Source organism: Gossypium arboreum, chromosome 11 (assembly GCF_025698485.1).
Source record: "Gossypium arboreum isolate Shixiya-1 chromosome 11, ASM2569848v2, whole genome shotgun sequence".
NCBI lineage: Eukaryota > Viridiplantae > Streptophyta > Magnoliopsida > Malvales > Malvaceae > Gossypium > Gossypium arboreum.
Window position 1 is genome coordinate 16,192,190 of NC_069080.1, and position 130,962 is coordinate 16,323,151.

The window sequence follows — 130,962 nt, forward strand, 5'->3', positions numbered from 1 at the left end:
ACTTTTAAAATCAAGGTCGAAAAGGCATCCAATTAATGAGATAAGCAGCAACCAAAATCACATCCGCCCCAATAAAGCTTTGGAAGGTTCATAGTGAACATAAGTGATCTAGCAACCTCCAAAAGATGCCAATTTATCCTTTTTGCAATACTATTCTAAGCACTTATACTTTGGAAAACTGGTTTGATGTAAAATCTCATATGATTCTAAATAATCATTAAAGTTATACTCGATTCTATTATTAGTTTGCAAAATCTTAACCTTAGCATCAAACTGAGTAGTAATCAATTTATTAAAAGAACGAAAACACGAGAAAACATCACTTTTGTATTTAATAAAAATGCCCATGTCATCCGAGTGTAGCAGTCAATAAATGTACCAAACCAACAATTATCAGATAAAAAAGTAAGGTGAGTAGGGCCCCAAGCATCCGAATGAATAATCTCAAAAGGAACAGTACTTCTATTATTACGTAAAAGATAATTGTTTCTTGTATACTTAACAAACTCACAAGAATTACAAACTAAAAAGTCTAACTGAGTTCTTGAAAACAAAGTAGGAAACATCTTGGTAAGAACAATAAATGATGGATGTCCTAACCGTCTATGCCACTAAATTATCTCCTGGTTGGCATCTTTATTGTCTCCAAATAAGGTTTGAAACATACTGGGTGATTGATATAGAAGGTATAAGCCATCACAAAATCTACCACTGCCAATTGTCTTCCCCGTCTGAAGGTCCCAAAAGACACAGTGATTAGGAAAGAATTCAAGTTTACAATTTAAGGCTTTAGTGACAGTACTAACAGATAAGAGGTTAATCGGGAATTTAAGAACATAGAGGATAGAGGATAAAGTGAGATTGAGAGTACAAACAACAGAACCTATTCTAGAAACGGAGGTAAGAGAGCCATTGGCTATTCACACACTATTTTTATGGATAAGTAGAATAGTTAAATAAGCTTTTATTTAACCCTGTCATATGTCTATTTGTATCAGAATCAATAATCCAAGATTCAGAAATAGATGAAGAATTTAAAACAGTACTTGATTTTGCATGATTAGACTTGCCAATCGAGGTAGAGTCTAATTGATACAAGAGGCATCGAAGATGTTGAATCTCGTTCAAGGTAAAACTCTCAACGGAAGTGGATTTGTCTTCTATTATCACAAAGTCTAACAAATGTGCCTAATGCCGAGAATTACCCCCTCGTTTTCCACCACGACCTCGAGTGGGGTTACCATGCAACTTCCAGCATGAATCTTTAGTGTGCCGAGGCTTGCCACAGTAGTGACACGACAAGTGATCATTATTAGACTTAGCACCCGATGGACTATCCTAATTAGCAATGAGACCACCTTTCTCAAGAGTTGGATTATAGAGCATAACAACATGACGACTCTCCTACTGTTGTACATAGGAGTATGCCTCATGAAAAGAACGGAATGAATTTTTTCTAAGAACTTGAACCCAAATCTGATCATATTCAGTATTCAACCCATCTAAGAAATAAAAAAACATGTTTCTTTTCCACTATCTTCTAAAATTTTTTGCGTTATTGGTACAAGACACCAAAAAATCTTGATAATAATCAAGTTCCTACCACAACCTACTCAATGCAGTAAAATATTGAGAAATCATTAGCTCTCCCTGTTTTATCTCAAATCTAAAAAATTTACACATCATTCCCAACACGAGAGTAGATGAGAGCAACAACATTCCAAATTTCTTCTGCAGTATCAAGCAGCAACTAAGTTTTGGAAATATTGGGTTGCGTAGAATTGATACGCCATGCCATATCAAGAGAGTTCGTTGAATCCCATTGACTAAATGTTGAATTAGTGAGTTTAGATTTTGACATTATACCGATAATGTATCCCTGCAAGCCATGAGCCTTGATAAACAATAAGCAAGACCTTGACCAAGCAAGGTAATTATGTCCATCAAGCTTCATAGGACTAATTTACAACGAAGAATTATTGGTTGGAATCATAAGCTTATTGTCCTTAGACATAAGGCTTGAAAAACAATTAATACACTAAAAATTTTGCTTGAAAAATTAGGAGTAAAAACACCCAAAAGAACACAAAAGAGATAAAATAAATAAATAAATAAAAACTTAGCCAAAAAACACCACCACTTAGAGGAGAATGACTGGAAGGGAGCAGAGAGCATAGCGACAATGTAACAGTCTAGTTTAGACCCTAGTCGAAATAGTGATTTTGGGAACACAAATCCATGTCAGAAAAATATTTTAATATTATTTTCTATGCTTATTATATGTGAATTAGTATGTCTGAAAATTTCGTACAAAAATTTGATTGTTTGTGTGCTCAATTTGTTAAAAATAACTTAATCGCGTAAAATGTAAAAGATGTGTTCTAATTGTTAAAGTATCAAATTGCCATGTTTTTATATATGTGGAGTCCTTATGATGCAATTATACCATGTTTTAAATGAATGGACATATTTGGATATGTGATAGTGGATTTTAAATGAATTTAGCAAGGCTAAATGAGTAATTTGTGTAATAAAGATTAATTAAATAAAAAAATCAAAAATTCATTCATTTTTCACATTGCTTTGCCGAAAATCAAAAGAAAAAGGAAGAACAAGAGCTTTGGGGTTCAGCTATTGATTTTGGTGATTAAGGTATGTGTTTTTGATCTATTTTTGATAATTGTTACGTCTTTGTGATCGTTGCTTTGTGTTTACTAAGCCTATGTCTCAATTTCTATTTTTGTGGATGATTTTGAGTTGAGCTTTTGATGAAATTATGAGTTTTGAGATGTTAATTGTTGGAAAATAAAAGATATATATTGGGTTTATATATTTTGTCTTTGAATTTTTGATGAATTTGAGTAAAATGGGCTAAATTGTGAAATTTATAAATTTAAGGACTAAGATTTGAAATAAATGAAATGTGTGGACTTGTATGAGTACTATGAGAATTCATCTAAGCACGTGTAAAAGAAATTATGTGTATTTTGTAATTTTGTGAAATAGGGACTAAATTGTTAAAATATGAAAATGTGAGGGTTAATTTGTAAAATACCCTAAATATGTGTTTGTGGGTTGGTTTGAATGAATGTGAAAGTGAAAAAGTTAAATTTGAATTGATATAGATCAAGAACTAAAGAAAATGAAATTAAATCGGGGAAAGTCGAAAGTCGCCGAGTAGTCGATTCCATCTATACAAATCCGTACGAGGTAAGTCGATATACAAATAAATATGTTTGAATTGATTTATTCATGTATATATGTCATTGTATTGTGATGAATGATAACATGAGAGCTGAATATGATATATCCGAGAAAGTTCCGACAAAGTTCTGACATCAGAAAAGCCCCGTAAGAACCTTAGGAATAGTTAAGATACATATGTCATGACATAGGATCCGATATATGTTATCATGTAAGACCACGTCTGGGACATTGGCATTGTACGAGTTTTCCGAGTTATCCGCGTATCCTTATGATTCCGAACGGTTCAACGGGCATTCCGAGAAACGAATGAATATATGAGATGTATATCTGATTCAAGTACGTTTGAAATGTTTAATATGTTTGAGAACAAAGGTAAGTATGTGTACAAGTTATGATATGCGATATAAGTATGAGAAAGTAAGTTATTTGTGCAAGTGAATGGAGTATATGAGAAATGTACATGAATTATGTGGATTGTGATAGTATTTAACTATGGAGTATATGTATTTTGATGATGTTTTTATGCGTTAAATGATAAGTTTATTTGTATATGGCTTACTAAGCTTTTGAAAGCTTACTTTATATGTGTTTGCATTGTTTTATAGATATCGTAGCTACCGGGAGCTCGGGGATCATCGAGGATCAACACCACACTATTGAACTATAATTTGGTGCCTTTTGAAAGTGTATATATTAAAGCATGGCATGTATAGGCTAGAAGTACTTTGAGGTATGTTTTGTAATGTGTATATCATGCTAAGAGATATGGCTAGATTATGTTTGATCTTATGTTTGATTTTGGTATATGATATGTGATGTGCTTATGGATGACCAAATGAAATAGTCAATTTTGATAAGTTTTGATATATGTTAATTTGAGAAAATGGTAAGTTTGGTTATGAGATTGTATGATGTAAATTTGAAGTATTGAAACATATGATTTGGTATGATTTGGTTGATGAATTGAGAATGAAATTTGTTGATAATGTATTGGAATAAATGGTGTATGTTTTGATTGTGAAATGGTTGGAATTTGATGTACAATTTGTGCCTATTTGATGATTTTAGGAGGACCCAAAATGGGTGGCAAGTTGGCCTTGTAAATGGCCTATTTTTGCCTACACGGGCAAGGACACGGGCGTGTTCGTGTTGCTCGAGGGCCATTTCAAAATAAGCCTGGGCAGACCACACTGTCGTACACACGAGCGTGTGCTAGGCCGTGTGGCCAAGTCAGTTTTGACCTCGGGCTAGACACACAGGAGTGTGACTGGCCGTGTGATCTAAGTCAGTAGCCTCCCTATTTTCACACGGCCTGGCACACGAGCGTGTCATGTGGCCGTATGGACAAGTAGGTATGTATGCCCTATTTTGACACGACCTAGACACACGAGCGTGTCTAAAGCCGTGTGAGGCACACTGCCTGTTCACAAGGGCATGTGACCTATAAAACTTTGAAAAATTGTTTAAGTTTCGAAAATTTTTGTATGAGCTCGGTTTAGTCCCAACCCTTTTCTAATGCATGTTTAACGTCTCGATGACCCTATAAGGGACTCTATAATGATGTTTGATTATGTTTGTGGATGATGTTATTAAATTGTTTGTAAATTATTTTCGATTGTCCGGTAACGCCTTTAACCTTAGTCCGGAAACGGATACGGGTTAGGGGTGTTACAGACAGCGTCGAAAAAAACTCGGCGACAATAGGTGAAGTCTACGCACGGCACATGAAACGAAGCTGCAAAATCTTGCGACGGCGCGTGAGGCCTACGCGCGGGTCTTCTGGTCATCAGAGTTTGGGGTTTCATCGGCAAGTGGATTCCGACTCCAATGGTAGAGGCTGTGAGAGAAAAAAATAAGGTTAGGGTAGAAAGTACCAATTTTGTGTTTCTAAGGGTTTTGGAACAAATTTTAAAATTAGAAAAAAAAATCTCAAAAATCGAATAAAAAAACTGATACCATGATAAAATTAGAGATAAATACTCTAATGTATTGAGGAAAAACTCTGAAAAGTATATATTTCTTAGAAATATGTACAACTATATATACATGAAGCATTGAATCAATTGAGAAAAGAAAATCTCTAATTAATTTCTCTAAAAATTTGTTGTAATATCTAAAAATATGTTGTTCAATGCTATCAAATAATAAAAATTCTCAACCATGTTGATGAGATTTTTCTTTCTAAAATAGAGCTTGGGTTTGGCTTGATTGGACCTATCAAAGTAATTGATTTTACTAATTAAATTTTTTAAAAAGATTAATTTAATTTAATTATTTAAATCAAATTAGAAAAACTCTTAACTCAATGAGACAATCAGAGTAGAGGTGGACTTGAAATGATAATATACTTTTATTTATGTGCAATTTCTCCTAACCATCGATACTCCGGACCCTGATTTGCAAAGTTACAATTCCATTCCATATAGCGGGTTAATTACAAATGAAAATATTAATAATTTTAATTTAAGCGATACTAATTTAATAAAACCAGTAATAAAGAAACTACAATAAGATACAAGTATTTTTTATAAAAATTTACAAGTAGAATAAATTATGTCAAAAATGTAAAATAAATTTTTTAAGTGTGTTTTTATATTTTTATATAACATTAATAATAAAAAAGAGATTTGAATTTAACAAACTGCAATTTTAAATTTCTAACTTTATCATTTAACAAAAATTTAGTTTGGTTTTATTTAATTTTTAAATAATTTAATTTTATATATTTTAATAATTTTGTATATAATATGATTAGCTAAATTGATGTTACTAATGAGATATTGAGGATGTGTTTGACAAACTGGAAAAATTAATTGTTGAAATTTTTAATGCTAAATTTTATAAGTCATGTATTTATATTAGAAAATTGTTTGGTAAATTAGTAAATATAAATACTGAATATGATTATTTTGTTTAGATAAAATAAATATTGATTTTTAAAAGATTATTTAATTTTTAATTTTAATCTTATTAATATAATATTTATATTATTTTAAATAGTTTTAGATAAATGATAAATATAGTAATTTAAATATCTCTTTAGAAAAGGATAACTTATTTGAAATTCTTAATAAGATAAAATCAACTTAATGTTTTATAAGCTAACCTACGTATTTGTCTTATTTAACATTTTCTATTAAAATTTTATATTTATTAAAAATAAGGAAAAAATTATAGAGTCTATAAAAACAACATAAAATATAATATCAGAGTTTAAACATTTTTCTTAAATTATAAAAAATAAAACTCTAATAATAATATAATTAATACAATTCATATTTAAGTCATACCAAAAATAATCACTCTACCATTAAACCAGCGCACTATTCATCAAAGTTTAATCTTTAACTATGAGGGGATGATAAAAAGTGTGGATCACTGTAACAAGGAGGGTTAATTATTTTAATTTAAAAAATAAATATTTAATATTTTCTATCACTTCCCTCCCATTGGGCCTTGACGACTGGAGGACTGACGCCCCACCTAAACCCCTTATAAAAAAAGTTAAAAAGGCCTTTAGGCGCCACGTGTCTTCGAAATCTCTTCCCTCTAAAACCTCCCTTCAACCCTAGAACTTCCTCAATTCCTTTGCCTTTGCCTTTGCCTTTGCCGCCGCTAACTCCGCCACCATGTACCGCCATCTCACTTCCCTCGCCTCCAAAGCCAGGTAACCACCACTCTCTCTATCTCTTTTTTCCTATATTAATCATTTCTGTTGTGTTCTTCTGAATACTTACTACTTCTGCTCCTTTTTGACCTCTAGGTTGGCTAAGAACAGAATCCAATTGGTAAGATTATATAGTTCTCACTCTGAATTCTTTTTTCGATTTACCGTGTTCTTTTATTGTGTTATATGGATTTTTCTTTTTCTTTTTTTTTTTTTTTGTAACAGAATGGTACTAGATTGAGTTGGAGTAGAAACTATGCGGCTAAAGACATCAAATTTGGTGTAGAAGCGCGAGCATTGATGCTTAGCGGCGTTCAAGAGCTAGCCGATGCTGTTAAAGTCACCATGGGTCCAAAAGTCTGTTCTTTCTGTTCTTTTCAAATCGATGTCTTTTTTTTTTTTTTTGTTTATTGGGATTTACAGTTCAAGTTTCATGACATTGGTTTTACTGATTGTCCTTAATTCGCCCCTTTTAATGGGCTACAGATTATTAGGCTATCTTCATTACTTCCTGTTGTGATTGGTTGATGCAAAAAGTTATCGAGTTTCCTTCCAGACATGGCCTGCGCCCTGGTGCTAGGCGGTAATTAACTAATGCTTGTTGCTTTCTTTGATTGACTTTTGCACAGGGGCGTAATGTTGTTTTGGAACAAAGTTTCGGGGCTCCTAAGGTGACAAAAGATGGTGTTACTGTAGCCAAGAGCATTGAATTTAAAGACAGAGTGAAAAACATTGGTGCTTCCCTTGTAAAGCAGGTTGCCAATGCCACCAATGACGTTGCTGGGGATGGTAAGGGTTCATTTGTTAAACTATCCTACTAATTTAAAAAATCATGTTTGTTCATTTGGATGTTTTTCTTTTCCAAATGGAATGGATGGAAACCTCAGAAAAGAAATCACTTGTACTGAAGTTACAAAGGCTATGAATTTGAATAGAATAAAGTGTCCTGGCCCTATTTCATCCAACCTTACTTTGTGGAAAAAGGTTATTTAGTTATTGTTATATGGCACCATAGATGATGTTGGAAATATGGGAGGATCTGAGTGTGCATAAGCATAATGGTAATGGAATCAAAATGGGAGTTCTTACTGATGTGCCGCTTTTCTTGGTTACAGGCACCACTTGTGCGACAGTCCTTACCCGCGCAATATTTGTTGAAGGATGTAAATCAGTGGCGGCTGGAATGAATGCCATGGACCTCAGACGAGGAATCACAATGGCAGTTGATGCAGTTGTGACCAACTTGAAGAGTAGAGCGCGGATGATCAGCACGTCCGAGGAAATTGCACAGGTTTGCTTCAGTGAATATAGCATTTGTTCCTAGAATGGTTGGCTGGACCTTATTACAGCACTGGCCGCTGAGCTTATCAGGTGTTCTGTTTTCAGTATTAATTACATCATTGTTTCCTCTGAAGGTTGGAACAATATCTGCGAATGGAGAAAGGGAGATTGGCGAGCTCATTGCCAAGGCCATGGAGAAAGTTGGCAAAGAAGGTGTTATTACCATTGCTGTAAGTTATTATTGGATTTTTCAGTTTATCCCATTTATGCTACTTGAAATCTTCTAAATCCCCTCGAATCTTCTTGCTTATCTATTTCCTTCACCAGTTGAGTCATGTTCTTTATTTGCAGCGAATTTTCTGTCTGATTGAATTGCATATTTGGATTTATGAATTTTATTTCTCCCTTTTTTCTTTTTTTCAGGATGGGAAAACCTTGTACAATGAATTAGAGGTTGTTGAGGGAATGAAGCTTGATAGAGGCTACATATCCCCTTACTTTATCACCAACCAGAAGAACCAGAAATGCGTAAGTGTTTTTTGGCAAAATATTTGGTGGTTACTAGCATTATATTGCATAGGTTTAATGGGACTTCCTTTCCCTTTTGCCATATAAACATCACAATCTGGTGACCTGACAATTGGTCTTATTTTATCAGGAATTGGAGAACCCACTTATTTTGATCCATGAGAAAAAGATCTCTAACTTGCCTGCTTTGGTGAAATTTTTGGAATTGTCTTTGACGGTTGGTAGTTCTATCTGAGGAAAAAATTGCTAATTTGTATCATTTTATCACCTTCTTAGATCAATAAATTGTGTTTTCCAGAAGCAAAGGCCTTTACTAATTGTTGCTGAAGATCTTGAAAGTGAAGCTCTTGCAACTCTCATTCTGAACAAGCTTCGTGCTGGAATCAAGGTTTTTTTTTTTTTTATTACTTTTCCAGGGAAACTGTGTCTATTATAGATCCTCTTGCTTGGGTTCTTTCTTTGCTGACTGTGCTTGGTATTTAAGGTGTGTGCCATTAAGGCCCCAGGTTTTGGGGAAAATAGGAAAGCTGGCTTGCAGGACCTTGCTGCTCTTACTGGGGGCCAGGTAGGTTCTCTTTCTCTCAACTTTAGATTTTACATTATAATAGAATCCCAACCATCCTATCCCTTACACATGATTTCTTCATAGGTAATAACTGAAGAACTTGGTCTTGACATTGAGAAAGTTGGAGCAGAAGTGCTTGGCTCTTGCAAAAAGGTTCGTTAATCAATAATATCTGCCTTGGTAGTATAGAGATATGATTTCATGCTGCAGAAGTAAAGAGAATCTGCCTTCTTGCTTTCAGCATCTCTCTCTCTCTATTTTTTTTTTTTTGGGGGTGTCTGGTTGTGGGTTTAGCAATTTAGCTGATTTCTTTGGGCTGCAGGTTACAGTATCAAAGGATGACACAATTATCCTTGATGGCGCTGGAGACAAGGCTAGCATTGAAGAAAGATGCGATCAAGTTGGTTACCATTTCCACATCTTTTTGACAGCTATCAGGTTTGTTTGTATAAGTATTATTCGATTAATGGCTTATAATAATTGCTGCAGATAAGATCAGCAATTGGATCAAGCACTTCTGATTACGATAAGGACAAATTACAAGAGAGGCTTGCAAAGCTCTCTGGCGGCGTTGCAGTTTTGAAGGTTAGTTACCGTAGCGAGATAATTTGTCAAATTTTATTTGAATGTGCCAAATGCAAATGTTCCATGTGAATACCCCAAAACAATTTGATTGTTTCTCCTCGAACTGTTCTTTTCAAAATGATGCACTGATGGAAGTTTGTTTTGTAGATTGGAGGAGCAAGTGAAACAGAAGTTAGTGAAAAGAAGGATAGAGTTACCGATGCCCTAAATGCCACGAAAGCTGCTGTGGAGGAAGGAATTGTTCCTGGTAAGCTTTCAAATTGCCATTGCAATGGTTGATTTTGTTGGATTGATGTTGTCATGTGTTATATCAATAATTGCCTGTGCACAGGTGGTGGTGCTGCACTTCTTTATGCCTCTAAGGAACTTGAAAACCTGGAGACTGCAAACTTTGATCAGAAGATCGGTGTTCAGATCATCCAAAATGCTCTTAAGGTTCCAACTCATTGTTTTTCTGTTTATTTAATTTTCTTTTCAGTTGGGGTAGCAATTTGATTGAAAACACATTTATCCCTTTAGTTTGAAAAATACCCTCTTATCTCCTTGAGATTTGGTTAAAAAACACATTTTAACCCCTAAGATAAAATAATTCTAAATGAAAAAGATAAATGCATTTTTGTTTTTCATTCATTCTTCCATTAAGCATATTTTAAACTATACTTAATTGCCATTTTTTTAAAAAGGTTTTGTGATAAAGATAGCTATTACTATGAAAAAGGAAAAAGAAAGAAAGCAGAGGTATTTTTAATATTTAAAGTAAAATTTGAACAAAAATTAGTTAGATTAGTGGAATTAGTTAATTTTTCAAGACAGAGACTGCGAATGTAGTTGAAGACAAGTGGCCTAGTGTATGTAATGGTTGAGAGATGTGAGTTTACAATTTGTATAATCATTTCTTTTTCTATTTCAACACAGATGCCTGTACATGCAATTGCATCTAATGCTGGAGTTGAGGGTGCAGTGGTTGTTGGAAAGCTACTGGAGCAGGACAATCCCGACCTCGGTTATGATGCTGCTAAGGGTCTGTTTGTTTCTATTCACTTTCTACCAACAACATATTGTTAAATAAAATATACATATTTTCTGGTTTCAAAAGATTGGTTCTTGTGAGTTGAAACACAGAGGATCAATTTTTTACCCTTTTGTGCATTTGCATTTATATCAGGTGAGTATGTAGATATGGTTAAAGCTGGAATTATCGATCCTTTGAAAGTCATAAGAACAGCCTTGGTAGATGCTGCAAGGTGATTTTATTTCATGCAACTTTTATTTTGAGTTTCCCTTACATATATATATTTAGAGCTCTTGCGCACGTTGGTGATATTAATCTTACTTGTGGAATGGCAGTGTGAGTTCATTGATGACTACAACTGAAGCCATTGTTACTGAACTTCCAAAGGATGACAAGGAAGGGGCAGCCACCGCAGGCGGCATGGGTGGTCTAGATTACTAAGGGCTTTCACAGGGTACCTCCATTGCTGCTCTGTTAAGACACAATTTTTATATGATGAAACCTTGTAAACATGAGATGAGAACAAGAGAATATTTTACTTTAGGTCCCAGACTGGGCAAGGGGATGGCCCCTTTTTTTTTTTTTTTTTTTAATTTGATACATGGAATGGCTTTTATTCATTGAGTAAAATCCATATAATAATTTTGAATCCGTCTTTATTCCCCCAATTAGGTTAATATAATATTCTTTTGGAAGTATCACTTATGCTCCTAATGTTAATAGATAATGGAGTGCTATCACTGTAAGAAGCGAAACTCTTGACTCGAGAGGGTTCAAATCTCTACATTCCTCAACTTTAAAATAAATTTTTTATTTTTATTTCGACTTATGAATTTAGTTTTCAATACATTCATAGTTTATTCCCTTTTTAAGTGATGGTAATTTTATTACATCATTATTTCTCTAATTTTTTCCACTATTTCATATAATACTCAAAATATGTGATAATTAAAACTCCATGAAAAACTATAAAATGCAAGAAAATTTTATTAATTTATTTTCATGGTGATAACATGAGACCCAAAAGAAACATAAGATTATTTCCTTTTATATATATATATATATTCACTTATGCTGGTATAAAATTAGAATCGTTTTATTTGATATGTATATAAACTTTTAAACTGATCTAATATATCTATCATATTAATTTAAAGTATTGTATATATTAATATTTATTAAATAATTAATTTAACGTAGGAAAATATATAAACTACTCTGCTATTCTCCCATATATATTTAATGCAACAATCTTTAATGTTGATGCATTGTATTTGTACATACACATTTGTGACTGATAGCTCTGGGGCATTCAATAATGAATTCACACTATTCACTGACTTTAGAGACACTTCTTTGCTTTTAATTTGGTTAAAGTATTTTTGGAAGTTTTGTATTATTGGAATTTTATTAAATTAGTCAAATGAATGAATTTAATTATTATATTATTTTAAAAAAATAATTAAATAAGTCCAAATTCTAGTAGAGTTAATATTTATTGTATAAAAATGTTTTGAAAATTATTGTTTTTAATTGTATTTTAATTCCAAACAAAAATTTTATTTACAAAATTAAAATACTTTAAATATATTAAATTTATTAAATAATAAATGTCATTTTCTTTATACCGTCAATGTTAAGTTTATTTCAATTTGACTTTATTTTATTCTTTTTAATAGTATAATAATTAAATTAATTTATTTAATAATAAATAGACTAATTTAATACAATCCCTATAATACAAAAACTTCCCAATTACATTCACCCTTTTAATATCCAACATTGTTCTTCAATCATGCAATTCTTACAAATCTTAGATGTGACTTTATTCATAGATCACTAAGTTTCTTTTGATACTTCTGAATGAGAAAGCAAATTGGTAAATATCTAAATCTAGTTATTTTACTATGCAAAAATATTGAATTTATTTCTTATTTTATTATTTGTACAAATTACGTTTATATTTTTTCTTTTAAAATTGAATAATTGGATCAAATTACATCGATTGGTGGGTGAAAAAATAAGTAATATATATTTTAAATAAAATACACGTTTTAAATGGTAAATTTATTAAAAGAGTTTAATATTTGTTTAAAAAATAAAGGGTAAATCTCAAATTTATACATGAACTTTGGTTTAATGTGCAATTGTATAAATGAACTTTAATTTGGTGCAATTATACACGTGAAGCCCTAATTGTAGTTTAAATGTATGCTTGAAACTTTAAGTTTGATTTAATCATACACATTTAAAGAAATAAATACATCAACTTATTTTTATATTGGATAAATATAATTGTTTATGTATGCAATATATAAACATAAAATGATGTTATATCAATAATTAATAATTGTGTTAGTAATTTACAAAATTGGACCAAATCAAAATTTCATGTATAAAATTGCACAAAATCAAAGTTCATATATAAAATTACACATTAAACCATAGTTCATGTATAATTTTGAGATTTACCCCAAAAATAAATGACGACTTTGCAATAGAGTCAATTATTTAAAAATTAAAATGTTGTTTGATAAATTAAAAATTAAATATTAACTTTTTAGTAATGAAATATTGAATTTAAATTAGAAACTTTTTGGTATATTAATAAAAGTTAAGTACTCAATGCAATTATGCTTTAAATAAAATTAATTCTTTTTTTAAATTATTTATTAAATTTAATCTTATTAATATAATGTTTTGTTTTATTATAATAATTTAGATATATCATTTTTTCAAAACAATTCATTCCAAATATAATTTTTAAATAAAATTAATTTAATATTTTCAACATTAAATGATAACCTCATTATCTTATTCAACATTTTTTATAAATATCTCGGAAATTTATAGAATTACCGTCGTTTAGTTTTTAAATTGCCTCTCTAACCATCTTTTGTGTTAACTGAAAAAATATCAAACATATTTAAAAATTAAATGTTTAATATTTCATTTTATTAAAAATGAAATTTTTAATGATTTATTAAATATATTTGAGAATTCCAAAGTCAAAAATACTTTTATAATACAATTTACTTTTTTTTAATTTCGATTTATAATATATTTTATTAATTTCTCAAGAAATGCAAAATTGAGAGACATTTTATTATATTGTAAATTAGTAGCATAGAAAATATCGTTCCTCATCGTTAATGTGCTTGCTTCTTGTAAATATAATTTATTAAGAGAATCAATGACTGCATCTTCGAGGCATTTGTTAATAGTAGTACATATGAGAATTCTTAATTGGCGGATTGTAAATAGTCCTAGGACTATGGAACAAAAGATTATCTTAGACATCTATATTGAAGTATTGATAGTGATTCTCAAATATGTATGTATACTTAAAATTTTTGGCCGAGTTAAATTACAAGTCAATTAAATAAAATATAGTCGGTAATGACTAAAAACTCATTCTTTTTACAAATAAATATTGTTTATAGTTTTATATTAAATCTATAAAAATCAATTTAAATTGTTGATTGAGTTTTAACTCAATTGGCATGGGCATTGTTATTAATGTAGGAGGTCATGGGTTCAAATATCTTTGAATCGCATTATTCTCTTATTTATATATTGGAGAGGGTTATATATAATTTTAAACATTATGTCAAAACCTATAATATCAATTTAAACCTAAAAAGATACCTCACATGGTTGGATTTGAACTTTGAACATTATAATATAAAATATTTCAATTTTACCCTTTTTCCTAAAATATTATTATAATATTTATACATTTTTTTATTTACATTACAAAGATTAGAGTATTAGTCTAGAATATGAGATTAGGTTAATTGATCCACAATTAGTATGAATAAGTTAAATTATTATCATTTTATAAATTAAAAAAAAGTTAATTGAGCCTATTGGATAGATGTATTCGAGAAATTTATTGATTTTGAAAACCTTAATTATGAGTTGGTTATTATTTAGTTAAATATAATATAAGAGTGGAGAATCGAGATACCATGAGTAATTCTGTTTCATTCCCTTTTGCAATAGCTGTTTGGTAGGAAATTGGTTTAGCACCTCTCAATGGTTCGGTTAAGGAGTTCGCTGCTCGCATGTTGGTTGAGCAGCAAGATGAAAAGAGTAGGCGTGTTCAGGGGCATTTAGTTTAGTAGAAATGTGATCATTTGGAAACAAATTTTTGTGACAGTCGATTAGCTTGTGTATTATGTGGACGAATTTTTAGGATGTTGATTATATTGAAAATATACTATTGTAAAATAAAATCGTTAGTTTTGACAGGAATTAAATTAAGTGTAAATAAATAAAACAATCTCTATATCATGGGAGAACTATTGCCTTAAAAGTAAATCTGTTTTAATCGGTGTAACCGTATAGTGGACGTTACCTCTTAATGTTAACACAGTACTTCAATATTTGTACATACGAATAAAGAAGGTGGAACATAATTGGTATTATTCTTATCGAAAGGCAATCGAAACCAAAAAACAAAAGTAGTTGATTGGAAATTTAATCAGAAAATAAACTGGAAGAAGACCGGCAAAACCACACTAGATTCAATTCCCAAGAAAGATTAGAGGGGCTACAGACAGTCTCGCTTAAAAGCCAATCTACTAGATAAAATTTCTCTTATATAATTTCACAAAACATCAAAATTTATAAAACGAAAAGAAATTATTTTTCTCTTATTGTGTTCTGTGTAAAATGAGGAGAATGACTTATTTATACAATTTTCTAAAAGATAAAATAATAAATTAGTAGTGTCAATTTTAAAAATAATAAAAAAATTTCCTCAATCGAAAATATTCAGAAAATATTTTCTGCAATCTACAAATTAAAATATTCCGTAAATGTTGTTTTGTATTACCAACAGGTTGGGGGTGCATGGTTCATTCCTCTTAGTCAATTTTGTGTCCGGCGGTTGAGGGAGGCGACGTTTGTTGGAAAAAGTCGAATATTGGGCTGCTTAAATGTAATATTGACAGCATTTTTTTTGTCGAGAGTGGCCATATGGGATGCGCCGCTATTGTGCGCAACGAAATAGGTGGTTTTGTGAGATGTATTTCGGGTTTCATAACGATGATTGAAATTATAGCTGCGCGTGAGGCTTTTTTTTGACTTCGACCGTTACATTTGGATGACGTTGTTTTGAAAATTGTTAATCAAACATTGATGAATAGGATGCCTCATATTCAAGATTAATTCTTAAAAACTGTGTCTTTATTACCTCTTGCTTTCATTCTATCACTTTGCTGGATTTGTAAAGATACTAATAAAATTACACAGGCTTTAACAAAAACGACTAAATTACATCATCCTAAAAATTTTCAAAAGAAGAAGAGGAGCCGACCAAGTGGGACAGCACTTAATTAAAGGAGAAGGATAAGTGGGAGGCACTGCCCATTTGCAAATTGTCGGTTCACTGCCCGCCCCCACCCACGCTACGTGTTCACGCCTTGCAATGCATCCATTTTTCTTTCTCTTCTCTAATCTTTCGTTTAATGTCTAAATATAATTTCACCCATCAAATAATAGTTATACGATAAATATAATAATATGATATTGTTTTTCAATGGTTTTAAAATTTTTATTGAAATAATCACTTAATTGTGGTTAATAAACTTAATAATATTTATATCAATACTAAATTTTAATTAAATTAATGTTATGAGTTAATTTCTCAATCACTCAATTCAAAGAATTACTAAACCATAAAATTGTAAACATAAATAAGGTAGAATGTCGAAAGAACTTGCTATGTTTTAAAGTGACATTATTTGATGCAACTGTAAGACAATCAAAACAAACCCATTCCAAAGGTTGGGACCTTTCGGCCCAGTTGGCCAGCCGACTTGAATTCCAAAATAAATAAGCTTTAAATTTAATTATAGAAATATTTAGATAAAATTGTAATTCTAAAATAATTTATGATTATTTAAACAACAAAATATATTATTTGGGTAAAATAAAATATTTCAAATTTTTTTGCATCTTCATTTTAACTATTTAACTAATGAAATGCAATTTAATTTGTGGTTATCAAAAGGAAAATTAAAAAATAATGAAATATCGTTAATTTTAGTTCTATCTAACTATTCTGATTACATTTTTGAATAAAATAATTTAAACATCATAATTTGCATACTATATTAAAATTTAATAATTAAACTGTGAAATTTAATATATATTAAATTTTGAATATACTTATAATATAAATTTAATACAATAAGTTGAAGAGTCAATTATAAAAATAGTCACTTTTATTTGCTTCAAATTATATTTTAGTCATTTACGTTATCGTTTTATTACGAATTGGTCACTTTATTGTTACCTCCTTAACGACAGTTCGACGTGGTAGTCCCAATGAGTTTTAAATGTCAACTTGGATTTCCAATTATTGGGATGAAAATAAGTTTTTAATTAAATAAATTTACTTTGGACTGACATGTGTGACATCCAAATTGGCATTTAAACCCATTTAGTCTGTCACGTAGGACTGCCTTCAGAGAGGTAACAGAGTTTAATGGTAGAGTGACCACTTCATAACAAAGCAATAACCTAAGTGACTAAAATGTAACATTTCAAACATAAGTGAGTAATATGAGACAAACAAAAGTGACTATTTTTGTAGTTTACCCTAAGGTGAATGGGATAAATACTAAAACTATATATGAGCTATGGTTTAATGTGTAATTGTATACATGAAATTTTAGTTAACACAATTATTGATATAACATCATTTTATGTTTATATATTGCATACATAAATAATTATATTTATCCAATATAAAAATAAATTGATGTATTTTTCTTTAAATGTGTATGATTAAATTAAAATTAAAGTTTCAAGTATACATTGAACCACAATTAAAATTTTACGTGTATAATTGCATCAATTAAAATTCATATATACAATTACATATTAAATCAAGGGTCTATTTTGAAACTTTTATGACAAAAATAGTAGTTTATTAGCATGTGTGAAGTCAAAATTAAATTATATAATTTTATAAGAATTAAAATTTTTTATTATTTTAATAATTTATATTATTATAAATTTTAAACAATAAAATTATTTTTATTTTATATTTTTAAAAGTTTAAATATAATTTTATTATATATTAATTTAAAACTTTATAAATTTTAAAGAGTTAAATTTCTCATTTTAGTTAGCCGTTAAATGTCCATATCTGGGATTGAATTTATCAACCACCAAGCAAATCATCCTGACTTACAAAAATCAAAATCGATGAGAATAAATGAATATTAAGTCTTGCTAAAAAATGTCTTAATATTATAAATGTATTTAGTTCATTTTTAATAATATTGTTATATTATAATTGTTTAAATATGTATTTAATAGTCAAACTCTAAAAAATATATATCTTTAGGAGTTTGACCCCAAAATTAAGAATACAAAAGATGAGCCACGTTGGACGTATAATTATTACATTTGATATATTTTATTTATATATCACTAGTGTATGGATTAGCAAGTCAAACCATCACATCAACATCAATTTTGAGGTCTATAATATTGGTCAAACACGACTTTATAAAAATACGATCATTATTACACCTTATTCATATTTTTTAATTTATATATTATTTTGTATTTCAGTTTATTTTCGATATTTAATTTAATTTTGAGGTTTTTAAATTTGGTATCTAAATCTAATTAGAGTGTTTATTTTAGTATTTAAATTTTTATCTTTAATTAAATTTCTGAATTTGTCTTTCATACTCAATTTGATAATTAAATTTTTATATGTCGAATTAAGTAAGTATACTTTTTTACTAAAACATATGTTAATCATTTATTAGACCACGTGATGTCATTTAAATTGTATATCAAAAAATATTAAAATCAAACTTGAATATTAAATAATATATTAATTCTTTTTTATTACGTTATAAGCTTAACAATTAAGGGAGAGAATGTATGGTGATGACTCAAATCCTAAACTTTAAAGTGTTAACACAAAATTTTAACTACTTGTTGAAGTGCTTGGCACTTATTCAAAAATCATATTTAAGGCTCACGGGTCTTTAGAGTGCCTACAACAAATGTCAATTAAAAAATATGAAAAGGTTTTACATTAAATAAAGGATTAATATTTAATATATGATAAATTACAGTTTTATTTTATTATATTTAGTATATTATCGGTGGAACTTTTAAATCTCACAAGGGTCAAGTGTTGATAAATATTTTATAAAAATATAATAAAATATTAAAAATAAATATTTTTGATATTATGCACATTCGTTTTACGGTACATGTTCGGAGTTCTTGGCTGCTTCTCTAAACAATATTGTTTCTAAGGTTTAAATTTACATTCTCTTCTTGGGAGTAAAATATACTCCCATTGCACCCAAATTTAATTTTTTTTAAAAGGAGACATATAACAAAATTTTAAGGCTATTTTTTAAATAAAAATAGCACACTACTAATGTACCAAATACTAATCTATTTTACTATATTCCTATAAAATAATTATCAATCATTGACCCTGGGTTTAAAAACTGTATTAATAACATATAAAATATTATTCTTTAAGTAAAACACATTTTATTAATTTTGATTATCTATGCTGTCTTTATCATCAGTCATCACAAATGTATTATATTTTTGCATTTTTTTATTGACTAAAGTTCGCCATTATATTTAGATTAAAAGAATTGATCATAAATTTTAAATTATTGAAAAACTTGATTGGCATAAAAGGTAAACCATGCTGCAGGAAAGAGAAGGAGACCCTTAACTTGCCAACTATTTCAATCCTTATAAAACAATTATAAAAAATTAAGTATGATTAATTGTGAAATTATAGACAAATATTATTATAACTAGGGGTAGGGGTAATTATGGATAAATTGAGTGTAGTATGTAATATGTATTCAATTTTAAGGTCCCTGAGTAGGTAACATCAGACCACTTTTTTATAGAGTTACCATGAGTTTCTACGTATTCCAGTCCTATTATTTGGATTAAGAATTTTATTTATTTATTTAAAGATAACTTTAATCTCCGCTCCTAACTTACTCTCCATTAATGAATTTTAATTCTGGTAACTTGAAGGATTTTTAGAAAAATTTTAGTTTTTCCTTTTAGTTCCTTTTAAGAATTAATTTTATTTCTTGATTACTATTTTTTATTAATTGCTTCAGATGTATTTAATGGACACTCGATCCCAATCCCTTATTAATAAAAACTAAATTGATTATTTTCAAAAAATAAATGTAAGGTACTTGAGGTATTATGCACTACAAAATTGTTTTCTTTAAAATATATTTAAGAAAACATTTTCCTCTTTGAGAGGAATATAGCTTTAAATATGCGTATTACTTAATATTTTTTTCACAATTAAAAAAGAAAAAATTTGAGTATTAAACAGAAAACAATATATAATACTATTCTAAGTTTTATAAATAATTTTCAAAAATGTATAAGTACAAGTACAATAAAAATAATTTTTTAATTAATTAGAATCAAAATCAATTCAATAAAAGCACAACAAACTAAAAATTAAAATATATCTAATCAATTATAATTAGAATAAACTCAATACAAAAGCACAACGAATTAAAAGTCGTAATATATTTGGATAGGGTCACATATGGTGAGACAAAAATACAAAATAATTTGAAAAAATGTACATAACATTCACACATGATGATATTTAAATTTAGACTATCAAAATAACAAAATTTAAACTTGAAATATAACCGAAACAATTTAAAAAAAATTTACATATAATATTTACATACAATAAAATTTAAATTTTATTTAGAAAAATAGTAAAACTTTAAATTTATCAACACAATCAAGGCATTATTGGCACAATAATTTAATATTGATAAAATTACTATTATATATTTAAATAGTTTTAATCATACGTATTGTCGAAATGCAAAGAGGGAAGTGAGAGAACACTTTATCTTTTTATTTAAAAAAAAAAACCTACAGCCGACAGAAAAATCTTAGGAAAAACTAAAGAAGAAAAGTTATGTTTATTTTAACGCTGCTAAGAGAGATAGATATAAGACAGCAGCAGTAGGCGACACATGGATTCAGATTTTCAGTTCTGTTTTCCTTTTTGTGTCTAGTTTTTTCTTCACCATCAATTTCATTGCCAACAGCTAAAACATGTATAGCGCATACTTCAACCAAGATAACACTCCCTTTTTCCGTTTTTTCTTTTCAAAATAATTTCCAGAGAAACAATTCTTCGATTTTCTTAGCTTAATTAGTTCAATTAGGTGACCTTTTCCTTTTTTATTTTTAATTTTCCATATATATATATATATATATATATAGGATGAATCACTGCGTTCCAGATTTCGAAATGGAAGACGATTATGCAATCCTTTCACCTCCTAGTTTAACTCGAGTTGAAAAGCCTCCGCCCAGGTAATCTTCATTTTTTTTCCTCTGTTTTTTTCTTTTTAATCTCATGTACTATGAAAATTGTGAACTGATAAAATACAAAAACAGACCAGAGGATGAAATCATGGAGCTGTTGTGGCAAAACGGACAAGTTGTTATGCAGAGCCAAAATCAACGATCTATGAAGAAATTGCCGTCGTTCAAACTTCTCGACGCCGATCATTCGGCTCCCAGGGAGATCCGGTCATCATCACCATCTCACAAGCATCGTCGTCATCATCATCAAGAGCAACAGCAATTGGTTACCGATCATCTCTTCATGCAAGAAGATGAAATGGCTTCGTGGCTTCACTATCCTATCAGCGACACAAACTTCGACCACGATTTCTGCACTGATCTCCTCTATCCACCCTCCTCCTCCCCCACCGCTGCCGTCGCACCTTGCGTGAGCTCCACTGTGGCAACTTCCACTCCTCCTATACTTAAAAGAGTTTCTCAAGTTTCGGTTTCTGCTTCAGCTAACGAATCAGTTCCTAGGCCCCCGGTACCGCCGGCTAGGAGGAATGAGTTGGAGCCGGCAAGGATCCACAACTTCTCTCACTTCTCGAGGCATATAACGGCGAGGGCGGAGCAATCTGAACTCTCGAATTCGAAGAGTGTAATGGGGGAATCGACGGTCGTTGATTCGAGCAATACTCCGGCGGCAGCTCCTGAATTGAGAGCCGCTCAGGCTATGCCAAGCAACACTGAGGCGGCATCTGGCGGGAACAACAACAACAACAACAACAACAACAATGCCAACGCCAACATGAGCGCCGCCGGAGTACCCTATTTGCAATCAGCTGACGTCAGACTGGGTGCCAACAAAGGCAGTTTAGCCACGTGCGAGGTCACCGTGACATCATCACCTGGAGGCTCCAGTGCTAGCGCTGAACCTACGGCTCAAAAGGCGGCCTCGGCTGAAGACCGGAAGCGTAAAGGCAGAGAACTGGACGAAGCCGAATGTCACAGCGAGGTTAGTTTTATTGGAGTTTAAAAATGTAAAAAGTTATCTGTTGTCTCGGCTAACGTGCGCCGTGGGTAACGTCTTTTAACATGAGCACCCTTCTCCTTGTCACTACCGGCTCACTGCCACCACTGGACACTTGGTGCATTATTTGGGGACTGTAGAAACGCCACGTGTACGATATCATTGAAAGGTGGACATGACTTGGATGATTGGAGGAGGAAAGAGGTTTGCAGTATCAAGTGGAAGTGAAAAGATTTGGAATTTATTATATTTTTAGAGTGATGGAGGGAGCGTTACACTTACACTAACACCCAATGGTTGTTTGTCAGTGGGCTCTTGGATTTTCTTTTTCTTTTTGGGCATCCTTTTAAGATATCATTTAGTAAATTTTTTTAGAGTAAAAAAAAGTTTATAATTTTTTAATGTATTTAATTGGCTTAAAACTTCTTCTTCTTCTTTTTTTTTATTTTTTTATTAAGAGATTCTTTAGTCTAGTGTTTACGTTGCTTGGATGCATGGGAATTCTGAAAGAATATTCAGCCTTAACCTGGTTTTCATTAGTATAGATCACCCAAATGTTACTTATCTTTTTCTTTATATCAAAATTCAATTTTCTTTTTACTGATAGCTTTTATTAATGTTGCCAAAGAATGCTGAGTTTGAATCGGCTGACACGAAGAAACAAACGCGTGGATCCACATCTGCAAAAAGGTCTCGTGCTGCAGAGGTCCATAACCTCTCCGAGAGGGTCAGTATCTTATATATTGACATTAATTAGAGTAGTGTTATTGAATTTGTTCTTCTTCTTCTTCTGGTTAATTACATGGCGTTTACGTGCAGAGACGCAGGGATCGTATAAATGAAAAGATGAGGGCTTTGCAAGAACTTATACCTCGTTGCAACAAGGTTTGTTTGTCATTGACCATTTGTACATTTCTCTCTTTGCCAATATTGACATATTCCATATTTGTGAATCTCAGTCAGATAAAGCTTCAATGCTGGATGATGCAATTGATTACTTGAAATCACTTCAGATGCAAGTTCAGGTATGTATTATTTGGTTATGGTTAATGAAAGATGTGCCAAAAAGTTTTCTTCTTTCAACTCTATTTATAGGTGTAAAATGCCAACAATATTAACTTGTGTCTTTTCTTTTCAGTCGTGTGGGTCATCAATCATGACTTAATGCTACAACACTAAAAAGCCCTTGATCAACAATCAACACCAGAAAATTTTCTGGCATAATTGCATTAAGTGTCCTTTGATTCGTTAGCATGCTTAATAAATAACTCAAATGAGTTGTGAGAAAGAGACAAAAATGGCTGAAAACTAAATTGGACTAACATAAGCTTCAGGATTTATGGAATTCATTTTACCAAAAATCAATAATGTGCATAACAATCTTTCCGCAGATGATGTCTATGGGTTGTGGCATGGTCCCAATGTTTCCAGGTGTTCAGCAGTATATATCCCCAATGGGAATTGGGATGAGTATGGGCATGGATATGGGAATAATTAGGCCAATGATGTCATTTCCCAACGTTGTGGCTGGTTCAGCGTTACCAACATTGGCAGCTGCAGCTCATTTGGGTCCAAGGATTCCTATGCCAGCCTTTCATATGCCACCATCAATTCCAGCTCCTGACCCATCAAGATTCCAACCAAGCAATCAATCTGACCCCATCCCAAACCCGCTTTTCATGCAAAACCTAAACCAGGCCCAGCAGTATATTGGTCTTCACCAAACTATGCAAATACCCCATCCACAGGTAATGCATGCCATCTTGCCTCCAAATCAGGGCATTCATGTCTATTTCTAGGCTTGATTTGATTCACTCATGACAATATCTTAAAGAAAATTTTCTTCCTAAGATGTCTGATTCTGACAAAACACCACCTCAATCACATTGAGACATACTAATTACGAGTTTCACCTTTGACAGGGTCAAGCAATGGCCCAGCCAAGTAGCAGAAGGGGAGCTGAGAAAGTTGAGAATCACCCAACAGGTAGGTCCATTAGTTTCTAGTTCCATATCATCACAAGTTGTTGATATGCATATGCGAAATGATAAGACAGAGCACATGCCATACCCATTCAAATCATATCTATAAAACATAAAAAGCATTTGAATTGCAAATAAAAGATTGAAGTTGGTGTGAATTGTACAGGTTGAAAATTCTGCGTGGCTCACTCCAGAGTCCAGAAAGGATTCCTCTTTCTTTCTTAAAGTTTTGTAGTTTGTCTGAGATAAACTATTTTGGGTTTCAACTAGGCAATTCATTATTTCAACGCAGCTAACATGTAATTATTATGTTGCTATGGAAATAGTTCCCCCCTCAGTTTTCCCATATTCCTCTTTATAGTTTGTTTCCTATTTGTTGAGGTTTGGACATTTTTAAAAAGAAATTAAAATATGTTATAAGTACTTGTCCTCTTCGTCATTGTGTTTTTACTTTTTAAAATTTAAAGTATATGCATTAAATTCTAAATTTGTGAAGTGTATATAAAACTATGATATATTTTAACCTTAAAAAAATAAGAATAATAAAGTCATATTGTGGTTGGTGGGATGACTCTGATTTTGCTGACAACCCCACCCCTTCTCTCCCAAGTTGTTTCTGATTCAATTAAGAGATCTAAACCCAAGTTGCTTGGTTCAGGAAAATGTATTGTTGTATTAAGAAAAAAGTTGAAATTCTATAATTAGTCAGTGTACTGAATTTGCTAAATTATCAGTGCTTTTACTTTAAGTTTATAAAGTTAGTCTCTATGCTTCATGAGTTTGTAATTATTAGTCAATTTTAATTAAAAATATTTAATTTAATCAAAAAGTATTTTAAAGTTTTAATTTTTGAAAAAAAATTGTATAATTTTAATAGTTTTCAATTTATATAAATAATATTTTTCTAAAGTTATATAAAATAATGTATATATTTTTTAATTTTTAGTAATTTTATTTTTGTAATATCTGAGAAAATATAATTTCAGAAACAAATTCTGAATTCATTTAGAGTTTCTTTTTTAATTATATAAAAACGTATATAATTTCTTTGATGAATTCTTTATAAATTCAGATATGTATTTTTTAATATTAGATCTTTTTCTTATGATTTAGCATTAATACAGTGCTTTGATGTAGCGTTTGCTTTTATTTACCGTTTATTTCATGCTATCGCATTGGATTTGAAATTTATAAATTTGCTAAATCTAAACAAGTTGTGTAAATTATTAGGATTAATTATAGAATTTAACCGCACTGAATATGTGCCAAGTTTGAGCCTTTTGTTTCGGGTGTTATATAATGTCCAACTGTTATGGCTGCCCTGCCAGGGTTACTCATATTATTATTATTATTATTATAGATGGTATAACTATAAATTTCGAATGATTTCACTTCAAACGAGAGGGGCAGATAGTTTTTATTCAACAATTTTAGTAATTATTTTACTCACCCTGCTTACCATATTAAATTATCACAATTACTTTATTCACCCTACTCATCAGGTAAAATTATATATATATTGTCGAAAAGAGAACTATAATTTATTAAAACTTAACTACAAAGTCATTTGATACATAATACACCTCTGCTTATCAGCTAATGGTAAGAGTTAAACCAACTAGGGAGAAGGTTGCAAATACAAAGTAAATTTTAGAAATTTAAATTGCCCAAGAGAGAGGTAAACTGAGATTACTCTTTAATTGAGCTAATGCATCCGCACATTTATTCCCTTCTCAAAATACTCGCTTCTAAGTGTTAGTGGTCAAAGACTGAAGGAGCATCTTGAACTCATTAATCAAAGGTGACAAAAAACATATTAGAGTTTAATTCAAATTTTATAAAATGAATGTCAGTGGTAGTATCAAGTTCAATCTCAATGTTTTCGTTATTCTGACTAATTGCTAACTGTAGCCATCCCTTAGGGCCCACAATTCTGCTTCTACCCTAGTTGATATTGGGATATGTCAATAAGCTCCAATAATCCAATTCCCCTCATGGTCTCGAATTAGTGCTCCCGCCCTCTCTTTCCCAAGGTTACCTAAGGATGATTCATCTGTGTTGAGTTTGTACCAACCCCTTGGAAGTAGTTTCCACATCAGTAGAATGAAAGATGAAAGGGGACACTCTTCTAGCAAATGGGAAGATGGCCACAAATTTCCTTCTTGTTGAAAAGACTCTAGATACAAAACTCTCAAAGGGACGAGAATTCCCAAAAATACAGGCATTCCTAAACAACCAAATTTTTCATAGTGCAAATACAAATAAGGTATTTCAGAGTACCTTTAGTTTGTTTATTCAAGTTTTAGACAAAAGATTCGTAGAAATCCAATCTTCCCAACAGTGAGAGGCAGGAGGTATGAATTGAATACAGTTGTAGAGATTTTTCCATAGACCTTCTTTGATGGAGCATTCTCTAAAGAGATGACCGATGTCTTCTTGGGAGCTACAGCAAAGGGGGCAAAGTGCCTTTGCATTTAGATTCTTTGAGCAGAGAAAAGCCTTATGACCACTCTACAAGAAAATTTTTATTTTGGGGGGAATTCTAACTTTCCAGATAGATTTTCAGAGATTAGTTTCTTTTGAGGGCTACAGCGAAATTCCTGCTTGTAATGAGGGAATCTGCACTCGAAAGATTAAAGCAGCCATTACTCGAGGAACCCAACATAAAGTACCACTATCGTTAGAGGAATTAAGGACAGGCGTGCTTAAAAAAAACAAAAGGCTTCGAGAGTTCTTGAGGTAATTGGACCGAAATAATTGAGAGCCCTTACGCAACCCAACTATCACTAAGGTGGTGGAAGGTCCTAATACCTTCATCTTGTAGTAGAGGTCCCTATAAAATATCTCTAAAGGCATCTAATTTAAACTAGTTATCATGCCAGAAATTCAGTAAACGGTCATCCCTATCACCCCATCTAAAGACCAAATGCAAAGATATGACTTATGTTCCCAAGTGACTTCCAAGTCCTACATGTATTACGCAAAGATAGAAGGTGCCTACACGTATTTTGTTAAAAGAGTCTTTGCCCGAAGCGTATCCTTCTCTTTAATGAGTCGCCATCCCAATTTCACCAAGTGAGCTTGATTTTTAAATTTAGCTATTTGGAGGCCTTATCCTCCATGATCCTTCCATCATGCCACCGAATCTCAATTAACCAAATGTAATTTCTTTGTTCCCTGTCTTCCACTCTAGAGAAAATCTCGATTTAACGATCAAGTTGGTTAAGAACAAAAGTAGGCGAAACTGCATAAAATAATTTGGAATGATGGCGATCGTAGATTGGATAAATAGGTGTCTCTCCGCAGGGGAGAGGAGATTTGCTTTCCAAGCCTTTTAACTTAACTTTCTTGATAATGTAATAATAATCTCTACGAGTTACCCTTTCGACATGTAAAGGGAAACCCAAGTATTTCCCTAGATCATGTTAGAAACCCGACCCCTCATACTGGACAAACAATTAGGAGAGAAAACTATCCTGGATTTTTTGTTATGTATATGCATATTAAAACCCTAATTCCTTGTACACTGTTTCATGCCATCCATTTTTCTCAAACTAATATTCAAACATTTATTTGATTTCTGCTTTCCAACATAAATCCTTCTATTTTTGGTTGGGAATTTTGTCCCAAAGTTATCAATTTTTAAATATTCTTAAAGAATTATGTTGAAAAGACAAATATTAAAAATAACTAACAAAAATCGAATTAATACAAAAATAGACAAAGATGGATATATCCAACATCTACGGAGATAACAATAATTTTCAAAATTACACATCTATAATAGAGTGAGGCATATGTTGAAACAGAACATCCCGATAGCGAAGTGACGATAGATTTGAAAACATCCATCCACAGCAGGAGAAGATACCAATGGAAAAATGACCATTGAACTATCTTTGGATTTGCACTGGGCTGAGGCAGAATTCAAGTGCCTGTCTCATTTGTGCTTAAGACCATTGATGACAGATGACGTGAACACTGAACAAGACACCCCTTCTCGAGATTCATACCTTTTAACTGGTTTTCTTCTGTTTTTTTTTTTTTTTTTTTTTTTGGTACATGGGAAACAACGTCTTACAATCATATCCATTTCCACAAAACTCCACTGTCAAATAATTCTAAACCCTCTCCATAGCCATATCTCGAGAATGTTCAAAAGACATCCACCATCATAGAGAATGCCGTGAAACAAAGGTTCAAGTATTGATTGTTACGGGCCACTGGAACACAAACTCCAACTTTAAGATTCAAGTACAAGAGCCTCCCATGCCATCACCAGGATTGGCAGATAGCCAACTACTTAATATCAATATGCTCCCAAAGAATAGACTACCAACAACTAGCCACTCTAGTTGCAGACAGCCACATAATCCACTTTTATCTGAAAATATTAATTAGACCTCTCTCTCTCTATATATATATATAAATATATCAATATCATAATGCATCCTTGTAATTTCTCAACTAACATTTGATTCGGTTCACAAGGAGCAACACTTCGTATCTTGCATAAGTAAAGGAAAACATGAAGGGAAAGTGCTTGAAAAAGGATCATCAACAAGCATTGAATACAAAGGGAGCAGAGATGTCAACAAGCCATAACCATGAATGCATAAAGTGAAATGCAAAGAGCTATTTCTATTGTTTAAAACGCAAGGTGGAACAAGAAAACATCTGACCAGAATCCGGACAAAAAAGCATTGTAAAACACAGACAGTACAGACACCATTGCATCAGCAGTGTTCATACTAAATCCCATGTAGCAAGCCAAATAGTTTTGAAATCTCCAGTCAGATTATTACTTCAATAAACAAACTAAAATACCATGAGCCACAAATACCACGCATAGTTCTCCATATACTTGTGTTTACCTCCAGTAATCATCCAGTTTTGGAATCAGATTTTGTGCTAGCTTTTGACTCTGATTTCGAGTCTCCTCGTGTATGAGCTGCTTCTCCACTTCTTGCATCACCTGAACAACATCCACCACCATGATGGTGGTGGTGGTGGTGGTGATGATGATGACCATGATGATGGTTCGTCTTTCCTTTCAACTGCTTCCTCATGTCATATGCATCCTCCCCATCTGCATAATACTTGGCCTCCACATCATGAATCTTATATCCCAACGTCTGGGTATACAGATTAAACGCTGCCCTGTTACTCTTCCTCACATGCAGCGACACATACTCTGCTCCAAACACCTGCATCAATTTGTCCATTGGTAATGAAGAATGCAAAAGTTTTCTTCTTCCTTTCTGATTAATTTTGCATTCAATTTATTCAAGAACTGCTAAAAACAAACCCTAAATGGAACAGTAATTCTCACATAAGCATTCTATATAAAAAGCAAAACCATTCAGTATTTCTTCATACAAATATTAGATTATTAAGTTTTACTTCGCCTACAATCATCGTCTGCTTTTTGCTTTCAAAATATAACAAAGCAACTCTCGAATTTGCAAGTAAATATGTTTCTAATTAGCAATAACATAGGCAATATGAGGAGAAATCAAACTTCCAAAGCTTCATGTTCCGTTACATTATCACAAAAAAAAAAAAGGAAATATGAATAAATAAATAAGGTAAGAGACCTGCTCCATGGCGGCTTGGGCGGCGTTCATGAGCTTAGTGGCGAGGCCAAGCTTGCGGTGAGTGCGGAGGACGGCGAGAGAGGTAATGTGGCCGTGGCACTCGTTGCTTTCGTCCTCCATCTTAGCGAGGACGTAACCGACGATGCGGCCGTTGTAGTCCTCGGCGACGTAAAGAAGCTGAGGCCAAGAGAGGATGTGGTAGAAATAGTATTTCATCTGGTAATTCTCGGGAAGGCAAAGCAAGTTGCAAGCTTGCATAGCCAGTAGGTCGTCCATGGTCGCCTTGCGTATGCACACCATTGTTCTCTCTGTCTAATTCCAGAATTAGGGATTTGGGATTTTTATGATTTTCAAGTTTACTTTTAAGAGGACAGAAAAGGGATTTTCGGATGATAGTTGAACTTGGATGGACTTGGCCCAATGTGATCAGACCAATATTTTCCAAAGTTTAGTGGGCTAGACCTGTTTTATTGGGCTAGACTGAAATGTAATGACTTAAAATATTCAGGGACTTGATCTGTAAATTTTCTGTTTTGATTGGCAAAAAAAAAAGAAGATATAAGTGCAGCACCAAACTTTAAATAGGGTAAATTATTTTATAACCCCGTTATTTATTATTATTTTCATTTCACTTTAACACCAAAATAGAGAGCTCTTACCAATTAATCAAAAAATTTCTACCAAAATTATTTTTATAAAAAGCTTATTCAACTGAAAATAAATTTTATTTATTTTTGAGAAATAATTATAATTTTATTATCAATTTTATTTGTGAACACGGTATAAAATTATAATTATAAAAGTTTTAGAAAAATATTATTATGTATAAATTATAATTATTAGTTAAATTTATAGTTTTCAAATATAATGTAAGCTAAAGAAAACTACTATGAATACCGTTAAGCGCTATATTAGACATAATTTGAATAAAAAGTTATTTTTTAAAAATAAATAAAAATTATTTCCAGTTGGAATCGACTTTTTTACAAAAGTATTTTTTGATAGAAATCTTTTCTTTGGACCAATTGGTAAGAGGCCTCTTTATTTTTGGTGTTAAGTGAAAATAAAAATAATAATAAACAAAGGAGTTTATGAAGTAATTTACTCTGTTTAAAGTTTGGTGCCCCATATCAGGCTGCCCTTAAATCGTTTCTTCAATTGACAATCAAAATGATAAATTTGTATATTAGGTCCCTGAATATTTTTGGTCATCACATTTTAATCTGGTGCCGTCAATATATTAGACAACACCGTCATAATACTGTAGCAAATGCCTATTTTCGTAATTAATTTATTTTTTTATATTATTAGAGTAAAAAAGTCGTTTTATTGTTTGTTAATTCAAAATATTTAAATCATTATTCCAAATTCTGTTTTAACATTTAAACAATATTTTGTGTAATTAAATTTATAAAATATTATTATTAAATAAATAGTTATTCAAACCATGTTGAATTGCATTTTTAAAAATACAACTATAATTTATTCAGCTGAGTAATCAACCAAACAAAAAATGTTTTAAGATCATAAAATAAAATTTGAATTATCTATTATGTAATCGGAATCTGATAAAATCGGCTCATATAATTTTAAACCATCTATTAAATTTCACATCAATATTTAAGAAGGCAAATATTTTATCAAACTTAATTATTTATATATATTATCTCGTTTAAATCAATTATTTTAAAAAACTTTCTTTTTACAGAAATAAACAGAAAAGTCATATTACTTGTAATCAAAGAGTTATTTCATTCGAAGAGATTGCCTTGCATACATTTACATCACATGCAACACAGTAACACATGATCAATACTTCGTATCAAAGTGAAATAGTGGTGGAGTCAGAAAATTATTTTGGGACTGAAATTATATTGTTTATTTTACAATAATAAAAATATAATTTCGTTATTTTAATAGTCTATATCTTTATAACTTTTAAAAATTTATTCACATTTTATTATGTTTGAAGGTAAAACAATTTTACCGTTATTAATTTAAAATTTAATAAAAATATAAAAGTTCTAAATAGAAAATTTTCCGACTCCTTGACTCCGACACTAAAGTGAACTCAAATGGGATCTCATAGTAAGACAATGAAGTCTATAATTATATTCAACCACCAATTTCACTTAGCAATAAACTATGTAAAAACTCAGGTTAAATCATACAAATCATTTTCACGGATCAGATAATTGTAAATCAGTTCCAAACAAACTTTGTAAACTCAATGATAAACCACCTATTCTTCTATCAAAACATTAAAACAATATTAGATACCTCTCGATAAACCGTCATCAACCTTTATCATCAAATTTTGCATCAACAATTATAACAATATATATATATATATATATATATTATAAATATAAATTCAGTAACTGTTCTAGCTTTTGCATAGCTATTACTAGGTTGAGGATGGACTTGATTTGTTCAATTTCAGGTTTAATATATTATTTAGCATCCGAGTTTGACACTTTTTTTAATGTAGTATTTGTGTTATTTTTTTATTCAACCTGGTACATATATTTGACAAAAGTTATATATTTTGGTACTTAAAGGTAACACTATTAATTTTTTAGTGTCTAATTCGGGTTTTAGAGCTGATTTGATAGAATTCATAATTAGCTAGTAATATTGGCAATTGACCTTCACCAAATCAGTTCTACAACGCAAATTAAACCACACCTATCAAACGATATTTGATAAATAAATAAATTTACAATTAATACTAAATTTGTTCTATTGACAAAATCATGAAAGCTTCAAACCTAATAATATTAGCAATTAACTTTCATCAAACCAATATTAAAATTCAATTTAAACACTAAAAAGTTAATATCATTACCTTTGAGTATCAAAAATATAACTTTTGTCAAATATAAGTATCAAATTAGACAAAAAAATAACACATGTACTGCATTAAAAAAATGTCAAACTTAAATACCAAATCATATATTAAGCCTTTCTACTAACAAATCTATTAAAGCTATACAATTGTAATGACAATTACATATGTCGGTTATTCTACCCAAATGATCCAAAAAAGATATTTACGTAAATGACCCTGATTAAAAAATAATCACCTAAATGACTTGAAATGAATAGTAAAATTGGACTATGGGGGCCAAATGGTCGGCACCACTATTTTTTTCTAACACAACCATTGGCTGATGGTTGTGTCAAGGGTTAATTTTTTTTTTTTGTGGTTTTGGACATTAGATGGCTGGCACCCATGTATTTTTTTTTTAAACTATATCATATTGATCTATATTTATACCAGTATTTTAAAAAAAAATTTAGGTTGCTGACGCACTGATGGTTGGCACCCCTTTATTAGATAAAAAATAATTTTTTAGGGTACTGGCACACTGATGGCTAGCACCGCTTTATCTGATTAAAAAAATATTTTGAGTCAAGTGCTGGCCAACAAAAGCCCAAAACAGTACTAGCTTGCTAGCATGTCCGGCGCCGACTGACAAAGGTTCACGCTGACACATTGAACCAACAAAAGAGGATGAGAATATTGCAACATTAACTCCTCCTCGTTTCCCTATCTTTTTTATTTCCCAAGTTTGATTATAAATTTTATATTTTAAAATAATATTAGACTACTTATCATGTTAACCATTATTGCATCATTCACATTATTATTAAATTTAAATTAATATACACAATTAAATTAATTTTTTCATAAAATTAGAACTTGCTTTAATAATTTTCATCTTTTATAATAATTTAAATAAACATTGCTAAATTATTGTTTCTTTTATTTTTAAAAATAATATGTAATATATTTATAAATTTAGAAACAATTAAATAGTATTTAAAAATTAATTTAAAATTAATTTAAAATTTTTAAATTTAAAAATAACGTATAAATATATTTATAAAAGAAACTTATCTTATAGATGAAATTAATTTATAATTGAAAATATTTACGTTATCTTTATATTTTAAAATTTAATTTATAAATAAATTTATCTTATATATTTAGAAAATATTGTTTATTTTCTTGATAAAACTTACCTTATAGATTATGATTTTGTAACTTTAAATTATAGATTATAATTTATCAACGTTTATTTGAATTATTATAAAAGATAAAAATTATTAAAGTAGGTTCTAGCTGTTATGAAAAAAATCTAATTTAATTGTGCATATTAAATTTAAATTAATTTTAAATTTAATAATAATGTGAATGATATAATAATAATTAACAATATGATAAGTAGCCCAATATTATTTTAAAATATAAAATTTTAATCAAATTTGAGAAATAAAAAAGATGGAAAAAAGAGGAGACGTTATGTTACAATATTCCCGTCCCCTTTTGTTAGGTCAGCGTGGGCCTTTGTTGGCCGGCACTTGACCTAAAAATTATTTTTAATCAGATAAAAGGGTATTGACTATTAGTGTGCCAGCACCCCAAATTTTTTTAAAAAAAATACTGGTATAAATATATACCAGTATGATAATATTTGAAAAAAAATATATGAATGTCGACCATTTAGTATACAAAAACACCAAAAATTATTTTTTAACCCCTAACACAATCATCAGCCAATGATTTTGTCAGAAAAAATATTAGTGCCGATCCCTATAATCCAAAATTTACTGTTTATTTTAGGTTATTTATGTAATTATTTTTGAACTAGTGCTATTTACGTAAATAATTATGTTTTTAGGTCATTTGGGTGAAATAGTCATATTTGTCAAATTATATATTTATGTTTTTTATTTGTATTATATAATAAGTGTTTTAATTTAATAAATATTTAATTACACTTTATATTTTCGGATAGAAAATTTACGAATATTAGAATTAAAATCGATTATATTAATAAAATTTTAATTTACCCAATTAATTTTTATACATTTTATTTTAATATACATACATTATTACTTAATTAATATTATGAGTCAAACAGATCATCAATTTGATTAAAAATTATAGAAATATTATATAATTAAAATAAATTAATTTATTCAAATTTTATTTTTTAATTAAAAAAGGCAAGGTTTTATCCAAAGTCCATTTTGATACAATTTTAGGATTTGTAATTTTAATAATTTAAAAATTGAGTATAAACAGAAATGTCTAATCATATAGACAGAAGAAATGTATATGAATTGGATTTGTTTATTTATGATACATGTAAAAATGGGTACAGCTTTTTTATTTTCATAATAAATTAAGTACAACATTTATTCAAAGCGTAAAGCTTGTTCCATTTGCTCAGAGTTTGCTAGTGATGTTAACATTTCGCACTTTAGAAGGCTTTGGAGTTGAATCTTTTGGAGCAACAATTGTGAGCACACCGTTTTCTACTTGGGCCTTAATCTGCTCAATCTTCACATTTTCTGGCAATTCAATTTCCCGAGAAAATTCAGCTTTCCCTGACCCTCTCTCCGCAACATGCCAAACAGTATCTTTCGTGTGACTCTCCTCTTTAATACCCTCTCCTTTTATATGCATAATATTCCCATCTTGTATCTGCACTTTTATATCCTCCTTATTGTATCCTATATATACAAATTCACCAACCCAAACAACAAATCTCAGCTTAGACTTTGATTTTGGTGGAGGATATTGCTAAAAGAATGAAGGAAAAAAAAAAAAAAAAAGGAAGAGTGTGGGGTGGAAGTTAAACCTGGGACGTTAAACTTGAAGATGTGGGCACTGGGGGATTCGAGCCAATCCATGAGAGCGGGTGATCCAGACCATTCACGGAAGATTGGAGGGCTCCAAAAGAGGCGCCTGAATGGGTGACCCAATATACCATCTGCCATGGCGTGTCTCTCAGCTCTCAATTATCTATTGACGTTGAATGCGTACAGAATGGAGGGCAGGCAAGGGGGCTATAAGTTGATAAATACGAGGGGGGATGCCAGAAGAGTCGAGAATATCCAGAATGTTCTTGGGGCTTGGGCTTTATATTTTATTATGGGATTTTTATTCGTATCCTTGTTTTATTTTATATTTTCATATTTCATGAATTCACGCGCGCGTTTTAGTTCTCTTGGTTAAATTGTGCTATTAGTTCTTGTACTTTATGAAAATTATGGATTTAATCATTTTACTTTAATTTGATATTTTTAGTCCTTGAACTTTTCAAATTTTAAAGTTTCAGTCCTCTCTATATGATAACTACTAAATCCATAAAGTTAAGTTCTGCTATTTTCCAAATCTTATGCAACAAACATATTACTCACTATATATGCGTAATGTCATGTCAACTTATTATTTCCACATATTACTCACTAAAAGTTCAGTTAATGGACTAATGATTGACATTTGTATTAATATTGAGATTTCGGAATTTGAATAGTATAGGGACTTAGAATGACCCAATTAGAAAATATGGACTAAACCTATAACTGTACGCATAATACAAGACTAGTAATTGAAATTAATCAAATTAATTTAAATGTGATAGTTTGGGTCGAACTAAAATTTCAAAATTAAGTAAAGCATAAGGATTAAAATTTATCAATTCAAAAGTATAAAACAAAAATTAATTGAATTAAAATATATGGATTAAATCCACAACTTTAACAAAATATAGAGACTAATAGCAAAATTTATCCTTTTGGTTCATTATGAGAAAGATAGATAATAGGCTTAATTTATGATTTTACCCTTAAAATATACCCATTTTCTCATTTTGGTACCTAAATATTTTTGTCCCAATTTGATATTTAAATATCAATTTCCTCTATTTTTGGTTCATTTTGTAACGATCGTTAAAAAAATTTGTTAAACAACTTTAGCCAATGAAAAAGCATCATGAGGTATGTTTTGGCTAATGAAAAAAAATGTCCCGTGACAATTAGGTTTAGTTAAAACAAAAACAAAAAATTTGAATTTTAAAAAATAAAAAATATAATATTAAATATTTAAATATTAAAAAACATTTTTGATTTTGACTGATCGTTGATAGGCATCGCTCGACCGTTGACTAGTAATGTGGTACTATTAGAACACACTATGTGTCCTTTTTATTTTTAATAATTTATATATTATATTGATTAAAATGTAAAATATCATATATATATATATAATATATATAATTTTTGTTAAAAAAGTTTAAAAATATTTTTATTTTTTAAATTATACGTATTATATATAAACTAATATTTACTACTTGCCCATTTTAATAACATATCATCGATCATTATCCTTGTAAAATCAACTCATGTAATTTGGCCTGATATGACATATACAATACCTATGTTGTGCACAGTCTCATAGGCTTCAATGTCGATCAATCGCATCCTGTATTCCGAGTGCCTTATCAGAAATGATGCATATATCAAATTGCTGCACAACATGTCTTCTCAAGTTAGTTAAGCAAAAGTCCCAAGCATCAACGATTTCTTGTTCAACAATTGCAAAAGCTATTAATAAGATTTTTCGATTATCATCCAGTGCAATAGCCAACAACAAGTTATGTTCATATCTCCCGTACATAAATGTGCCGTCAATTTGGATTGATGACTTACAATATCGGAATGCTTCAATGCATGTAACACCCCCTAACCCCAAACCGTCGCCGGAACAGGGCTACGAGGCATTACCGGAATATTTTAACTGTCGATAGTATAATATAATAATTGAGTCCCTATCTTGAACTCTCAAAGTTCAAGCACGTATTAAAAGTAGAACGGGACTTGTTCGAATATTCTGAATTTTTTTTTTATAAAAATTTCGACAGCATTTCTGCTTATTTTTACTAAAACCTCCTGCAAATTCAAACTAAAACAACCAGCACCAATTTTTCACATTCATATAACTAATATTTATAACACCAATTCACACCTTATGTCTATTCAAATTTCATTTAAACTCAAATTTAACTATTAAATTTTCAACATATTTTCTTAATTCTGAAATTTTCCTCAATTTAGTCCCTAAAACACAAAACTTATAGCTTACTTTGCAATTCAATCCTTATATCTATTTTAACTTGAATTTCATTCAATTAAACCCTATTTCATTTTTTATTCAACATGAACAATATTTAGAATTCTAATAACTTTCAATATATTAATTTAATTTCATCAAAACTTTGTTCTAAAGCTTTTAAAACATTAAAATTAAATAAAAGGGCTAAATTAACTTACCTATTAAACTTTCAAACCTTCAAACCCTAATTCTCACTTTTTCTTTTCTTTCTTCTTTCTTTCTTTCCTTCCCCGCTTTTGTTTGCCTATTTCATTTCTTTTCTTTGTTCTTTACTTTATTTTCTTTCTTTTATTTGTTTTAGTTGCTAATAATATATTATAATTTAATTTAATCAATCAATAACAAATATCTAAGAAAAGCCTTAGATTTTTTTTTACAGTTTATGCCGCCTCATCTATGCTAATTGGTAAAATTGCTAGTTTGGTCCTTTTTATTTTCTATTGATCTATAATTGAACCTTTGCCCTTTATTCAATTTAGTCATTTTTACTAATCACTCTAAATTAAGCTAAATTCACCTAATTTAAACCTAATTAAACACATCGCTAGACTCATAAATATTTCTAGTAATTATTTCAAACTCGATTTACTAAGACGGAGGCCCGATAATGTACTTTATTCAACTGTCGATAATCAATGCATAACCGCATAGAACCATCTTTCTTTTTAACAAACAACACTGGAGCTCCCCGGTGAAATGCTTGGTCTAATAAATCCACGATCTAGTAAATCTGTGAATCGCACCTTCAACTCTTTCAACTCGATAGGCGACATTCGATATGGAGGTATAGAGATTGGTCTTTGTGCGGATACACTTCAATAGCAAATTCAACCTCTCATTGGGTGGTAAGCGGCAATTCTTCTTGAAATACATCGAAAACTCACATACGGTCTGATCGACTACACCGACTTCCAACTAAATCGAATTAATAACATATGCCAAATATCTTGAACAACCCTCTGAAGTAATTTATTAGCTTTCATTACCGAAATGATGCGTGTCGGACCAATGATACGGATGCCACTTACTTCAACTCGTCCCCATCCTCATCGAATCTGAACCTCTTTTGTAACAATCCAAAATCACCCCATATTCGGATAACCAATCCATGCCCAAAATTATATCAAAGTCCCCAAATGGCATAATTAACAAGTCAACCGAAAAGTTTTATTTCAGTATAATCAGCGGGCATATTAGATGACTGATTCACTAACACTGTTTGCCCCAACGGACTCGACACCTCAATAGACACTCTAGACATTTCGGATTTTAATTTTTTCAACTCAACTAAATTCGAATTAATGTAAGAATGTGAAGATCCAGGATCAATTAACGCATAAATAGGCTCAGAATACAATAGAAATATACCTGTAACAACATCATGTGCATCGCCTTCTGCTCGTTTTCTGACCACATAAGCTCTAGCTGGTACTCTGGCTTCAGATTGCTGAGTAGCAATATCACTGCTCCTTCTACCAGCACCTCCTCTGGAAGCCGAATTACCTCTACCTGACCCTCTGCCTCTAGCAGTAGATACTGATCTTTGTGATGATACAGGTGCAGCACTATCGGTATTCGGACAGTCTCTGATAAAATGGTCTGTAGAACCACATCTAAAGCAACCTCTAGTTACTTTCCAACATTCACCTAAATGCCTCTTTCCACAATGTCCACATTCTGGAATGTCCACATCTAGAGGTGGACCTCGTATACTACCAGTAGATACCGTCTTCTGTTTTCCCTGGCTTCTTCCACCTCTGTCTGATCTAAAACTGAATCTCCAACCACCCTGAGATTCTTTTGGTCTTTTAATTTGAGGTTCCAAGCTAGTAGTTCCGTGACGCTTCCCATTGGTCTAACACTTTGAGTCTTTTTATTAAAGCCCAACACTTGTTCTACCATTTTAGCTCGCTCAATCAAGTCTTACTTACCATACATAACAATAAAAAAAAATTCAGCAATCAATAATAATTAAAATTCGAATTATAGTAATACACACCGTAATTCTCCCGTTTCACCGGAAAAAGTACATTATCGGGCCTCCGTCTTAGTAAATCAAGTTCGAAATAATTACTAGAAATATTTATGAGTCTAGCGATGTGTTTAATTAGGTTTAAATTAGGTGAATTTAGCTTAATTTAGAGTAATTAGTAAAAATGACTAAATTGAATAAAGGGCAAAGGTTCAATTATAGATCAATAGAAAATAAAAGGACCAAACTAGCAATTTTACCAATTAGCATAGATGAGGCGGCATAAACGTAAAAAAAAATCTAAGGCTTTTCTTAGATATTTGTTATTGATTGATTAAATTAAATTATAATATATTATTAGCAACTAAAACAAATAAAAGAAAGAAAATAAAGTAAAGAACAAAGAAAAGAAAGCAGAATAGGCAAACGAAAAGCAGGGAAGGAAAGAAAGAAAGAAGAAAGAAAAGAAAAAGGAGAATTAGGGTTTGAAGGTTTGAAGTTTAATAGGCAAGTTAATTTAGCCCTTTTATTTAATTTTAATGTTTTAAAATCTTTAGAACAAAGTTTTGATGAAATTAAATTAATATTTTGAAAGTTATTAGAATTCTAAATATTGTTCATGTTGAATAAAAAATGAAATAGGGTTTAATTGAATGAAATTCAAGTTAAAATAGATATAAGGATTGAATTGCAAAGTAAGCTATAAGTTTTGTGTTTTAGGGACTAAATTGAGGAAAATTTCGAATTAAGAAAATATGTTGAAAATTTAATAGTTAAATTTGAGTTTAAATGAAATTTGAATAGACATAAGGTGTGAATTGGTGTTATAAATATTAGTTATATGAATGTGAAAAATTGGTGCTGGTTGTTTTAGTTTGAATTTGCAGGAGGTTTTAGGTAAAATAAGCGAAATCTTGAAAATTTTATAAAAAAAATTCAGAATATTCGAACAAGTCCCGTTCTACTTTTAATACGTGCTTGAACTTTGAGAGTTCAAGATAGGGACTCAATTATTATATTATACTATGAAAATTTTTAATAATTGTAAATTATTAGTAAGTTGTCTAATATGTCCGGTAATGCCTCATAACCTCGTTCCGGTAACGGTTTGGGGTTAGGAGGTGTTACAATGCAGGACTTGAATGTCTAAAAAAACTATAACGGCCCGATAGTCGCGAGTGTCAGAAAATACATTTTCAAGACTCAATTACCATAAATCGGACTCGTAAATATTTATAATAAATATTTACGAAGCTAGTTATGTAATTAGGTTTTGGTTAAGTGAATTTGTATAAATTAAGAGTAATTAGGTATAAGGACTAAATTGCATATAGAATGAAAGTTGAATTATAGATTAAAGAAAAAATAAAAGGACTAAAGAAGTAATTTTGCCATAGTTTATAAATGAGGCGGCATAAGGGTGAAATTATTATAATATTTTAAGTTAAAATATATATATTATAATATGTTATTTAATATTTAAGTATATATATGATATTATTATAATAAAACAAATAAATAAAAGAAAAGGGATAGAAAACCAAAACGAAACAGAAAGAAAAAAGGAAGAAAAAAAGAAAGAAAAGGGAGAAAGAAGGAGACGAAGGGCTTTAGGACTTCAAAATTTTCAAGTTCAATCGGTTAGTTAATTTAGTCCTTTTTTTATAATTTTTATATTTTTGGAATCTTGGTGTTAAATACCACCTGACCCATGTCGAAATTTTAGAAATTATTGAGTTTTTAAGTGTTGTCTATGTTGAATAATTTTAGTATTAGGGATTAAATTGATAGATTTTAAGTTAGAAATGAATAAGGATTGAATTGTAAAATAAATTGTAAATTTTGAGTAATAGGGACTAAATTGTGAAAATTTAAAATTTAGGGATTTAAGTGAAAATATGGAGTTAATTTTAGTTTAAATTGAAAATTGAATGAAAATATAGAATTAAATGTGAAGAAATAAAATTAGTCTCGGTTCAAGGACTAAATTGAGAATTAGGCAAATATTGAGTAAAAATTAAAATATTCAATATGAATTTGAATTGTGTTGTATTGGTGAATTTTAATTGTTTAAATTCCATAGCTAATGTCGTACTAGAATCCTTGACCAAAAAGGAAAAAGATAAAGTTGACGTCGAATAGCTCGAAATTTCTAATTTATATTTCTATATTCCGAAACTAGATATTAATTGTTGTATTTTTTGATTTAATGCATATTGTAAGTTTTGAGGTGAGTATTTGACACTTTGACATTGAATTTAATTAAAGTTGATTGAATTGTTTGAATTGATATATATATTATGAATGTATTGATTATTGAATTGAAATGAATATATCTATGTGTGCAAATATGATAATTGAATTTTGGTTGTATTTGAAAAGTGAAATTAAACATTATTAATTGTATCGAGATGAGTCGAATATAGATAGCATGTCATAGGATTGGAAGAGTTCAGAGACTTCTTCGATTTTGAGTCGATGAAATACTGGGTGTCAATTTATCAATTCGGATTTATTCGATGAGGCACTGGGTGCCAATTCACTTCGGTTTAACCGATGAGACACTAGGTGTCAATTTACTACTTTGAATTATTCGATGAGGCATTGAGTGCCAAACTGCTGTGTTTGATTGGATCCGTGTATCCGTCCGATTCCGAATTGTGTTAATAGGGGTAAGTAAATAATAAAGTTCTATAATTGATATTGAAATGACATGATATGAGAAATGGAAGTGATATAGTAAATTGAAAATAGAATGTGAAATATGTTGTAAATACATGGAATATATGAGTTATATACTCATGAATTGAATATGGAATGGATAATGCCATTGTTTAAATGAAATGTGAATCAAATTGTGAAAAGCTATTTATATAGCAAGTATGAGAATTGGGATATTGTGAAACATATGAATTATGATATGCTATCATGTATGAATTCAAAGAGTTGTCATATGGTAGTTGTGATGATTTTTAAATATTAATATGTGTCCATATTTCAATTATACATTTGTAATCTATTGTCTCTAATTATTCAGATTATAAAAATACCACTGAGTTTTACTTAGCGTACGGTTTTGTTTTCCGTACACAGGTTAAGTACTTAACTTTTGATCGCTAATTCAGCATCCAATAACGATCCCAATCTCAAATGTGGTGATGTTTATCCTTTTGTGTCGGCATGTACCTAAGGTGTCTAAATAATAGTTCTTTTGTGGATTAAATGTAAATTAGGTTATAAATTTAATATTGGTTTGGTATATACATATAAACATGTGTTTGTTTTTGAAGTTTTATTATGGCATGCTAAATTGATGTTTAAATATTCATAAACTAGGTAAAATGGATTAAATATGGTATGTTTATAATTTGAATTTGAATAATGTTTTGCTAATATAAATTGATGATATAAATGTGGTACCAATGAGGGTACATTAGTTAGGCACCTAGGATGATTATTTTGATATGTTTTGAATGTGTTTGATTGTGTTTTGAACTGGTTAAACGAATGATTTTTTAATTGTTAATATCTAAGCTTGCAAGAATGGTAAACTTGTTATTTAAGGTACATTCTGGCCATATGGTCGTGTGAACCCAACAGCTTTGAAAATTTTTAATATTCTCGAAAAATTCTCTGAGTATCTGAATTAGTTCCGACTTGTTTCTAACGCGTATTTTGGGTCTCGAAGGCTCGAATAAGGGACAGTATGTATGAGTTTAATTAGTTCTGACTAAATATTATATGATACACAATGTTTGAAATTTATGTCTGTTTGATCTGTAAACTTCAGTAATGCTTTGTAACTCGGTTCCAGTGAAGGATACGGGTTGGGGGTGTTATAAAGACAATGGAAAATTCTTTTCCCTTAGACCATCCGATTTTCATAATACGCAGGTTCTGTTTGCAGATTGATGATAGTGCTTGGGACATACTAATTCAGTACCTTCAACCATTGTCACAAATCATTATATGATTTTTCCCACTCGTTAGTCATCTTTTCCATTTCTCTCTGTTTTGCAACCTATGCCTTGTAGTACGACATGGTGTAATCGTACTCACTACGAATATTAGTAATCAAAATCAACACGAAAATTCTAGGATTTGCTTTCACCATAAGTAATATAATGTTAGAGATAATGTTAGAATCCAATTTCGGATAATCATGGGACATAGTTGCAACAACACAAATATTTCACCATATGTAAGACAATGAACCCCGTCTTATTTCTCACAGATGCCATGATTGTCCATGGATATCTACCGTCAAGCATTGCACTCGCATCAAATTTTTTGGCTCACGATTTTGTAACATGGAAGTTGACCCCATACTTTGTGCTATACCACTTTACTTCAACAACATCTTTGGAGGAAAATTCCATTCCAACTTGTAAATCGTCGACAATTGTAGAAGAACTCGCATAACCTGATCTTCTATGAGTAAGTTCTGGAAATTCTAACCTATCTTCAACATCAATGTTGACATTAAGCATGTGGTGTGGAGGCTCATATTGTAACACCCCTAACCCGTATCCGTCGCTAGAACAGGGTTACGAAGTATTACAAGACAACAGAATAGTAAATCATTCAAATCATACATTAATACAAACATAATCAAATTGCTTGGACCTTAAGAAACTCAAATACTAACCAAAATACAAAATCAAAATGACATTAATCGAGTCAAAAACACATCAAAACCAACCTAATATGTGTCTAACCAATGTACCCTAATTGGCACCATAATCATATACAATTTAATCTCAAAATACACATTAATTCAATTCATCAACTCATTCAAGCAGTAGCAAATCAAAATACCTAACAAAGTTACCACAACCACAACAAATCAAATATATGTAAGTCACACATACTAGCATAACAACTATACCTCATTCTCACACCCTTTGCAAATTGGTTATTTGCACAAAATATCATTCATAACATTTACATAAGCCAAACATGAACCAAAACAACACAATAGCCTATACATCCTGTATAATCCGAATTTAACGTTTCAAAAACTACCGAGATAAACTGAATAGTGTGACTTGAGTACCAGTCCGATTATCCAACCTTCCCAAAATCTACAATGACATTAAACAACACAAGTAAACTTAATGAAGCTTAGTAAGTTTGACGAGATAAACAAAAAAATACCGAATTAACTATAATAAATCAAATAATAATAAAACTAATCTATGATAACTCACTGTCATTCACAACTTCAATCAATAAAGACATCCGTATTCAAATCAATACAAAAATAAATAACAATGTTTCAAATTCATTAAATAAATTACCTTATTGAGATTTTTCCATTCGAAGAACGACTTACGGATAAGAGTACATCGTCAACAAAAGCTCATAAGAGCTGGACCTCCTAAATACGCCAACAGAAGCTCAAAAGCTAAACAGAAGCTCGTAAGAACAGATCCACCCAATCACGCCAAACAGAAAGTAAAACACGAGAATTTGCAAAAAATGCTAAGCCCCAGTTTACTTGGGTAAAATGCCGATATCTCCCTCCAATGCCATCTCCACTCAGAACCCCCATCATACACCAAATCACGAATGTACTCAAATCCCGCGTTTAATTCAGATCGATTATCCAATTAATATTATAATTCAAACAATAATTCATTTCCAACAATAGAATATATACATAATACCAATCATCAATTTATACAAATATTAAATTTTAACCGTACAAACTTACCTGGAGTGAATTGTAGTAATTGCAGAAGTTCATGGACTATTTCGCTAGTTTTCCTTTTTCAAGAGTATCTATGGGATCTTGATCTAAAATATAAAATTACTTATTTATTAGCATATATTTCATTTCCAATCCATTTTACAATTAATACCCTTTTATTTTTAAAATTTACGGAATTACCCTAAACTTTTACAATTTAATCCCTTAATTAATTAATCTATCAATTTAACTAATTTTCTCAAATCAATAATCTATCCAAATATTCTAAGTCCTCATACAGCCCCTAATAAACCTAAAATTCACTATCAAACCCTAATATTTTGACATTTTTACAATTTAATCCTAAAATTAATATTTAACAAAAATCACTTTTCAAAATCATCATACAAAAAACTCCAAATCCATGTTATTCATCAAAAACATCTAATATTTATCATACAAAGGTACGGGTTAGCTAGACCTAGTTGCAACGATATCAAAAACATAAAAATTATTAAAAACGAGCAAAGTTTGCTTACCAAATTACCAAACCAAAGTTGGCCGAATGTTTTCTTCTCCTTTAAGGTTTTGACATTGACTTTTAAAATGAAGAAGATGATAATGAATTTTTATCATGTTTTTGTTATATTATACATATTTAATAATTTACTATTTTACCCTTATAAATATAATCAAACTTTAACAATTTAAAAGCCCACTAATGTCCACCAACCCTTGAATGGTCTAATTACCATTTAAGTCCCTTTTCCTTATTCAATAAACCATTTAATCACTCAAATCAAATAGTGACTAAATTTTATATCTTTTACGATTTAGTCCTTTTAATTAATTAACTATCGAAGCATTAAAATTTTTCAACGAAACTTTAATACCACCTTAATGACACTTCTTAAATATTTATAAAAATATTTATGGCTCGGTTTATAGAAATGAGGTCCGATACCTCACTTTCTAAAACCACTTGACCTTAGGATCTTACTACTTGAACTTAATAAATCGTTATAAAACATAAATTACCAAATCAAAAACCTTTTTAAAACCATATTTGACTTATAAATATTAAATAATAATATTTACAACTTACTCGCTAGATTTGGTAGCCTCGAAACCACTGTTTCCGACACCACTAAAAAATCGGGCTGTTACACATATGCCATAAAATCTGGTTAGATTCCTTTAGCATTGTCTGGACCTTCACTGCCAGAATCACTCCCTTTTGGTTTAATATGAATAACCTCTAGTTCAGAAAATAATACAATTTCTAAACCATCTAATCTGGGCTACCATATTAGGTCATCATTGGTTTCAACTTCCTCTTTGTCAACCCTAGTTGCAATTTCATGTCTAGGGTTGGATGTCCCTTCACTGGTGCAGGTTGTAGGGAAAACATCATCCATTCTCGCCAACCCTACGTTAAAACCAATATTACTTATGGATTGCCCACCTATGTAACTTGATGGGATGTTCGCATAAGTGTTTCTAACATAAAACATCTACGTTTTAAAGTTTAGATAAAAAACACTCATAGAATGTTGTGTCGGGGTATCCATCTTCTTGTTACTAACAAACCCCAACTGTACTCCAAAATTTAAATCTAGGAATGCCTTCCCATTGATGATTCTAGAATCCCTTGATATGAGCTTTGTAACAATGCCATGAAATCACCACACAATTGTGTCGTTGAACTTTCTACTTTCTGTTCTCGAAGCAAATTAACTGGAACTGTTGTCAAACTCGAACCACCTTCCCCGACATTGACAAACTGGACATATAACTCTAGTATAACATTTCCAGTAGAGCAATGTGTATCAAGCATTAACTCAACATCTATGTCGCATTTAAGCTCAAATATATCATATATAATTTTTTAACGTTAAATATATTTCAAGCTCAAAACTCTCCTCTAGCTTGAAGTCGAGACTTTCCTTATAATTATTGATAGAAACTCGTTCAATTTGATGCTCCGGTTGAAAGCCCATTATGCAGATTGGGCTGATACAAAAACAACCCCAATTTTGGTGTCACAAATTTGACTATCGTAATAAATAACGACTCTAATTCATCTACCCATCTTCACCAAAAACACCTGTTTCACATGCTTAAAATGTTATACAGAAAAATAAATACTTATTAACCAAATTTAAACAACCACACTTACTTGAACTAATTTACTTTGTTGGGTTGATTTTTGAACTTCATATTTTTAACATCTACAATCTTGTCCTTATGCAAATCTTCGGCTTGAAATTTAATTATGAAAAATTCTCTATATCAATCTTCATTTTATAGGAAACTTTACCACCAAATATGAAACATATTTTGAAACGTTGGGTAGAAATCTAACAAGAAGTGTTTTTCTAAAAAGTTTTTAAAGATAATGTTAGCTCGAAAGATCAACTCGAAATCACCAAGAGGGGGGTGAATTGGCCTTATGAAAATTTGTGAAAGCAACGAAATAATGTGCAACAAAGAACACAACAATTTATAGTGGTTTGGCCCCAATTGCCTACTCCACTACCTAAACTTTCCATAACTAAGGATTTTCCCAAATTCACTAATTTAACAATGACAAGGTTTAACCTTACAATCCCTCTTAAGATTTCTACCCAAAATCTTAAGATTGCAACTCCCTTAAGGTTTCTACTTAAGACTCAACATTCTCAAAGAGAACAACAAATAGCAAACAAAGAAGTAATCCTTACAAGATTGAAGTGTTTGCCAATGAAACACAAATACAAAGAATAACACTTGAGCTAAATGAATACAATGAAAGCTCATAAGTATTTACAAGAAGAATATGAAAGAATTGAGCATTAAGGTTGTTTTGATTAATCTTTAAGCTTGATGATCTCTCTCATTGTTGTAGGACCTTTGGAATATGATATTTTTACCCTTTAATACATTTCCAACCGTTGGGGTGGTTGTGAAAGTTAATAGAGCTGATGGAGATGAAAATACCAGATCATTAAATTCACCTGCAATAAAAGGTATTGATATTTTTTTTACGAGTCGATACTATTAACATTTAGTACCTGATTTAGTGAACGTTGAAATTAGTTTACAACTATACCATAGATAAATTATCGAAACTTGGTAAAAGATATCAATACTTTTTGTGTAAATTGAAAACATAATGTTAATTTGATATTAATTTTAGAATGGGTATCGATATTTTAAAATTATCTATACTTGACCCAAAAGTATACTTTTAAATAAAATTATCTATTTATCTAATTTTTAAATAAAACGACTTAAGAACACTAATTTATTTTAAACCGACATATATACCTAATTTTGCATGCTCATCTTGTGGTTTAGTTATCTTATTAAATAGTTTTACAACTATCATCCTTTTAATGTTTCTAACATTTTAATTAATTTTGAATGTAATTAAGGAAAATGGAATTTATGTTAAACATTTTATTTAAATAATTAATAATATCAAGATAAAGAATATTTATATTTATGGTAATAATATATGATTTGTTAAAATATAATGTTCTAAATTTTTTACAGCCAAATTAGTATAAGTAGAAGACGAAAAATGACATGGCACACTTCCTTTTGTTACTGTTACAACTGTATTCTCCCAAACCCGCCCCGCCATATCCTGGGAAGAAACCTCCCCTCCTCCACCACCCAAAATAAATCCCATCCACAGCTTCAGAAGCCTCCACATGTGAACCGCCTGGATGAACCCAACAACAATCGCCGCCACCGCCGGATCATCTACCCACCCTTCATCGCTCTTCCCACAAATCACAAGATGCAAAACCATGAGAGAACTTCACCAAGTCCACGCCCTCTTCCTCAAAACAGGCCAAATCCACGACCCTTTAGCCGCAGCCGAAATTCTCAAATTCTGCTCCCTTTCCGCTCACCGTGACATCGACTACGCCTGCAAGGTTTTCCGCCAAATGAGCGAACCTAACTGTTTTTCTTGGAACACAGTCATCCGAGCTCTAACGGAATCTGCTGAAAACGATGAAACGAATGAACCGCTAGAAGCATTGCTTTTATTCACTGAAATGCTCACCGACGGGACCGTTTTGCCTAATAGATTTACTTTTCCTTCGGTTTTTAAGGCCTGTGCTAGAACTGGGAAGCTTCTAGAAGGGGAACAGGTTCATGGTTTAGCTGTGAAATTTGGGTTTGAAAAAGATGAGTTTGTTGCGAGCAATCTTGTAAGAATGTATGTTATGTGTGGAGCCATGGAGAAAGCTCAGTTTCTGCTTAACAAAATGATGGTTGAATTTGAAAATGATGGCAAATTAGTAAATGATAAGAGGAGAATAGAGGGTAATATTGTTTTATGGAATGTGATGATCGATGGGTATATCAGAATTGGGGATTTAACGGCTGCTAGGGAATTGTTTGATAAAATGTCTCAAAGAAGTGTCATTTCATGGAATGTGATGATTTCCGGATACGCCCAAAATGGATACTTTATGGAAGCAATTGAGATGTTTCGTTTGATGCAAATGGGGAAAGGTAGGCCTAATTACGTGACTTTGGTTAGCGTTCTTCCTGCAATTTCAAGAATTGGGGCACTTGAGTTGGGGAAATGGGTGCATTTGTATGCTGAGAGGAATGACATTGTGATCGATGATGTGCTTGGCTCTGCATTGATTGATATGTATGCCAAGTGCGGCAGCATTGAGAAAGCAGTTCAGGTCTTTAACAGGATAAGTAAACCGAATACAATTACGTGGAGTGCGATAATCGGGGGTCTCGCAATCCATGGTAGAGCGAAGGATGCTCTTGATTATTTTTCAAGGATGGAACGTGAGGGGGTAACTCCTAGTGGTGTTGTCTACATAGGTATCTTGACTGCTTGTAGCCATGCAGGGTTAGTAGAAGAGGGGCGTTTATGTTTCAATCATATTGTCAATGAGGTTGACTTTGAACCTAGGCTTGAACATTATGGATGTATGGTCGATCTATTAGGCCGTGCTGGGCTACTTACAGAAGCTGAAGAGTTTATACTGAACATGCCAATAAAACCCGATGATGTGACCTGGAAGGCCCTGTTAGGTGCCTGTAAGATGCATGGGAATATAGAGATGGGAGACCGTGTTGCTCAGATTTTGATGAATATGGCTCCTCGTGATAGCGGAGCTTACGTGGCATTGTCAAATATATATGCTGCTTCTAGAGATTGGGAATCAGTTGCAAGGGTGAGGTTAAAAATGAATGAGATGAATGTAAGGAAAGACCCTGGATGCAGTTGGATTGAGCTAGATGGAATTGTTCATCAGTTTCTTGTGGAAGATGATTCCCACCCCAGAGCTAAAGAGATTCATTCAATGCTACTCGAAATTGCCGAGCAAATGAGGTTGGTAGGATATAAGCCTGATACCTCGCAAGTTTTGCTCAACATCGACGATGAGGAAGAAAAAGAAAGCACACTATACTATCACAGTGAAAGGATTGCCATTACATTTGGCTTAATCAGCACAAACCCTGGAACACCGCTTCGGATAGTGAAGAACCTCCGTGTATGCGAGGATTGTCACTTTTGGATAAAACTAATCTCGAAGATTTACAAACGCGAAATAATTGTTAGGGATCGGAGGCGTTTTCACCATTTTGAGAATGGTTTATGTTCTTGCAAGGACTACTGGTGACACCCCTCCTCCATTCCCATTTATGTGGTTTTATTTATATATTAATAACTTCTTTAGTGGTAGCATTAAATAATTAGTTATCTCTGAGTTGAATCAAATTTTTTTGATGAAACATGAATATCAAAGTAAAAACCCAACAACATTCTGATTGGATGAACGATGTGTTTAACTGCAAATCTCGTTGTCTTGTTACCAACATGTTCATTTCAAGGACTAAATATGTGCTTCACCATATTGGCAATTGCTCAAATGTCTAAAATGTTGAATTTGATGGAGTTAAAAAGAGGATTCCAAGTTTTACAATAACCTAACCCTCTAAATTAGAGGAGAGCAAAACTTGGTTCGATTCGAAAAAATAAAAAAAAAATTTAAATTTCGATTTAATCAAGTCAAGTTCGAATAACAAATTAATGTAAAAATCTTTTGGTCTTTATTAATTTTAAAATGAACAAATTAATCTCCTTAAAAAAGTTTGAACTAATTTTAAAAATTCAAAATTTATAAATTTTAAAAAATTATAATACTAAAATATTTTTATTTTGTTTTGAAAACTTTTTAAAAATATATAAATTTCAAATTTATATATTGTAATATGAAATTAATTATTACTTTAATAATGTTTTAATTTAACATTTAATTTTTTAATTTAACTCGTAATAATTTTATTCGATTCCACTAATCCAACCCTCACCTCTAACGTAAATAGTGAAGAACATCATTAGTGCGCATGTTTAAGAAATGCGATTGCAAAGTAAGATATTAATTACGATACTCCAAAACACAAAATTAAATTTGAGGGAGGTATTCTAATATTACTGAAAATCTAAAATAATAATACTTGGTATGGCCCCCTTGAAAGGCTTTAACCAACCGACTTAAAAAGGGTATTTTGAGGACAAGGTCATTGGGCATGAATAAATGGCCATTACTATGTCTCCATCATGGTCAACAAAGGTGTCATGTGTTTTCAACCTTAAATTTCAATTTCCTTACAATTGGCTTCACTCTCTCAAAACCTGACTAATGTTTTAAGAAATTAGAAACCTAATTTCAACAAAACAAAGGGCCACTAATTTCCAAAAATACCCTTTTTTTTTTTTGCCAAAAGAAAAATACTTTGCTATGGAGAGTGAAAAAAAAGAAGGTGAAAGATTATTTATATAAAAAGAAAGAAAAAAGAATAATAGAAGAAAGAGTGATGGTAGATGAAATTTCATGATTATGAAAATCAATGATTGTTTAAAGGGCAGCGTGAATTTGAATAGTGAAATGTTGCTAATTCCTTATTTCTTTTTTCTCTTCAAACTTTCAAATAAACCAACCCCCCTTTTTTTTTCTTTTTTTGCATAAAAAACCCTACCCTTTTTTTCTTCTTCTTTTCTATAGTAGGAATTTATTTCTAAAAGGACATAATTGGAGGCCCCATTTAATGCTAAAAGAAAAACCTTCAATTATTTGTATAATGTTTCAAAATATATAATATTTGTTTTCCATTATTTCTATTATAAGATTTCTTTGAATTATTTAAAGTTTTCATTTAAGTTATTAGTACATTAAGTCTTTTTTATTAAAAGTTCGATCGATGAGTTTTAAGCAACAATTTGATAAGCGGTATAATAGAATAATAACTATTGATATATAAAAAATATATTTTAGATCTAAGTTAATCAATAGTTAGTGTCATGGAACAAAGGAAAAACTATTCGATTTTAATTTGTATATTCGTAACATTTAAATAAAATTTTTTATTAATATCGACGGTATGAATAAAATACACAATTTTAATATTTCAATAACTTAAATAAAAATATTTTATAATTTTTGAAATTATACTTTCACCACCGCTATAAATACATATATAGAATGTCTACCATTTACACCTTAGTCATTTTTAAAAGAGTAAAATTCTGCAAAGTTAGCATGCATTTATTTAAGCTGCATTATTAAAAAATGGATGGCGATCATTATTACTAAGATTGTTTAAATATATCTTTTTTTTTTTTTGAGATTCATTGTAAATCCTAATGGATTAGGACAAAAAACCTGAGTCCAATGCAACAAAACTACCACTATTAAACTCATACTTAGTCATGCTTTTGCTATGTGACCCACAAGCAATCATCTTGGGCTCAAAAAAAAAAAAAAAAGATAAACTACATTTCCACTTGCATCAATAGCAATGCACTTTCAACAATTTGCCTCTTTTCCATGTCCTTGGACTAATGAAAAGAGAAACAACAATTTGGACCTGCCATGGAAACTTATATATGGAATAAAGGACAAGGCTTGGTGGTGGTGTCCAGTGTTTTCTGCATAGAAACCTTCCTTCTTAAAGAATGCAAAATGAAGATTAAAATATGTATATACATTGGGAATTAATAAAAACTAAAGTACAAATATACAAATGTAGATTTTTACTATGGGTATTGTTTCTGAGTTCAGGTGTATCTCTCCTTCACTATGCTATGATGCAATCTTTTGATTAATGGTGATGACTATACTATACTATACGAGTTTGAAATTCTATAGAGCTCGGGTGGTGGAATCATGACCGTTTATTAATAGTCAAAATACTCAACACCCTGTCAGCTTTCCCAAAAAGAAAACCTCTCTTTCTCTCATTGAAAAGCTCCACAAAACAACATTGATCCTTGCTCCTTCTTTTTTCTTTTATTTTTTCCTCTCTCTCTCTCTCTCTCCCCCTCTCTGGTACTTTCATGGAGGTGTTCAAACTCTACTGTGTTTGCATTTCCTTCTTCTTTGTGTTGGCCAAAGGCCTATCTTCATCTTCTTCTTCACCAGATGTTGAGCTTCTGTTGGGAAAGATTAAAGCTTCATTGCAAGGTAACACTGAGAACTTGCTTTTATCTTCATGGAACTCTTCGGTTCCTCTTTGCCAGTGGAGAGGACTTAAATGGGTCTTCTCCAATGGGACTCCTCTTTCTTGCACTGACCTTTCTTCACCACAATGGACTAACGTCTCTCTTTCCAAGGAGCCATCTTTACACCTTGTTTCACTTCAGCTCCCCTCTGCTAACCTTACTGGTTCTTTACCTAGAGAGCTTGGGGAGTTCTCTATGCTTCAAAGTCTTTACCTTAACATTAACTCACTGAGTGGGACTATTCCTCTTGAAATTGGTTACAGCTCTTCACTATCCGATATTGACTTGAGTGACAACTTGCTCACTGGGGTTTTAGCTCCTTCCATCTGGAACTTGTGTGAGGGACTTGTATCTCTTAAGCTTCATGGTAATTCACTATCTGGGTCTCTCCCTGAACCTGCATTACCAAACTCCACTTGTAAGAATTTGCAGTCCCTTGATTTAGGTAACAACAAGTTTTTAGGTGATTTCCCAGAGTTTGTAACTAGGTTTCAAGCTCTTAGAGAGCTTGATCTTTCGAGTAACATGCTTTCAGGTCAAATTCCACAGAGTTTGGCCACTTTAAACGTGGAAAAATTAAACCTTTCCCACAATAACTTCACTGGAATGTTGCCTGTTTTTGGTGAAAGAAAGTTTGGCCCGGAGGCTTTCGAAGGGAACAATCCAGGGCTATGTGGGTTGCCTTTGAATAGTTGTAGTGGCAGGTCACAGCTGAGTCCAGGTGCAATTGCTGGCATTGTGATTGGTCTAATGACTGGAGTGGTAGTTTTGGCATCATTGTTCATTGGCTATATGCAAAACAGGAAGAGGAGCAGCAATGGAGATAGTGAGGAGGAACTGGAAGAAGGAGAGGGGGATGAAAACGGGGTCGGGGGAGTTGTCAGCGAGAGCAAGCTTATTTTGTTTCAAGGCGGGGAGCATTTGACATTAGAGGATGTACTGAATGCAACTGGTCAAGTCATGGAGAAGACAAATTATGGGACTGTTTATAAGGCAAAGCTTGCTGATGGTGGAAATATAGCATTGAGGTTGTTGAGGGAAGGCAGTTGTAAGGACAGGAGTTCATGTCTGCCTGTCATAAAGCAGCTGGGGAAGGTTAGACATGAGAATTTGGTTCCACTGAGAGCATTCTATCAGGGGAAAAGAGGGGAAAAGCTTCTAATTTATGACTATCTTCCAAATAGAAGCCTACATGACTTTTTACATGGTATGCATATTTCTAGCTTTCAAAATCTGCAGCAATAGTAATATGTCACTTCATATTGATTTAAACTTTATCTGTAAAATGTTGAAGTAATTTGTTTTGTGATCTTTGGTGTATAGTGGTCTTTGATTGTGAATTCATCGAATTCTTATCTTATGTTTGTGTCTAAATGCAGAATCAAGAGCAGGAAAGCCAGTTCTAAATTGGGCTCGACGGCACAAAATCGCATTGGGGATAGCCAAAGGATTAGCACATCTTCATACAGGTCTTGAGATGCCGATCACCCATGGGAATGTTAGGTCCAAAAATGTGCTTGTAGATGACTTCTTTGTAGCCAGGCTCACCGAATATGGACTCGACAAGCTAATGATCCCGGCTGTGGCTGATGAAATGGTTGCCCTTGCAAAGACTGAAGGTTACAAGGCACCGGAACTTCAAAGCATGAAGAAATGCAACACCAGAACTGACGTTTATGCATTTGGGATATTGTTATTGGAGATTTTGATAGGCAAGAAGCCTGGGAAAAATGCAAGAAGCAACGATGTTGGGGATTTGCCTTCGATTGTGAAAGCAGCAGTTTTGGAAGAGACAACAATGGAGGTTTTCGACGTAGAAGTGTTGAAAGGTATTCGAAGTCCGATGGAAGACGGGTTAGTTCAAGCACTAAAGCTTGCAATGGGATGCTGTGCTCCAGTAGCTTCAGTGAGACCCACCATGGATGAAGTTGTGAAGCAGCTGGAAGACAATAGACCAAGGAACAGATCCGCTTTATATAGCCCTTCAGAAACAAGGAGTGAAGTTGGCACCCCATTTTGAGCTTTTGTTTGTCAAAGTTTTTTATTTTTCATCAAATTATCACCTTTCATTTGCCTTACTGCTATTAATATCTGCTTGTCAAGTAGGAAAGAAGTGGTAGTGCTTGATTAATGACTTAATGTTTCTTGAGAAAAAGGTTATATTTTTCTTGGGTGGAAATTCAAAAATTTTTACTAGGGTTTATGTAATTCATTACAACTGATCACCTAAAAGGCCTAGTGAGGATTCTTCTTTTAATCACAAATTCGAAACGTATGTGAAACTTTATACTTACGCAATTTACTTACTGGCTAAATTCATCAAAGAGACAAGAATACAAGGGGCCAAAGTGGGAAAGCAGGGGGAAACTGTTAAAGCGAAGTACATAATTACAAAGAGAAGCAACAAAGAAATGAACAACACTACGGCACCTTAAAGAGGCCGAGGTCGATCAATGGCGTTTTATGACAAGTGAAATTGTTGTGTATGAGGCAGAGGTACATGACAATTTCTATGGACTTTTTTTGTACACTTGTCAAAAGGATTGATTAAGCAGTAAAAACTCAGGGAATGCTACGTACTATATTAAACGATATATAATATTATATTTATGTGGGAAGAAAAATGAGTTGTTTTTCATCTTGTTTCGCTTGGATTTTTGGTTGGGGTTTGATGAGCATTAGCACATGCGGCCTGGGCGGCAGGCAAGGGCACCTGCATTCGAAGTAAGGGTGCCGACCAAGAAAGACGATTTGGCGCTCAAGCTCGAGGCCCTGGCATAGTTGGCAGCTCTTCCAGCACCTGATGGAGTGAAATAAGCTCCATTCAACAACAGGTCTCCCTCCGACCTCCAATTCCAATGTTTCCATTCATCACTATATGTGTCCACTCTCTTTGTCACCTCCTTAGCAAAGGGATTAACAGGGGCAAGGTAACGGTTGCCTTGGCTGTTAATGGTGGGATTTGCACTTCCACCAATTGCATACATTTCCCAGTGCGTGTAGTCATTGTTTACGACATGGAAATATCCGTGTCTACACCTGCAACATTTGGTAAAGATAGCCAAGTCAATTTTACGAAATGGAAATAAGATATTTAAAATTACATAGCACTATGAAAGGTTTTTTACCTTGGCATTCTCTGGATAAGGCCCTCACCGAAATGATTATAAGCAATGGTGACTTGCATCTGCTTGTCTCTTACATAAGAGTCACTATGTCCCAACAGCATAACCTGTCATCAAAGTTAGATTCAATGAATTAATTTAAGTCCTTTCTATAGCATGAATTTCCCTAAAGATGTACGAGGGAATCTATCTTATTCTGAATTCCGACCTCATTGTGATGGGTGAAGTAGTTGTTTGAGATTGTGATCGCAGTGGATCCCATTACAGCATCGATAAGTCCATCGGCACAATTAGACAGCGAGTTGTGGTCGATCCAGATGTAACTCGACCCGAAAATTGAAATGCCATCACCGTCAGCCATGGTTCTCCATCCGTAATGAGAAGGGGAGCTACGGACCATGGCGTTGCCGGTGGGCTTGCAATCATGAATGTGGAGTCCATGGATGATAATGTTGGTGACATACTGGATGGTGATACAGGCCCCGTAAGCAATATGCACGTTGACGCCCCGAGCGTCAATCGTCTTAAAACTGTTCATTATCAGCTCCTGCTTCAACGTGATCACCATGTCACGCTTGAACACGATCCAAAGAGGCCTGTCTTGGATAACAGCATGGCGGAGGGTTCCTGGTTTGGGGTTCACAGGGTTATCATCGCCAGGGTCAGTCACAACATAGTACCTTCCATCACGACCACCAATAGCATTGCGTCCAAACCCAATGCCGCAGCTTGCAAGGCGTCTTCTCCTACGATACCATCGTCGGTCACATCTCCAACAGTCATCGATTGGATTCCCTGTTCCACACGAGAAATATCCCAAGTTTCTCCTTGCTGTACTATTTTTTATGGTCCTGAAAACATCCCAAAAAAAACACCATCATCATCATTATTATCATCATCATTTAATGATGGAAATTTATTGTGACAAAATTAAATGAGTTGATTATATGACTTTTCGCTGCACATCGAGAAACACTAAAGATTTAAGCTGGACACATATATTTTCAGTGAACAAATCTGTGTATAATATCGGATTGATGGACCATATTGTCCTAGTTGTAAAATGATAAGGTGGGAACTAAAAATGTTAGAGCCCAGAGTGGGTCGGTGGGAGGGGGCAAAAGCAAATGAAAACATTGAATACGTAGGGATCACAGTGTCAGTAAATACAGCTAGTTTTTTTTGTCAGCTATATAGCTGTGGTAGATCAATGAAGAATTTAGCCATTTTTTTCTTCTGCATGCATTGAAATAAGAAGGGCAGGAAGCAGATCTCTGTTTTGTGGGCTCAATCAATCTCATTCCATGCCTCCTTTGACAGGCTGGCAAAAGGGGAACAAATAGTTCAACTCAGCTGAGTTTAAATCTAATCGTCTGCCATTGTTCAAAAGAGATAGGGGATGAAGGACAAAGATATTGGCATAAAGGCAATATATGAAAGTCGTAAAGAACAATGGCCGAACTTGGTGTGAGTAGGCAAATTTAATATAAAAGCTTGATGTTCTTGGAATTATACTTCGATAAGGAAGGAATAACATGACAGCAAAATAATAAATTAAGAACGAGATGCGCAGATCTCGGGACATGGGCATGTGCTTCACCTGGCTAACTAGATAAACAAAATAAAAGTAGGCCCAGTGTGACAGAGAGTAAATTTTTTAACAGTGAAGAACATGGCAATGGATTCCCCAAGTAGAATCAATTCCATAGGAAGAATAATTATTAAACACTACGTGATTGCATGAACAAAAAGTAAGTTCAAGTTGGACTCTACATATAATCCAGATTTAATTGTTTTCCTAAGTAAACTGAACATGGGGAGAAACTGAAAAAGGAAAAAGAACGACCCTTTGTTGTTTGACTGGATCATGTTAGATGAAAGGACATTTTTGACTAGCCAAGTAAGAAAAACAAGGCCGGGGAAGACAGACAAGTGAAAGGACTTGTCTGAAACTACAGGTTTTGGCAAGTGGTGGTTGGGGGGAACCAATTAAGGGACTGAAATTAAACGACAAGCATTAATGAAATCCTAAATTTTTAATTATATTTAGAAATCGATTAAATTATCATGTGAAACTGAAACTATAAAAGACTGAATTTGATAATTATGCAGAAGTACTGAGTTACAAAGTTGAGCTGATCCAATCTGTTGTAGATCAGATAAAGAGACTCACATATCAACCATTGAAGCAATTTCTTCAGGATTGTCGACTGCGTGCTCATTTTTCCATTTATCATCATCCAACCTGAAAATAAATATAGAACAAAGTTTAAAACTGCAAATGCAATTAATTCAAAGGGTGTTTTGTTTAGTTTTTTTTATAGGTTAGATATGTAAGTTGGTTGATCATCTGATTCTAGATATGATCTATAAGATCCAATCTCAATGGCTTGTAAACTTCCCAAATAATTTTGCTTACCCGTCTGCCGTTGATGAGTTTTTCAAGCCCTGCAATTTGTTTCCTTCAGCAAGCCTGCAATTACAAACACGATGAAAATTCAAAAACCAGTTGCGCCATGTATGTGTATATATAGCTTGGCTAGCTAAATTTGCATTTGAAAGTGCTTTTCCCTTGGACTGGAAACAGAGAGAACTCGAAGTTAGCTGATTGTTTCCCGAGAAAGTGGAAAATGTACCTTGAGTTCAGCTCTGTTTTCTCTGCTGAGCCATTGACACAAACGAACAACATAACAAGTAGCAACGTAAATGAAGAGAAGAAGAATCTCCGAGAAATCTCCATTGCTGAATCTCTCTTCCTCCCTATGAAACAGTACTGAATGTTTTCAAAAATTTTCTGTTTGGAAGAAATGGAAAAACAGAAAAGGAAAGAAAATGAAATTTGGAGTCAATTGAAAAAAACTGGAGTGGCGCAATCTCTTTTATAGGGAAAGAGAGAGAGACCGAAAAGAAAAAATAATAATAACGTTGATTCGTAAAACGCCGTTAAATCTTGGTTAAGTCAAATTAACCCAAAATTTTTCAATTCATTAACCACGTTTAAATATTTTTAACCTCCCTAACCGCCACTAACTGAAAAGAAATTTAACGCCACCACGTGTCGATGTGTCGGTCGCTCACGTGCCACTGCCTTTTCACCCACTGACACTTCAGCTGGTCCCCCTAGGGTCCAATTTTTCCACGTCATTTTCTTGAATTATCATTGGATGATACATTACGTACTCGCAGTTGACGGTGGAGTATTATACTCGCTTTAGGGCGGAAGCCAGGTGGCCACATGGTCGACGTGGAAGGATAACTAAAATATAATAGGTAAGCGTAGGAATAATAGAAAAGCGTCAATGGACAGAGATGTCCTTCCTTAAATACCGTACGGGGTACGCTTTAAATTGAAAGACTGTATTACCGTACAAAACCCTGGTGTTTTTTCCCTTCATTATTGTTTTCCGTGTTGACGTGCTACTATTAATTTCGCTAATGATTTTTGTTTGTGAATAAAAATTAAAATATAATATAATATATGAAAATAAATCATCCATTTATATGTAAATTTCAATCAAATTTTATAACATTATATGCACTAAATTAAATAATTTAATTTTAACCCTTTTTCATTATGTATTGTAAAAATTATTAAATATATAATTCTTTTTCCATTTAATATGCTTTCATTACAATGATAATTGTTTTAGAAATTTTACTGAAGCTTAAATAATTGCTAAGCAAAAAAAAAAAAACTAAGAATATTCTAAAAGTTAAAGAGTTAAATTTTTTTAAAAAAAAAGTTATTGCTGCTAAAAAAGCGAGTTATGAAAAAATATAAAATTATTAATTGTGTATGTTGATTAAGTCTTAGCTTGACTGGCATGAGCATGGTTGCCAATGAAGGAGGACATGAGTTTGAGTATCCTTTTATTTATAGGTTGAAAATGGGCTATAGGTAATTTTAGACATTATGTCAAAAAGAACAAATATGACCAGAACATTTCAAATCCCTCAAATACATAACATATTAAGCGCAATATTTTTATCTCAAGCAACTTGAGGTACAGAAGGCATGCTCAAGATGTTTTTATTTTATTTTTATTTTTTTATTTCTTAAGGTATTTACTGGAGCTAGTCCATTATCTAATCTTCTGTATTTTATAAGCCCATTAAGAAGTAGATGCTGGTCACGAGATTTAAAGTTGCTCCATACTCAAACCGAAGATCGAACCCTCAATTATTGGTTAAGGTTAAAAGATCATTGTCATCTCATCTAATTCTGTGATTAGATATTCAAAATGTTTAACGCTACCATAAAAGCCAAAATTATTAGATCAATTGATATAAGAAATTCTATTTTAAAAACAAAATACCACTTGATTGATTTGCATATTAATAGATTTAAATAATAATATAAATAATTGATAATAGTCGTTTTAAATTTAAAGAATTGTTTTAATACTTGGATAAATTTTAAAAATAAATAGAGACACTGACATATATATAATTTTTATTATTTAAAAAATTAAAATGTGTTATAAGGATATATATTATTGGTTAAGAGACTCAAAGAGCCAAAAATGCCAAGATCGCATCTCTTCAAGTAAATTTTTTAAAAATAATTGTTTTAATATTCAGATTTTCACAGAAGCACTCTTCTTTTTCTGTTTTTTTTTTTTAGAAAACATAAGCACAATTCTTAGGAATAAAAACAAGCACAATAGCACATGGTGTAAAGAAGTGTACATGTTATCCTAGTTGTAAAATTGAAAAGAGAACATGCCATTGAACTCACAACACGCCTTGTAAAATGAATCAAGTCAAACCAATTTATTATACTCTTTTCATTTTATTTTAGGATGAAAATGAAACTAATTGATATTGCAAATTTTGGGTGATACAAAAATAAAAAAAAAAAACATGTAAATTAATGGGAAAAAAGAAGAAGAAGGAGACAATGCAATTCTATGTCATTATAAATTGAAATAAACATAAATATAACAAAAATATTTATGCCATTTTATTAAATTTGGTATATATTGAGCATGACTGTCTCAAATTATTCTATTACAACCCTCAATTAGTGATGTTATATCAATTAGGTCCTTTCGTTATTAAAACTGAAAATATTAAATAACACGTTAAATATTATGCAGCTAAATTTAAAATAAAAAATTTAAAGAACAATAGAACGCTGCCACATGACTTTTAAAAGAAAAAAGTTAAAAGTAAAGTAAAATTGAAAAAAGAAAGAGAAAGAGTGAACGGTAAAAAAATTCTGTAAAAGCTTTGAAAACCTCAAAATTAATATTTTTAAAACGTCTATTTTTACAATATTCCTTTTTCATAAAATTTTCATTTTAAATTATGTCACATAAGATCCAGCGTGTTATTTAATAGGTAAGTTAATAATTTTAGTAACAAAATGACTTAATTGATATAATCTCGATAGTTTGATAATGCTATTAAAATAATTTCAAACTCAGAGACTAATTTAAAATTAGGGCCATAGTTTGAGAATGTTTAATACAATTAACTCTAAAAAAATATTCACAATAACTTTTATTTATAAACCTAACGCCATATTTTTGGGGGCGAGTGTTTTCCTTCTATCTTTCTCTCATATCTTTGTTTCCCACTCTCTTCTCATCTAAGATTATTATTTTTTAAATAATATTTCATCCACTAATAGTGTCAATGATAAGCCAAAAAAACAATACCAACCTATAAAGCAAGTATATCGGTCACAGGCTCCCCTTTTATTTTTTTTCCGGTTTTTTTCTATTTCAATTGTTTTTTCTGTCTCACTTTATTTTTTTTAAATTCTCACTGGTGTAGCTTGATACACCAACGACACACATAAAAATATTTTTTTTTTGTATTTTCTCTTCTGATGTACATCTGAAAATACGGATATTTAAAAAATTAAAAAAAATTCGTTTCTTTCTCCACCATGATTACTCTTTTTTTTCACAAGTATTTCGAAAAATATATATGGGTGCCACTTGATACAATGGCAACACTAAAATTTTTTTTAAAAGCTGATGATTGAGGGGGAAAGTGGGTGGTGCCGCCGATTATTCAGACGGCACCGAAAAATAAAGATATTTTTTTAAATAAATTTTGGTCTAAATCATTATCTTAATTAATTAACTTTTTAGGTTATTAGTATAAAAAGCCTTATTTTACGTAGTAGACGTTTATTTCTTTTTTGGGTTTTGAAATAAAATATTTAATTATCCAAAAGATTATAGAAGTAATTTAACGTACAAAGGAGTATATAAAAACTAGGATAAAGCAGAAAGTGAGTGGGAGTCAGTCAAGAACTTGCATGGACAGCCCTTCATGCACGTATCATAATTGTTTTCAATTTATCATTAAAATTTTAGTTTCTAATTCACTAATAAATAAGTTGGTGCAAATAAAAATTTTAAACTTTTATTTATAGACTATTAGTTAGGACTCATTTTTAATTTCTTGTACAAATGTTTTATAATAATGAATTTCTCTTTAAAGAATGGTTAGCTATAATTGTATATATATATATATATATATATGTATATCCAGTATGAGAATCAAAATTATAGGCTAAAATGTTTGCATAATTTCAGCCATGGGAAGAGGTTTGCATGATTAAAATTGTACATAATTAAATACGATATGTGATAAGGAGAATTTATAAAATAAATTTTAAATATTAAATACTAGATTATATATGGTAGATGAAAAAATTGATGTAAAAATTGTATTTATTAAAAATTATGTGAAAAGCAAAGATTTGGTTTAAATTGTAATGTGTATTTTTAGTAATTTTATTTTATAACTTTTAGTTTCTATCAAGTAAGTCAATATGCTTATTTATATAATATGTCACTTTTCATTACTTTCGCCAGTTACATTAGTATTAATTAACACTTAAGTCAATCAACAATGACTTTCGATAATAAAAAGTTTAATTGATTTTTTTATCATAAAAAACTCATTTGGATGCAATTTTTCTCTAACGGTTCAATTAATTTTTGATTTTTACTAAAAAACTTTTAGAACTTCTACCATATTATTTTAATATATTTGATGATTACTAGGCAATTTTAGAAATGCTTGAATCTTGATCCTTAGAGAGCCAACAATAAAAGTTAACCGTTCCGGTTAGCATACAATTAAATTATTTAGGGATAAATATTAAAATTATACATAAATTTTGATTTTATACTATTTTATATATTAAAATTTAACTTTATTTAATTTTCACAAAATATTAATTGCACCAAATCACAATATATAAATTTGATATTTATCTCGATTATGCCAAATCAATAACCAAAAAAAAAAAAGTGTGACAAATGTTGACTACTACAAAACTTTAGCTAGTGAAAAATTTGTACCCATATTCCAATTAAAGCCTGCCTAATAAATGAAACCTATTGCTTTAATTGAACATACAAAAATTTGTAGAAAAAAATATAGATATAAATGAAGTTGCAAGAATGAATAAAAAAGGTTTATTTATTTGAGTTAGTGCTCATTATATATGGATTATAATGTTGAATAAAAGGAAGCCTAACCTTGTTTTGACATTTTTCTGCTAATTTGTTCTTTAAACAAATGGTGGGAAGCATGCCATCATGTTCTCTCATTTATTTTGCCACACCTTTAAATAAACAAGTTCACACTTCATATCAAAGAATTTAAAACCCACTTATCAAAACATGTTTTGTTCTCCACAACAAATGTTGCTTTCACAACTCTTGTTTTTGACATTACCACATTAAATAAACAAACATAAGTTAATGTGTTTGGTAAGGAAGAAAGTGAATTGAACATGAAGGAAATAAATAGTTGAACTAAATTTGGAAAGAAGATATTTTATAAGTGACATGTTGTTTTCATGAAGCAATTAGGAAGGGATTTACCAAAGTGGTTCATAATCTCCCAACCAAATGGTTCCACTTTCTCCATGTTTTGTTTGTTCAATGAAATTAAGCCTATGGTGAAAACCATTATGTTTGATAATTGTATTATTCATTACCAACAATCATAATCTTTTTGGAAATTGAATTTGGAGCAATGCTAAATGGGTTTAAGATTTTTTTTTTCTTCAAAATTATAGTTGTTGATAGCCAAAAAAGGAGGAAGGTGATGTTTTGCCAATTTCAATGGCGGATATTTGATGGTGAAATTTTGTGGTGTAAATTATATCTAATCATGGGTCGAGTCAAAGTAAAATTTTAAGTTTATGTTTTAGGTTTGGGTTTGATTTGATCTTAAAAATGAGCTTAAAATTCTATCCAAGCTCATTTCAGATTAAAATTCTAAACTCGAGAAATATTTTAGAATATTTTTATATAAAGACAAATTTTAAAAATTATAATATATTAAATACACTACAAACATTAAAATAAATATTTCCTAACAAATTGAAAATATATTTTAAAAAGTTTTTAACAATTAAATATCTCTAAAATAATAGCAAAATTAACAATAAAACAAGAGTAATACAATATCCAAACAATAACAACAAAATAGTAGCAATATAATAGCAAAATTTTTTGTCCAAGTCCATTTTTTGAATCTATATATATTTCTTTTTCGAAATCCTCTTACTTTTCAGACAAACTTTTATGTATGGAAAGATAACCCGACTTATAATCAGGTCTAGTATAGACCCTCCATTGTTGATATATGAGTTGGAATTTTTTTTTTTTCTATTGAAAAAAAACTTAGGCATTACAACTAGATGAAATACCCAATCATTCCTTCAATAACAAGATGATAATAATGTGTTTAAACAAAAAGCTGGGGGAAAAAAAGAAACAGAGAAGAAGTTAGATGTAATGCATCCACCCATGTGATAGTTTCTGTTTTTAGCTCAAATTATGCAAAAATGAATAAGCCAATACTTGGTTTTTAACATGGTTAATTATTCCATTCAATAAATAAGCTTTTGCAGCCTGCAATGGATATATTTTTATATAATATACTTCATACAATAATTTGATGCTAAAGAAAATAAAATTTCCACATTAATAAATTTGCTAAGTTTATTTACATTTTTTTCCTGGAAAATTGGGAATTAAAACTCATGATTGAGGCATGATGAGGGAAACTTGATTTTTAAAAAAATAAAGAAGAAACAAAAACATTCAGCAGAAAGATATGAACAGATATTGGACTTCGAGAACAACACTTAATTATCATTTTCCCTAATTATGGGTTTTTTTTTCTTAGTACAAAATATGTTAGTTGTCTACACGTATTTAACAATTTTAACATTGTGAATTGTGTTTTAGTTCGATTAATACCGATATTGTTATCAATACAGGAGGACGTGAATTCGAGGGTGTCAAAGCGTATTATTCTCTTATTTAAGGGTTGAGTAGGGGCTATTAGTAGTTCTAGACATTATATCAAAAAGAGCAGATATGATAAGTAGAGGTGTTCAAACGGTCGGTTTGTTTAATACCTGAACTAAGTTACTATTAATTGAATTACTCGAAATATAAAAATCTTTAATTGTTAATCAAACCGAAACTTTTTTTTAAATACATTAACCGAATCAAAATATTTTGATTAATTCGGTCGATTAACTAGCTTAACTGAAAGTTATATATTTTTATCTTTTGGTTAAAACAAGTATAAAACATATAAAAAATACATTACTAATGTTCATTTTCTTTTATTTAATAGTTCAAAAAACTTTAAATGGAGGTGAAAACAACAAATAAGGCATTAGAAACACTACATAAGTCTTGAAAGTTAACAACCAAACACTACATAAGTCTTGAAAACAACAAATATTTTAATTAATTGGTTAATTGAGTTAATTATTATCTGATTTCAAACCGAATTAACCAATAACTAAAATTTCAAAAGATCATTAATTGACCTCCGGCCAAACTAAATTCAACTATTGACTGATTAACCGAATTAGATCAGTTCAGTCGATTAATTCGATTTTAACCGAAATATGAACACCTCTAATGATAAGAATTTATAATAAGATTAACGTTAAAAAAACTTTGATAATCAAGTCTTGAAATTTTTCCATTTGTTTTATTTTTTTTTTATTTTTGGTGGATAAATGAGAAATCAAGAGCTTTGAGCTTTGACATTTTGTATTCGATAGATTTTCATAAAAGAAAAAAGAGAGATAGAGGTGAAGTTAAAAGAAGAATTATATGTTCTCTAAACTATATAAATATAAGAATAATATGAATGAAAGCATGGACAGACACCGTAGGGTGTGACAGTTGGGTATCTTTCTATTATAAGATACAGAAAATAAATAAATAAACAAACAAAAATACTGCAATATTATCCAAATGCAAGGTATTTGGCAGATTACATTTCATCCCAGCACGTAGGCCAGTAGTTAGCAGAGGGTCTAATGAGGTATCTAAGCATATGAATAATATTGCATTATTTGGATTGCTTAATTTGCTGCTTAAAAGATTTGGATCGGCCAAAATACAAGTCATACCTCATCTTGCATTGCATCATATATATATATATATATATATATATATATATAACCTTACTATCAAAATGGTACTTAAATTAAATTCTTTTATTGTTCTCATTTATGGACTATAATACTAGATGATTTCTTTTACGTAGCACATATGTCATTAATTTTTATATTTTTAAAAATTTAAAATTTAATTCCTATATTTTTAACTTTTAAAGTTGTTTAATTATTAATACAATTTTTTTTGTTAAAACAAAGTTCATTATAATGTTATTTCTATTAATTATATGACTATTAAGTAGACTTGATTATAGGTAAGGCCACTCGCCTAAGCATAAAGGTCTGTTTTATAAGTGGAGGATTTGGGGGAAAAATATATGCCCAGAAAATGGGTTTAGACAAAAAAAGAAAAAAACTCATTTAGAAAACGAGTTGAGTCTCGAGCCCGAACCTAGCCCAACCTGGTCCGAATTTAACAAAATTTTTTTTGCTATTGTTTGTTGTTGTTATGTTGTTTTGTTACCATATCGCTATTATATTGACATTATTTTGTTGTTATTATTTGGATATTGTATAACTCTTGTTTTATTGTTAATTTTGTTACTATTTTAAAGGCATTTACTTGTTAAGTTGCAACTATATTAGTATTATTAAGTATAAAAACTTCTTTTTATATGTATTTTCAATTTGTTAAGAAATATTAATATTTTTAGTCTATTTGATGTATTATATTTTTAAAATTTATTTTTATATAAAAATAATCTAAAAAATAATACAGGCAGACCATGCCGGGCTTATGCAAAACTTTAGGCTAATTTTTCGGACTCAGCATTAATTTTTGCACTGACCTGACCCGAACCCAGCCCATGATCAACTCTACTATCAAGTGAATCTTTTATTTTTCTTTCAAAATTTCTCACTAATAAATTTAATAATAAAATAGTATTAACAGCTGAATTTAAATCTCAAAATTTAAAAATAAAAATTAAATTTTGAAAATAAAAATATAATCACTAAATCTTAAATCTTAAATATTCAAATGGAAAAACTCATGGCATATTTTAAATTTTTTTTTGGTAGGCTGTCGATGAGCAGCTAAGTTCTAGAAATTTTGTAACTCTTCCATATATTGTATGGTATATGTGTTAAACATCCCTTGGTTGTTTCATGGCTGATCTGTAATTATGCCTGCAAACATGTATAATTGAGGTTTTTAATTGGATGAAATAACAATAGATAACATAATATATGCAGATGGGGATAATGTGGCATGTGCAGATGTTTTACAACTCTATTGTAAGCCGATGGAGCACATTAAAAGCCAGGCCTCTCTTCCTATTATATCATTGCAACGAAGTGGCACCAGCTAATTGAGTAACCAAGCGGCTTATATGCAGACACGTATACTATTTATATTTCATTGCTTCTACTACATGATTGCTCCGCCCATATGCCTGACATTTGTTTTATATTTTCGTTTTTTCCCTAATAATTTTACACAAAAGAAAGTCCAAAAGTCAACCTGCAAATAGGGGAAAAGGGAATAAACCAGGCCAGGAGAGCAGCCCATCCCAAGTTTAGTAATATGTTAAATTGGGTTTTTTCTAAATTCACAAGTGGAGTTTGACCTTGAACTATTAACATTTGCAAAATACAAGATGTAAAATCTTCCATTAATATGCAATAATGAATGGAAATCTAGTGAAGTATAGCAAAGTGGAAAAGAACAGTGTTATGAGTATCACCATATTGTACATACAAATGGAGCCTATATCAACGATTCTTTTCAAGTGGTACTATCTCCACTCTTGTCTTAAGTTCTCAACCAAGAATCAAGACATTCATGGTGGAAGCAAGTACAAAACCAAACTGTTAACATTAATGGAAGACAATTAATAATGGTTGCCATTAACATTAATGGGAGACAATCAAAAATGACAACCACCAACTTTGGAAAAGTGGCATGGGATAATTTTTTTTGGTCCTTGAGATAATGGGCTATTTATAGTTTGGTCCTTGAACCTCAACTATAAATAGGCCTTCTCATTTCTCATTTCATCATCCCAACCAATCTTTCTCTCTTAGTTTTTCTCTTCTCCCATTTGAGAATTCTTAAGGAATTCTATTTGTTTGTAATATTTTGAAGATAGTAAAGTTATCATCGGTGTTAGTGCAGAGGGCGTAGGTATAATTTACGAACCTCGTTAAAACTCTTGTGTTCTTTTGTCCTATTTTTCTTTCAATATTTGAGGTATAATAGTAGTATTTAATTGTCTTTGTTAAATTACGTTAGAAGGAATATTCGACTAAGGAAAGACTTGGTATTTAAGAGATCCTTGTGATCCACCTCTCTTCCACGGAATTGAAATTTGTGTGATTTTTAGTACAATAATTTACACGCTCCGACCCTATTAGAACAACAAGTGGTATCAAGAGAGAAGGTTAATCGTAGTATGCTCTGTGGTTGCGCTTTAAAGCGATCTTCCACATCGAAAAAGATTTCCTTAGGTATATTGAAAGATTATGGAGAAAGCGGTCGGTGTAGGAGCTTCAACATCGTCCATGTGGACAAGACCGACAATTGCAAATGCAAGATTGGCCGTGGAGATCTTTGATGGCACGGGCCATTTTGGTATGTGGCAAAGTGAGGTTCTAGATGCCCTTTTTCAGAGGTCTAGACATTGCCATTGATGAAGAGAAACCGAGATAATGTCTGGGAGAAAGATTGGAAGGCGATCAATCGGTTGGCATGTGGCACAATTCGATCATGCCTTTCTCGAGAAGCGAGGTATGCTTTTTCAAAGGAAACTTCGCAAATAAGTTGTGGGTGGCACTTGAAGAAAAATTTTGAAGAAAAACAGTCAAAATAAGCTCCACTTGAAGAAAAGACATTTCGCTTCACATACGTCCCAAGTACCACAATGAATGATCACATCACCAAATTTAATCAGTTAGTCACGATTTCTTTGAATATGGATGAGACATTCAAAGATGAAGATTTGGCTTTGATCTTGTTGGGATCACTTTCGAGGAGTTTGAGTTCCTAGAAACTACTCTACTTCATGGCAGAGTGATATATCTCGAGCGAAGTCATGCGGCCTTATACGATTATGAACAGAGAAAGAAGGACAAAGAAAAACTCAATCGAGATCTGAAGCTTTAGTAGTCCGAGGTCGTTCATACACTCGGAAGAAAACTCAAAAGGGAGATCAAAGTCAAAGTCCGGACTCGGGAAAGATGAATGTGCCTTTTGTCATGAGAAAGGCCTCTGGAAGAAAAATTGTCCAAAGTGAAGAATAAGGAAAAAGTGTTGTAGATGCTTGTGTTGTAAAGCATGATACCGGTGACTCGAACTATCATTGGTTGCATCATCATCGTCATTCCATTCGGATGAGTGGATATTGGATTCGGGTTGTACCTATCATATGTCCCCTAACCGGAGTGGTTCTCGATTTAGTAGAACTAAATGGAGGAGTTGTTTATATGGGCAATGACAATGCACAGTAAAAGCTGTTGGGATAGGTTCAATCCAATTAAAGAATCAAGATGGATCAACGAGTTCTAGCGATGTTGATGCGTGCCGGTTTGAAGAAAAATCTCATCTCATTGGGAGCCTTGGAATCCAATGGTTCGATTGTTACTATGAGAGATGGGGTTTTGAAAGTGACATCTGGCGCACTTGTGATATTGAAGGGCATCGGAAAAATAACTTGTATTACTACCAAGGTAGTACAGTTATTGGAGCGATCATTGCAGACTTCGATAACAAAAACTTGGACTCAATGCAGTTGTGGCATATGAAGTTGGGACATGCCAGCGAAAAATCCTTGCAAATTCTGGCAAAGCAAGGATTGTTGAAAGGTGCAAAGGCTTGCAAATTAAAATTTTGCGAGCATTGTGTTCGGGAAAGCAAAAGAGAGTGAAGTTCGACGCTGCTATCCATAATACAAAAGGTATTTTGGAATATATTCACTCAGATGTGTGGGGGCCTTCCAAAACACCTTCGTTGGGAGGAAAACACTACTTTGTTACCTTTGTTGATGACTTTTCCAGAAGAGTTTGGGTGTATACCATGAAAACTAAGGATGAAGTGCTTGGAGTTTTTCTTAAATGGAAAACTATGATCTAAAACCAGAGTGGCAAGAAAATCAAGCGGCTTAGAACGGACAATGGAGGCGAATATAGAAGTGATCCGTTCTTCGATGTGTGCCAAGAGTATGGTATTGTTCAACACTTCACGATTAGGGATACACCACAATGAGAATGGAGTGGCAGAGCGTTGAATCGAACATTCTTGGAGAAAGTTCGATGTATGTTGTCCAATCTTTGGGTTGGGCAAGCAATTTTGGGTGAGGTTGTGACATCTGCCGCCATCTTGTTAATCGTTGCCATCATCTGCATTAGAAAGAAAAACTCCTATGGAGGTATGGTGCGGAAAACCGCTCTGATTATGATTTCTTACATGTGTTTGGATCCACTTGCATATTACCATGTGAAGGAGTCAAAGTTAGATCCGAGGGCAAAGAAAGCTCTCTTTATGGGAATCACTTACGAGTGAAGGGATTTCGTCTTTGGTGCTTAGACACAAAGAAAATGATCTGTAGCAGAGATGTTACCTTTGATGAATCTACCACATTGAAAAAGGTAGCAGATAAAGATATTCAGACGAGCGATACTCCACAGCAGGTGGAGTGTACTCCAAAACAGGTGGAGTTTGAGCAGATGGGGATTTTCCCAGTTAATAAGTCTAATTCTCTAGCCACAATGGAGGAATTAGAGGTTGAAGAGGTTCTGACCCAAGAACCATTAAGTACACCAGAACCAATTGCAGTTGCAAGGCCAAGGAGAGAAATTCGTAAACCTGCTCGATTTACTGATATGGTGGCCTACGCCCTTCCCGTTGTTGATGATGATATTCCTATCACTTATCAAGAAGCAATGCAAAGCTTAGAAAGTGATAAATGGAAAAGCGCCATGGATGAAGAAATGCAATCTCTCTGAAGAACAATACTTGGGAGTTGGCGCAATTCTTGAAAGGTAAAAGGGCAATCGGATGCAAGTGGGTATTCGCAAAGAAAGATGGATCTCCTAGCAAGAAAGATGTTCGCTACAAGGCAAGGTTGGTAGCTAAAGGCTACGCTTCGAAGGAGGGAATTGACTACAATGATGTATTTTCCCTGTTGTGAAGCATTCCTCTATTAGAATTTTGTTGGCCTTGGTAGCACAGTTGAATTTGGAGCTAGCTCAACTTGATGTTAAGACGGCTTTCTTGCATGGTGAGTTAGAAGAGAGATCTATATGACTCACCGAAGGATACAAAGATCTTGGTGGTAGAAATTGGGTTTGTAAAGTGAACAAATCGCTATATCGATTGAAGCAATCCCAAGCGATGGTACAAGCGATTTGATAGCTTTATGAAAAGCGAAGTACACAAGAAGCAAATATGACAATTGTGTGTATTTGCAAAAGCTACATGACGGATCTTTCATTTATCTACTCTTGTATGTTGATGATATGTTAATCGCGAAGAGCCAAAAGAGATAGATAAGTCGAAGGCTCGGTTGAATCAAGAGTTCGAGATGAAAGATCTAGGTGAGGCCAAGAAGATTCTCGGCATGGAGATAAGTAGAGATAGAGCAGAGAGGCAAGCTTTGCTTGAATCAAGTAATATCTGAAAAAGGTATTACAATGTTTTGGTGTAAATGAAAACACAAAACATGTAAGTACCCACTTGCTTCTCATTTGAAACTTAGTGCTCAATTATCTCCAAAACGAAGAAGAAAGAGAATATATGGCAAAAGTCCCATATGCAAATGCGGTTGGGAGTTTGATGTATGCGATGGTGTGTACGCAGCGTCCGACATTTCACAAGTTGTTGGAGTTGTGAGCGGTATATGCATGATCCTCGAAAAGGACATTGGCAAGTCAGTGAAATGGATTCTACGGTATCTTGAAAAACCGTAGATGTTGGTTTAATTTTGAGCGAGGATGAAGCACTTGGTCGGTTTGTAGTTGGATATGTTGATTCCGACTTTCTTTGGTGATTTAGATAAACGTCGTTCAACTACGGGTATCTGTTTACTCTTGCGAAAGCCCCAGTGAGTTGAAGTCTACCTTACGATCTCTGATGGCGTGTCTACTACTGAGGCGAATATATGGCGATTCTGAAGGCATTAAGGAGGCTATTTGGCTTAATGGATTGTTGAAAGACTTGGGAGTTGATCAAAGTCACATTAGTCTATATTGTGACGATCGAGCGCTATTCATTTAGCGAAAAATCAAGTCTATCATTCAAGAACCAAGCATATCGACGTAAGATATCACTTTGTGCGGGAAGTCTTTGAAAAGGAAAAATTCTACTTGAAGATTCCGACGGTAGATAATCCGCATGTAATACCCTACCCGTATTCATTCTTGGAATAAGGTACGAGGCATTCTAGGAGTTTACTGAATTAATTTTTTTTATATTCAATATAGCCCTTTATAAATATCTAACCTTCCTGTAATATTAAATCGAGACCAATCCACATCAACCAAATCAATTCAACATATTTTTATGATAGATTCATGCATTTATATAAAATAACGTCATCACATATCTATAACTGTGTTTGTTAACCATACTAATGGCTAACTTTACATTCATTTCACGTTAACATTTACTTTGTTAGCTTATACATGCCATTGATTTCCAAAATAAAGTTTCTTTATATACCGAAATCCCGAGGTTGACGATGTGATGTGTCTCCCACCAAATCCGACCTCCGAGCTCTTAACACTACAAAACAGGGAAAAAGGAAGCGGGTAAGCACTTTGTGCTTAGTAAGCTCATGTAACAAGAATTATACTTACCTAATATTTTCAATACAATATAATAAACATTCATATATCCATTCAATGCATTATTACCCTAACATGCACAAACTCAACATTCAAGTTAGTACAATAATTTCCATGTATCAATAATATATATATATACCATGATTGATGCACTCATCAATACCATGATTTTCATTCCTTATTATTTTTCATATTTATCCCGTTGAATTTATCGAATTTCAATGGATTTTCAGAGGTACACTTTTAGTGTATAATTCGGTCCGTCAATTCATATTCATGTGCGACATTTCCATTTCAGAGAGCACACTCATGAACCTCAAACTTGCGGCGGGATTACCAGTCGAGCTAAATCTCGCAATATAAACTCATAGAGTATTGTCGGGATTACAGTCCAGGCTAAATCCTCGCAACGACAATTACTCTAATGAGCTTGGATCTGAATTACCAGTCAAGCTAAATTCAGACCCTAATTCGGATTACCCGTGCGGGCTAAATCCATTTTACACATATTCTTCGGAGGGCTATATCAGATAGGATCACCCGTCCGGCTAGATCCTTTTACCGTCAATTCCTTTTCAGAAATCCATCGAATTTTCCTTTCATTCAAACGGATTTCTTCCCATTTTATCAAATATATCAATGTTTCATAAATTTTCATACAATGAACATTCAAATCATATTCATATCAAAACATACAATCTCAAGTAATTTAAGAATATAATTCAAGTTACACGAACTTACCTTGATACTTGATTGTAAGCAGTAAAAATCTATTAATCCCGAACTTTTCCTTTCCTCGATCTAGCTTCGTATTTGAATCTTCTGGATCTAAATAAATAAATTTAATTATCAATTTAATACATTTCATGTTCATATGCAACATTCTCTATAATTCAACTATTATTTATAGTTCATTCAAAGTTGTCTACTTGAGTTATAGTCACTAAATTATTTATAACTTGAGCTACGGAACTCGAAATTAAGATCCGTTAATTTTCCTGAAACTAAACTCATATATATTTTTACCATAAAATTTTCAGAATTTTGGTTTAGCCAATCAGTACAGTTTATTCTTCAAAGTCACCCCTGTTCTGTTGTCTAACAGTTCTGACCCTTCTTCACTAAAATAAATTATCTCTTTATACAGAATTCAAATGATGTTCTTGTTTGTTTCTATTAAAATAGACTCATTCAGAATTCTAGACATATAAATTTAAGTCCCTAATTATTTTTATTCAATTTTTATAATTTCTCAAAGTCAGAACAGGGAACCTGAATTCATTCTGACCTTGTCTCACAAAATTCATTATATCTCAAAATTTACAAATCCATTGCTTACAATATTTCTTCTATGAGAAACTAGACTCAATAAGCTTTAATTAAATATTTTGTTCATCTTCTAATTCGATTCCTACAATTTTGGTGATTTTTCAAAGTTAGTCTACTGCTGCTGTCCAAACTGTTTTAGTGCAAGCTGTTTATTACTATTTTTCCCCTAAGCTTTTAATAAATGATAATTTCGTCCCTACTCAATTAGCCTCTCAATTGAGCTGATTTTTCTCAATTAACATTTTATTCTATCACCTTAAACTAGTTTACAACCTTTAGGAATCAGAATTTCAGCAATAGACTTTAATTCCAAACATTTTCACAATTAGGTCCCAAAAATCAATTTCCATTGAAATTGCCTAATAAAATCATCTCATAAACAAATTAAAGCTTTAATTTCATTCTATTTCATCATAAACTTACAGAACTCAACCATGGTGACTTTAAATTTCATCCATGAAATCAAAAACTAATGAATTTAATAGTAGGATCTAGTTGTAAAAGTCTTAGAAACACAAAATTTACAAGAAAAAGGCAAGGATTAACTCACTTGGTGCAAAAATTATGAAATACCAGCTTAGAGAACCCTCATATGGCATTTTTAGCTGCTGGAATTGAAGAGAAATGAAGAGAAATCTAGATATTTCCTATTTAGTCCTAGTTTTATTTAGTTAATTTTGCAATATTCCAATTTTACCCTTAATTTATCAATTTTTCTGCTGATTGCATACCCTTGCCGGCCAGCCCAAATAACTTTTGGGTCTAATTACCTTTTAAATCCTTTCTCATTAGACTAATAAGCTATTTAATCACTCTAGCAACTTTTACACCTATTACAATTCAGTCCTTTTCATTTAATTGACTACCCAAACATTAAAATTTCCTAACGAAATTTTAATACCACATTAATAACATTTCATAAATATTTATAAAATTATTTTTGACTCGGTTTTACGAGATAGAGGTCCCGATACCTTATTTTACCCAATTTCTTCAATAATTTCTTTTTCGAACTAATCACTAAATCGATAAAATTTTCCTATCAATATTTTCATACGATTTTCCTATCATATAAATTTTCAAGCAAAAATATTAAAATAAATTTTTCTTTAAATCGGATCTATGGTTACTGAAACCATTGTTAGATAACCTTAATTTAGGCCATTACAACTCTCCCCTTTTAAGGATTTTCGTCCTCGAAAATCTTACCGAGAAAGAGGTTTGGGTATTGTTTCCTCATTGCCTCCTCCGGTTCCCATGTTGCTTCCTCAATCCCTTGCTTTTGCCACAATACTTTCACCAAATTTATCTTTTTATTTCTAAGCTCTTTTGTCTCCCGTGCCAATATCTTGACCGGTTCTTCACTGTAAGTCATATCCGGTTGAATCTCTACTACATCGGAGAAATAACATGTGAAGGATCTGATCGATATCGTCGTAACATAGATACATGAAAAACATTATGGATTCTATCAAGTTCGGTGGTAATGCCAATCAATAAGCGTAGGTCCAATTCTTTCTATGATTTCATAGGGCTAGATAAATCTTGGACTCAATTTACCCTTTCGACCGAATCGAAGAACTTTCTTCCAAGGAGACACTTTCGAAATACCTTGTCACCGACTTGAAATTTAATCTCTTTTCGCTTAAGGTCGGCATATGATTTTTGACGATCGGAAGTCGCTTTTAGACTATCTCGAATAACCTTTACTTTTCTTACATTTCCGAATCAAATCAACCCCATGTATCTTCCTTTCATCGAGCTCATCCAATATAACGGTGTTCTACATTTTCTACCATACAAAGTTTCATACGGAGCCATTTTAATACTAGACCGATAAGCATTATTGTAAGAAAATTCAATCAAAGGTAGATACCTCTCCCAATTACCTTCAAACTCTAGTATACAACATCGGAGCATATCTTCCAATACTTGAATTACACGCTCAGATTGACCATCTGTCTGAGGATGAAATGCAGTGCTGAAATACAACTGAGTACCCAAGGCTTCTTGCAATTTGTCCCAGAAACGAGACGTAAATCGGGGATCTCTATCTGATATAATGGAGACAGGCACTCCATGTAACCTGACAATCTCAGATATGTACAGTTCAGCTAGTTTATCTAAAGAATAATCCATACGTACCGGAATAAAGTGAGCTGACTTTGTCAATCGGTCTACAATCACCCAAATAGCATCTTTTTTCCTCGGAGACAAAGGTAGCCCCGATACAAAATCCATAGTGATTCTTTCCCATTTCCATTCCGGTATAGTAATTGGTCAAGTAACCCAGAAGGTACGATGTTCACTTTAACTTGTTGACATATTAAACACCTTGATACAAACTCGGAGATATCACGTTTCATTCCGACCACCGGTACATCTTTTTCAGATCATTATACATTTTATTACTCCCGAATGTACGAGACATAGTACTACTGTGGGCCTCGCGTAGAATCTTCTGTATGAGCTTTGAATTCTGAGGTACACATACCCTACCTCTGAATAATAAACAATCATCAGAACCAATCTGAAATTCAGAATCATTACCTGACTCACACTGTGCCCGTTTAACTGTAACTTCTCATCATTCTTCCGAGCTTTACATATTTGTTGTAAAATGTCGGTTTAGCTCTCAATTCAGCTAGATTGAACCATCATCATCAATGATAACCGGGTATTCATAGCTCGTAAAGCAAACAGAGATTTTCGGCTCAAAGCATCACTACAACATTAGCCTTACCGGATGGTAATCAATAATCAAATCATAGTCCTTTATTAGTTCAAGCCACTGCTACTGTCTCAAATTCAAATCTTTCGTGTCATCAAATATTTCAAGCTTTTATGATCGGTATAAATATGACATTTCTCACCGTACAAGTAATGCCGCCATATCTTGGTATAAATCCAATAGCAGACTAATTCAAGATCATGTCTTGGGTAATTTCTTTCATGTGGTTTAAGTTGTCTTGAAGCATAGGCTATTACTTTACCTTCTTGCATCAAAACACAACCTAAACCATTTAATGAGGCATCACTTGTAAATAACAAATTCCTTACCCGGTTCAGCTACACTATATGAGTGCTTTCGTTAATAGGTCTTTCAATCGGTTGAAACTTTGTTGACATTCATCATCCACTCGAACTTTACATCTTTTCGCAATAATCGAGTCATTGGAGAAGCTATCATAGAGAATCCTGTACAAATCTCCGATAATAACCAGCTAAACCCAAGAAACTTCTAACTTCGGATACATTCTTGGTGGACTCCAATTGACAATAGTGAGATTTTACTTGGATCTATCCCGATGCCTTGGCAGATGCAATGTGTCCAAGAAAACTCACTTCTCAAGCCAAAATTCACATTTCTTGAATTTAGCATACAATTGCTTCTCTCGTAGAATTTGCAACACAATTCTCAAATGTTCGCATGTTCTTCTTCATCCCGAGAATAAACCAAAATATCATCAATGAATACTACTACAAATCTGTCTAAGCACGGTCTAAATATCCGGTTCATCAAATCCATGAATCTGCGCAGTGCATTAGTTAGCCCAAACGGCATAATTAGAAACTCATAATGCCCGTACACGGTTCCAAAGGCTGTTTTTGGCACATCTGACTCCTTTACCCGGAACTGATAATAACCTGATCGAAGATCAATCTTTGAAAACATAGTAGCACCTTTCAGCTGATCAAATAAATCATCAATCCGGGGTAACGGATACTTATTCTTTATGGTTACTTTATTATTTGCCGGTATTCGATACACAATCTCAAAGACCCATCTTTCTTTTTCACAAAGTAACCGGAGCACCCCAAGGTGAATGACTCGGTCGAACAAAACCCCATCAACAAGCTCTTGCAATTGTGTCTTTAACTCTTTTAATTCTATAGGAGCCATCCGGTACGGAGCTATGGAGATCGGAGTAGTTCCCGGAATCAAATCTATAGAAAATTCCACTTCTTTTCGGTGGCAATCTGGTAATTCTTCCGAAACACATCAGAAAATTCACATACCACTGGGCGCTGTATCTTTGACTCGAGATACCTTGGTGTCGAGTACATAAGCCAAGTAAGCATCATACCCTTTTTGACATACCTGCTGTCTTGCCATTCTTGAAATCATATCGGATAAACCTCTATCGATCGATTTCACCGAACAACTCACCATTTTGACATTTTAACACAATATATTTTTGTTTACAATTTACTACCGCATCATCTTTGGGTTAACCAATCCATACCCAATATCACGTCAAATTCATCAAATGGCAGTAACATCAAATCAGGTGGGAAACAATAACCTCTTACCATTAGTGGACAATTTTTACAAATTTTATCCACTAACACAGACTCGCCCAGGGGTTTGAGACTTTAACCACAAATTCAGTAGGTTCAACAGATAAATTTTTAACAATTGCAAGTTTAACACATATATATGAATGCGTAGAACCAGGATCAATCAATGCAGTAATATCAGTATCAAGTAAAGAAAATGTACCAGTAATAACATCGGGTGCTGAAGCATCTTCTCTGGCACGAATGGCATATGTCCTAGCAGGTGCTCGTACCTCAGGCCTACCTATAGTATCTTTTGTAGCTCCTCGACTACCACTGACATTACTGGATGGTCGAGGTGGTCTGGCCCTCGAAACTAGATTACTCGGCTTCGATATATGTTCAACTTCTTTTTCAACCCTTTCTGGACAATCTTTGAGGAAATGGTCAAAAGAACCACATCGGTAACAAGCCCCACTATTAAATCGGCATTCACCAAAATGAGCTTTATTACAGTACTGGCATCTCGGTTTAGGAGTGCCAACACTGCCAACACTGGTCACTGATGGAGTAGAAGGCCTTGGATTAGTGCGTTGAGAACCTCGCTCTTTGCCCGAATACCCAATGGCTGAAGTAGAATGATCCGATATTTCTTCAATTTCTTTGAAGCGTAAAGCGGGATTTTCCCATCGGTCTTTTACTAAAATTCGAGCTTCCCTCTCAGCCTGTTTCTTTTCTTTGCTCAATTCTTCTGCTTTATAAGCTCTCTCGCCAATGTAGCAAACTCTCGAATTTCAAGAATTCGATCAATAACTTAATGTCTTCATTCAACCCTTCTTGAATCGTTTGCACATTTCAACCGATTGTACCCATTCTCGAGCATATTTACTCAATCGAACAAATTCTCTTTCATATTGAGATCTCGATCTATTGCCTGTTTTAGCTCAAGAAATTCTTTTCTTTTTCGGTCAAGGAACCTCTGGTGATATATTTTTTTCGAACTCGATGCGAAAGAATTCCCATGTAATTTCTTCTTCGGAACAACTGAAGCTTTAGTATTCCACCAATGGTAAGTCAGTATCTTTTAGCGGTGAGACGGCACATTTCGGACATTCTTCCGTGTACAAGATAATTCTTCCGAACCCGAGTAGTATTTTCTAACCGAATTCAGCCGTTCGAATCATCATCAATCGCTGCTCGAAATTCTTCTACCCCATATTTTGAATTTTATCTCTGGAGCTTTCCCTTTCGATGATTCAACACTGTACCTTATGGGATCTCGGAACCCGTGAAGGAGCGGAGGGAAGCTTGAACTTGCTGCACTCTGAGGTTAGTTCTTAAGTATTGATTAAACCATTCATTCATCATTTGAAAGAAGGCTGTTTTTGCCTCCTCCCTCGACCCTCTGTCTCGGGCCTTCTCGCTAGTTTCTTCTCTTTGTATGAAGCGGAGCATGACTCCGACTTCCTCAGATTGAGCTCGGTCGGATGACATTACTATAAGAAAAACACATTTTAAATGGTCGGAGATATCACACTATCAATAATAATTTAAATGGCATGTATAGCTAATCCGTATTTGCTACATCGGTCCTAGAACCGCTAAACCGTAGCTCGATACCAATAAATGTAATACCCTACCCGTATTCATTGCCGAAATAAGGTACGAGGCATTACCTAGGAGTTTCTGAATTAATTTTTTTTTATATTCAATATAGCCCTTTTATAAATATCTAACCTTCCTGTAATATTAAATCGAGACCAATCCACATCAACCAAATCAATTCAACATATTTTTATGATAGATTCATGCATTTATATAAAATAACGTCATCACATATCTATAACTGGGTTTGTTAACCATACTAATGGCTAACTTTACATTCATTTCACGTTAACATTTACTTTGTTAGCTTATACATGCCATTGATTTCCAAAATAAAGTTTCTTTATATACCGAAATCACGAGGTTGATGATGTGATGTGTCTCCGACCAAATCCGACCTCCGAGCTCTTAACACTACAAAACAGGGAAAAAGGAAACGGGGTAAGCACTTTGTGCTTAGTAAGCTCATGTAACAAGAATTATACTTACCTAATATTTTCAATACAATATAATAAACATTCATATATCCATTCAATGCATTATTACCCTAACATGCACAAACTCAACATTCAAGTTAGTACAATAATTTCCATGTATCAATAATATATATATATACCATGATTGATGTACTCATCAATACCATGATTTTCATTCCCTTATTATTTTTCATATTTATCCCGTTGAATTTATCGGAATTTCAATGAATTTTCAGAGGTACACTTTTAGTGTACAATTCGGTCCGTCAATTCATATTCATGTGCGCACATTTCCATTTGAGAGAGCACACTCACTGAACCTCAAACTTGCAATGGATTACCGGTCGAGCTAAATCGCAATATAAACTCATAGAGTATTGTCGGGATTACCAGTCAAAGCTAAATCCCGCAACGACAATTACTCTAATGAGCTTGGATCTGAATTACAGTCCAAAGCTAAATTGAGACCCTAATTCGGATTACCCGTCCGGCTAAATCCATTTTACACATATTCTTGGAGGGCTATATCAGATAGGATCACCCGTCCGGCTAGATCCTTTTACCGTCAATTCCTTTTCGAAATCCATCGAATTTTCCTTTCATTCAAACGGATTTCTTCCCATTTTATCAAATATATCAATGTTTCATAAATTTTCATACAATGAACATTCAAATCATATTCATATCAAAAACATACAATCTCAAGTAATTTAAGAATATAATTCAAGTTACGAACTTACCTTGATACTTGATTGTAAACAGTAAAAATCTATTAATCCCGAACTTTTTCCTTTCCTCGATCTAGCTTCGTATTTGAATCTTCTGGATCTAAATAAATAAATTTAATTATCAATTTAATACATTTCATGTTCATATGCAACATTCTCTATAATTCAACTATTATTTATAGTTCATTCAAAGCTGTCTACTTGAGTCATAGTCACTAAATTATTTATAACTTGAGCTACGGAACTCGAAATTAAGATCCGTTAATTTTACCTGAAACTAAACTCATATATATTTTTACCATAAAATTTTCAGAATTTTTGGTTTAGCCAATCAGTACAGTTTATTCTTCAAAGTCACCCCTGTTCTGTTGTCTAACAGTTCTGACCCTTCTTCACTAAAAATAAATTATCTCTTTATACAGAATTCAAATGATGTTCTTGTTTGTTTATATTAAAATAGACTCATTCAGAATTCTAGACATATAAATTTAAGTCCCTAATTATTTTTATTCAATTTTTATAATTTCTCAAAGTCAGAACAGGGAACCTGAATTCATTCTGACCTTGTCTCACAAAATTCATTATATCTCAAAATTTACAAATCCATTGCTTACAATATTTCTTCTATGAGAAACTAGACTCAATAAGCTTTAATTAAATATTTTGTTCATCTTCTAATTCGATTCCTACAATTTTGGTGATTTTTCAAAGTTAGTCTACTGCTGCTGTCCAAACTGTTTTAGTGCAAGCTGTTTATTACTATTTTTCCCTAAGCTTTTAATAAATGATAATTTCGTCCCTACTCAATTAGCCTCTCAATTGAGCTGATTTTTTCAATTAACATTTTATTCTATCACCTTAAACTAGTTTACAACCTTTAGGAATCAGAATTTCAGCAATAGACTTTAATTCCAAACATTTTCACAATTAGGTCCCAAAAATCAATTTCCATTGAAATTGCCTAATAAAATCATCTCATAAACAAATTAAAGCTTTAATTTCATTCTATTTCATCATAAACTTACAGAACTCAACCATGGTGACTTTAAATTTCATCCATGAAATCAAAAACTAATGAATTTAATAGTAGGATCTAGTTGTAAAAGTCTTAGAAACACAAAATTTACAAGAAAAAGGCAAGGATTAACTCACTTGGTGCAAAAATTATGAAATACCAGCTTAGAGAACCCTCATATGGCGTTTTTAGCTGCTGGAATTGAAGAGAAATGAAGAGAAATCTAGATATTTCCTATTTAGTCCTAGTTTTATTTAGTTAATTTTGCAATATTCCAATTTTACCCTTAATTTATCAATTTTTCTGCTGATTGCATACCCTTGTCGGCCAGCCCAAATAACTTTTGGGTCTAATTACCTTTTAAATCCTTTCTCATTAGACTAATAAGCTATTTAATCACTCTAGCAACTTTTACACCTATTACAATTCAGTCCTTTTCATTTAATTGACTACCCAAACATTAAAATTTCCTAACGAAATTTTAATACCACATTAATAACATTTCATAAATATTTATAAAATTATTTTTGACTCGGTTTTACGAGATAGAGGTCCCGATACCTTATTTTACCCAATTTCTTCAATAATTTCTTTTTCGAACTAATCACTAAATCGATAAAATTTTCCTATCAATATTTTCATACGATTTTCCTATCATATAAATTTTCAAGCAAAAATATTAAAATAAATTTTTCTTTAAATCGGATCTATGGTTACGAAACCATTGTTCCGATAACCTTGAATTTAGGCCATTACACCGCAGATATGATGACCAAGGTGGTAACAACAATTAAGTTTAATCATTGTTTGAACTTGATTAACATCCTGAGAATTTGAGCACCTTCAGGTGTATGGCGCTCGAGAGCGCATTTGTAGGCACTACAAAAGATAGCTTTATCGAATTTGGGGAGTTGAAGGAAGTGTGTGAAGATGTGATTATCCTAATCAAATCTTCAAGGTGGAGATTGTTAACATTAATGGAAGACAATTAATAATGGTTGCCATTAACATTAATGGGAGACAATCAAAAATGACAACCACCAACTTTGGAAAAGTGGCATGGGATAATTTTTTTTGGTCCTTGAGATAATGGGCTATTTATAGTTTGGTCTTTGAACCTCAACTATAAATAGGCCTTCTCATTTCTCATTTCATCATACCAACCAATCTTTCTCTCTTAGTTTTCTCTCTTCTCCCATTTGAGAATTCTTAAGGAATTCTATTTGTTTGTAATATTTTGAAGATAGTAAAGTTATCATCCGGTGTTAGTGCCGAGGGCGTAGGTATAATTTACGAACCTCGTTAAAACTCTTGTGTTCTTTTTGTCCTATTTTTCTTTCAATATTTGAGGGTATAATAGTAGTATTTAATTGTGCTATTAAATTACGTTAGAAGGAATATTCTGACTAAGGAAAAACTTGGTATTTAAGAGATCCTTGTGATCCACCTCTCTTCCTTGGGAATTGAACTTTGTGTGATTTTTTAGTACAATAATTTACACGCTTCCGACCCTATTAGAACAACAGAAACCACAACATATTTACAGAGTAAATGTAAGTGAAAGAGGTGACCTAATGGTAAACTATATTCTGTATGCTGTTGATAATTAATAATATATTATCCCATCGATAGAAGTTGGCGAGTTTAATTGGCTCTCTTAATAATCAGATGAATGCCTACTTGGGGTTGCCGCTGGGTAGGTCTTAAGTCTAATACTTTTGGTAAGGTAGCCTTCTTTCTCGTGAAGGGAAAGAAGTCCTTAAGGCAGGAAAATGGAAGGAAATAAGATATAAACTAAGGTAGAAAATGGAATTATGTTTCTTCATTTGAACAAAATAAGAAAGTTGCGTGATAATATCATTACATTTGAAAATTTTTAAGGAAGTTATGAGATAATATTGTCGGTAACTCAATTATACAAATCATAAAAAAAATTGTTATTTAAAATTTTTTTATATTATATATCTCATTGCAATCTAAAATTACTAACTTTGCAAACTACTAACAAGTATTCCTCTTACCTTGATGTCTTTGTGATGAATTAAATTCGATGACGAGTTGATTTTTGCGGGGTGAGTGAGGCAATATGAGTTGGGCTTTATGGAGCTGTTTTAAGTGTATCTAAGGTAGGAGGTGGTATGGGTTTTTATAACTTTGGTTAAATATAATTGAGGAATAAATTTATTATTATATTAATTAAAATTATTTAAAATTGATCATGGTTAATCCTTTTAGATATCTATTTTTGGAATTAATAGGGATTAAATTGTTTTAATTTTTTTGAGAAATCAATTTCTTGAATATCAAAATTAAGAATAATCGGAGTGATGTTTTTACAATATCATGAAAGAAAAAAAGAGGTGCATACAATAAAAATAAAAGTAAAACATAAAGTTTATATTAAATGTTGTAAATAATAATATATAATACTATAATGTAAATATTAACTCATATGTTAACTTGTTTTTTGTTGGTAGAATATTGCAAATGCAAGTATATGTACTGTGACAAGTAGTATAAAAATATCAATCCTATAAATTAATTAGGTCAATAGTGCTCTCTTTTAGTTCTCCGAAAAAATAGGTGTAGCTGTGGTTGAGGTGGAGTGGGGCGGTGATCTATGGCAGGAGAAGAGATCTCTCTTCTCGCGGATGAATTAATTCAATTAACAGTTAAGAGTTCATTTGTAACACCAAAGAGCCAATTTTCGTTGTTATGTTCGGTGTGGACAAAGAAGAATTATAATTCAGATAGCTTGTGTACGCAACTAAGAAGCATATGGAAAACAAGAAGAAAATTTGGAATTAATGCAGAGGGACAGAATTTGTTTCAGATATATTTTGAAGACGAAGACGATTTAGAGATGATCCTAGACGGCAGGCCGTGGTATTTTAGAAAACAATTAATTATATTTGACAGGCTGAAAGAGGGGGTAAAAAGAAGTAAGATAAAATTGGTCTTCTCTCCGTTTCGGCTAAGGGTGGGTTCATGCCCTCCAGAATGTGAGAAGAAGGATCTCATGCATGCAATCGGCTCTACTTTTGGGGGAATTCTAAGGTCGAAAATACAGAACGAAATATGTAGAATGAAAGTAATGGTGGGTGCTAGGAAACCTCTTCGACGAGGAATTTTTGTTGCAGTTGGGGATTCAAAACGAGTCTGGCTGCCCTTTAAATATGAATCTCTACCAAACTTCTATTTTGGGTGTGGAATAATGGGGCATAATGTTAAAGATTGCACAGAGTTTCTTATAAAGAGGGAGTTTTGGGAGATGATGTGTTCCCTTACTCCATAGCGCTGAAAGCTGAATCCAATATGGTAGGAAGAGAGTTTGCAATTGGATAATTCAAGGAAAAAATTCATGCCACAATATTTGTATACTAGGGATGAGGATGAAAGAGGCAAGTGTACAGACACAATGATAGATGTTAATATTCTTAATACAGGAAAAGGGGTGCTAAATGGTGGATTTTTAAAAACGTCTAATCAGTCTGACAATGAAAGAGTAAATGCGGAGGTGGATCCTAGCAAATTTGAAGGCGGAGGAAATAAAATTGCATTAAGTGATGATCAAATGGCGGTCGGGGGAGAAGCTAACACGGAAGCCTTTGTAGCTGATAATAGTAATCAAGGAAATCTCCAAAAAGCAAGATGGACACGAAAGGGATGATTGGGATAAAGTAATGATGTACAGATGGATGGTATGCCTTGCAAACTGAAAAGTTATATAAGTGGTGACGATAGCTTAGAAATCTGGAATGATGGCGTCAGCAGTTACAAAAGGGCTAGAAGGAAGTCTAATGAGAAAAATTCTCCTATCCTAGAGACAATAGGAGATCAGGTGATGGTGTCTCCATACTTAGGATCGGCAGTTACCAATAGGTAAGCTGACCGGGACCAATGAAAACGATAAGTTGGAATGCTCGAGGATTGGGGAGTCTTATAGCAATTAGACGGCTTCAGTTTTTGCTGAAGCAATACACTCTCCAATTGGTCTTCCTTATGGAGACGAAAGTGAGTGCTACTCGGATGGAAAAAATAAGAAGGAAATGTGGATATATGAATGAGTTTGATATGGAAGCAGATGGAACTAGAGGTGGTTATTATTAGCCTGGAAACAAGATATTCAGGTGACGATTTTTAGTAGCTCTAAAAACCACATTGATGGGCTGATCAAGGAAAATCAGGGTTGTAATGAATGGCGTTTCACAGGTTTTTATGGGAATCCTTTTCCTAACGAAAGGTATATTACTTGGAACTTGCTAAGACAGTTGAGTAGGATCAGATCTTATCCTTGGATCGTTTGCGGAGATTTTAATGAAATTCTTTATTCTTGTGAAAAAAGATTAGGGGCACCTAGAGAGGAAAAACAAATGGCCGCTTTTCGTAGTGTTCTTGCTGAATGTCAATTGATGGATGTAGGTTTTTCGGGATCATGATTTACATGGGAGCGAGGCAACTTTGTTAAAACCAATATACGGGAAAGGCTCGAAAGAGAGGTAGCAAATGCTGAATGGTTTTCGACTTTCCTACGGGTGCATATTCAACATCTTGCGTATTCACACTCAGATCATTGCCCTCTCCTTTTATCTTTGGATTTAGAAAACAAACTGACTCACAGATCTTCATTTCGGTTTGAAGCATAACGGCTATTAGAAGAATCTTTTGAGAAGATGATTACGAAATATTGGAAGAATATAACAGGGAAGTTAACGGATAAGCTGGAGGGATTAAAAGGGAGGATTTTTCAATGGGCACTCCCAATTAATAATGCAAGAAGGGGTACCAAGCAGAAACTAAACAAACAATTGGAACATTTGTTGGAGGAAGATAGAAGTGAAGAAAACTTGACTAATCTCATTGATACGAAACTCTCTCTCAATCTAGAAATCGACAAAGATGAAGCCTGTAACACCCCGAAAATTTATACAGTAAGATATTACTCTTAATATAGTAAAATAAGGAAATAAAGTGACAAAAAAATGAAAATTGAGTTATGTCACTGGGAAGTATATTATGACATATTGATTCAAGAAAGGACTAAATTGTAGAAGTGAGAAAAGTTTTGTGGCCCAAGAGTAAATACTCAAAATTTGAGGGATTAAAGTGTAAATATGAAAAATTTGAAGGGCTAATAGTGAAAATATTTTAAGGGTGGAAGGATCTAGAAACCAAGGAAAAATTGATGAATTAGGACCAATTTGAATAGGTGAAGAATTATGAGGGACTAAATTTCAATTTTACCAAAATTAAGTGATGAGTCAATAATGAAATTTTAAAAGATCACAACAGGCAAAATGGTCAATTGGAAGAGAGAGAAATCTATAAAGTACTGATGATGTTGGAGATATTTTAGATTAATTAATTAATTAAATATTAGTTATTAATATTTTAATTTGATTTTTTTATATAATATTTTATTATTTTATTATTATTTTATTAGTATATATAAAGAAAGAAAGATGAGGAAATTATCATCCATTTCCATGCATTCACGTTAGGAAGAAGAGAAGAGAAGAAAGAAACTTTTTATTCTTTACAATTAAGTCCTTCTACCAAGAATTCACTATTTTCACCTAAAAATCAAAAGAATTTCCATAGCTACCAAGGGAGAAAAATGTTAAGGAGACTATGGGGAGTTAGAATATCAAATTGGATTCAAGGAATAGAAGCTGGAGTAGAGAGAAAATCAAATTAAAGATTGGAATCAATAGAACAAGGTAAGTACATCAATATTTCAATATATTTTTAAGTTTGTTATTATTGAGAAAACATGAAAATAATGTTATAGTAGAGTCTTGAATAGTTAGTGAAGGGTAATAGGAGAAAGTGATGGAAAATATTGTAGAGAAAGGGAATAAGGGTGTTATAAACATGGTAAATAATATCTTGCACTAAAATAGTTTTGGACAGAAGCAGTAGGCTAACTTTGAAAAATCACAAAAAATTGTGGAAGTTGAATTAGAGGTTGAATAAACATGAAATTAAATATTATTAAGTCTAGTTTTTTATAGAAGAAACGGTGTAAGCAATGGAATTGTAAATCATGAAATATGATAAATTTTGTGAGACAAGGTCAGAATGATTTCGGGTTCCCCTGTTCTAACTTTAGAAAATCATAAAAAATTGAAGAAAAATAATTAGGGGCTTAAATTTATATTTTTAGAATCATAAATGAGTCTATTTTCAAAATAAACAAACGATAACATCATTTGAATTCTGTACTAGGAGATAATTAATTTTCAGTAAAGAAGGGTCAGAACTGTTAGACAGCAGAATAGAAATGACTTTAAAGAATAAACTGTACTTATTGGCTGAGCCAAAAATTCTGAAAATTTTATGGTAAGAAGATATGTAAGTCTAGTTTTAGGGAAAATTATCCGATCTTAATTTTGAGGTCTGTAGCTCAAGATATAAATAATTTAGTGACTATAACGCAAATGGACAGTTTTGAATATACATATAAGTGAATAATGAAAGTATTGATAATGTTACTTGTAGCATGTTATATAAATTAAGGATGAGGAATGGAGAGGAGAAGGCGGAGAATATATGTGAATATTCAGCTAGCATGGCTAATTTGTATGTTTTAGGCTCAAAGACTAAATTGAATAAAAGTAAAATTTTAGGGGCAATTTTGTAAGGATATAAAAAAATGACCAATTTGAAGGAAATGAATTGACTTATTGTCTAAATTAATAAATTGAATGGAATTATCAATTTAGATCAAGATCGGATGAAAATCGGGGAAAATAAAAAATTACCAAAATGCTCCTAAAACTGGGTATTTTTGCAATTTTGTCAGGTAAATTTGTGTATCATAATTGAGCATGAAAATATGTTAAATTGTATGTTATATTGGGTTGAATGTGAAATATTAGTACATTCAGTATAATATGAAACAATATGAATCTGAAATGAATTATTACCATATATGCTTGAAGTATATATATAATGATTTGTACATGTTATATGGACACATGGTGTGGAAAGTATGTGCATATAGAATTTGATTTATGTTAAGTTTGATATGAATTATTATCGGAATAAATATACGTGAAATATATGGAAATTATGGTACATGAAATTTTAATATAATGAAATAAATGATTTTAAATGGTAAGAGAATGATATATTTCATGACATGCACATATATGATTATCTTTGATTTATTGATACGAGGAAATTATGCAGGTGGAGACAATTGTTAAACTCAAGTGTGACGTGTTGAGAAAATAAGCATATCAATGTTGAATTTATATAAAATATGCGTAAGTATACTAACAATGTTGATTTATGCTAAGACAAGTGCCAAGCTATTGATTGAATGATAATATATTTATCTATATGATTCATTGAATCGGTAAGTATTTAACAGAAATTTTTGCCAAATGATATGTAAATTCGAGTAATGCTCTGAAACCTTGTTTCGGCGACGGATACGGGTTAGGGGTGTTACAAAGCCTACTGGGAGCAACGGGCACGTGTTAATTGGTTGAGGTTAGGTGATACGAACACAATATTTTTTTCACAAATGGGCAACGCAACGGCATAAAATTAATGAGATAAGCAGTTTGTAAAATCATAATGGGCGGTTTGTGAATGATGAAGATGGGATGGCCAAGATTGCGAAGAACTATTTCTAGGATCTGTTTGTAACGTTAGGAACAAATAATGCGGAGATGAGTCTACAGGGAGTACAGAGATGCATAATTGAAGATATGAATGCAAAACTTATTGCAAAATATACGACGGACGAAATATGGGTTGTATTAAATGCAATGGGTCCTATAAAGGCCCCCGAAGATGATGGACTTCCAGCATTGTTCTTTAAAAAATGTTGGCACATAGTTGGGCCAGAAGTAACCTCTTTTTGCTTGGAGATTTTAAATCAGGGGAAGGAGTTAGAGTGTATTAATAGGACAAATATTGTTTTAATTCCTAAAACCTCACAGCCCACAGATATGAGGAATTTTAGACCTATCAGTCTATGTAATGTCCTTTATAAGATAATAGGTAAAGTAGTGGCTAATAGATTTCAAAGTGTTTTAGAGGTTTGTATTGATAAAACTCAAAGTGTATTTGTTCCAGGCAGATTGATCACGGATAATGTGCTTGTGGCCTATGAGATCCTGCATACGAATGAAAAATAAAAGAAGAGGGAAAATAGGACATATGGATCTTAAACTGGATATGAGCAAAGCCTATGATAGGGTTGAATGAGAATTTCTTAGGATTATGATGGAGAGGATGGGTTTTGTACAATCTTGGGTGGCTTTTATAATGAAATGTATTCCAACAGTTTCCTACTCAGTTCTTATAAATAGGGAAAAGAGAGAAATTTTCAAACCGATGAGAGGACTTCGTCAAGGGGACCCCATCAGTCCCTACTTATTTCTCATTTACAATGAAGGCCTTTCTTCAATCCTATGCTCAGCTCTAATGAGTAAGAAAATCACCAGTTTAAAAGCTAGTAAACAAGGACCTAGGATCTCACACCTTCTATTTGCGGATGATTGTATCATTTTTGGCGAGGCAACAGATGTATGTGGTCGAAAGATCAAGGATATTTTGGTAGAATATGAAGGTTGGTTAGGTTAGTGCGTGAATTTTGCAAAGTCTACAATAATTTTCAGTACGAATACTACGGAAGAAAATAAGTTACTAGTTACGAGGTTATTAGGAATGAGAAGATCAACAGATATCGAAACATATCTAGGTCTACCTAATTTGATTAGGAAGAAAAAGAAAACTTCTTTCCAAAAGATAAAGGACAAGATAAAGAAGAGAATTGACAGATGGAGTTCTAGGTTTTTGTCACTGTAAGGAAAAGAGGTTTTTATTAAATCAGTTTTGCAAGCAATTCCAACTTACTCAATGATGTGCTTTCTTTTTCCAAAAACTCTATGCGAGGAAATGGAATCAATTATTGCAAGTTACTGGTGGTAGAATGATAGAGGTCGAAAAGGGATTCACTGGTGCAGTTGGAAAACCATCTGTAAGCTGAAGCCTGACGGTGGGTTGGGCTTTCGGGATATGGCAAAGTTTAATGTGGCTCTACTTGCTAAGCAGGGTTGGCGATTATTTGAGTATCCAGATTCATTAGTAGCACAAGTTTTAAAAGCGAAGTATTACCTGAACACGAGTTTTCTACAAGTAGGACTGGGACACAGACCTTCATATACGTGGAAAAGTATTTGGGCAGCAAAAGGGCTTATCAAAGAAGGTTTGGGGTGGAGAGTTGGAAATGGGGCGAGTATTTTAATTAATGAGGATGCATGGCTGCCAGGGGCAGTTAACAACAGAATTCGTTATCCTACTTCTAATAATGCTATTATTACTGTTGCAACGTTAATTGCTGATAATAGTAGGGAATGAAAGGAAGAACTAATTCGCAATACCTTCGAGGCAACTGATGCGGATAGAGTTCTGCGGATCCCGCTGGCGTTAGACGAGCATGCAGATATGGTCATTGGCGTGGAGAGCCCTAGGGTAAGTTCACTGTTCGTAGTGCTTATCGACTATTACAGACTCAAGATTATACATCAGATTATAATGCTACATAAAATACAACAAAACTTTTCTACAAAAATCTTTGGATAGTTCAACTACCAAATAAAATTAAAATTATGCTATAGAGGGCTGCTCGAAATTATATTCCTACGATGGTCAATCTATATCAGCGAAGAGTGGCCCGTGCTGATATGTGTCCCAGATGCAAAGTTTATTCTGAGAATTTGTGGCATGTTTTTGTTGGATGTTCTGTGGCAACAGAGTTATGGAATGGATTAGATCTTGCATGGATAAATCAAAGAAAACCCAAAGAATGGCTTGATTGGCTTACATGGTTCTTTCATAAATGCGGAGAAACTCAGCGTCGGTTATTTGTCTGTGGAATATGGGTCTTATGGCGTGACAGAAACAGAAACCTGCATGAGGGGAAGTCATATACATGGAAAGATATAGCAAAATATGTTCACTATTATATCGGTGAATTGATGGTTTGAATGGGGAGCAACTAAAAAAATTTCAGGACATTGAAAATTGGAAAGCCTCAGAGAATCCAATAATTAAAATCAATTTTGATGCCTTGTTCGATAGCACAACTTACAGATCGGTATCGGGGATAGTGGCGAGATCTGGAAATGGGGAGGTTGAAATTTCTAAATCTCACATGCACCTAGCGGTAGATACGGCTTTTGACGTAGAGGCAATTGCCTACTATGACGCTGTCCTTACTGGCTTAGAAATGGGCTACACAAAGGTTGTTATTAAGGGCGACTCCAAGTCCATCATAACCAAATGCATGGTGCAATCAGTGGACAAATCGCAAGTTAGTGCACATATTCGAAATATTCAAAGAGAAAAAAGCAAATTTCAGATCATTACTTTCCGTTATGCTCCCAGATCGGCTAATTGCTTAGCCCACATCATTGCGACAACAAGCTTGAAGGAAATGAAGATGATTTACCTTCATGGAGAGGTCCCTGGATACGCCAACCGTCAATGGCTACTGGAGCATCCACGAGAATCGAACTGAAACAACGAAAAGGAAAACGGAAAAAGGGTAGTTGAGAGGGTCCCTAATAAAATCTCTCAGGCTTTCTCCAGTGCAAATGAAAATGAAAAGATATTTGGGCAAATGACAAAGCTGGAGACAGGCATTCATAACGGATGGGGATTTCAAGTTTTATTTGTTTTAATTAGCTAAGGACTTTGGGTTTATTTTTGTAATAACCCAAATTTTATGGTTATCGGAAAAAGTATATTTTCGAGTCTCCGTTACTAAAAAATAGATCCGTAAATAATTATCAAAAATATTTAAAAAGTTAATTGAGTGGTTAATTAGAGTTTAATTAAGTGAATTTAGCTTAATTAAGGACAATTGATAAAGGATTAAATTGAATAAAGTGTGAAAATTTAATTATAGATTAATAAAAAAGGGGACCAAAATGGCAAATATGCCATTTAATATAGTTGAGGCGGTAATTAGATTGAAAAATCTAAGATTTTCTTAGATTTTATATATATTAAATATTAATTATTATTAATATTATATTATGAAAAAATTAAAATAGTGACAAATGTGTGGTAATTATAAAATACATGTGTAACAAATTGAATACATAAATTTGTAATATGTATATTTAATTATTAGTAGATATTTATTATTTATAAATGATATTTATTAATTAAATAATTATATTATAATATTTTTATGAAATAAATAAATACAAATAAGACAAATGTATGGTGCATATGGTGACATGTGTAATACTAATATACATACAATTGTAAAATACATGTATATTTACTTATATAATGAGTATATTATTAAGTTATTATATATATATAAAAGAAAAGAAAAACAAGTGTATAAAAATAATTAGTACAAATGTTAAATAAATATTTGTTATTAAATAGATTTTTATTATAGTTATTATTGTTATTATATATATATAAAACAAAAGAAAGAATAGAAATAGAAACAGAAAGCCAAACGAAACAGAGAGCAGTGGAAGGAAAGAAAAGAAAGAAAGGGAGAAAAGGAAAAATTTGGATTTCAAGGTTTGGAAGTTTAATAGGTAAGTCAGTTTAGCCATTTTTACTTAATTTTGATGTTTTAGAAGCTTTGGAACAAGATTTTGATAAAATTAAGTTGATATTTTGAAAGTTATTAGATTTCTAGATGATGTTTATGCTGAGTAAAGTGATGAAATAAGGGTTTAATTGATAGAAATTCAAGTTAGAAATGAAATAAGGATTGAATTGTAAAGTAATTCATAAGTTTTATGTTGAAGGGCTAATTTTTAAAGTTATTATGGATGAGTGCTGGAAGCATATGATGAATAAGCATAGAATTGAAGCTTTAATTTTGATATAAGATAATTTTATTAAATAAAATTGACGGAAATTGATTTTAGGACCTAATTGTGAAAATGTTTAGAATTAAAGTCTAGTGCCGAAATTATGATTTCCAAAAGTTTTAAAGTAGTTTAAGGTGATAGAATAAAGTGTTAATTGAGAAAAATCAGCTCAATTGAGAGGCTAATTGAGTAGGGATGAAATTATTATTTATTAAAGTTCGGGGGAAGAATGGTTAAACAACTTGCATTAAAACAATATTGGACAGCAGAAAAATCACCATAAATTTTAGAAATCGAATTAGAAGATGAAAAAAATATGAATTTAAAGCTTATTGAGTCTAGTTTCTCATAGAAGAAACAATGTAAGCAATGGATTTGTAAATCATGAGATATAATGAATTTTGTGAGACAATGTCAGAATGAATTTGGGTTCCCCTATTCTGACTTTTGAAAATCATAAAAAATTGGATAAAAATAATTATGGGCTTAAATTTATATGTTTATAATTCTGAATGAGTATATTTTCAATAAAAATAAACATGAATATCATTTGAATTTTGTACGAGGAGATAATTAATTTTTACTGAAGAAGTGTTAGAACTGTCAGACAGCAGAATAAGGGTAATTTTAACGAATAAACTGTACTTATTGGCTAAACCAAAAATTCTGAAAATTTTATGGTAAGAATATATATGAGTCTAGTTTCAGGAAAAATTAGTGGATCTTAATTTGGAGTTCTATAGCTCCAGATATAAATAATTTAGTGACTACGACACAGATGGACAGCTTGAATATTCATAAAAGTAAATAATAAAAATTATAGATGATGTTACTTACAAGTGTTATATACATTAAGGATGTGAAATGGAGAGGAGGAGGAGGAAAATATATATATGAATATTCAGTTAGCATGGCTAATTTGCATGTTTTAAGCTCATGGACTAAATTGAATAAAAGTAAAACTTTAGAGGGCAATTTTGTATAAATGTCAAAAATGACTAAATTTAAGGGAATGAATTTTTTATTATCTAAATTAATAAATTGAATGAAATTATCAATTTAAGATTGGGTGCAATTTGAGAAATTGGTAAATTACCAATATGCCCCTAAAACTTGGTATTTCTGCAATTTAGTCAGGTAGGTTCGTATATTTTGAATGAGCATGTAAATATGACAATTTAAATATTGTATCGTATTTTATATGATGTTTGAATTGAATATATGAAAAGGATGTTACATGAAACATGAAAATGAATACTAAATAATATAAATTAATTGAAATTATTCTGAAAATCTCGGTAATGCCTTGTATCCTATCCCGGTCTCAAGTACGGGTATGGGGTATTACTATTTTAGCCGTCGTTTAAGTTTCCTTTATGACTGTTGATTTGACTAGTTTTTCCATTTGATGTTATCAGAACATTTATTAGTTTTGTTTTCCAATAAAATATCCCCAACCCTTATTTATTCAAAAAAAAAAATATCAATCCTATAGAGCTGTTACTAATTATAACGCTAATCACCAAATATTACTCTAATATATGTCCAAATAAGTCGATAATAAAATTTCCTATGTTTAATAAGCAGAAATGAGATAGCAAATTAAAACGAAATAATCAATCAATAATAATAACTTAGGATTACAATTTCATCTAACGTATTAGCTAATTGTTCTATCTTCACCCAATTTACTTTAATAGAGTTGATTATTAACATGGGTACTAAATTTCCCTTAATTTTTTTTCAAGCAATTAAAAAACTAATTTAATCTAACTATTGACCTATATTTCTATGCCAATAATTTAGACCAAATTGATTAAGAATGAACTCCAATTATGGTTACTTAAGGTAATCAAGCATTTCTTATCATAATTACGAATCACGAATTGACACGTCTAATTTAGATCAACAGTTATTCATTTTAGACCTAAAACAAAAAGTTCTCTTTCGATTTCTTTAAGTTTTGTCAGATAAATAGTTTGTTAGACTATTATCAATAAAGAACATGAATGAATAAATAATCAAATATCTGTTAAGAATAAAAAGATATGGAAATAGAAAAATATTTAATTAACTAAACACGGAATTCATTTCAACCCTAAAAAAGAGAACTTAGTTCATGGAGAAAATTAAAAACACCATGAAATAAAAACAATAGCTAGTCATAGAAAAAGGAAACAAGAAGAAATTGATGGAGAAACTCAGTCTTTTCCATTAAATCTATTGGTTCTTGATGCGTGAAGACTTTGGTGGCTTTTCTTTTTCTCCTCCTCTCCCTTGAGTTTAGGTCTCTTTTTCTCTATTATAATCCCTAAAAATCACAACTTTTGAAAATTGTTCAAGTAGTTGCGCCTAGACATGTCCAAGGGTTAAGTAACTCGCCTGGCCCAGTAAACTTGACCTAAGTCAGGTTTGGTCTAGATAAGAATTTTCGCACTTCAAGTCAACCCATATTTAATTTAAATAATAAAAAATATTTTTAGAATTTAAATTTAATTATAAAAGTATATAAAATATCAACTACAATATATTTTTTTCTTAATTTTTAATAATAAAATGGGCTTTTGAGTGGGCCTAGGCTTGAAAATTTTTTAGAACTGGGCCTCGTCATAGCCTAGACCATGGGTACATCTAGTTGCGTTACTCCAGTGAACAAACTTTTCTCTGTGTTCGTTGGAGTGGAGAGCTGTCTGCTTGCATTTGTTGGGGTAAAAAAATCTTTAGCAGGAGTAAAAATCTACTTTAATTGCCTATGTCAAACTATTCTTTCTCCACGCTTTTTCAGACCTACATTGGGTAAGAATCACTTGAAATGAGTCTTATTTAACACTAATAATATATAATTCATTAAAAGCATAAATGAAATAAAATAATTTAAAATTCCTAAAATCTACTAAAATTAACCTAAAAAAACCTAAATCCTAAAACCTTACTAGAATAATGACAAATAATTCTAAGATGTTAGATTTATCATTTATGTTTAAAGTTTTAAGAGATAAATATTAAATTTATATATAAATTTTAATTTGGTGTAATTATACACATGAAACTTGAATCGTGGTTCATATCTAGACATCTAACTTGGGTTTTGATTCAATTGTACACATTTAAAAAAATGAATATATTCATTTATTTTCATATTGGATTAATATAATTATTTGTGTATGCAATATATCAATGTAAAATTATGTTAATTCAATAATGTTGACATGTTGTTAATGATTTGTGAAAAATTGAATCAAATTAAGATTTCATGTATAAAATTGTACAAAATCAAAATTCATATATGACATTACATATTGGATCAAAATTCATGTATAGTTTTAATATTTATCTCAAAATTTAATAAAATAATATTCAAATTATTAAAATAAACAAATTAAAAATAATATGAACAAGTTTAAAATAAACTTAAGTTAACTATTTATAAATATAGACGATATCAAATAAAATTTGAAACCTATTTTCGATCAAACCAGGCATAACTCAAATCCAAACCAACTCATTACTACATTTGATTCCAATTTAATTTAAATGCAAGTATCTTAACTTGTTATCATTCCTATTTATGTATTTATTTCAAATGAAAATTCATTTAAGATCATAATATTTGTTCACATTTCCGTTCATTTTCGGCCGAGGAAAATGTTATTTAATGTCAAATTTTATATGCTTAATATAATATTTGGTATTTAAATTTTATATATTTTTAAATTTAGTATCTAATTTTTTCTCACAATTTGGTACCGAACTTGGTAATTTTTTTCCTAATTTGCTATCTAAACTTTTTTTAGGTTCAATTTGGTACCTAAATTTATTAAATATTATAAAATTACATAAAACACTAACGGTGTTATTTTTGTTATGCTATAAAAATATTGTCAAGATTAAAGGAAATTCGTGTTAAAAAAATAGATATTGAGCTATGCTTAACTAATTAATAATAAATAAGAAAAAATATTTTGTAAAATTTCAAATTAAAAAGAAATTCATTATTTTCAATAAATAAAATAATTAAATAAAACTAAAAATAATTGAACATATAAAATACAAAAAATATCATATCATCATCATATGTCAATCATATATTGATTATTTTGTTACCTCAAAAAATAACATTGTTAGAATATTAGAGTAATTTTAAAATGCTTAGCAAGTACCAAATCGAACAAAAAAGATTAGGTACCAAATTAGACTCCTAAAAATATAAATATCAATATAAAAAAATGTTAAGTTCAAATACTAAATATTATATTAAACCTTTCCATATTTATAAATTTCGCTCCAATATATAAATTTAGATATTTAAATTATTAAATATAACTCTGTGGTCCTATATAAAAAAAAAATTAAAAAATAAGATATATTTGTTTGCTAGTAATATTCGGCTGACTTCAGGACAAGTGGATTTTTTTCACGTTTTCTTACACGGAGAGTCCTTCTCCGACCACAATTTTTTTTTTTTTTTTTGAACAAAACTTTCGCTTGCAAGAAACATTATTCTTACGTTATAGTAGTATTCTTCTTATTTTCAAGTTGGGATTACAGTAAGATTTTTTGCATTGTAATGCATTTTTTATATAACAATAATTGACACTTAAGGGATGATTTTTTGAATCGTAAGTTGTCTTGAAAACTTTGAAATGATAATTAAAAAATAATAATGAGCAAGACGCCACATCAATCTCAAAATAAAATAAATGGTTATTAATTTACTATTTGGTATTTAAATTTGATTTCAATATTTAATTTGATACTTAATTTTCTTTTAGCTCAGTTAAGTACTTGAGTTTGACTTTAATGTTCAACTTAGTATTTAAGCTTCGTTTTTTCCTAATCGACTGTTTCTTTTCGCTAGAGCACAGATGTCAAACATTCATTGGGTCATATGATGCCTTTTAGTATGGGTACCAAAATGAAATTGAAGCCAAAATCAAGTACCAAATTGGGAAAAAATTAAGGTACCTAATTGAAAATTAAATCCAAATTCAAGTACTAAATGATATATTACCTCTAAAATAAAAGAGAAATGGATAGAAGACAATAAATTTATTCGATAATAAAAGGGTAAATTACACCATTAGTCATTAAACCATGGGTAAGTTTTTATTTTGGTCACTTAACTAAAACAAGTTATAATTTTGTCACTAAACTATTCGAAAGTTTTTATTTAAGTCATTGAACGATTCAATGATCGGTACAATGGACCAGAATCTATCGACGAGTAGAAGAACATACCTTAGATCCAAGACCATTTCACAATCAGTGTCGGAGATTGAAGAAAAAAAGTTGTTTGAAATTTGGTTTGTAGATTCGTGATGTTTAAAGTTGTTTCATGAAAAAAAAAACTAGAGTGGGAATAGAAAGGGAAAGAGAGGTTTTGATTAGTGTAGACAATGCAAACAGATAAAGCTATATGACAATTGTTATACCTTGTGTACTGAACCTCACAGATAACCCATGAAGAGCTCGACAGGTGTATCCCAATGGAATCAAAGATACTCCAAACCCTATAATTGGTTCGCGAACCACAACTTAGTGAACTTTAGAACTATGCATCTCCACTAAGGCTATATGAGGACCACATTAAGGCCCAAAGTAATTGATTACTAGTCATCCTAATATGTCTCATCCTAATAGGTCATATCACCGTACTGTTGGGAGTATCAAATTAAATTTCCATGTTAACAATCTTAAGACACGTAGCAAAATTTATCCGTCAATGTAAAAGGGACCATGCAAATAGCTCATAGACACTACATGCTGATCCTTTCTTCTCTAACCATTCTACTTTTCTCCAAAGAGAGATCTAACCAAATCTAAATATCCTCTCTTTCCTCGTTAAACCATAACATTTTTCTCTTGATTACCTTACCGGTTAACAAGCAGTAATTTTAATAGTGCAGTGAATTAAAGAAAAAAATTTAAATCTAAAATTTTTGAATAATTTTCCAAATAAAAGAATCCCTCACTTCCGTCCAATTGAAAAAAAGGTGGATAATTTCAATGTTCAAACAAGCCAAGCTAGAGAGAAAATTAAAATAAAATGAACCAAAATTGATAAGCAAACTCAAGCTAAGATCCCAAATTCTTATTGGTTGTTGGATGACTTGCTATTTTGGAAGGCTGCTAAAAATGTTGACCCAACCTGCCCCAAGAGTCACTGAAACAGACAATATACGGTATTTAAGTTATTAGTATTATATTAACCCATTATTGCATTTCCATTGGAGAGGAAAGTAAGTAACCGAAGCGAAAGGATTTGAGAGAAAGAAGGGAAAGACTCTGATAGAAAAATGGAGAAAGCAATCAACAGACAACAAGTTTTGCTTAATCATTTACAACCCTCTTCTCAGTCTCATCAATCACCTGCTGCTATTCTATTTGTAAGCTTCATCTTCTTCTTTCTTTGGACTTTTTTGGTTCTTTCTATTATTCTAAAAGTGGTTTTGTTTTCGTTTGATTAGCCTTCCAACTGCGCGGCGGGGGATAGCGCTGCTTATCACCGGACGGCTGCTTTTGGGGATGATGTTGTGATTGTTGCGTAAGTTATTTACTAGTCAAATAATCTATATCATGTTATCCAAATTATATACTCTCTCTTTTTTTTTTAATCCAAAGGAATTAGTAGGAAAAAAAAACAATATCTATTTTTTATGTGTTTCTTTGATCGATTAATTTTGGTATTAAAGAGGGGGAAATTGTTGTTACACAGGGCATGTCGCACTGCAATTTGCAAAGCAAAGCGTGGAGGCTTCAAAGATACACTTGCAGATGATTTGCTTGCCCCTGTTTTAAAGGTTAAATGCCCTTGGCTTTTTTAAGTAAAGTTGTCTTTGAAGTCACATCCCTTTTGCTTCCCATCTTAAGTTAAGTCTCGGCGCAGGCTGTGATTGATAGAACAAAGCTGAACCCAAGTGAAGTGGGGGATATAGTTGTTGGTACAGTGTTGGCACCTGGTTCACAAAGAGCATCGGAGTGTAGGATGGCAGCATTCTATGCTGGTTTCCCTGGTATAGTTATTCTTTCAAATCCATCGTCTTTTTCCAGATTTTAACTGTTTGTTTTCATTGAATTCCATTTGTTAACTATGCCTGTTTTGTATGTAAACGTTGCTAACATAGTTACCTGTTACAACCAGATACGGTGCCTATTAGAACTGTCAACAGGCAATGTTCATCGGGCCTGCAAGCAGTTGCTGATGTTGCTGCTTGCATAAAAGCAGGATTTTATGATATTGGTAAGGATGCTTTATCTGATCTACATATTTGAATGCTAAGAAAGATTTAATTCGAGCAACCTTCACCTCGGTTCCTGTATTGACCTTCTTGGTTTTCAATGTAGGCATTGGTGCTGGACTTGAGAGCATGACAACTAATGGTAGTGCTCCTGATCAAAGCAAAGTTAACCCGAAGGTATATAAAACACATAGCTCGTTTTCACTATTTTGGATATATTTTACATTAACGTCTTAATATGCAACTGCATTTATTTTTACAGGTAGAGAGCTTTGCCCAAGCCCGGGATTGTCTTCTTCCTATGGGCATTACTTCCGAAAATGTCGCACAACGCTATGGTGTGACACGGCAAGAGCAAGACCAGGCTGCTGTAAGTTCTTTGGTTTTCCTTTAGAATATACCATTACCTACCTATGTAAACTTAAATCTTTGTTTTGTCTGAAACGCCTTTGTAAACATAATATAGGTCGAATCTCATAGACGTGCTGCTGCTGCAACAGCATCTGGTAAATTCAAAGAAGAAATTGTCCCTGTATCCACGAAGGTAATTTCGTGTAGTAAATTATTCCGGTTTAGTGTTTTTATGATATTTCATTAACTCACATGGTTAATCTGCAAAGATTGTGGATCCTAAAACTGGAGAAGAGAAGGCAGTCACAATTTCGGTGGATGATGGTATCCGCCCAGACACAAACATGGCTGGTCTAGCCAAGTTAAAGCCTGCATTTAAGAAGGATGGAACCACAACTGCTGGTATATACGGATGAAATTTGTGAAAAAAAAACTCTGACAAGAACATTATGTAATTGAATGAAAACTTGTTTTCCAATTTTTTCTTAGGAAATGCTAGCCAAGTGAGTGATGGTGCAGGAGCGGTCCTACTTATGAAGCGAAGTTTGGCGCTGCAAAAAGGACTTCCAATCCTTGGTGTTTTCAGGTAATGAAAACTGCTCCAAGTTGAGTTTGGCTCATTTATCTTAGCTATTCTACATTATCTTTTAGTGACCAGGTAGATGATGGCTCCATTTTGCATTCGTTTACCGAAATAGTAGTAGGGATCACTGATGATATGGTTCTAGAATTCTGTCACTTGACTGCAAAAGAACAGTTAAACAAGCTATGGCTTTGAGGGGGAAAAAATAGACAATAAGTAAATAACCACGCAGTGCCTATCAAGTTTACCGAATTTAGAGATTAAAAGCCTTTAAGAAAAGGAGAAGGAATATTTGCTGCACCTGATAATCAGTTATCTTTTCTACTCATATGTTAGCTTAAAAGGATGAGGCCCTCACTCTGCTTTCCTATGCTCCATTTTGTAGAAGCTTTGCTGCTGTTGGTGTAGATCCTGCTGTGATGGGCATCGGTCCTGCTGTTGCTATACCAGCTGCAGTCAAGTCTGCAGGTCTTGAGATTGATGATATAGACTTGTTTGAGATCAATGAGGTAGTAGATTTTTTTTAGTTAATTTCATGTTGAAGATGAATTTCATTTGAATTTTTCTTTCTTTTCTAAGTACGCAATATGTATTTTTTTTTCATCAGGCATTTGCATCTCAGTTCGTATACTCTTGTAAGAAACTGGGGCTTGATCGTGAAAAGGTCAACGTTAATGGAGGTGCAATAGCCCTTGGGCATCCTTTGGGTGTTACAGGTACAAACTTCACAATTTGTAATAAATAAATACATGAAAAGCAAACAATGAAAAGTACCAAGAATCCAAAATGCACACCTATGATGAATTTGTGTGTATGTATGACATTCTTCAAACATATGTACGTCTGAACAAATACTACATTACCTGTTCAAACCTTTCCAGAGGATAAGCTTGATCTTGAGGAAGGTCTGGTATTAATTTGTGATATATATCGTTTTTTTTGTATCAGGTGCTCGCTGTGTTGGAACTCTGTTGAACGAGATGAAGCGTCGTGGGAAGGACTGTCGCTTTGGAGTGATCTCAATGTGCATAGGTACGCCTCCCTCCCTCCCTCCTTAGTCCAAGTAAAGAATCGGAACAAGTTTAATGGCAGCACCTAATGGAGTGAGGCTTAGTTGCCTTTAATGGGATAACTTCGTCAACTGTAGCTTGTAATTGTTTTTGCAATCAGTGATTTGACTTCATTTGCCGTTAACAATTGAACTGAAACGTGTAGACTCGTTCCTTTTTCTGTCTTTATCTGGTCAAGAAAAGTAATAGTTGGAGTGTTTGTGATTGCAGGAACTGGAATGGGGGCAGCAGCTGTTTTTGAAAGGGGAGACTGTGTTGATGAACTCTGCAATGCTCGAGCTGTCAAAAACTAAGGACCTTATATCAAAGGATGCTCCATAGATATGCTTGTTGCTACCTTACAATTTGTATTAAATATATGACTTTCCATATTCCCATGATTGGATAGTTGTTTGTGAGTTGTCAAAGCTTTCATATTGAAAAATCAAAATAAAGTTTACAAGTTATTTGAATATCTATATTTATCATTCTATAGATATGTTTGTTTTGAACAATTTAATTTTTTTTTTCTTTTATGTTCTTTGAACTTTTTTTTTTTTCATTCTCTTTTGTTTCTCCCTCTGTTTTCCTCCTTTTCCAATTCTTTTAACATATCAAATAGGATGACACAAACTCTCTCTCAACTTATGCTCTCTTAGACTCTCGACTTTCATCAAATTCAATCTCTCACTCATTATGGCACAAACCCTTACACGTGCTGCCATATCCACTCTCACGTGTCATAGGGCTAGAACTTTAATCTCATAATTCGTGCGACTTTAGGCCATCTATTCATTCCAAACATGCCTAAGTCAATCTAAACACCGTAAGGATTCACAAAGAATTCCTTCAATGCAATAGATGTGTTTGAGTAGATGCTCCCAATTGTATTACTTTCTCAAAGAATACAAGAATACAATGGATGAATGTATGATTTACAAGTGAAGGGGAGACTTTTTATTTATAGTTAAGCCTCTCAAAACCGACGGTGTAGATCAAATTACATCAATGGACGAGATTAAGCCTATCCCTACAATCAAGGGATTTACAAGATTACATGATCAAATCATATCTAATCTTACAAGATATTATTCTCACCCACTTCTAAGATTAGTTTCCCTATTTACCACAATAGCCTAACTTTCCATATTTGCATAATTGGGCCACCCAAGCTTCAAACAGATAGGCTTCTTCCATAACTCTTTGAATCAAGCCAACTCTCATAGGTCAAATGATCCCCATTTAAACTATAGACATCCATGAGATGCATTTTGTGCGATGGCCACGGACTTTGAACTGCGGCACGTGACATTCTTCCCACCTATTCTTGCAACGCACTTATTACTCCTTCAAAATGACACCGACTTGATTCGCCTCGAAACTCTTTTGTCCCCTTGGCACCTTCCCGACTAACATCACTATCAGGTCATCTATTTCTTCGAAACTTTTACCTCGACTTTCATCACCTCTTAACTCGAACTGTCTCACTCGATGGTACATATCGCCGGTAATAAGCCACGGCTCTCACTTGCCCACATTTTGACTCGCTTTGATCGAGATCCTCTTGTTTCTCACTGCTAGGCTTCAGTATGCCCACAGTCTCTCTCCCTCCTCACTTAAGAACTTTGAAAGGGCCCCTATGTTCTTGTCAAGCCAACAAGTTAGAATGCAAAACACTACCAAAGTGTTTGAAATGTACCTTACTCCCAATATTTACTCTGGTCCACTTTTTAGTTTGCATCACCACTTTCGCGAAGTCTGATGCACAACTCATCTTGCCCATTGGTGGTAGCTCATCTGATGAATCAACAGAAATGAGCCTCATTGATCTTAGATTCAAAGTTTGCATCACTACTTCTTCCTCTAAGTCCAAGCATAACTCACACCTTCCTTAGGTGAAGCCTCGCTGACGACTCAACAAACTCTGTTGTTTTCCTCGAATTAAGCCTCATTAGTCCTAGCTTCAATGTTTGCATCGCTACTTATTCATCTAAGTCCGATGCCAAAATCACATCTTCCTTGGTTGAAAATCCTTCGATGACTCAACAAGCTTCAATGTTGTCTTTTCCTTGACCACGACTAACTTGAATTGCTTTGGACAGTTCTATAACTCATAAGGACAACGACACAAAAAGTATTTCCCTCGCTTCTTCTTGCTCCTATTTGCCCTATTGGATTCAACACCCCTTGCGCTCGAACCAAGTTTCTTGGGCACTTTGTCTTACCTATCGTCCTATTCGATGGCAGACTTTTCAGACATTTTCGTAACCTATGCGGACCATGACACAAGAAACACTCCACTGGTTTCTTTTCATTTTCAGCCTCTTTAGCTTCGACACTCCTTGCGCTCGACCCAAGTCTCATGACTTTACCTTCCGACTTATCCTTCTCATAAAGCACGAATTTCTTCGGACATATCTTCAACATATGTGAACCGTCGGAAAGAAAGCATTTGATATTGCCCCTATTTTTGTTGGGTTTCCTCTTCCCAACTTATGTTTTCTCATTTCCACCATTGTGGTTGCCATTTCCATTATCTTCCTCGTGATTCCTTTCATATACACCCATTTCCTCAGACTTGAAAGACTCAAGCTTGTCTTTTCCTAGACCCAGCTTGACCATGGACTCCACTACCGTCATGGCTTTCGACTACTCTTGGACACCTCGTTTTAATTTTTTGTCTAACCCACGGCTTTAACCCATTCTTGAAAGCAATAAATGCTTCAATCTCGATCACATCTGAAATTTAGAGCATGAGTTCCTTAAACTCTCGAACATACTCCCCCACTGTGCCTCGTTGCGTAAGCGATCACAACTTTTCTCGAGCTTCCTCAGCAAATTTTGGATCAAACTGCCCATTTAATTCATGATAAAACTATTCTCACGTCTTAATCTTACTATGCCTTTTATCTATGGACCTTTCTCACCACCAGAAAAGTGCAATATCAATAAGAAACATGAAAGCATTGTTTACCTTAATCGCATCTTCCATGATGCCTTTAGCATATTAAAGTAGTGCTCCATTTTACACAAGAAATTGTCCACATCACATGTAGACCTTGTCCCCGTAAACTCTTTTGGCTTCGGGACATCTACCTCACAATTGAATGCTACACTCGACACTCCATTACTTACGGCTGCTCGACACAAGGCAAGCTTTCCCTGAGCTCCTTTATTCTTGTGCTCAAAGCCTTCATCGTAGCCATTGTTTCCTTCTTCAAAGCCATCATCATGGTCTCGAGAGCATTATTCTTCTCTGTCAGCTTATTCCTAGTGGAATTTAACAACTCTTATACATTTTCCACATTGGAATTTAGAGACATCATCACATAGTCCCTAGATTATTCCCGCCAGTCCTAGAGCAATTCCTTCACGTCCCTATGGACTCCTAAAGATTAGCCACTCGTTCTTTTACACCCGACAAATTTTCCTTCAATAGGATTAGTTTTTTGGCCCATCAATAGGTCTCTTTTGACTCATTCTGATAAGCAACTTCTTTCGACATCTTAACGATACCTTCGCAACCCAGGCTCGAATACCACTATCACGAGGCTAGAACTTTAGTCTCGCAATTTGTGCGGTCTTAGGCAATCTTTTCATTCCAAACATGTCTAAGTCAGCCTAACCACTACAAAGTGAGGAGTCACAAATAATTTTTCCAATGCACTAATTTATATAGCAGAAGCAACATGAATCAAAAGAAGACTCAAAAGAATAGAATAGCCACAAAAAACTTATGCACAAAATGTGTTTAAGTAAATACTCTCAATTATATTAATTTCTCAAAAAATACAATGGATAAATAGATGATTTATAAGTGAGGGGGATACTTTTTATTTATAATTGAGCTCCCCAAAATCGACTGTCTAGATCAAGGTACATCGACGAACGAGATTAAGCTTATCCCTTTAATCAAGGGATTTACAAGATTACATAATCAAATCATATCTAATCTTACAAGATATTATTCTCATCCATCTTCTAAGATTAGTTTCCCTATTTACCAATGTAGCCTAACTTTTCATATCTGCATCATTGGGTCACTCAAGCTTTAAACGGACAGGCTTTTTCAACAGCTCTTTGAATTGGGTCAACTCTCGTGGGTCAAATGATCTCCATCTAAACGATAGACCTCTATAGGATGCATTTTGTACAATGGTCACGGGTTTTGAATTGCGGTTCGTAACACACGCGTCACTTTACTCTATCATTTCTCCTCTCCCAATGCCTCATATCCTCCAAATCCATCATCATCCTCCTCTCATCCCTTCCCCCCGCTTCTCTTGTCACCCTCTTACCTCTCTTTCTCACGTCGTCCAATGTCTCCCTCTCGCCCCAACAGGTTTTACCTCCATCAGGTGCTGCGTCAATCGCTCCAAAAACTCCTCTTACTATTTGCTCAACTTTGGGTCGAACTTTAGTGACCAACTGCTAACTAAAATGACCCGACTATTTTTAAGTTATGATTATGAGCATTGACTTATCGTTATGGATAAGCTCGGTAAAGAAAAAGCTACTAAGTAGGAAATAACCGATTGCTATATCAAAACCCTCGCTAAAATCGTTGGCATGATTTTTTTTGTGATTTTATTCATCAACTCTTTTGGGTGTTTGGATGATAAGAAAGTCTGAAAAAATGGGAAGAAAAAAAGTTGGTTTAATTTTGGAAAGCAAGATAATATCTTGAGTTTTTTTATTATTTATCTTTTGGGGGTTACCTTTGTTTTCACAATAATATATTATTTATTAATATTACTTATGATACATTTCATTAAAATTTTTGTTTGAAATGATAATTTAACGTATCACTTCTACTTACTGTTACAACGTTAACGACAATTAACGGCTCAGTGATTAAAATGTAATATGAGATAAACAAAAATGACTTTTGATAGTTTACCCTTTTAATTACCGTTGAGTCAAGATTAAAATTTTAAACTTAAGAAACATAGGGACTAAAATTGATAAAATTAAAAAACATGAAATAAATCCACAACTTACGAGACCAATAGCAAAATTTGGCCTAAAACATGTACTTATTTGCCAAATAATATCCACCAGAATGCAAAAGCATTGAGACCCATTGCTTAAGGAAAAGCAGACTATTCTTTAATTGCATCAATGAGCTTAACTGCAACAATGCCAAACCTGGCTCTTTTTGATTCTTAAGGCTAAATCCGTCTAGGCAAATATAATACTAGTTAACAAGGATGATGGACCAATAAAGTAACATTAGACCTAAAAGCATTTGAAATGTTATGATAAGCATAATCAATCATTAACCATGACGTAAATGTTGCCAACTCTGCCCTACCACCAAAATTCGAGAATCTTACAGTGATCCAAGTTAACTAATAAGTTCTGCGCCAGATTTCTCACTAAAACTGAGAATATGGCCAGGAATTAATAACATTAAACGAAACAGGGAGGAGCTAACACTTTCATTCGGGATCGGGTGAGCCTCCTGGGACCAACTGCATTGCACAAAATGAAATAGTATAAGAAATTTGAAACCGTTATAAGCTGTGGCCTTTGGTTTCTGGTAATCCAAATTGTGTAAAAAAAATCTTACAATGGCGATGTTGTTTCCATTAAGCAAAATTTGATCAAGCTTTGTGATACGTCTTCCTTCAGCGGTGATCTCACTGTGATATGCAAAAAAGAAGCATAGAAGGAAATAACATCAGCACATTCTATGAGGGATATCCTATTTAAGGGGGGCAAACACTCGAGAATCACTTATGCACGCGGTCGAGCATGAGGCAGACATGTTACTAAGTCATTAAAGTCAAAATGAAATATATATTATGCATATTCTTGTATAGCACTATTATTTTCAAGTCAATGTGAGAAAAAACAAACCAAACATCTTGTCACTCTCAAAAGAAATAACCATCACCACCTTGTAAAAAGATATGCGAACTACTATGAAGATCAATCGGGACGAAACTTAAATGAAAAAAGGAGCCATGCGGCTGGCAAAGCAAGCGGATTTTCAGACCAAAACAATTATTTCTCAACATGTCCCTTCAACAATGAGGATTCTTACTGACACAACATTAACAGTAACGAAAATGGTGACTGAAAAACCTTAATTCCACCACAAGGTATCAATTGGCATAGAAAAAAGAGAGTAGAAAACCTACTCTATCCCAAATTTAAAAGCCATACTCACTTTATGCAGATTCCAAATAATTTCAACATTTGAACCAGACGATGAAAAGTAAAGCTTCAAATCATGGGAAATTTGCTTCAAACCTGAGCTTAAAGTTTGAACCCTTAAGTAATTTAAGGGGAAAATAGAGATTACCCAAAGTATTGATATAAACATGATAACTAATAATACCCAGACAACTTGATATCTTTCTCATTAATTTTGTAGCCCATTTTTTCTAGTGAGAAACCCTAGAATACAGAACAAAGTCAAACATTGCAGGGAAAGTCTGAGCTGAAATATCTGAATCAAAACCTTCAAAGAAGAAAAGAAGGAAGAAAGAACTTTACTATTCAGTGACATCTTCGAGGACCATGTTGACGTAAACATCGAAGCCTCTTAGAGTACCCACGAGCTCCTTGTCCCCTTTCATTATCACCCATATTTTGGACCCTATGCACCTATCTATCAACTCTGCAGAGGAAAAAAAAAAACCAGAAAACCAAATTGATATTCTGTCTGATTTTCTCGAGAAAGTGAAGGAAAAAAACATAAAGGGGTAAAAAAAAAAAAGTCACCTGACGGAAGAAGCTGCGAGGGATTGTTTGCCATTGCTTTTTAAGAGAGTTCCGGCGAAAAAAAAAAACAAAGAATAAGAAAAAAGCTCCAATTTTGAAGCTTAATTTGTCAACACTGTTTTCTTGTTTAAAGGGCTACAATCTTTTTTTATGACTAAAATATCCTAGTGAAAACAACTTCATAAGATCAAACAGGCTCAGTTGGCCCAACAGGCTCCAATTTTGGATTTCTGGGTCCAAGTTTTCTTGTATTCATAGCTCATCGACTATTTCAAGATTTCACCGAACTATCTTTTTCATGTCTTCTTCCTGTTTTGACATTACGTTGGCAAAAATTTTGCTATCAAATGTTTGGCAGAAAATTGTATTTTGTCTCGTTTCTAGTTTTGTTATACCCCTAGTCTTCCCAACAAAACGTGATCTTCTTCCCCATGATTGAAATTTTTGAATTTTTTTATATAAATGAACAATTATATTACAATGAGAGAATAAACACAATCTTATATCAATCAACTTGAAATTCATGCAAATTTTTCACTGAATTATATAAAAAAGGTGCAAGATTCTAAAATATATCTAGACATTCCATGATGTACGTTATCCCTTTGCTTCCTCGATTCACTCCCATCTACATTCTTCTCCCAACATAAATATAGGAACACTTGAAACGAAAACCCAATTTAGGCAATGGTGAACACAGTGACACGTCGATTCACTCCATCTTCCATCAAAATTTTGTAAGACTAGTCCCCCTCCCCTTTCCCTGTGAGAAAGGAAAATGATAATTAGAGAGGTTGAAAGTCGTGCAAAGATTGGCCTCAAATTTCTTGTAACATCATATTATTACATTAACATGAACAACTAACTACTATGGCCCTATGTGGCATCTCTTCTTTACCTTGCCATGTGAGACAAAAACTGGGGTCATTGTCTTTGTCCCCACCGGATTTTCAAGTCTCCTAAAATATCTGTTTGCTCACATGCTAACAGTGTTTCTGGAATAAACATTTACATTTATTCTGACATTACATGTTCCTTTGGTACACATTACTGTTTAAAACCTTCATTCATGGGGGTATATACAAACATGCTGTTACAATGAAGTATCCATCACAAATTATAACCAAAATCTGCTGCTTGGCTTAGTTTAGCTCTTAAATGCATTATTGGCCTAATATGATGATTTTGAGACCCTGATCTTAACTGATGATCCATTTCAGGTCAAGATATCAGGACCACCGGGGACTGACCAACCGCGGGCTTACAAGTGTATGGCAAAGACAAAAGCCACCAGGTCTGGTTCTTAAATTAATACTTATCTCCCTCTTAAATTCATCATATGAGCATATGTTATATAATACTACTCCCCCATGTTACTATGGATCTCAAGCCAACCCTTCCCCACTCACTGCTTGGTTGTCTCATCATCATCTTCCTCAAACACTCACTCACCTTTCTCAAATTTCTTTTTGTCTTCATCTTCACAAGTGCTTCATTTTTTTTTTTTACTACAGGAATCTCAAGCAATACTGACAGCACCACATAGATCTCTCAGAGCTGTCCATTTTGACCAAGATTTTGCTGAAACAAAGTAGAGTTTCACTCATTTCCAATACTATATAATTTATTCAGTTCCCCTTCAAAGATAAAATATCAAAGCAAAATACAAATGCAGGTGAGCTGGTTCATTAGCAATTCAAAAATCATATATATGGTTAACAAGATATTCAGCATAGCATTGTCCTCGACCTTATATATCCTTCATTTGTGAATTTATATATAGCAGATCCTTCAATGGCTCTTTAAGGTAGCACATGAACAAGGAAGGGAAAATACTGAAGGTAAGCAAAAATGTGTGTGTATATATATATATATATATCTTGTCAACTATAACCAATTAACCATATATGTTATTGTCTGAAAATGAGTCTAATATTGTTTCCAATTGTTTGCAGATCAGGAAGATAAATCCAAAGACATAGTTTTCTCAAAGCATAGAAGATCAAGAAGTAAGAAGTTTAATAAGTACTTTAAGCCAATCATATTTCCATGCAATAGAGATGTTGCGAGGGCCTGCTTCTATAGTACTATCTATTTGAGTAGAGTGAGGAGCTCTTCTCATAGAGGACAACAACAGCATTGGGCTCAATCCATGAAGATGAAGAAGAAACAAGATATCGCTACAGGGTTCAGTGTTAGTCCAAAGTCGGATTCAGGTACTCGTACAGGGGACAAGGTAGTTTTACCGTTAAATGAACCCCCGGCGGAAAATGACCAATGCAACACCATTGAAAAGAAAGAAAAGGTTCAAGGGGACAAAACCAAAACCATGTCTAGAATGAAGGAGCTGTTGAGATGGGCTGCTGCTAAGAAACCGGAGAAATTAGGCGGGAAGTTCATCGGCAGAAAGGTAAATGAAAAAGCTTGTCTTCGAAATCTTCATTTGTTTAAGGATTGTGTAGTTTAAAAGAGTTCAAATTTGTTGACAGGTTTTACAGTTTAGGAGCCGTGAAGCAATGAAAGGAGTGTCGGGTGATCATGATCAATTGAGCAATGAGTCACCTAAGATAAGCTTGAGATGGGATGTCCAGAGCTCCTCCACTACTTCCTCAGCCTATTCTGGAATCACAGTGACTTCTTCGTTGAGAAATGATGAAACCTGCAATATATTATCATTGAATTCAACTCCTATGCATGGCTTAAACCGTTGTTGTAGCAGGAGAGGGAATTGGATAACTACAGACTCTGAATGTAAGAGTTACATATATATGTATATATATGTGTGTCTATGTATTCTTATGGTGTTCAAGTCACTTAATAATGTTTGTATGTTGTTGTGGACACAGTTGTGGTGCTTGAGCTGTGACGATATGAGATAAAGAGGAGGTGATGGTAGGCTGAAGCTGAAAATTTTCTTTTGGGGGGGAGTGCAAAAAGGGAAAGAAAAGAAATACTCCATTGGTATAGGCTTAGATTTGATTAATTAAAGTTGATTGGTTATTTGTTGAGATATTTTAGGTATTATCCAGTTAGATGTAGAAATATCAGTGCTATGGATCTGAAATGTAACATCGAAGACTACTCAAGATTATTGACCTACGTGCCCAAGCTGAGCACCGACTTCAATCCATTTTCCATCGCATGAAGTTAACGCCATCTATTGTTAGAAAACAGGCTTTTTAAGCTTAATATAGGCACTGTATCTATACGTCTCGTTAGTACATGCCTTTGTCACAAGCAATGTTTCTTCATAACATAGATTATAAAAAATTGATAATTTAAATTTCTAACTACAAACATTTAATTAGAATTTGTTTGCATAATAATATTTTAAGTAAATTAAAGTAATCTTTAAAATTTTACAATATTATACTTACATTCTATTTCTTTACTATGTCTCTATCGAATCAATTCACATGTAATATAATGTTTTATCATCTTTTCATTGGTTTAAAGTTGTCTCTTTTTTAAAAAATTTTAATTTTTTACTTAATTATTAAAACAAAACATCAAGCGAATATTGAAGGCAATATTAAGATTAGGGATGGTGATGGAGCAAGATGAGGTGAATATCGTTAAATCCATCACCGCTCCATAGTTGGCACACTTAGCTCCACCACCCGTCTCACTCCAATATGGATGCATAATCTTGAAAATCATTACCACCTCTATGAATATTGATTATATTCATCTCTGTCCCATTTCGCTTTGTTTCAATTTAATTTTTGATATTTATCTTTAATATTTTTAATCTTTTGAGGGTCGAGTAAATATTTAAATATAATTCTTGAAAAGAATATCTAAACATAAAATATATATAGATTTTTTCCCTATATTACATTATTAACTTCCAAAGAATTAGGGTGGATAAACTCTAAAACAATCATCTGAATTATATCCAAAAATAAATATGATAATCCATTAAAAACCCAATTATGGAATATGGACAAACAGTTTGGACTTGGACTCCTTGAGTTGGTTGGTTTGTAGAGTTGGGTCAAATATTGCATGCATTTCCTTGATTGTTAGGCTTACTATTATAAAAACATTCAATTTGTTCATTAATTTGATTATGACAAAATTTGGGTCCAAGGTGACTAAACATGTTGAGGTAAAAGCACACAATTCGTTGTAGTAAGAATTAAATTGTATTTTATTCTTTTTATTCAAAAAATAGATAAATTATTTTATATATATTAAATTAAATAGTAAACGGTCATTCACTTAAAAATTTCTTCTATTTTTAATGTTAAAGATTGATCTTTTTACATCAATATGAGGTAAATGTGGCACACCACGAGTCGCTATTTGGTTATTCTGTCAATCACATCAATCTTGAACAGTATAAATTGATGAAATCTTTAACAAAAAGAGTCAATTTACTCTTTGATCTAACGTTTAAAGACTAATTTATCCTCTCTTTTTTTAATAGAAATGATCAAATACAACCTAACTCCTAGTACAATGGCCTCTATGGTGCTTTTACCAATATGTTGACGACGCGAGCGGATTTCAACAAACTATTTCCAATCTAAATTAGTTCTAACCAAGTCTTTAAATATTTATAATATATATTCATCATTTGATATTGTTGATGTCATAAGTCAATCAAACAGTAACTTAGTTGAATTATGACGAAAATATTTTTAGCTTACAAAGTATATTGTATTATTTGAAGGTGCTTTTCTCATTCTATATCGTTTAAATAAATAAATAAAACACATAATAGCATTTGAATCCAAACCTCTAAAAATTTCAATATTTATACTTTATCATTCAACTAAATCTACCACTATTATTTTGTTAATACAGTGTACCATAAAGATGACAGGGAGGAGGATGTGGTGGTGTTAAGGAGGCCAATTTACCTTAAAAGGCGAAGAGCTGAAGAGAACAAGCAGAGGGCTAAGGACGAGGCTGAATATGTCAAGTGCTCAAAGGTTGTTGAAGAGGCCAAAAGATCCCTCCCTCATTGATGAATGACTGAGAGGGTACTTATATGGGTTGTTAAGGTGCGTATTATGTCTCTATTTCATTCCTACCGAATAACTTTTTCATTACTATTCTATTCCGTTCCTGCAAACCGTACGTGGTTTTGTAGTTATAACCACTCTTAGCAACAAGTCTTATGCCCATTTGTTTCCCAAGAAAAATTGCTTAGTGTACTCTCTTTCTGCCTAAAAATCAAAGAAGAAAATGGTATTTTCTATGTTCTTTATCCGGAAGAATTGCAAATGTTATATAGAGTACTAAAATTTAGTAACAAATATATTTATAAAAATATGATAAAAAACATATGAAAAATTTTGAATGAATGATAAATATAAATATTACTTAGTAAAAATAAGGTATAAATATTATTAAAAATGATAAAGGTTCAGGCTCAAATATTTTACTATTTTTTATATAAAATATATAAAATAATAAAACACACTTAAAATAATACAATTTACTTTATAAAATAATTTTATTTTCATCATTATTCAATCAAATTAAATAGACAATTTACTTTATAAAATAAATTTATTTTTATCACTATTTACTCAATTAGTCATTTTCTTTTGGTTTCACACCAACCCATTTTCTTTTTCTTCCTTTTGAAGTAAACTGAGTTCATTTCTAAGTGACAAATTTCCAACTTTATTTTCTCTCCATCTATATCAGTGCTTTAACTGACCTGAACCTTTTTTTTTCTTTTTATGTTAATTCAATTTTTATATTTAATATATCTGAAATACCGATGTAAATATTATTCTTTATATATAAAAGTAAAAAATTAATGACTTGATTGGTATGAGTATTATTGTCAATGTAGAAATATGTGGGTTTGAATGCGTTGAAATACATTTTTCTCTTATTTACGTGTTGAGAAAAAATATAAATAATTTTAAACATTGTCTAAAAAATAATAGATATGACTAGATTATTAAAAATATTTTAAAAAAATAGTGATGCAATTTTTAAACATTATTCACGTCAAGTTAGAAAGGTTCGAATTCTTTTTCCTTTCTTCCGAACTTTTGCTTGGATATGCTAGTAACTGGCTCAATTTACTATTTGGATACTAAATAATAACTAATTAAAAATGGGTGAATAATTGATATACTCGTGGTGAATATTTGAGTTTTAACTTAATTGATATAGACATTGTTGTCAATGCAGGAAGATGTGAGTTCGAGTGCGCTGAAGTGCATTATCCTCTTATTTATGGGTTGGGGAGATGCTATAAGTAGTTCTAGTCATTGTGTATATATATATATGAAAAAAATAGATACGATTAGAACCTATAATAAGATTGTTCAAAAAAAAATATGAAAAATAAACCCATAAGTGATTGTAGCTTGGTTTCCCAGCAGTTAAGTATTTATTTGTCGAAGTCCCCCCAAAACAGGAATTTAAGAAAATATAAAGGAAAAAATTAATACTTTTGGAAAAAAGAAAAAATCAATGCATATTGACATAGAATATTTACAGATAAATATGACATTTAGTTTCTTAAAGGTTATGTACCGAATAGTATAATTTCAACCATAAATACAACAATTAATAAATATGGAATGTCTCTATTTTAAAAGTTGAAAGTTTTGGTTAGGAAGTTTGAGGATCAAACTAATAGAGTTTGTCATTGTGAAGGATTAAATTTATTAAATTATTTAGAATTAAGATCAAATCGATAGAATATATAAGTATTAATGATTAAATGAGTTATTATACTAATTAGAAAAAAGCTTTCATTATCAATCAAACTATGGGTGACTAAAACAGAACACAGATATAATTAAGTGACTATTTGTATAATTTAGCTTACTTTATTTTAATTATAATTAATTGAATATATATAATTTATAATTGTAATTGTAAATTAAAAAAATTATAAAATTAAATTTAAATACTATAATGAACTAAACTTACAAAATTTTCATCCAAAATGGCAATTTCATTTTTCCAAATTCCAAAACCATAAATAATTATCGGTTAAAATATGTTTTCAGTTGCTACACTTTAACAAAATTTAAGATTTAATCCATGTATTTACAAAATTAAAAACTAAATCTATTCTTTTATTTAAAACTATTAGTAGTTTTTGTTAAAATGTGTTAAATTGAAATTTTGATTAAATTTTCTTGTTAAGGCATAGTACATGGTTGACAGAAAAAAAAAGAGGGTAAATTAATAAATTTTAACCAAAGGTCAAAAACCACAAATAATGATAATGATCGGAGTCCAACAGAATGACTAAATCTCAAATTCTATAAAAGTGAATGTACTAACCGCATATTTTAACTTTAATCCTCTTTTTCCTCTTTTTCTTCTCATTTCCTTCGAAAGCCACGTTCTTTCACCCACCTCTCAGTCTCTCATTGCCAAATTCCAACTACCTCTCGGTCTTCTTCCTCCATTCGATGTCAGACCACAACCCTAAAGAACCCAACATCAACTCTCTCAGCCTCGATCTCACCCAACTCATCTTCTCTTCCCTTCCTCTCCCTTCCCTCCTCCGTGCTTCCGCCGTTTGCAAGCTCTGGAATTCTCTTATTTCCTCCCCTTCTTTTACTTCCCCTTGCCTTTCCTACCCTTGGTTCTTCCTCTTCGGTCTCCACAACACTTCTTCTCGGAACAACCAGTCTTTCGCCTTCGACCCTTTGTCGAACGCCTGGTTTCTTCTCCCTCGCCTTGATGACCCCTCTTCCTCCTCTGCTTTCCTCGGCTCCAATGGCTTCTTTTTCACCACCACTCCCAATTTCAGCTACACCCCAGTTCTCAAATCCGCCTGGCGTTTCACCTCGCCCTTGAAGTTCTCCAGGCTTAACCCTCTTTTGGGTGTCTTCTACGATGGTTCCTCCGGTGGGTTCGGCTTCAAATTCATCGTCGTCGGTGGAGTCAGGTTCATTGGTGGCTTGGTTGATATCGAAGACAGGTTGGCTGTTGAAATATATGACCCGAATCGTGATTCTTGGGAGCTTTGCCCCGCTTTGCCGGCTGATTTCAGGTCCGGGAACTCAAGCCAATCTCTTTCATCAGCTTTGTTCAAGGGCAAATTCTACGTCTTTGGGATCTACTCTTGCTTCGTATCTTCTTTTGATTTACGAAACCGCGTTTGGAGTGAGGTTCAAACTCTCAGGCCACCAGGGGTCATTTTTTCCTTTTTGATTCCGTGCAACGACATGCTTGTTTTGGCCGGGATGTGCAACGCGCCACGGGGACCGTCGTTTAATCTCTGGAAAATCGATGAAATTACATTGGAATTCAGCGAGATTTCGATCATGCCGCAGAGCTTGTTACACAGCTTGGTAGAAAGCGAGGAAGATGAAAATTTTGCAAGCTTGAAATGCGTTGGAATGGGGAATCTTATATATGTATTCAATGAAGAGTATCACCAAAAGTACCCATCATGTCTTTGCGAAATCAGTGCTGAAAATGGGAAATGCAGTTGGAGGAGAGTGCCTCAGTTGCCATTACCTGTTAACAAATTCCATAAAGTCATTAGCTTTTGTTCCACCGTTTCTCTAAGTCATTCTTTCCCCCAACAATAAGATGTTGGGGGTGGCACAAGCTATGTATCACCTTGGTAAGTTTGAACCTTGAGTTTCTTTTCCTCTTATCTTCCTTTTATGCTTGATGTATTGCATTTTATTTAAGCATTGGTATTTGATTAGAATTATCATGGTTTTGAATTTAACAGGTCAGTCTCTAGTGTGATTGAATTTATACTGATTGTGATCTCGATTGAATCTATCAGTTTTTGTAGTTTGTCATTGGTGGATGAATTGTATCCAGCTCTAGGATAAACTGGATGTCTTGACTTCATTTGGAAGGTTCTGTTGCATCCTTGGGGCAATTTTTTGAGCATAAGATGCTAACAAAACCTGGGTTATTGGTCTTAAGTGCAAATAATGTCCAAAGAGTTCTTTTGGTGGGTTAAAACCCATAACTATCCTTTTTATCTGTCATTATTCAGTAATTCATTCTTCATCTTACAATTCATCCCTAATAGCACCGACATAATCGAACCTTTGTTTCACTAGCTATTCGCATCTCAGCCACTTGCTTTTTGCATGTCTGTGTTAAGAAGCTTTTGAATTTGTACACTGCTCTGTAATTCCTTTACTTCCGTTTTTGGTTGTCATGCACGTACTTAACATCACATCATCATATTCCATAGTTGTTTGTGTGTCACATACCAAGTCCTTTAGTGTGAAGATAGTATAGCAATGCCATTGATGCACTGTTAGTTATTTTAGTTATAAGAGGTGGTTTTGCATATTACCATGACGGTTGCAAATTAAGGTATCTATTGAACCTAGGCAATCTTGCATTTGATTAGTAGTGCTACAGCCAAGGATGCGTATGCTTGCTGATCAGTCAACTGTTCTACTTCAATAACTGACCTTCATTTAACCAAAAGAGTAAAAGATGGTATTGAAATAAATACACCAAGTATGTCGTCGATTACCAAATGCTTGCAATTTGTGCTGCGTTATGCTGGTCTAATGCTTGATGTTACTGAAATTACATTGCATCTTTCCGCAGCTTGCTCAAAAGCAAGTCCAACAACAGATTATCAAGAACCCCACAAATTGTGGTTGCAAAACAGAATCATGCTTTCATGCCGAGATGAGCTTGAAGATGCCTGCTACTGTACAGTTCTTCATCTGCCAGCTCTTGCATCTAAATAGTCTTTTGAGAAACATTGTTAGCTTTTTATTTGCAGAGTCTCACAAGGAAATAAGGTCACAGAGTGTTTTGTGGATGCTTTAGTTTCTTCTTTCGATCGATAATCCCTCAAAATCGATCCTTTCATTCAGTTAACTATTATGTTGGTGTCTATGTATTGAAATTGTTGTTCTGAAATAGATTTGTGCTTCTTTTCTGTGTCAGAATTTGAAATGTGAATTGTATGAATAAAATAATTTTTATGGAGTAATGGTTCAGCTTAAATCTTTTCCTCTCAAGTAAAGGTTAGGATTATTGAATGGCCTGCATTATTTTTGCAGACATTAATGAACAACAATCCTAACAGGCACAATCTATTTATAATTATTCTTATTGAATTTTCTTGTTGACCAAATTTCTTTTACTGAAAAAACATAAAATTATAGATAATTTTTAAAAGAAATTAAAATTATGGATAAATCTAAAATAAATTTAAATTAACCATTTATAAATATAAACAAATTTAACCTGATCATACATTATAGTAATGTAATACAATAATCCTACCCAACCCAATTTAGTCATAGAAGAAAGAAAATTCTAAAACATTTTATTAAAATTTTGTTTCGGGTTACTTTACTCTTCATTTCTTGATTTCCAAGAAAATATATTCAAGCTAAAAAAATAAAAAACAAAAGAAAGCTTGGGCCCAAGGTTTAGGGGCCACATAGTATCAACCAATCTAAGCCGTTCGTGTATGCAACTCGCTTTCCTGTAGCGAGTGTAAAAAATAAAAGGTTATTCTCTGCATAAAACCAGAGCAAACCCCAACCCAATAAAAACCCGAGAAGGAGAAAGTTAGCTAAAGATTTAAGCAAGGCCACGGAAGAAGAAAAAAGGGATTCGCTTAACAGCCAACATTTTGTTTCCTTCTGCTACTGGCTAGGGTTTAAATCAGGGGTTTTCCTTCTTCTTCTCACTGCTTCACCACTATTCCACCATCAACAACCAATGGATAGATACCAGAAAGTAGAGAAGCCAAAGCCTGAATCACCCATTAACGAGAATGAGATCCGAATCACTTCCCAAGGTGCTATTCGGAACTACATCAACTATGCTATTGCTCTTCTTCAGGTTCCCTCCCTCTTTATCTTCACCCTTTTTTTCCACTGACCTTCATTCTTGTTGTCATTTTTGTTTCTTGGCATTTCCTGCTCGAGGGTTTCTCTTCTTGTACTGAGTAGCTTTCTTCTATGGATTTGTTTGCCTCCATAGCTGTCTTTTTGGACTTGCTTTTTCTTTTATGAGTTTTTGGTTTAGGGATTTGACGTCGGTATCTTTTAAGTGTTAGTTGCTCGATAGTTTTGGGTTTTCTCTTTCCTGATTTTGAGAAAAATGATTGCATTGCGTATCTTTGTTTATCAGAGTTGTTTGTGTTCAATCCCTGTACTATTCAATGGGTTCTATCCTCTTGTTATGAATAAAGCTATTTGATACAATTTTTAGCTAATATCTGCTCTATTCTTGTGTGTTATTTTTAGCTAATATAAAATTTGGGGTTAGAATTTTTTAGCATTCTATTAGTCCATTACTATTGATGAGTTGGTATTAGTTGTCAGCATATACTTTGCTAAATATGGAAGAAATCAAATCTTAAACATCGAATTTTCTTTTTATGTGACTCTGCTACCTTTTCTTTGAAGCTGGTTTCTATTGCTTTTTGCCTATTCTATTTTTATGTTGATTCACTCTGAATAATAGCTTTATTAGACTATTCTGCCAGTGGTGCACCTTTTTTTATATTCGTTGTTTGTATTCAAGTGTTTCGATGATGTGTTTTTAGGACAAGCATGTGAAGGAAATTGTCTTGAAAGCAATGGGACAGGCAATCAGTAAGACAGTAGCCATTGCCGAGATTTTAAAGGTTGTGATGTCCTTACTGATCATCCCTGCATTGTGTTTTGCCACTTTTCGTGATTACTGAATTGCATTGTGAAACAGAAGCGGATTCCTCGCTTGCATCAAGATACTTCCATTAGCTCGGTGAGCATAACTGATGTGTGGGAGCCTATTGAAGAGGGCCTTGTTCCGTAAGTTTCCTACTTTACTACCCCTATTTACAATGTGTCGAGTTTATACTTAATACATATGTGTATGTCTTATCTTGTTTGCAGTGTGGAGATGACTCGCCATGTCTCAATGATATCTATTACCTTGTCAACCAGAGAACTAAACAAAAACTCTGTTGGGTAGGCTAAATTGTCTTGTATTTTTTTGTGCTTTTTTTTTTTCAACAATGGGATGGTAAATTGATGAGATGTCTGTTGGTAGCCAATTGTATTACTTAATTTTATGCTTAGATGGGGTTTGATATAACACTAGATGCCAGTTCTTACATGTTTTAATAGCCTGTGATGCAGAATTATTTTTTATGTTGCTTGTTTGATTGAGGCAAGTCTTTGCTGGTATGATTTGAATTGTGTGACTCCAGGTATCAAGCTCCACATTATGCTGAACAACCAAAGCCACAATATCAATATCAGCAGCAGCAACCGCCGAAACAAGCTCGTATCCCATATAATGCTGTTAATGAAGGTGTTTTCTTGAACTAGTAGTTCTGCAACTGTTTTCTAAGAACTTTGTTCATTTCAAGCTCAACTCATTTCCTGTACTTTAAATGCAGATTCATATGGCCGAGGTAGGGGTCGTGGTAGAGGCAGAGGGAGAGGGCGGAGTTGGGGCAGGGGTGGCTATGGAAATTATCAAGGTATAATATATTGATTTTGAATAGTTTTATGATAATTGTTGACATTTTTCATTGAACTTTTACATTTGTGAAGCAAAAATTTGCGTTTTAGTTAGACCACACTTTATACTTCACTTATTTCTTATAGATAATGGTGGATATTCAAACTGGGGCAGAGGTGGTGGGCGAGGAAGAGGTTGGGGTTATCGTGGTAAGTATACTTTTTAATAGCTTATTGAAGGAGTGGTATTTTATAACTTTGAGAAGTTTTATATGCTAAAATAAAAACAGTTCATAGGTGAAGGTTCCTTGTCTTAAATTTGTGAACTTGGCTTTCCTTGCTCCTTCCTCATCTGTACTCGTCAACCAGCCCGCTATCGATTTTCACTCGTTTCAATATAAATCATATTGCCTACAATATAAGGAATGTAAAACAAAGTTTTGAGAGTAGATCAAGCAAAAGAATGTCTAGTTTAGATGTTAGTTGTAATGTAGAATTCAAAGGAAATTCACAATGATAGTGCCCATAATCTTTTAATTTGGAATGATGGCTTTTGCTTGTTATAACTTGGTTATGAGAGCATGGCAGTTGCACCTATCAAAGTAGCCAAAATCTTACTGAAATAAGTTGTAGACGCAGAATAGAATCATTGATGAATGAATCTCAAATTGCTGTAAAAAATTCATTTGGCTGTTTTATTGCGGCAGGTGCTGGTTATGAAAGAGGTAGAGGTGGAGGTGGTAGAGGCTTTAGCCGTGGCCGTGGGAGGATGGGTGGTGGTGGTCGCTCGAGGGGTGGTGGCTACTGAAGCATAATCTAAGACGGATAAAGTTTGTGTTTTTACCCCCTTTAGCTAGATGCTTGCTTGCCTTGGCCAGTGGGAAATTATGGAAGTAGTTCAGTTTCTAATAGCGTGAGATTGTGGCTTAAAATCTCCAGCATTATTAAGCAGTGGTAATGTGTTTGTTTCTGCATTATATGGATGAGAGGGTAGGGGTAGTTTTGTTGGGTTTTTTTTCGCATTTAGCCCAGGGCAAGATGATGATGATGATGATGATGATGGGTTTATATGATTTGTGCTGTAATTGAAGTTACCCTTATGGTTTTGCCAAATCCCAAATACCCTATCATGTTTATATATATATAATATGATTTCTTTATTCCTTGGATGTATATATTTGTCTCTCTCATTCTCTCTTTTCCCCATCTAGGAGTAATTCAAGGACATTCCCATTAAGGCTATCGAATCAATCGAAGGGAAGCTTAGCTACTACCTGTAGCAACTTTACCATGTAACTCGTGGTTAAAGCTGCATGGACCGATTATCCGTGGGAATTTTATATTTTTCCTAATTTGGTTTAACGGAGCCATTAATATAATATTACTACATTTAGCCGATAATTTGATATATCTACTATCTTACATACTATATTACATTTGGTAAAAGAAAACTTATTTAATAACTACATGTAATTAGAAAGAAAAGTAAATTTTTATAAAATAAAATAAAATTTCTTCAAAATATATATATATTTTTGCTTTTCTATTCCTCTTAAAAATATGAAAGAAACATTGATAAAGAAAAAAAAATAAAAGCAAACATATAATACCTTAATGGAACTATAATATGAAAGTTCAACTATACACAAGGCAACTAAGTCCTTTATTAATTAGCAGCTTTACTCTGCATATTAACCTAACAATTAGAGTCTTAAAATGGATATATACCCTTCAAACTTTTAAATGTATGACTAATTTTGATGATTCAATTAATGGAGACCAAAAGTACAGAGTGGTTGTGGATGAAAAAGATAAATAATTGAGCCATATATTGGAGCGCTATATGAAATGACCGATGGTAGATGGTTACAAAAAAACATATATTCTTTTATTGGGAATTGATGAATGCATTTTGGATGATTTGAATATGATGCTTACTGCTCGATATATAGGATCGACAAAAGCCTCGGGGTTGATGGTTTTCTGGCCATATTTTTTTAGAAATGTTGACATATTGTGGGAGAGGATGTAACCTCATTCTGCGTTGAGAGTCTTGAATGAAGGACTGGAGTTGGATGATATTAACACCACAAATATAGTACTCATCCCCAAAGTGTTGCATCCAAAAAACATGGTAAACTTCAGACCTATAAGCCTTCGTAGTGTTGTCTATAAAATGATAGCTAATGCAATAGCAAATCGTTTTCAGAAGGTGTTGGAGCTGTGTATTAATAAAGCCCAAAGTGTTACTTGCTTATTAAATATTGCATATGTTTTGTCAGAAAAGAAAAGGGTGCAAGGGTTTTATGACATTAAAATTAGATATGAGTAAGGCCTATGATCAAGTGGAATGGGGCTCTACAAGGGCAAAGATGGAACGTATGGGTTTTGATGTAAGGTGAGTCGACCTTATCATGAAATGTGTCTCTACAGTGTCATATTCAGTGAGCAATAAAGGAAAAATGGGTGAGTTTTTTCGACCTTTTAGGGGGCTTAGACAAGGAGACCCATTAAACCCTTTCTTGTTTCTGATTTGCAATAAGGGTCTTTCTACCCTTATGCGCATGGCTTTGCAGGAGGGTTTGATTAAAGGGGCAAAAACTAGTAGATGAGGCCTTCAAATTTCGCATTTACTTTTAGTCGGTGATTATGTCCTTTTCGGTGAAGCAAATGAAAGAGGAATTCAGGTTTTGAAGGGTATTTTGAAGGAATATAAATCGTGTTCAGACCAATGTGTGAATTAAGACAAATCAACGGTCTTCTATAGCTCAAATACCCCAAAAGAAATTTGAGTGTTGATTTCGAAAAGGTTTTTAGTTTAGTATTCAAATGATCTTAAGAGGTACCTGGGCTTACCTAACATGGTGGATAGACGGAAGAAAGTAGCATTTCAGCTCTTGAAAGACGGGTTCAAGAAGAAGATCGATGGATGGAATTTGAAGTTCCTGTCTCAAGGGGGTAAGGAAGTTTTTATAAAGTTGGTATTGCAAACTAGTCCAACTTACTCGATGGCATGTTTCTTACTACTCAAAACTTTTTGTAGGGAATTAAATAGTATCATGCCACAATTCAGGTGGCAAAAAGGACAGGAGAAAAAGGAATACATTGGTGTGAATGGTCTTGACTATGTGAGTTGAAAGAAGATGGAGGTATGGGTTTTCACAACTTTGAGAAATTCAATATTGCCTTATTGGCAAAACAAGGATGGCGATTGATAAATCGTCTTGATTCTTTATTAACTTGCGTGTTAAAAGCAAAATATTTTCCTGATTCTGATTTTTTTAAACGCATGTTTAGGGAACCAACCAACCTATTCGTGGAAGAGTATATGGGTAGCAAGAGGTCTTTTGCAAGATGGTTTTGGATGGAAGCTTGGTTCGGGGGACAATATTTTAATTTCCGAGCATGCTAGATTCCAGCTTCAGTTGAATATCGATTATGTGATAACATGCAAAGTAATGATGTGTCTTTTGTTACATATTTTATTGATAAAGCTAGCAGAGAATGGAAAAAGGGAAGTAATTTTCAATACCTTCTCAGCAAGAGATGCGGGCAGGATATTACAGATTCCCTTGGAAAAGGAGCGTCATGACGACCTAGTGGTGTGGCAAGGGGAATCATCAGGTGAATTCTTCGTCCGCAGTGCTTATAAACTATTACAAGCAACTTTGGCCCTAATTTTAATGCATTACAGACCGCTACTAAAGCTTTTTATAAGAAATTGTGGAACTTACAGCTTCCAACTAAAGTGAAAATTACAATCTAAAAAATTGCAAGAAATTTTATTCCTATTTTCCCAAATTTGAGACAAAGAAAATTGGTAGTGAATATAGGATGTCCTCGGTGTGGGGGAGAAATGTGGACCATGTCTTTAGAAAGTGTCCTACATCAATAGAAGTCTGGACCTGTTTAGGAGTAATCTAGGTTTTGAATAGGCCAGATTTGGAGCACTTGGATTGGCCTACCCGAGTTTTTGCGGAGAGCTCTCAACATCAGAGTCGAATGTTTGGATGTGCTCTGTGGACTCTTTGGTCTGAAAGAAATAAAATAGTACATGAGAGAAAGCAAAAGTCTGGAAAGGATATCTCACATACTATTGGCTGGTATTTGAGGGAACTTGATGATACGGAGGTTAGGAAGTATATTAGGAGTAGAACGAAGGCCAAATGGAGACCCCCAACTAGATCGATTGTTAAAATCAATTTTGATGGTGCCTTTGAGAAAGAGAGCTTTAGATCGTGCTCTGGGATAGTAGCAAGAAATACACACGGTGAGGTTCTGGTTTCACGAGCAGTTTTCACCCAAATGTTGGCTCGCCTTTTGCTGCGGAAGCCATTGCATGCTTGTGGACAGTGAAAACAAGTACAGAAATGGGGTGGTGAACGGTAATAATAGAAGGTGATGCATTAACTATCATTAAAAAATGTCAATCAGATCAAATAGACAGATCAGAGATCGGGGTTCATATCAGAGATATTCATCAGATTTCACAACAGTTTGGATGGATTCAATTCAAACACAAACAATGTAGCAAATAAACTAGCCCATGTTTTAGCTAATATGAGTCTAAAAACAGAGTAACTAACTTACGTGTATGGAGGAGTCCCTTACTTCATCGTGCGGAGAATGGAGGCGGAGAGACAGCGTGAACCAGACTGAAATAAGGTGTGCAGGGAATGAAAAAGGACAAGGAACGTCAGATTGGAAATGGGGTTTGGTTCCTTAGAAGCCGAAACCGTCTACTTTTTGAGAAGCGTTGATTTGAAAGGGCGGTTTCTGCATTAAATGTGGTTGGGTAGGAAAATCTTATCCCAATTTGTCTATCTTGATTGCAACTTCTTCACCAGTATTTTCTATTTTTCTTTTGCTTTTAATATCAAATCATATTATCATGAATTATTTGATAAATTATTTTGATATAACTAACAAAAATGTTTTTGAATAAAAATTATTTTAACAAAGAAATTATTAAGTTCAAAGCATAAAAATTATTTCAAGACTTTCTAACATCTTAAAAATATTTTGAACACTCTAAAATATTTTAAATAAAGTTTAAAAATAATTTTAATTTCTTGAACTTAATTGAAACAATCTTAAATCAATTGAAAAACTGCTCTCTATAATAAGTATCGATATTTTAGAAAAGTATCGATACCAATATGACTTTATCGATGCCAATTTTGCTCATTGAATTGAATAAAAAATTGAACAAAAACAATACGTATCGATACCTTTCAAAATATATCAATACCATTTAAATTTTATCGATATCATTTTTATATTGATACTATTTTTGCATTATGTTTTATGATCTTTCAAACAATGAAAAAAAGTATGGATACCCATTAAAATATATCAATACTTTTTACCAAGTATCGATAAATCATCTTTGGTATCATTGTAAGTTAACTTTAACTGTCACTGAATCATGTATTAAATGCTATTAGTATCGATACTCTTAAAACAGGTATCGATACTTTTTATTACAGGTAAATTTAATGATATGATATTTTTATCCCCAACTGCTCTATTTATTTTCTCAACAATCACAATAATTAGAAATAAGTTAGAGGATATAAATATTAGCTTTTAAAGGTCCTACAACAACTAGAAAGAATATTCAAACAAAAAGATCAATCAACAACCTTTGTGCCAAATACTTCCATATTTTTCTTTCACACACTTGTGAGCTTTATTTTTCTTTGTTCATTTTTCTATCATTTCTTTCTAGCATCCACAAAATTTTTAAAAGCCATTTCACTCTTCCCTCTTGACAATTTCACTTTGATTAGTTGAACTAACAAAATGTGCTTCATCCTCACAAGTGGAAATTGAATCTCTAACCACATTATTAAGGGACAAGATAAATAACCATCATGTTACACATAATGCACCTTTTCTTAAATTCATAAGTCAAGTTAAAAAATTACTAAGTGTTTTTTCTTTTTATAATTTTTATAATTTTTATTGTACCCTACAACCGCATGTCATCCTCTGGTGTTTTTAATTTACATGTACTAAATATATTTTCTATATATGAAATTAATTAATTAATTAATTTCAAAATTGTACAGTAAATATTAAAGTGTTGGTGTAAAGTTGTATAATAAATATCAAATTTTAAAAATAATATTATTAGAATGGACAATTATGAGCTCGAATTTAAAAAATTAATTTTCATAAACTATAATCATAAAAAATAATGTGTTATAAACAATTGATAATTATTGTGTAAAATAATTCAAATTAGTTTGCTCCTTCAAAAAGAAAAAAAGTTTGATATTAGTTTGTTATAATATCCAGTAAGTAGGGCTCAACGTCAGACTAAAAAGACCGTAAGGTAAAGCTAGCACAGCTAACATACGTCAAACATCGAACAAAATGCAAAATGAAAATACTGAGATTGTTTATTTTTATTATTTGTCTGGTTTCTTAATGTCGTCTTTATCAAGAGAAACAATAATATTGTACCTAAAGAAAACAAGAGCATTCATGTTCATGAACACAGTCCGGAAAAATGGCTACATTCATAATTTATTCTCTTTGGTCCATTATTCAGTCCTGATGTACTTGGTTTTATTTTTAATATCTATTTATTTATTTTATTAAATAATTGTTATTTTGATAATGTTTTTATTTATTCATATTTTTATAAAAATTTAAATAAAATTTAAAAATAACATATCCAAAAATTGAATATATGATTAATAAGTTTATAAACAATTTTTTTACCAATGCATCAATAATTATTAAGTAAATATTATCACCCATATCGTATATATACTCTATATTATTATTTAAGCCTTTAATTAAATTATTAATAAAAATTATAAAATTTATGAAGATAATAATACTTATAGCTTTAAAAGTTAACATACATATAATCTCTTAAAAAATAATATATAAGACATTTTCATGATATTAAACCTAGTAAAGTTTTTATTTTGTCGAG

General features: G+C 32.5%; 13 protein-coding genes and 2 long non-coding RNA genes across 18 annotated transcripts; 10 read left to right on the forward strand and 5 right to left on the reverse strand.

Moving 5' to 3' along the window:
- The first annotated feature begins 6,698 nt into the window (after nt 1-6,698).
- Nucleotides 6,699-11,543, forward strand: LOC108486980 (chaperonin CPN60-2, mitochondrial-like). Its single transcript, XM_017791153.2, has 18 exons — nt 6,699-6,874; nt 6,971-6,995; nt 7,100-7,231; nt 7,504-7,663; nt 7,990-8,165; nt 8,290-8,385; nt 8,579-8,683; nt 8,814-8,900; nt 8,982-9,071; nt 9,168-9,248; nt 9,333-9,401; nt 9,571-9,648; nt 9,738-9,833; nt 9,981-10,080; nt 10,165-10,268; nt 10,749-10,854; nt 10,999-11,077; nt 11,181-11,543. The coding sequence occupies exons 1-18, from the start codon at nt 6,837-6,839 to the stop codon at nt 11,284-11,286; spliced, it is 1,728 nt and encodes a 575-aa protein (XP_017646642.1). The 5' UTR covers nt 6,699-6,836; the 3' UTR covers nt 11,287-11,543.
- A 9,182-nt stretch (nt 11,544-20,725) lies between these two features.
- LOC108489722 (transcription factor PIF1) lies at nt 20,726-24,706 on the forward strand. Of its 2 annotated transcripts, XM_017794434.2 has the most exons (8): nt 20,726-21,231; nt 21,316-22,222; nt 22,866-22,964; nt 23,057-23,122; nt 23,197-23,262; nt 23,629-23,985; nt 24,160-24,223; nt 24,386-24,706. In XM_017794434.2, the coding sequence occupies exons 1-8, from the start codon at nt 21,140-21,142 to the stop codon at nt 24,388-24,390; spliced, it is 1,656 nt and encodes a 551-aa protein (XP_017649923.1). In that variant the 5' UTR covers nt 20,726-21,139; the 3' UTR covers nt 24,391-24,706. The 2 variants fall into 2 exon arrangements, with proteins under 2 accessions (XP_017649923.1, XP_017649922.1); XM_017794433.2 differs by having other exon boundaries at nt 24,160-24,653.
- Nucleotides 24,707-28,840: 4,134 nt separating this feature from the next.
- Nucleotides 28,841-30,193, reverse strand: LOC108489505 (N-terminal acetyltransferase A complex catalytic subunit NAA10). The gene is made up of 2 exons (XM_017794102.2): nt 29,817-30,193; nt 28,841-29,426 (listed from the first exon to the last, which is right to left on the reverse strand). Exons 1-2 carry the CDS (start codon nt 30,114-30,116, stop codon nt 29,103-29,105), a joined length of 624 nt encoding a protein of 207 aa, XP_017649591.1. The 5' UTR covers nt 30,117-30,193; the 3' UTR covers nt 28,841-29,102.
- Nucleotides 30,194-34,941: 4,748 nt separating this feature from the next.
- On the reverse strand, nt 34,942-35,717 carry LOC108489506 (15.7 kDa heat shock protein, peroxisomal). Its single transcript, XM_017794103.2, has 2 exons — nt 35,471-35,717; nt 34,942-35,342 (listed from the first exon to the last, which is right to left on the reverse strand). The coding sequence occupies exons 1-2, from the start codon at nt 35,607-35,609 to the stop codon at nt 35,056-35,058; spliced, it is 426 nt and encodes a 141-aa protein (XP_017649592.1). The 5' UTR covers nt 35,610-35,717; the 3' UTR covers nt 34,942-35,055.
- A 13,282-nt stretch (nt 35,718-48,999) lies between these two features.
- Nucleotides 49,000-51,254, forward strand: LOC108487479 (pentatricopeptide repeat-containing protein At5g48910). Its single transcript, XM_017791832.2, has one exon. It carries the CDS (start codon nt 49,163-49,165, stop codon nt 51,095-51,097), a length of 1,935 nt encoding a protein of 644 aa, XP_017647321.1. The 5' UTR covers nt 49,000-49,162; the 3' UTR covers nt 51,098-51,254.
- Nucleotides 51,255-53,659: 2,405 nt separating this feature from the next.
- On the forward strand, nt 53,660-56,243 carry LOC108489416 (putative kinase-like protein TMKL1). The gene is made up of 2 exons (XM_017793959.2): nt 53,660-55,186; nt 55,359-56,243. Exons 1-2 carry the CDS (start codon nt 53,815-53,817, stop codon nt 55,997-55,999), a joined length of 2,013 nt encoding a protein of 670 aa, XP_017649448.1. The 5' UTR covers nt 53,660-53,814; the 3' UTR covers nt 56,000-56,243.
- LOC108489417 (probable pectate lyase 8) lies at nt 55,797-60,062 on the reverse strand. Its single transcript, XM_017793960.2, has 6 exons — nt 59,741-60,062; nt 59,524-59,577; nt 59,278-59,349; nt 57,313-57,955; nt 57,108-57,211; nt 55,797-57,018 (listed from the first exon to the last, which is right to left on the reverse strand). The coding sequence occupies exons 1-6, from the start codon at nt 59,842-59,844 to the stop codon at nt 56,658-56,660; spliced, it is 1,338 nt and encodes a 445-aa protein (XP_017649449.1). The 5' UTR covers nt 59,845-60,062; the 3' UTR covers nt 55,797-56,657.
- Nucleotides 60,063-93,454: 33,392 nt separating this feature from the next.
- LOC108488145 (uncharacterized) lies at nt 93,455-94,329 on the forward strand. Its single transcript, XM_017792447.1, has 2 exons — nt 93,455-93,763; nt 93,823-94,329. The coding sequence occupies exons 1-2, from the start codon at nt 93,455-93,457 to the stop codon at nt 94,327-94,329; spliced, it is 816 nt and encodes a 271-aa protein (XP_017647936.1).
- A 7,422-nt stretch (nt 94,330-101,751) lies between these two features.
- LOC108487003 (3-ketoacyl-CoA thiolase 2, peroxisomal-like) lies at nt 101,752-105,392 on the forward strand. The gene is made up of 14 exons (XM_017791196.2): nt 101,752-102,042; nt 102,124-102,200; nt 102,372-102,456; nt 102,543-102,669; nt 102,798-102,896; nt 103,001-103,071; nt 103,157-103,264; nt 103,361-103,438; nt 103,515-103,647; nt 103,735-103,831; nt 104,214-104,337; nt 104,436-104,544; nt 104,777-104,860; nt 105,109-105,392. The coding sequence occupies exons 1-14, from the start codon at nt 101,953-101,955 to the stop codon at nt 105,189-105,191; spliced, it is 1,365 nt and encodes a 454-aa protein (XP_017646685.1). The 5' UTR covers nt 101,752-101,952; the 3' UTR covers nt 105,192-105,392.
- A 4,572-nt stretch (nt 105,393-109,964) lies between these two features.
- LOC108488428 (sm-like protein LSM5) lies at nt 109,965-111,761 on the reverse strand. The gene is made up of 4 exons (XM_017792706.2): nt 111,610-111,761; nt 111,382-111,505; nt 110,450-110,522; nt 109,965-110,351 (listed from the first exon to the last, which is right to left on the reverse strand). Exons 1-4 carry the CDS (start codon nt 111,641-111,643, stop codon nt 110,319-110,321), a joined length of 264 nt encoding a protein of 87 aa, XP_017648195.1. The 5' UTR covers nt 111,644-111,761; the 3' UTR covers nt 109,965-110,318.
- Nucleotides 111,762-112,654: 893 nt separating this feature from the next.
- LOC108488814 (uncharacterized) lies at nt 112,655-114,919 on the forward strand. 2 transcript variants are annotated; one of them, XM_053022147.1, is made up of 5 exons: nt 112,655-113,284; nt 113,393-113,450; nt 113,565-114,019; nt 114,099-114,360; nt 114,456-114,919. In XM_053022147.1, the coding sequence occupies exons 1-5, from the start codon at nt 113,279-113,281 to the stop codon at nt 114,473-114,475; spliced, it is 801 nt and encodes a 266-aa protein (XP_052878107.1). In that variant the 5' UTR covers nt 112,655-113,278; the 3' UTR covers nt 114,476-114,919. The 2 variants fall into 2 exon arrangements, with proteins under 2 accessions (XP_052878107.1, XP_017648589.1); XM_017793100.2 differs by having other exon boundaries at nt 112,929-113,284; nt 113,396-113,450.
- Nucleotides 114,920-118,884: 3,965 nt separating this feature from the next.
- On the forward strand, nt 118,885-121,548 carry LOC108487081 (F-box/kelch-repeat protein At3g24760). The gene is made up of 2 exons (XM_017791311.2): nt 118,885-120,178; nt 121,141-121,548. Exon 1 carries the CDS (start codon nt 119,013-119,015, stop codon nt 120,141-120,143), a length of 1,131 nt encoding a protein of 376 aa, XP_017646800.1. The 5' UTR covers nt 118,885-119,012; the 3' UTR covers nt 120,144-120,178; nt 121,141-121,548.
- A 523-nt stretch (nt 121,549-122,071) lies between these two features.
- On the forward strand, nt 122,072-125,183 carry LOC108489655 (uncharacterized). Its single transcript, XM_017794336.2, has 8 exons — nt 122,072-122,397; nt 123,107-123,187; nt 123,265-123,353; nt 123,438-123,512; nt 123,755-123,858; nt 123,947-124,030; nt 124,158-124,220; nt 124,718-125,183. The coding sequence occupies exons 1-8, from the start codon at nt 122,275-122,277 to the stop codon at nt 124,816-124,818; spliced, it is 720 nt and encodes a 239-aa protein (XP_017649825.1). The 5' UTR covers nt 122,072-122,274; the 3' UTR covers nt 124,819-125,183.
- LOC108489656 (uncharacterized) lies at nt 124,041-128,854 on the reverse strand. Of its 2 annotated transcripts, XR_008274227.1 has the most exons (3): nt 128,601-128,854; nt 127,543-128,043; nt 124,041-124,421 (listed from the first exon to the last, which is right to left on the reverse strand). It is a non-coding gene; the product is annotated as an uncharacterized LOC108489656 (long non-coding RNA). The 2 variants fall into 2 exon arrangements; XR_001872039.2 differs by lacking the exon at nt 124,041-124,421 and having other exon boundaries at nt 127,431-128,043.
- On the forward strand, nt 126,316-127,539 carry LOC128283817 (uncharacterized). The gene is made up of 3 exons (XR_008274228.1): nt 126,316-126,968; nt 127,054-127,159; nt 127,308-127,539. It is a non-coding gene; the product is annotated as an uncharacterized LOC128283817 (long non-coding RNA).
- Nucleotides 128,855-130,962: the final 2,108 nt, after the last annotated feature.

Coding starts and splice junctions, on each gene's coding strand:
- LOC108486980 (XM_017791153.2), top strand. CDS start 6,837: ATGTACCGCCATCTCACTTCCCTCGCCTCCAAAGCCAG. Junction 10,269..10,748: donor TCATCCAAAATGCTCTTAAG/GTTCCAACTCAT, acceptor ATTTCAACACAG/ATGCCTGTACATGCAATTGC. Junction 10,855..10,998: donor CGGTTATGATGCTGCTAAGG/GTCTGTTTGTTT, acceptor CATTTATATCAG/GTGAGTATGTAGATATGGTT.
- LOC108489722 (XM_017794433.2), top strand. CDS start 21,140: ATGAATCACTGCGTTCCAGATTTCGAAATGGAAGACGATTATGCAATC. Junction 22,965..23,056: donor TCCATAACCTCTCCGAGAGG/GTCAGTATCTTA, acceptor GTTTACGTGCAG/AGACGCAGGGATCGTATAAA. Junction 23,263..23,628: donor CACTTCAGATGCAAGTTCAG/GTATGTATTATT, acceptor ATCTTTCCGCAG/ATGATGTCTATGGGTTGTGG.
- LOC108489505 (XM_017794102.2), bottom strand. CDS start 30,116: ATGGTGTGCATACGCAAGGCGACCATGGACGACCTACTGGCTATGCAA. Junction 29,427..29,816: donor CCCAAGCCGCCATGGAGCAG/GTCTCTTACCTT, acceptor AAATTGATGCAG/GTGTTTGGAGCAGAGTATGT.
- LOC108489506 (XM_017794103.2), bottom strand. CDS start 35,609: ATGGCAGATGGTATATTGGGTCACCCATTCAGGCGCCTCTTTTGGAGC. Junction 35,343..35,470: donor CTTCAAGTTTAACGTCCCAG/GTTTAACTTCCA, acceptor TTGTATATATAG/GATACAATAAGGAGGATATA.
- LOC108487479 (XM_017791832.2), top strand. CDS start 49,163: ATGAACCCAACAACAATCGCCGCCACCGCCGGATCATCTACCCACCCT.
- LOC108489416 (XM_017793959.2), top strand. CDS start 53,815: ATGGAGGTGTTCAAACTCTACTGTGTTTGCATTTCCTTCTTCTTTGTG. Junction 55,187..55,358: donor CCTACATGACTTTTTACATG/GTATGCATATTT, acceptor GTCTAAATGCAG/AATCAAGAGCAGGAAAGCCA.
- LOC108489417 (XM_017793960.2), bottom strand. CDS start 59,844: ATGGAGATTTCTCGGAGATTCTTCTTCTCTTCATTTACGTTGCTACTT. Junction 57,956..59,277: donor ATTGCTTCAATGGTTGATAT/GTGAGTCTCTTT, acceptor GGATGTTTTCAG/GACCATAAAAAATAGTACAG. Junction 57,019..57,107: donor CTTATCCAGAGAATGCCAAG/GTAAAAAACCTT, acceptor CAAATGTTGCAG/GTGTAGACACGGATATTTCC.
- LOC108488145 (XM_017792447.1), top strand. CDS start 93,455: ATGGTCAATCTATATCAGCGAAGAGTGGCCCGTGCTGATATGTGTCCC. Junction 93,764..93,822: donor GGAAAGATATAGCAAAATAT/GTTCACTATTAT, acceptor AAAAAATTTCAG/GACATTGAAAATTGGAAAGC.
- LOC108487003 (XM_017791196.2), top strand. CDS start 101,953: ATGGAGAAAGCAATCAACAGACAACAAGTTTTGCTTAATCATTTACAA. Junction 103,265..103,360: donor AAGAGCAAGACCAGGCTGCT/GTAAGTTCTTTG, acceptor AACATAATATAG/GTCGAATCTCATAGACGTGC. Junction 104,861..105,108: donor AGTGATCTCAATGTGCATAG/GTACGCCTCCCT, acceptor TTGTGATTGCAG/GAACTGGAATGGGGGCAGCA.
- LOC108488428 (XM_017792706.2), bottom strand. CDS start 111,643: ATGGCAAACAATCCCTCGCAGCTTCTTCCGTCAG. Junction 111,506..111,609: donor CTCGCAGCTTCTTCCGTCAG/GTGACTTTTTTT, acceptor TTTCCTCTGCAG/AGTTGATAGATAGGTGCATA. Junction 110,352..110,449: donor ATGGAAACAACATCGCCATT/GTAAGATTTTTT, acceptor TGTGCAATGCAG/TTGGTCCCAGGAGGCTCACC.
- LOC108488814 (XM_053022147.1), top strand. Junction 114,020..114,098: donor GGAAGTTCATCGGCAGAAAG/GTAAATGAAAAA, acceptor ATTTGTTGACAG/GTTTTACAGTTTAGGAGCCG. Junction 114,361..114,455: donor GATAACTACAGACTCTGAAT/GTAAGAGTTACA, acceptor TTGTGGACACAG/TTGTGGTGCTTGAGCTGTGA.
- LOC108487081 (XM_017791311.2), top strand. CDS start 119,013: ATGTCAGACCACAACCCTAAAGAACCCAACATCAACTCTCTCAGCCTC.
- LOC108489655 (XM_017794336.2), top strand. CDS start 122,275: ATGGATAGATACCAGAAAGTAGAGAAGCCAAAGCCTGAATCACCCATT. Junction 123,188..123,264: donor CCATTGCCGAGATTTTAAAG/GTTGTGATGTCC, acceptor ATTGTGAAACAG/AAGCGGATTCCTCGCTTGCA. Junction 124,221..124,717: donor AAGAGGTTGGGGTTATCGTG/GTAAGTATACTT, acceptor TTATTGCGGCAG/GTGCTGGTTATGAAAGAGGT.